The sequence below is a fragment of the Manis javanica genome, chromosome 3 (genome assembly GCF_040802235.1).
Source record: "Manis javanica isolate MJ-LG chromosome 3, MJ_LKY, whole genome shotgun sequence".
Classification (NCBI taxonomy): Eukaryota; Metazoa; Chordata; class Mammalia; order Pholidota; family Manidae; genus Manis; species Manis javanica.
In genome coordinates this window covers 172,936,007-173,078,802 of record NC_133158.1, presented here as the reverse complement: position 1 = coordinate 173,078,802, position 142,796 = coordinate 172,936,007, and the positions used below count along the sequence as shown (strand labels likewise).

At 43.6% G+C, this 142,796-nt stretch overlaps 4 protein-coding genes and 1 long non-coding RNA gene across 6 annotated transcripts; 2 read left to right on the top strand and 3 right to left on the bottom strand.

Moving 5' to 3' along the window:
• Positions 1-21,257: 21,257 nt before the first annotated feature.
• LOC140848517 (uncharacterized) lies at positions 21,258-32,431 on the bottom strand. Its single transcript, XR_012129547.1, has 3 exons — positions 31,220-32,431; positions 27,238-27,378; positions 21,258-24,682 (listed from the first exon to the last, which is right to left on the bottom strand). It is a non-coding gene; the product is annotated as an uncharacterized lncRNA (long non-coding RNA).
• Positions 32,432-32,507: 76 nt separating this feature from the next.
• CEP63 (centrosomal protein 63) lies at positions 32,508-65,307 on the bottom strand. Its single transcript, XM_073232417.1, is given in 7 exon segments — positions 32,508-33,258; positions 33,261-33,273; positions 34,163-34,277; positions 41,401-41,538; positions 42,336-42,475; positions 42,722-42,950; positions 65,170-65,307. Coding segments are annotated over 6 exon segments (672 nt in total). The 5' UTR covers positions 42,815-42,950; positions 65,170-65,307; the 3' UTR covers positions 32,508-33,085.
• TMIE (transmembrane inner ear) lies at positions 65,031-73,856 on the top strand. The gene is made up of 4 exons (XM_017668308.3): positions 65,031-65,471; positions 68,824-68,941; positions 72,213-72,362; positions 72,672-73,856. The coding sequence occupies exons 1-4, from the start codon at positions 65,199-65,201 to the stop codon at positions 72,773-72,775; spliced, it is 645 nt and encodes a 214-aa protein (XP_017523797.1). The 5' UTR covers positions 65,031-65,198; the 3' UTR covers positions 72,776-73,856.
• Positions 73,857-74,534: 678 nt separating this feature from the next.
• Positions 74,535-78,951, bottom strand: PRSS50 (serine protease 50). Its single transcript, XM_073232418.1, is given in 6 exon segments — positions 74,535-75,382; positions 75,595-75,667; positions 75,669-75,759; positions 76,893-76,945; positions 76,947-77,168; positions 78,164-78,951. Coding segments are annotated over 6 exon segments (918 nt in total). The 5' UTR covers positions 78,412-78,951; the 3' UTR covers positions 74,535-75,151.
• A 41,475-nt stretch (positions 78,952-120,426) lies between these two features.
• LOC140848229 (protein Cripto-like) lies at positions 120,427-124,608 on the top strand. Of its 2 annotated transcripts, XM_073230441.1 has the most exons (7): positions 120,427-120,626; positions 120,759-120,782; positions 121,591-121,643; positions 121,718-121,840; positions 122,269-122,383; positions 122,472-122,581; positions 123,789-124,608. In XM_073230441.1, exons 2-7 carry the CDS (start codon positions 120,763-120,765, stop codon positions 123,902-123,904), a joined length of 537 nt encoding a protein of 178 aa, XP_073086542.1. In that variant the 5' UTR covers positions 120,427-120,626; positions 120,759-120,762; the 3' UTR covers positions 123,905-124,608. The 2 variants fall into 2 exon arrangements, with proteins under 2 accessions (XP_073086542.1, XP_073086541.1); XM_073230440.1 differs by having other exon boundaries at positions 120,427-120,782.
• Positions 124,609-142,796: the final 18,188 nt, after the last annotated feature.

Genomic DNA, 142,796 nt, shown 5'->3' with positions numbered 1-142,796 from the left:
CCATTCTCCCAGACAGTCTGGAGGCTTCAGTAACACTGGTCCTGTGCCTGGAGATTCTTTGTGTAACAGATGACTCTACTATAGAAATGATTTGCTACACAGGGATGGCATTTGGAGGAAAGAGCTGCCTTCCAGTCATCACTCTGAGTCACCAAATGGCTGTGTACCAAGGCTGTCTGCCAGACCCAAGAGGTATTTTGTGCCTGATGCCCAGGAGCACCCACACATCGTAGCAGAGAGGCGTCAAGTGCCCGTGGCCAGGATGAACAACTGGCCCAGAGGAGGAAAAGCCCAGTGGAAATGATGCACACAGATGGAAAAGTGCCTGGAGTGCGACAGGGAGTGTTGATGGGTCCCAGATGATAGAGGACGAGCTGGATGGGGAAAGGGCATGGTGATGAAGGATGAGGGCCTTAGACACCACACTCAAGGATAACTCAGAGCTCCAGGATGAAAGAGCCAGCCCACTCACAAGTGGTGTGAGAAGAGTCTGACAAAGTGGGTATATGCAGAGGGGTGGGCAAGTTCAGGAAACAAATGTGAGGGAAGCACCCTGGCTAGCCACAGTGGGAAGGGGAAATTATTACCAGCCCCAGATTTGGAGGGATAAGAGAAGGAAGCAGAACTGGAAAATGGGAAACTATAGCTGTAAGAGGGAGCCACCCAACAGGAGCTGTAGCCTTAGAGGAACACAGCCAGTGCCAACCACAGCCTAACAAGGAGGGAGCCAGGGCATAAATACCCTGACCTGTCTCTTGTCTCTCCTCCAATCTCCCATCAAGAGTATAGCGGGCAAGGGAGCCTGACTGGTGTTGTCGATAGAGGTCCATACAGAGTAGGGCAAAGAAGGAAGGATGACGATATATCAGTGTCAAGAGGAGATTATACAGTGGATTATACAGAGCTATCCTATAGCTCTACAAATTTCTTTTTTCAAACAAAATTGCAAAGATCTAAAACTCGGCATATAAACAGATAAAAAGTAATTTATTCCAAATGTGTGTGTTGGGGTGCTTTCAAACCCAACCCCTCTGCCTCTCCTACCTGAACATCAGATGCCAAGCACCTGAAACATCTCCAAGGAGCCTTAGGCTACCATCAAAATTACATTATTCCCAAAGTATAACCCAATGGTATAATAGAAAGCAGCAGGTTCAGGGCCTGGAGCTAGATTTTTTAAACATTATTGCAGAAGTCATCATAGGCTTGAAGCAGGAATGATGAGGTCCAGATTGTGTTTTTGTACAACCTTCCTGGAGGGTCTGTGGAGGGAGCCTAAGCCAGCAGGAAGAGATAGAGCAGTCTGGGGAAAGGCTTTTGGTCCCAGGGAAAGAAGGGAGGCCCAGATGAAGACCTGCTGAGTAGGGGCTGGAGAAGAGAAATCCAGTGCACAGGAGCCAAGTCCATGGAGCTTAATGACTCGGTACATGCAGGAGTGAGGAAAGGAAAATGTGAGCACACTCACCATTCATTCTTTCATTCAGTTATTCACTCAACAAATATTTATCCAGGGCCTGCTATGTGTCAGGCACTGCTGCTGATGCTAAGGATGCTACAATGAAGAAAACCAACAAAAATCTCCACCCTCATGGGATTTACATTTAAGTAGGAAAGGTATACATGCAAGTAAACTGGTAAATATAGAGTATGTCAGATGGTCCTAAACAGGGAAGACATGCAGGGAGCAGATGGCAGGGTTGCTACAGTGATGTGCTTGTAAATGTTTAACAACCAGCTCTCCAGGAAAAAATAAAAAGCCCTGATTTGTAGTATTTGCTGTTTTCCATAGCATAAATACTCCCTCCATGGCCCATTTCAAGCTCCAACATGATGTCACTAAATGCAGAGCTGGAAAAGATGATCGGTAGCCAACCATTATATGGTATATCCACTGTATAGCTATAATAAATGTAAATTACCTGAAGGGCAAAGATGATAGTAAAATAATTAAAAAGTGATGAGCTTTGCATATTTATTACCTTTGTTTTTAATATAACTTATTTAATTGCAAGTTTATATGATTTAATTTTTAATAATGGCTGTAATCAATAACCAGCTAGCAAAATTCCTAAAATTTTAACCATCAGTTGTTGCAAGCCAGTATGAGCCAGCTCCAGGATGTCGAACTTTGGGGATTGGAATTATCCCAGTGCAAGTCTGATCTTTTTGGGCACCCCACCAGGTTTGAGCACATTTCAAATGGTGTAAGATTTGAGTGGTCCCTTTCCTGAAGTGCTTCTTGCAGACTGAAGAGAAGAAGAGGTGTAGAGTAGATGAGAACGAGGGAAACCACGCGTGAGTGAAGCCCTCACAGTAACGACCACAGTCAGGAGTTTATGCATTTGACCATTCCTGAACACCTACCATACACCCAACATTTCCAGAGACACTACTCAAAACAGAGATGCAGAAATCTTCAAGAAAATGTATATGAAATTCAGGGGTATATAAAAAGGTGTATTTTATGAGTACAAGATTGGCCTAACAATAAAAAAATGTTACAATTCGCCATATTGACCATATAAAAGAGAGAACTTTCAGAAAACTAGGAAAAGTAGAACTTTCTTAATCTAGTAAAGGATATCTGCAAAACGCCTACAGCTAATACCAGATTGAATAAATTATTGAATGCTTTCCTCTTGAGATAACAGACAAGAAATGTTGCCCACTCTCACCACTTCTGTGCAACATTATATTGGAAATCCTAGGCAGTTCAGTAAGTCAAAAACAAGAAATTTTAAAGTATAAAAATTGGAAGAGAAGAGATAAAACCATCATTATTTGCAGATTGAACATTGTAAATGAACCTATAGAAAACTATGATAGTTAATAAGAGAATTTAGAAAGGCCACTGGATGCAAGGTCAATATTTTCCAAATTGTGTCCCCATGTCAGAATCAATTAGACAATGAAATTTAAAACAATGCCATTTATAGTAACAAAAATAGGAAAGTCTAATGAAAGATGTGCAAGAGCTTTACATGGGAAACTATAAAACATTGTCAGGAGATACTGAAGAAGATCCTAATAAATGGAGAAATGGACCATGTCAATTGGAAGAGTCAGTATTGTTAAGATGTCAGTTCTCCCCAAAATGATCTATAGAGTCAAGGTGATAACAATTTTTTCTGACTTCTGTTGTGGAAATTGACACATTGGTTCTAAATTCATTTGGAAATGCAGAGGACCTGAAATAGATGAAACAATCTTAAAAAAGTAAAAACAAAAATAGGAGGACTTATGTTTCCAGATACTGAGACTTACTATTAAAATTAATAATATAGTTTGATGTTGGTGTAAGGATGAACAAATAGACCAATGAACAGAATAAAGTCTAGAAACAGACTCATGCTCGGATTGTCAGGGAATTGTTGCTGAAATTCAGTGGAGGAAGGATGGTCTTTTCAATAAGTGCTTCTAGACCAACTGAATATCCCTATGGAACAAACGTGACTCTTCTACCCTCCTTCACATCACAGACAAAAACTAAATTGAAAGTGACTATAGACCTAAACATGAAATGACAACAGTAAAATTTCTAGAGAAGATATAGGAGAAAATCTTGGGGTAAGCAAAGCCTTCTTAAATACAGCACAAAATGCAATAACCACACAAAGGATCAATGTATTGAACTTCATAAAAATCAATGATTCTTCATCAAAGGACACATTAAGAGTGGAAATCAATGCAGTCTGCAAGAAGCCATATGCTTAACTGCCCAGAGGTAGCGTTACGATTCCTAACAGGCCCAAACTGGAAACAATGCAAATGACCATCAATGGAAGAGAAAAATAAGTAATGGCATGTTCATAAAATAGAACATTACACAATACTGTTTTAAAAAAAGAAATGGATGGATGCTCCTCACAAAGCAGATGTGACCAAACTGGGTGTGATCGAGGCAGGAAAGGATCCCAGCCCAGGGCTGCCCTATCTGCTCTTCATGGTCCACCAGTCCTGCTGGGATCTGGCCACCCCCCACTGCAGTGAATGGCCCCTAACAAGGGAAGCCTTTCTGGAAAGCTGTAGAGAGAGGAAATTCCTTTAAAAGGCTTTGCAAAGATGCTCAAGATGGCGGCATGAGTAGGGCGGTGGAAATATATACTTTGAAAATACAACAAATGCAACTATTCCTAAAAGGGAGACCAGAAGATACAGTACAGTAGCCAGGCTACATCTATAGCTGCAAGAACTCAGCATCTCACAAAAAGGGTAAGATACAAAGCTGTGACCCGGCAGGATCCAAGCACTGCCCAACCCCAGGTCACTGGCAGGAGGAAAAGAAATCAGAGTGGGGAGGGAGTAAAAGCACAGGACTGCTAAATAACCAGCCCTAGTAATCTTCACTGGGAGTGCAAACACATTGCATGGTGTACTGGATACTACAGAAGTGGAAAAGTAAAATCTGAGACTGAAACTGTGAATGGGTCCCAACAGATGGCTGCCCTGGGGCAAAAGAAAAGTGGGCGCTTTAAAAGTCTTAAAGGGACAAGGGTTTTACAGGTAGACAAAATCATACTGGTACACTCAGCCCAGCAGGCTGGAAATTTTAAGGAACTTCAGGTGTCCTAACCCCTTGAGTGGCAACACAGCTCCGAAGGCCCTCAACGGTGATAAGCAGCCTGCTGTTCTTTCCCCCTCACCAGCACTGTGAGTAAACCAACTGACCCAACATTGCTGTGGACCAGCTGGGGGAGCAGGCCTGCCCACAGCAGCTATACAGAGCATTCTCCCAGTGTAGACCGAACTGGGTCAGACAGAGAGGCTGACCCCTGCATGCAGCTGCCTGGCACAGGCAGAGGAAGCTGGCACATAGCCTGGGAGGCACAAAGGGGTGCCATTCTCACAGGAGAACACACACTTCATGCCTGCAAACCCTGGCAGTGCCCTAGGCTATTCCAGGGGCTGTCCTGCCCACAGCAGCTCAGGGGATTAACCCATACATTGTGCCCTGTGTGTGGTTAAACAGCACAGGTAGCAGAGAAGGGCAAGGCAACCAGCAAGCAAGAAGGTACTTTGTTTTTGAAAGTGACACATAGGCCATTTGCATGCAATCACTTCTATCACCATGAAAAGGCAGAAGAACCTGGTCCAGTCCAAAATCACTCAAACACCAGAGAGAGGGCCTGCAGAGATAGATCTAACCAATCTTCCTGAAAAAGAATTCAAAATAAAAGTCATAACCATGCTGATGGACCTGCAGAGAAATATGCAAGAGCTAAGGGATGAGGTCTGGATGGAGATAACAGAAATGAAACAATCAATGGAAGTATTTATGAGCAGACTGTATGAGGTGCAAGAGACTGTTAATGGAATAGAAATCTGAGAGCAGGAATACAGAGAAGCTGAGGCAGAGAGAGATAAAAGGATCTCCAGGAATGAAAGAATATTAAGAGAACTGTGTGACCAATCCAACTGGAGCAATATTCACATAATAAGGGTACCAGAAGAAGAAGAAGAGAGAAAAGGGGGTAGAAAGTATCTTTGAAGAAATAATTGATGAAAACTTCCTCAAGCTGGGAAGGAAATAGTTTCTCAGACCACGGAAGCCCACAGATCTCCCAACACAAGGGACCCAAGGAGGACAACACCAAGACATATAATAATGAAAATGACAAAGATCAAAGACAAGGACAGGGTATTAAAGGCAGTCAGAGAGAGAAAATAGATCACCTACAAAGGAAAACCCATTAGGCTATGTTCAGACTTCTCAACAGAAACCTTACAGGCCAGAAGAGAATGGCATGATATATTTAATGCAATGAAACAGAAGGGCCTTGAAACAAGAAAACTGTATCCAGCAAGATTCTCATTTAAATTTGAAGGAAGGATTAAACAATTCCCAATAAGCAAAAGCTGAAAGAATTTACTTCTTACAAACCACCTCTACAGTGTATTTTAAAGGGACTGTTCCAGAAGGAAGCACTCCTAAGGCTAAATAGATGTCAACACAGAGAATAAAATCACAGCAAATAAAGCAGACCAACTGAAAAGTTAAAGGCAAAAAATTAAATCACCTATCCACAAAAGCAGTCAAGGGAAACACAAAAGAGTACAGAATAAAACACTTGACATATAAAGAGTGGAGGAGGAAGAATAAGAAGGGAGAGAAATAAAGAAACATCAGACTGTTTATACTAACATAGTACGTGAGTTATAGTTAGACAGATAGTAAAGAAGCTATCCTTGAAACTTTTGTAACCATGAATCCAAAGCCTGCAATGTCAAAAAGTATGTACCTATCAATAATCACCCTAAATATAGACTGAATACAAGAATCAAAAGACACAGAAAAATAGAATGGATAAAAAAGCAAGACCCATCTATATGCTGCTTACAAGAGACTCACTTCAAACCCAAAGACATACACAGACTAAAGGTGAAGGATGGAAAAAGATATTTCATGCAACCAATAGGGAGAAAAAAGCAGGTGTTGCTGTTCTTGTATCAGACAAAATAGACTTCAAAACAAAGAAAGTAACAAGAGATAAAGAAGGACATTAGGTAATGATAAAGGGGTCAGTCCAACAAGAGGATATAACCATTATAAATATCTATGTACCTAACACAGGAGAACTGACAGATGTGAAACAAATACTAACAGATTTAAAGGAGGAAATAGAATGCAGTGCATTCATTTTAGGAGACTTCAACACACCACTCACTCCAAAGGACAGATCCACCATACAGAAAATAAGTAAGGACACAGAGGCACTGAACAACACACCAGAACAGATGGACCTAACAGACATCTACAGAACTCTACACCCAAAAGCAGCAGGATACTCATTCTTCTCTAGTGCACATGGAACATTTTCCAGACTAGAGCACATACTAGGCACAAAAAGAGCATCAGTAAATTCAAAAAGATTGAAATTCTACCAACCAACTTCTCACATCACTATGTTATAAAACTAGAAATAAATTGTACAAAGAAAACAAAAAGGCTCACAAACACATAGAGGCTTAGCAACATGCTCCTAAATAATCAGCAGATCAATGACCAAATGAAAACAGAGATCAAGAAATATATGGAGACAAATGACAACAGCACAATGCCCCAATTTCTGTGGTACACAGTGAAGGCAGTTCTAAGAGGAAAGTACATAGCAATCCAGGGCTATTTAAAGAAGGAAGCACAATCCCAAATGAATAGTCTGAAGACACAATTATTGAAATTAGAAAAAGAACAAATGAGACCCAAAATCAGCAGAAGAGGGACATAATAAAGACCAGGGAAGAAATAAATAAAATTGAGAAGAATAAAATACAAAAAATCAATGAAACCAAGAGCTGGTTCTTGAGAAAATAATCAAAATAGATAAACACCTAGCCAGGCTCATTAGAAAAAAAGAGAATCTACACACATAAACAGAATCAGAAACGAGAAAGGAAAAATCACAAAGGACACCATGAAATACAAAGAATTATTAGAGAATACTATGAAAATCTATATCCTAACAAGCCGGATAACCTAGAAGAAATGGACAACTTTCTAGAAAAATACAACCTTCCAAGACTGACCAAGGAAGAAACAGAAAATCTAAACAGACCAATTGCCAGCAAGAAAATCAAATCGGTAATCAAAAAACTACCTAAGAACAAAACTTCTGGACCAGATGGATTAACTGCTGAATTTTATCAGACATTTAGAGAAGACATAAAACCATTCTCTTTAAAGATTTCCAAAAAGTAGAAGAGGAGGGAATACTTCCAAACTCATTCTATGGAGTCAAGCCAGCACTACTCTACTACCAAAACCAGGCAAAGACACCACAAAAAAAGAAAATTACAGACCAATATCCCTGATGAACACAGATGCAAAAATACTCAACAAAATATTAGCAAACCAAATTCAAAAATACGTCAGGAGGACCATACACCATGACCAAGTGGTATTCATCTCAGGGATGCAAGGATGGTACAACATTGGAAAATCTGTCAACATCACCACATCAACAAAATGAAGGATAAAATCCACACGATCATCTCCATAGATGCTGAAAAAGCATTCAACAAAATTCAACATCCATTCATGATAAAAACTCACATCAAAATCGGTATGGAGGGCAAGTACCTCAACATAATAAAGGCCATATATGACAAACCCACAGCCAACATCATACTGAACAGGGAGAGGCTGAAAGCTTTTCCTCTGAGATCAGGAACAAGACAGCGATGCCCACTATCCCCACTGTTATTCAACGTGGCACTGGAGGTCCTAGCCACGGCAATCAGACAACACAAAGAAATACAAGGAACCCAGATTGGTAAAGAAGGAGTCAAACTGTAACTATTTGCAGATGACATGATATTGCACATAAAAAACCCTAAAAACTCCACTCCGAAACTCCCAGAACTAATATCTGAATTCAGCAAAGTTGCAGAATACAAAATTAATACACAGAAATCAGTTCATTCCTATACATTTACAATGAACTAGCAGAAAGAGAAATCAGGTAAACAATTCCATTCACAATTGCATCAAAAAGAATAAAATACCTAAGAATAAATCTAACCAAGGAAGTGAAAGACCTATACACTGAAAATTACAAGAAACTCTTAAGAGAAATTAAAGAGGAAACTAACAAATGGAAACTATATCTTCAGTAGGAATAATTAATATTGTCAAAATGGCCATCCTGTACAAAGCAATCTACAGATTCAATGCAATCTGTATCAAAATACCTACAGCATTCTTTAGTGAACTGGAACAAATAGTGGTAAAATTCATATGGAACCACAAAAGATCCCAAATAGCCAAAGCAGTCCTGAGAAGGAAGAATAAAGTGGGGGCGGGGGGAATCTCACTCCCCAACTTCAAGCTCTACTACAAAGCCACAGTAATCAAGACAATTTGGTACTGGCACAAGAACAGCCACAGACCAGTGGAACAGAATAGAGAGTCCAGACATTAACCCAAACATATATGGTCAATCAATATACAATAATGGAGCCATGGACATACAATGGGGAAATGACAGCCTCTTCAAAAGCTGGTGTTGGCAAAACTGGACAGCTACATGCAAGAGAATGAAACTGGATCACTGTCTAACCCCATACATAAAGTAAACTTGAAATGGATCATCAATATGAATGTATGTCATGAAACCATAAAACTCTCAGAAAAAAACATCAGCAAAAATGTTTTGGACATAAACATGAGCAACTTCTTCATGAACATATCTCCTCGGGTAAGGGAAGCAAAGGCAAAAATGAGCAAATGGGACTATATCAAGCTGAAAAGCTTCTGTACAGCAAAGGACACCATCAATAGAACAAAAAGGCATACTACAGTATGGGATAATATATTCATAAATGACATATCTGATAAGGGGTTGACATCCAGATTATATAAAGAGCTCATGCACCTCAGCAAACAAAAAACAAATAGTCCAATTAAAAAATGGGCACAGGATCTGAACAGACACTTCTCCAAAGAAGAAATTCAGATGACCCACAAGCACATGAAAAGATGCTCCACATTGCTAATCATCAGAGAAATGAAATTAAAACCACAATGAGATATCACCTCACACCAGTAAGGATTACCGCCATCCAAAAGACAAACAACAACAAATGTTGGTGAGGTTGCAGAGAAAGGGGAACCCTCCTACACTGCTGGTGGGAATGTATATTAGTTCAACCATTGTGGAAAGCAGTATGGAAGTGCCTCAAAATACTAAAAATAGAAATACCATTTGACCCAGGAATGTCACATCTAGGAATTTACCCTAAGAATGCAGCAGCCCAGTTTGAAAAGGACAGATGCACCCCTATGTTTATTGCAGCACTATTTACAGTAGCCAAGAAGTGGAAGCAACCTAAGTGTCCATCAGTAGATGAATGGATAAAGAAGATGTGGTACATATACACAATGGAATACTATTCAGCCATAAGAAGAAAACAAATCCTACAATTTGCAACAACATGGATGGAGCTAGAGGGTATTATGCTCAGTGAAGTAAGCCAGGCAGAAAAAGACAAGTATCAAATGATTTCACTCATCTGTGGACTATAAGAACAAAGAAAGAACTGAAGGAGCAAAACAGCAGCAGACTCACAGAACCCAAGAATGGACTAACAGTTACCAAAGGGAAAGGGGCTAGGGAGGATGGGTGGGAAGGGAGGGATAAGGGGAAAAAAAGGGCATTACGATTAGCACCCATAATGTAGGGGGTGGGGCATGGGGAAGGCAGTGCAACACAGAGAAGACAAGTGGTAAGTCTACAGTATCTTACTACAATGATGGACAGTGAATGTAATGGGGTATGTGGTGGGGACTTGATTAAGGGGAGAGTCTAGTACCTATAATGTTGCTCATCTAATAGTACATTAATGATACCAAAATAAAAGAAAACATGAAAAAAAAAAGAAATGGACTACAACATGGATGGATCTCAAGACACGGTTGATGAAGGAATGTAAACATAAAAGAATGCATAATTCCATTTCGCTGAGTTCCAGAGCAGGCAACACTGCTCTCTGTAGAAGTCAGAATGGTGTTACTTTGGGAGGGGTGTGTAGCATGTGTTGATCTTGAGGATAAGCATGAGGGAGCTTGACGAGGTCCCAGGGAAGTTCAACATTTTTGTCTAGGGGATGATTACATGAATAGATAAATATGTAAAAATTCATCAAACCATTTATTTCAGATTCATGTACCTTGTTTAAGCACCATATACCTAAATTCAAAAAAATAGGAGGGAAGGAGCAGGATGCCAACATTGCTGCTTTCAACAAGTTTTTCCATTCTCACTAGAAGTGCTTTGGATTCAGTGTGGTATTTTCCTTGTCAGCAAGCAGTACAGTTACTGCATCTGAGAAGGGAAATGGCTCCACAGCAGGAAAAAAAATGGGGGGGGGGGGGGGCGAAAAACAGGCTGAGAGAGTTGAAGGTCTTGAAGAACAAAGACTTCCATTGTCGTGTGAAAACATCTCCAGAGAGCCGATGTCCTAGAAGCCCTCCCCAGAGTGTAGCATCTATCTGCTCAGAGATTTCCCGTATCAAGTGGCCGCCTGTAAAGCGCGTGTGGAGGCCCATCCAAGCCCAATTGCACATCGGGAATTGGTTCTAGAATTTCACATTTCCATCTAAAAATGCATGCTCCTTTCCTGGATAATGGTCATGTTACACAATAGCCCCTGGGATGTTCACATAGAACTTAATAGAATATCACTGCCCACTAGCTACAGAAAAATCAACCTTTTTTTTCTTTCTTTTTTAGTAAACAAAGAGAACAGCCTTTTCCTTTATTCTTTTCTTTTAAAAAGTCTCTTGGCAGGCAAATCCCTTCTCCTTTATCAATGTGTGGTATGGGGGAAGTTCCATATTCCTCTCAAACCCTGCCAAGATTTTAAGATGAAGTTGCCAGGACTGGTTCTGAATTATTAGGAATTTAAAACAGAAACTGAAAATTATCCTTTTCTTGTAGAAACACAAACAAATATTTCCAGATGAAATGGCATGAAGTTGGGCTGGAGGCACAGGGAGTGGACAAGGATATATAAATGAAACAAGACAGCTGATGAGTTGAAAATTGTTGAAGCTGAGTAATAGGAATGTGAGGGTTTATTACACTGTTTGTTCTAGTATTATTTGTAAGATAAATTCTAACTGAAATAAGCAGACGAAGAGAGGCAACAAAGGGCCAGGTAGTTCATTTGAAAACAAATTCCCAGGCGAGGTTTCTCAGTCTACAGAAATGGAGTCTGGGAAAGTCGCGGCCAGCAGGGCAGCCAGCAAGTTTTAAAGAGGGTAGGGGGAGGCAGAGCATAGATTTACAGCGGCACAAGGATTGGCTAGCCCAAGGCACATTTTTCAGGTTGGGAGGAGGCAGCAGCTGGGGACTTTGGCACGTCATCAGTGTCTGACGTGCTCCCCCCTCACCCCAGTGCCTTAAACCTTACATTATTGTTTTAAATTGTCTGTAATTATTAAAAAATGGATTATCTGCAGGTGACTTGATTTGGGAAAAAGAACATTTACATCTCATCACATGAGTTAATGATCAGGGTAAGTCTGTTGAAATGAACTTGCCATTTCTCCTCAACCTTTGAAAATGAAAATGAAATTCCCTAATTTTCTCTCCAAGACACTAATAATTGTCTATCATCAATGTGTTTTTCACTGACTAGAATCTAAACTTGGAGTTTAATAGCTTCTCATTTTCATTTTGATCATTAATGGATATATTTGGTTATATGTGCTTTTTAACTGGGTTATTTTATGTAGCATAATTATTTTAAGATGTAACCATATTTTTATATGCAGTAATGGTGCACTACTTTTTAATGCTGAGTAGCATTCCATTGAATGGATACACCTCAATTTGTTTATCCATCCACCACTGATGGACTTTTGGGTTGCTTCTGGATTAGGGCTATTACAAATAAAGCCGCTATAAATATTTATGTGTGGACATATGCTTTCTTTTCTCTTGGGTAAATACCTAGGACTGGGATGCTGACTAATATGGTAGGTGTATGCTTAAGTTTTAACAAAACAGCCAAATTGTTTCCCAAAGTTGTTGGATCATTTTATATTCCCAGTGTGTGAGAGTTCCAGTTCCTTCATATCCTTGCCAACAATTGATATGATCAGCCTTATAACTTTAAGTGTGAAGTGGTATTTCATAGAGATTTTAACTTAGAGATCCCTGATGAGTAATGGTGTTGAACATCTCACATGCTTATTTTCCATCCATATATCTTTTTTGCTGAAATAATCTGTTCAAATCTTTTGCCTGGTTTAAATTGACTTGTTTGTTTTTTATCATTAAAATTTGGTATTTCTTTACATATTCTAGATGCACATCCTTTATCAAAATGTATGCTTTATTTTCTTCCACTGTGTGGTTGGTATTTTCATTCTCTTAGCAATAGCTTTTAAGAGCAGAAGTTCTCAACTTTAGTGAAGTCCAAATCACTAATTTATTGTTTGATAGACTATGCTTTTGGTATCTTACTGAAGAAATCTTTGCTTTACCTAAGATCACAAAGATCTTTGTCTATGTTTTCTTCTAGAAATTTTATAATTTTAGGTTTTACATTTAGGTCTTTGATCCACTTTGAGTTCATTTTTGTATATTAGGGAAGGCACTGATCAAAGTCATACTATTGCACACAGATATCCAAATGCTCTAGCACCATTTGTTGAAAATGCTATCCTTTTCTCCATCCAATTGCCTTTGCATCTTTGTACAAACTTTGCTATCCATCTATATGTGGTCTTCCTCTGAAATTTTTGTTCTGTTTCATTGATCTAGTTGTCCATCTTGGTGCCAGTACTACACTGTCTTGACTACTATAGTTCTGTAGTAAGTCTTGAAATCAGTTATGAGTCTTCTTTGTTCTGCATGAAATTCATTTTGGCTATCCTATGTCCTTTGTATTTCCATATAAATTTTAGAATAAATTTTTCAACTTTTCCCAAAAGGAAATATTACTTGGATTTCAATAGGGTTACATTGAATCTATACATCAATTTAGGAAGACTTGACATCTTAACAATATTGAGTCTTCCAACTCATGAAAAACAAATCTATTTATTTAGGTATTCTTTAATTTTTCTCAAAAGCATTTAGTAATTTTAGTGAATAAGTCTTGCACATCTTTTGTGAGATTCACCCCTAAGTATTTAATATTTGTTGATGTGTTGTAATTTAAAAAACAATTTTCTACTTTGGATTATTGGTTGCTAGTATATAGAAATGCAATTGATTTTTGCATATAAATCTTGTATCCTGCAATGTTACACTCACTTAATTCCATTGTCGTTTTGTAGATTTCATCAGATTTCTACATGATTGACCATGCTGTCTGCAAATAAGGACAGGTCTACTTCTTTATTACCAATTTAGATTCTTTTTCCATCTGTTCCTTGCCTTACTGCATTGGCTAGACCCTCTAGTACAATGTAGAAAAGCAGTAGTGAGATCAGACATTCTCATTTTGTTCCTGATCTTGGGGGCATTAGTATTCATCTTTCACCTTTAACTAAGATGTTAGCTATAGGTTTTTAAATAATGTCCTTTAAAAAGTTGAGGACATTCCCTTTAGAAGAAGTGCTATTTGCTATGAGTTCTTATCTGGAGTGGATGTTGGATTTTGTTAGATGTTTTTCTGCATGTTTTAAGATGATTATATGGTTTATCTTCTTAAATTTATTAATATGGTGAATTGCACTGATCAACTGACACGTTAAGCCAACTTTGCATTTCCAGGGTGAACTCACCAGTAATATGTTATCCCTTTTTACACATTTTTAATTCAATTTGCTAATGTTTTGTTTTAGATTTTTGCATCAATTTTGTGAGGGATTTAATCTGTAGCTCTCTTTTCTTGTGATATCTTTTGTCTGGTTTTGGCATCAGGTTAATACTGACTTCACTGAATGAGTTGGAAATGATTCCGTCCTTTTCAACTTTCTAGAAAACTTTGTGTAGAATTGATACTTTTTCTCCCTTGAGTGTCTTATATAGTTTGTCAGTGAAGTCATCTGTGCCTGGATTTTTCTTTGTGGATAAAAAGGCAAGACCTGGTGGAGGAGCCAAAATGGCGGCATGAGAAGGACAGTGGAAATCTCCTCCCAAAAACATATATATTTTTGAAAATAAAACAAATACAACTATTCCTAAAAGAGACCAGAAGATACAGTACAACAGCCAGACTACATCTACACCTGTGGAACCCAGTGCCTCATGAAGGGGGTAAGATACAAACCACAGCCCAGCAGGACCCGAGCACCCCACACCCCAGCTCCTGGTGGGAGGAGAGGAGTCAGAGCAGGGAGGGAGAGGGAGCGCAGGACTGCTAAACACCCAGCCCTAGCCATCCGCACCAGAGCACAGACACATAGTGCATGGGGTGCTGTATACTAGGGAACCAGGGCAGTAAAAACTGCAGCCGGTGCCCCTGGAACAAAGAAAAATGAGTGCTTTTTGAAAGTCTTAAAGAGACAGGGACCCCACAGCCTCCTGCCCATTTCCCTTCTGACACTGCTCCACTATAGTGGAGCAGCAGCCTGAGGCAGCAGGGCAGAGCTTCTTCCACAGCAGCCAGGCAAGAATTGTCCTCCTTGGGTCTCTTCTGTTGGGAGTTCTGTGTGCTTCTGTGGTCTAAGTGACTATTGCCTCCCCCAGTTTGGGGAAGTTTTCAGCAATTATTTCTTCAAATACACTTTCTATCCCTTTTTCTCTCTCTTCTTCTTGTGGTACCCTTATAATGCAGATATTGTTCCATTTGGATTGGTCACACAGTTCTCTTAATATTCTTTCATTCCTGGCAATCCTTTTATTTCTCTGTGCCTCAGCTTCTCTGTGTTCCTGTTTTCTGATTTCTATTCCATTAACAGCCTCTTTCACCTAGTCCATTCTGCTTTTAAGTCCTTCCAGAGATTGTTTTATTTCTGTATTCTCCCTCCCACCTTTATGCGTTAGCTCTTGCATTTTTCTCAGTAGCTCCATCAGCATGGTTATGACCTTTATTTTGAATTCTTTTTCAGGAAGATTAGTTAAATCTATCTCCTCAGGTTCCCTCTCAGGGGGTGTCTGGGTTATTCTTGTCTGAATCAAATTTTTCTGCCTTTTCATGGTGATGCCTAGTCATAAGCAATTGGCATGTATGTCAGCTGGGAGAACAAAGTCCCTTCCTGCTTGCCTTTCCTTCCTGTGAGAATGGCAACCCCTAGTGGCTTATGTAGGGCAGCTGTGCCCCAACAGGGTCTCTGAGTCTGGCCCGGGCAGCTGCAGAGGAGGCTCTGAATGGCTGCTGTGGGTGTGGCCAGTCTCAGGCTGATACTCTGCTAAGAAGGGCCACACCAGAGGGGGAATGTGCGGGAGGCTGTTTATTGTTGTGAGGGGCCTCAGAACTGCACTGCTGTCCAGGGGGTTAGGGCACCCAGAGTTCCCTGGGATTCCCAGCTGCTGGGCTGAGTGTGCCAGGCAACTTCCATCCAGCTGTGAGGCTCCTGTCCCTTTAAGGCTTTCAAAAAGCAGTCGCTTTTCTTTTGTCCCAGGGGCCCCAGCTACAGGGGACCTGCTTACAGGTTTTACTGTTCCATTTCCCTAGTATGAGGCACACCACACACTGTGTGTCTGTGCTCCTGGTGCAGATGACTAGGGCTGGGTATTTAGCAGTCCTGGGCTCCCTCTCCCTCCCTGCTCTGACTCCTCTCCTCCCACTGAGGAGCTGCAGTGTGGGGCGCTCAGGTCCCACCGGGCCATTGTTTGTATCTTACCCCCTTCATGAGGCACTGGGTTCTCACAGGTGTAGATGTAGCCTGGCTGTTGTACTGTATCTTCTGGTATCTCTTTTAGGAATAGTTGTATTTGTTATATTTTCAAATATATATATGGTTTTGGGAGGAGATTTCCACTGCCTTACTCATGCCACCATCTTGGCTCCTCATTGGTTTGGTTTTTTTAAAAGGAAGTTCATGTCCCATCTGTTCTTCGTTGCCTTTTCCTTCTTTTGGGTAAATATTGTTTATGTTTCATTTTATCTCCTTTGTTAGCTGGTAAGCTATAGCTCTTTGTTACATTACTTGTTTCTTTATACATCTTCAGCTTACATGCTGTACCTTCAAGTGATATTTTACCTCTACACATGTTGAGTAAGAACCTTAAAATGTTATGCTTTCATGTCCCCAATCTCAGCCTCTGTGCTTGTGTTGTCAAATGTTTAACTTGTATTTATAGTATAAACCCCATATGCCAGGGTATTTTTTTTTTGGTTGTTGTTTAGACTATTATCTTTTCAATGAAATTTAAAAAACAACAAAAAAGCTTATACACTTAACCATTTGAGTTACCATTTCCAGCTTTCTTCCTAAAGGTACATATCTGCCTATTTGAACTAGGACTGCAGATTTTCATACTGACCTCCTGTTAGCCAATTCCATTTCTATCACCTTCCTTTCCATTTGTGTTACTTTTTTTTTTAAGAGGGCATCTCTCATATTTATTGATCAAATGGTTGTTAACAACAATAAAATTCAGTATAGGGGGGTCAATGCTCAATGTACAATCATTAATCCATCTCAAGCCTAATTCTCGTCAGTCTCCAATCTTCTGAAGCATAACAAACAAGTTCTTACATGGTGAACGAATTCTTGCACAGTGAATAAATTCTTACATGGTGAACATTACAAGGGCATTCATCACAGAAACTTTCGGTTTTGATCATGCATTATGACCTATAAACAATCAGGTCAAATATGAATATTCGTTTGATTTTTGTACTTGATTTATATGTTGATCCCACATTTCTCCTATCATTATTATTATTTTTATTTTTAATAAAATGCTGAAGTGGTAGGTAGATGCAAGATAAAGGTAGAAAACATAGTTTAGTGCTGTAAGAGGGCAAATGTAGATGATCAGATGATCAGGTGTGTGCCTATGGACCAAGTATTAATCCAGGCTAGACAAGGGCAGCAAGACATCCACGGATGCAGAAGATTTCTCTCAAAGCAGGGGGAGTGAGGTTCTGAGCCTCACCTCTGTTGATCCCCAAATTCTCACCTGATGGCCCCCCATTTGTGTTACTTTGCAAGCACTGAACATCTTGAGGCTCCTTCCAGCTGTGGTGTGTCATGTCCCTCTCTGATTGTTATAAGATCACCATTTTATTCAAGTATGCTTTGGAATGTTTCAGAAAGACAGACAATTCTCCCCTTTGTGTGAAGGAGAATGTGCCAGGAGCCTGCTGGTAAAATGAATAAACGGAGTTTAACAATTTGCTGCAAATGAATTGACCTCTGAACAGCAGTTCAAAGAGGTCATGGATGCCTGGAAAGCTTCTCTGTCCTGAAGAGAGACCATTCCCATGATTTCCACAAATCAGAGAAAAGTCATAAGCCTGAAGAAAATTCCAGAGAGATATTTGGAGCCTCATTCCTGACAAGATAGAAAAATGAACACAGGATATTGCCCCCTCAGTGTTTTGCTCAAAAGTAGACACTCAATAAATTGTTCACACACTTCTTTAACAGACAGAAGACTAAAAAATATGATTGGCCTTCACTCACTTGAGTTAATGTTTCTTCCTCCCAGAAGTTTCAGGATTTTACATCCTACTGGTTGTTAGGATATCGCAGCTTTGTCTCCAAGAGGGGGATATAGTAAACAACTACCATTCTCTCTGGCCATCTAGCCCCCTTGAGTTGATTTTGGGGGCTCCCCACTGTGTGGCTAAGGGCATACCAACTAGAAGAGCTAAGGGACCCCTCTTTCACAGCTCCCTTTGCATCAGGGGACCAGCCTGAACCCCACTCTGCCAGTCAGATGCCACACTCCAGACTGAATCTAAAGCTCACCAAGTAACAGATGCCCCGGGGAACCCACTCGGCAAGGGCGGCAGCAACAGGGAGCTTGGGCAGCAGTGAGAAGGGCCCTTGCAGGTTGCTTGCAGCTTCCCAGTGGGATCCAGGCACTACTCCTGACCATGGAACCACCTTGCCGGGCCTTCTGGCTCACCTGGAAATTCTGTGAGCTGCTTAATGTTCTCTAAACTGGGCTCCCATCAGTGTGACCCATGGACCAGCAGTACAGGTGTCTCCTGGAAACGCAGGTTCTCAGATGCCACCCGAATCTACAGAATCACAACGTGTGTTTTAACAAGATCTCCAGGGGCTGCATTTGCATTGAAGTTACAAAGCACTAACAGATTTCTCAACTACCCATAGAAGGTTTCCATCACTTCTGGTGAAGAGTCCACTGATAGGGATACATCTCTGTGCCCCAGGGTCCTCGTCCATACAATGAGAAGGTTGGACTGGATGATTTCTGAGGCCCTCTTCTCACCCTGACAACATCTGTGATTCTTTGAATCTTAAAAGCCCCTCCTGAAGGGAATCACACCCCCATTCCGGGCCCTGCTAATCCATCTTCTACCTGAATCTCATCTTGTTACTTCCCCTTAAATACAGGATTAAGTACAAGCTATTTAGCATGACTTGTAACCATGATCCTAAATAAGGCACATCCTGTACAGTTGTGTCTTATTCATGTTATTCCTATTTGTTCTTGTTTGGATCTAAGGCTAGGCAAAGAATTGATAAACTTGACACCAAAAGCATGATCCATAAAAGAAAAAGTGATAAACTGGATTTAAGCAAAATTTAAAACTTTTGCTCCATGAGAGATCCTGTAAAGAGGATAAAAAGACAACTACAGAGTGAGAGAAACATTTACAAACTACTTATCCACTAAAGGAATGGTATGTAGCATATATAAAGAACTGTCAAAACTCAACAATTAAAAAGCAACAACAATCCAGATAGAAAGTGGGCAGAAGACATAAACAGACATTTTACTGAAGCAGACATACAACTGACAAATAAGGACATGAAAAGATGTCCAACATCATTACCCATTAGGGAAGTACAAATTAAAATAACAATAAATATCATTACACATCTATCAGAATGGCTAAAATAAAATTAGGGACAATACCACTAACAAGGATGTGGAGAAAAGGGAGCCCTTCTGCACTTTAAGTGGGAATTATAAAATGGGTCAGCCACTATGGACAACAACAGGGAAGTTCCTCCACAGATTAAAAATAGAACTATCCTATCTATGGTCCAACAATCCCATGTCTGGGTATATGTCTGAAGGAAATGAAAACAAGTTATGAAGGGCTATCTTCACTCCCATATTTATTGCAGCATTATTTACAATAGCCAAGGTATGGAAATACCCTAAGTGTCCATCAATAGATGAATGGATAAAGAAGATGTGGTACATATACACAATGGAATTCTATTCAGCTGTAAGAAAAAGGGAAATCCTGCCATTTGCAACAATATGGAACAACCTTGAGGACATTTATGCTAAGTGATATTAGTCAGACAGAGAAAGACAAATACCTTATGATCTCACTTACATATGTAATTTTAAAAGAAAAGTGAGCCTGAAGAAACAGAATTGTAGTTACCAGGGCCTGTGGGTGGGCAAACTGGGGAGATGTTGTTCAAGGCTACATACTTTGAACTGGTAGGTAAAGGCCTAGAGATTCAGTACACAGTACAATGATTATAGACAACAATACTGAATTATAAACATTAAATTTGCTAAGAAGCAAGATCTTAATTGTTCCCACTACTAGGAAAAAGGATAATTATATGACACAATGGAGGTGTTAGCTAAGCTACAATAATAATCATATTACAATATATCATATCATACCTTAAACTTGCACAGTGTTGAATGTCCATTATATCTCAATTTTAAAAGATTGGGGACAACACCAAATGCTGGTGAAGATATAGAGGAATTAGACATACATTGCTGTGAATGTACAATAGCAGCATTCTTATTTTGTCCATTCACCTGTCAGTGGGCATTTAGGTTGTTCCCGTATTGTGGCTATTGTAAATAATACTGCCATAAACATAAGGGTGCACATATCTTTTTAGATTAGTGACTGCGTTTTCTTCAGGTAAATTCCCAGAAGTGGAATTGTTGGGTCATGTGGTATTTCTGGTTTTAGTTTTTTGAAACACTTCCATACTACTTTCCATAGGGTCTTCACCAATTTACAATCCCACCAGCAGTATTAGGAGGGTTCTCACCTCTCCACATCCTTGCCAGCACTTGTTCTTTCTTATTGGTACTAGTCATTCTGCCTGGGGTGAGGGGACAGCTCACTGTGGTTTTAATTTGCATTTCCCTGATGGTTGACGAGATAGGTGAAGGGGGAAAAAGTAGCAAGAAAGTTTGGTATCTTGACCAGGGAAATGGTTATATGAGTGTTTACACATGACAAAATTCATCAAACTGTGTACTAAGATTTTGCATTTTATTGCATGTATCTCAGGGAAAAAAAAGGAGAGATCTTTGAAAGCTAGGAAACAGGCAGTTTCTCAAAGAACTAAACATGTAACTGCCATAAGACCTGGTAGCTGCACTCCTGGATATTTTTTCCATAGAAATAAAGACCAAGACCTGTGTTTACCCCAAAACCTGTACATGAATATTTATAGAAGCTGTAGTCACAACAGACAAATCTTGGAAACAGTCCAGAAGTTCTGCATCAGGTGAAAGGGTAGACAATGTGCACAGCCATGCCAGGAATATCACTCAGTCATGAAAGGGGATGAACTGCTGTGTATGTGACAGCTTGGATGAATCTGCAGAGAATAATGCTAAGTGGAAAAAGCCAATTCCAAAGGTTGCTGTATGATTTAATTCATATAACATTCTTGAAATGACAAATTATAGAAATAAAGAACACATCAATGGTTGCCAGGGGTTAAAGAGCTAGTAGGTGGCAGGGAATTAGGTGTAGCTAAAAAAGGCAACATGAGGGATCCTTAGAGTGATGGGAATGTTCAATATCTTTGCTTTTATAATGTCAATATCCTGTTGATTATGTTCCAGAGTTTTGCAAAACATTACCATTGGTGGAAACTGGGAAAAGGGGGTGGACAGAACCTTGTAAATTTGGGGAAAGGAAATCCCAGGGCAAAATACCTCTAAAAACCGAAATCAGTCAAAGAGAAATAAAGTTTAAAACCCGTTTATTGCCTACAAAATGCAGTCCATCGCTCTCTCTCCCCCCTGCTCCAGAAGAAGCAAGCAAGTCCCTCCCCCTAACCTGTCAGGTTCAGACACGCCCCTGGTTGCCCAGGTAATTACCCATTAACGTAGAGATGAACTTCTCTCCACCCCTGAGGATATGCAAATGCACTAAAGCCAGGCAAGATATTCTGGAAATGTTACAATCTTACCCACAGGCCACCCCTCCAGAAATCTCACTTTACAATCTACTCATTCCCCTTCTTCCACAATGGTCCCTGGGAGAGAACACTGGAGCACTGTGATGAGACTAATGACATAATAGCAACAGCATAAAATCATGACAATCCTCAAGCTGGAGGATTTAGTTAGGTGCAAAGTCTTATGCAGACTAAGTCCAAGCCCGTCCTTTCCACAGGCAGTCAGTAGCTGAGGGTTTAGAGCAATCATCACGTGGCAGCTGCAGCCAGGGGGTGCATTTAGGCCACAGGGATTGTAGGGAAAAATAACCTTAAGGACAATAAGATACATGTTTTAATGACACCGGCACAGGTAAATCTTGTCCATCAGGTAGGATACATGCAAGAGAGTGGTCCTGTGATAAAACAGTGGCAGGAATGGGATCTCGTCCTGGTCTTGTATACCAGACATTCACCCCCCTCCCTGTGGGAGTTACCAATGGGTCAATATATAGGGCTACGAGAGGTGCATGCACTGGCCATAAAGATAAAACAAAACTTCCCTACAAGATGCTCTTACCTCCTGGACGTTTGGGGTACACTACTGTGACCTTTGGGGGCTATTCAGCTGTTACTCCAGGAATACACAGGAGGCCAGCTTCCAAGCCTTTCCCCTAAGGTGCCAGAAGGGCCAGCCATTGCTGGTTCATGTGTCAAAATGTCCAGGCCCAGGTCCATTCAACAGTGTCTCCAGGCCTTAATGCAGTAGGGCTGGCAGCAGGATGTTGCTCTGCAGGCCATATCCTGGCTTCAATAGCTCTTCCTTGGTTTGGACGTACAATTGTATAGGAGAGGCAGCAAGGTGTGTGAGCATATCCACAGGGTTCAAAGCTCCTTTACGTGACTTCTCATTCAAAGGCCACAGCACTGTCCATAGGTGAACTGACCAACCCCGTAGACTATTGGTGTCCAACTTCAGGCCAGATTTCGACAAACCATTGTACCTCTCTATCATGCCTGCCCCAGAGGATTATATGGTACATGAAATTTCCACTTTTTTCCTAATTGCTGCATCCATTCTTGTAACACATGTCCAGTACGGTGGGTGCCTTGATCTCTCTCAATTACCTGCAGCTGGCCATAGGCTGCAAAGAGATGCTCCAGGGTCCTCCTGGTGGTTTGCTAATCTGCACAACATGCAGGAAAAGCAACCAATAGTCCAGTAGCCATGTCCACACATGGCATATTGATACCCTTCTGATATGGGCAGAGGCCCAATATAGTCTATTTGCCACTTGACAAGGGGTATTGGCCCCCTTACTATTGCCCCATGTTGCTGCAGGACTCAGTATAAGTCCCTCTTAGAGCACACAAGGCACTCCTTCCAGCTCTGCTGACTTCTTCAAAGGTTAATGACAAGTTCCACTGATGGGCTACAGCCCACATTGTCTTTTGCCCCATGTGCAACAAACACTGGTGTAGCCATTGGGCCACATCAGAGGCAGGTTTTCCTTGCAGCCAGCACACCTGGGCCAATGTGTCTGCTTCATCATTCCCTGGGGATGCCAAAGGCAAATGGCCAGTCACATGATATACGGTAACAGTCTTAGTCTGACCAGAGGCCCACAGGTCTTGCTACAACTCCTGCCCACAAAGGGGTCAGTGACCAACCATCCAGTTGGCATGATACCATGTCAGTAGCCACAGGGTCAAGCCCCAATAGACGTCCCAGCTGTCAGTGCAGACAACTACGGGGGAAGGCTCCTGGGTGATCACAAGCCATACTGCCTGCAACTCAGCCCACTGACTGCTCTTCCACTCTCCATCCTCCAGCCATATTGTCTCAGTCTTAGGATGGAAAGCCACAGCTCTCCACTTTGGGGCTACCCATGACTAGAGCCACGATGTACCAAGCATATTCAGGTAAAGCAGATTTTCCCTCCTGATAAGGAGTCTCAGTTACCAATGGCTCAAAAGCAAGTTCTTCCTGCTTTCCACTGGTATAGATCAGTGTCCCTAATAAGCACTGGAGTTCTCCACTTAAGGGGCTAGTAGAGAGGGTGCTGCACTGCTGTAAATATGCACCCCATTTGGTCAGTGCAGGTGTTGTCGGTGCCACGCCACTCCATGGCCTTTGGGTCCAGTCTTGCACCCACCCTGCAATGGGATATATTGTTACTACCTTGGTAGGAGCTGTTCTGGTGATGGGCTCTGTAGCCAGCAAGGCATGGTACACAGCAAACAGTTGCTTCTTTATGAAGGTGTACCAGACTTCTGTTCCTTTCCATAGTTGTGACCAGAATCCAATAGGTTGGCATGTCCATTCAAGCTGCTGCCAAGGGCCCCATCCATAACCATCTTTGGTTACATGAACATCTAGTTCAAAGGGCCTTGATGAGTCCATTACATTCAAGGCCTGTACGGCCTTGACTGCCCACTTGGCAACAGTAAAAGCAGCTGCACATATCTCATCCCAGTCTCACCTGATGCCCTTTCATACCAACTGGTATAAGGGCTTCAGAATTTGTGCCAAGTGTGGGATAAACACTCTCCAGGAGCCCAAAAGAGCCAAAAACTCTTGTAACACTGCCACAGTGGTAGGGGTGGGGAAAGCCTGGACCTTGTCTATAACTGCTTCAAAAACAACTTTAGTTTTATCTAACCAGACAACTCACAAGAATTTCACAGACAGATCAGGTCCCTGAACCTTAGTGCTGTTCACAGCCCATCCTTTCTCCTGTAGATGTTGCAACAGTCTAGGAACTGCACCTTCTAAATCTGAAAGAAAATCAGATGTGAGCATAATATCATCAATGTAGTGATACAACCGCACTGTTTGCAGTTTCTTCCATGTGACCAAGTCCTGGGCTACAAGTCCATGACAGATGGTGGGACTGTGGAGGTATCTCTGTGGAAGGACAGTGAATGTCCACTGCCAGCCGTCCCACGTGAAGGCAAACTGTTCCTGGCTTTCTTGTGCTATGTCAATAGAGAAGAGAGCATTAACAAGGTCTACTACATAATGATATGTTCCCAGCTCATGGCTGAGGGTGTCCAGAATGTCTGCTATAGAGAGGACAGCAGCATGCAAAGGGGGTCTGACTTTATTCAATTTCCTGTAGTCTACAGTTATACACCAAGAGACTTCTGGCTCTCACTGGCCACACTGGGGAATTAAAAGGACTATGAGTGGGCTTTATGATGCCCACCCTCTCCAACTCTTGTAGAGTTGCTCCAGTTTTCTTGTGCCCCCCAGGCAATTTATACTGCTTAGTATTTGTCACTCACCATGGTACAGGCAGAGCTACAGGTGGGTGCTTAGCATGTCCCCTCAGAACTGCCTTTACCACACGTACCCTCAGTCTGAACTCTCCTGCAGTGGTCTGTAACCACAGGCCCTGCAGGATATCTACCCCCAAAATATGTTCAGGGATGGAAGAAATGTACACGGTATATTCCTTTAGGGGCAAACGCCCTGTCCCCAATTAGATTTGGGCTTTCTTCAATCTAACTGCCTTACCCCCATAGCCATCTATCACAGCAGGGGATCCCAGGAAAACATGCAGGATTGCTACGAATCAGAGAACACTCAGCTCCTGTGTCCACCAGCAACAGGGCACCTTGTACATTCACAGGGGACCAATGAATTACTAATTCTACATGTGGCCTCTGGTCCCCACCATGTCCCCCAAGGTGGGGACTTTGATCACCCCCCTCAGTCAGACCACAATGCCCAATGGTCCTCCTGTGGGGCTGATGGCTTGGGAGAATCCTGAGTACTGTCTCTCATGAGGTTCTGCAGGGACACAGGCCAGGCATGAGGCCTGACTCTGGTTTCCATGTCCTGTACCTCAGTGGCTGGAACTGCTGCTCTGGCTTTAATTGGTGCCACAGTTCTAACAATATTCTATTGGGCTGCCCATCAAGTTTTTCTTTCACTACCCTGGCCTTTATCAAATCAACCCACATCTGGGTCCTCGAGACCTTCATGGGGCCTTTTGCACCTCTCCTTTCAGTCATGGCCTGTACCTCCCCCAGATCTGCTAACATACAAGTAGCCATACAAGGACACATACATACAGCCTTACTTGCTGTAAGTGGGGGGCAAGAGTATTCACTAGGGACCCAAAGAGAGATGTGGGAGCTGTGTGCAGCACCAGATTTCTCATTTCTATAGTGAACACCTCCTCATTAGGGCTCTGGGGATCTATATTATAGATGATATTTTTCATACCCAATTCCCACAGTACCTGTTGGAGCTCTGCATTCGTTTTCCAACTACTGGGGAAATAGGGTAAACCACCCTGATTAGACCAAACTATCCCGATTGCAGCTGTCAGCCATTCCAGGAGTGTCTAAAATCCCGGAGGCATGATGGGCATTTTGGAACCACTGCAGGCAGGAACGGTGAGTCATCAGGGAAATCATTCTACTCATTTCAGTACCCGACATAATCATTTTATGTCCCCCCCATATCCCAGAGACGTAAAAGTCATGTAGCCAGAGCTTCCAATGTAGGCAGAGCTGCTTATACTGCACGCTCATGTCCACCAGCTCACCCTGGATATAGGGGCAGAGCATGGAGTGCTCCCCAACCTGGGGAGGGGGTTGCTCCTCCCCCTGAGGAGCCCGCAGTTGTTCTGTTTTAATTTTCTTAATTACAACTGGGCGGGCCTTTAAAACAGGAAAAGATGGTACCTCTGGCGGTGGCCTGGGTAGAACATCCGCCAACGGCCCCTCCTCTTCCTCTTCTCCCTCGGGCTCCTCCACCAGGGGCTCCTCCTCCACCATTTCCGGGGCTGAAGGCACCAGTCTTTCCTCCCCCTCCCCCACGGTCCCCTGCAACGCGGCTTTTCCTGCTGCTTCCCCGCTTGCCACTGAGGAGTCTTCTAGGAGTGTGACCTGTCTTTACAGTAACTGTCTCTCTTCTTTAATAGCATCCCAAGGGTTATTGCCCAGCTCCTCCAAGCGGTGCTGAAGTGTGTCCCTCTCCTGCCTAAGTCCCTCTCTCTCCTCATTAACCCTCTCGACAACCCTCTCTTTCTCCTATATAACATTTTCCACTATCTCCATGAAAAGAGACCCTGCAATGCCAGCCACTACACAGCACTCTAAGGTCTCCAAGCAGTCTTCCAACTCACAGAGGTCTAATTCTGCAGCTTCTGGTGTTTCCACCCTTCCCCTATTCTGGGGAGGGGTGGGGCCTTCCCCCATTCTGGGGAGGGCCCCACCCCTCTAGGAGGTACTTTACCCTAGACCAACTAGGGGTTCCCAAGTTGGAAGTGCCACAGCTGGGGGAATAATAACAGATGCAGGAGCACCCTCTGCTGCTGCATCCACTGGGGCCTCCCCACCATCCACAGGAGCAGCCCTCCCAAAGGTTGCACCCATTATGACAGATTTCAGGTTCAGAGGAATCCTGCCAAAAACCACCAGATGTAAGTCCAGGGAGAGGAAATTCCAGGGCAAAATACCTCTAAAAACCCAAATCAGTCAAAGGGAGAAATAAAGTTTAAAACTCATTTATTACTTACAAATTGCAGTCCAGCGACCTCTCTCTCCCCTGCTCCCGAGGAAGCAAGCCAGCAAGTCAGCCTCTCCCTTTAACCTCTCGGGTTCAGACATGTCCTCTGTTGCCCAGGTAATTACCCATTGACATGGAGATGACTTCATGCCTGAGGATATGCAAATGCAGCAAAGCCAGGCAACATATTCTGCAAATGTTACAATTTTACCCACATACCTCCATCCAGGGTGTCTAAATCTAAAGATTGAATGACAGCGCTATATGACATTCCTCCATTTTTTTAACCTGGACAATAGCTTTACTTTGCACAGTGTACTTCAGAATTAAATACAGAGTCCTTAGATGGAGATTTCTGTAAGTCAGAAATGAGAATTATATATACATATATGATACACATTTTAAATAAACTGTGAAGAAATGCTACTTCAACTCTGTATTCTTGAACTCAGGTGCTCTGCTGTGTGTTGGTTTAAAGATCCTGTCATGGTTTTTTTTTTGCTCATCTGAGTAGAAACCTTCAGCTTAGATTTGGTATCTACCACATCTTCCTGTAGTTGTTGATTTTCAGACACTAATTTATTTAATGCCTCAGTATAATTCTCCTGGAGGTCTGCTATCTCTTTTGCCTAATAAAAAAGAATACGAGTCACTATATTTGTATAAGAATACCTGTGATCTTGGACACTGCTGGTAGAAAATCACATTTTTTTAGCTGTAACTAGTTCATCTATGGCTTTACTTTAGAAAAAGTGAAGATTTGTTCTTGGCCCCCTAAGAGAGAAAAATGGCTCTGTTTCTTACAGTATAAGTAAGGATGGAAAACAAGGAGCACAATGGGCTTCCCTGACATGCCAAGGACTAGCCAAGGCCCTGGAAGAAGGTTAAAAGTGGACAAGGAAAGCTACAAGTGGGAATCCGAAACAGGGAAATGGAAGAAAAGAGCAGAAGTCTTTTTATAGGAGTGGATTCTTCAAGAAAGATAAGTTTGATAGGTTTCACAATCCTGTGGAAGGAAATCAAGAGTCCTAGTTCAAAGGAATTTGAACAGAAAGTTCTGAAAGGGAATTCTGGCTGGTGAGGACAACTTTCCACTAAGTACTCTCTGGTATTATAGATATTATGTAATAGCACCTGTTCTGGGATGTGCAATCAATTTGGACATGATAAAGTAGCATTCTGGTATAAGGAAGGAATGACTACTCTGATCTGGTCTGAGTTCTGTGATCATAAATCTTACTGCTCTTAAGTCTAGGTGTTTCCTGGTAATACAGTACCTGGAAAAACAGTAGTGTGGACCACTTTTTTTCTAATGATAAAATGTTTTTGTTAGCATTCTAAAAAATGATGGTAATCTTCTCTGGAGTTGAAGATGATGTTTAGCTTGTTCTTTTCTTTAAAGAATTTTCTGAAAATGAGCTGGTCAAGAGTAGTCTGATAAAATTTACCTGCCAAAACAAACTTTAAAGTACAACCTTTTAACTATCCATGTACTAGTAATAACAAATAAATTACAAAATCTTTCCATAATTTGTCAATAGCAGATGAAATTCCAAAAGAATACAGTACATAGGAGTTAAACTACAAACTACTGTCAGTTTTTTTAAATGTGGTAATTTATTACTTTCATTATTAAGATAATTAGATAATTTTATTAAAACACTTATTTAACCCAAATATTCATTTATTAAACTAATTCCACCTTCCAAGGTGGTAAATCACAAAAAGGCACTTTCTAATAATTATTCTTATTATGTACAACATGTTCGCCCTGTGTATAACTTCAAAACCAGAGAAACTTAAACTGTTGACAGGATTTACATCACCCAAATTTGGTGTCTGATGTCATTAAATACCCTTAAAAAAAAAGAAGATAATGCTTGCCTTTGCCAGGTATCTTAGCATTTTCTCAAATTTATTATATTATTTACAACAATTACCGAAAAATGAGTATGAAAGGTAATAATAAAACTGAACGCTTGGCTGTGTAAAGAAGGGACAACACTATCACTGGCAGATGAAGTTTCAGGAGCATTAAGTGTAGAATATCTGGTCATAGTCTGGCAAGAGTTCCCAATTCTTAAATATAACAGGTAATCACTACATAAGGTAAGATTCTGTCTCTCAGGTATGGCCAAATCCTGAGGCTTTTGAAGAATCTGTGTTGAGGATCAGGTTGTTCTTGTATTTTTTTACTACTAGCTTAGTCCTGGCTTTATTAGAGCATATAAAGTCATTTTCCTTCCTTCCTTCCATCCATCCATCCATTTCCCTCTTACAAAATGTTTAGCTGTTGTCTCCTCTCCTATTTTTCCTATACTTGTTGACTGTGCCTTCAAAAAATATCTTATAATAATTTTAAAGGGATTTGGGAAGGGAGCAAGGTTTAATGCATATTTTCATGTGGAATCTTCAATGACAGCCTAATACTTGAAGCACAGAAAGCCACAAATTAACCATCCCACTCTAACATTTACTTTATTTCAAAATTTTGAATATTGCAAACAACACTGAAGTGAATATTTTTTGCACATTTACTCCCATAGAGTGGATTCTTACATTCTGCAATGACATTTCTGGAGAACTATTCAGCAGTGACTATCAAAACCAGAAATGCACATGACCCAGGAGTGTATAGGCTATATATACTGACAAGTTTAATGGATAGTGCTAAGTTTTCCTCTGGAATGGCTGTATCAATTCACTTTGTCATTAACAGAACATAACAGAACTACTGCTCTATATCCTTGCCAACAATAGCTATATTAGTTTTTTAAAATAATTGTCAAGCCAATTAGCAAAAGAACATTTATTTGTTTTGATTATTAGAGAGTTTGAACAGCTTTTTTTGTTTATTGGATTTGTATATTACTTCTAGAAATTATCTATATTTTTTGTCCTGGATTCCAATTTTTACTATCTTTGTAAGAAGAAATTCTTACATATTAATATTTTATATTAGCCTTTTATCAATTTATTAATTGGCTCTCCCCAGTATATTAGTCTTTTTTTATGGGGTCTTTTTCCATCCAGAAATTAATGTTTTTATGTTGTAAAATTCTTTGTTTTCCTGATACTAAGAGAATCTTAACTTCCCAAAACATTATAAACATAGTCTCCCATATTTTCTTTTAGTTGAAATAAAGCATTAATGTAGTGTTTTGCACTTTTTCCCACCCCAGCCTCTATAATCCATGACTGTGTAACTAAAACTACTTGGGAGCAAATAGGGGCACTGCATAACTATGAGTCTTTGGAGGCACATATTCTGTGGATGTGTAGAAAAAAAATAATTTCTAAAATCTGTGGGTACTTGACTTAGATCAAGAAAAGATGAGTGAGAATAGATGGTTAGGACTTTTGTAACAAAATAGTTAAAAGAGTGTCCACACTATTTAAAAGTCACCATTAGCTAGCTTATCATGCTCTGGTTTCACAGGACCCGACATCCATTTCTTACCCTCCCTACTATATTACTCTCAATCTCTTAAAAGCAAGAATCCTATTTTACATTACTTCATCTACTAAAATGTTTTGAACATAAAAGATTATAGAATATCTGATTAAATGTATTATATCTTGTAGAAGTATAACTAAGACTAAATTATTTAAAAGATGATATACTTCATAATGAAAAGATACTATGAACATGTTAATTATAACAATAATAACAACAGCATCTAACATTTACTGTGTACTTGCTAAATGTCAGGCACTATGCTAAGCACTTTATATACATTCTCCCTATTAAGAACACAGACTGTGCATATATTCATCATATTCATAATATAAAAAACAATCTTCCAGTTGCTGGAGGGGAAAGTCATATTTTGCTCATTCCCATCAGTCTTAACTTCCTTTTATTTGAAAAAGTTTCTACAAAAGGATCATTTCATAATTTGAGCTTAACACTCTTTATAATCTCAGTATTACAAAGTGATATCTGTTAAAGGTTTGGCTAGTAGAAAAACTTAAAGTTTCTATTTATCTACCTCATGTAAACCTAATTCCAATTTCATCACCGTTTCAGAAAGATGACGATTTTCTAACTTGAGTGACTCCATCTGATCTAAAACCTCCCGAGAAGGGAAAAGGAGAAAAAACAAATAAATATAACAAACACAATAAAAATATCTTGCAAATTTTTCCACAGAAAAGTGATTTTCAGTAGACGAAGTTGCCTTCTTCATACACACACACACACACACACACACTTTCTGAAAGGATTTTTTAGGCTGTTTCAAGATGAATTAATGTGCATGTAACTAAAACATTCTAAGAAGACGAGCGAGTTCACTGGAGACCCTTGCCCGCTCTCCTGTACTGTCTTCCTCTAACTCAGTTCACCTCCTCCACATGGGCTGCTCTCCTTTCACATGGTAGGCACTTATTTTGAGTCCCCATTCTCCTTAGCTTTTCTGCTTGCCCTTTCCTACATGAGAAGACTCCTGCCTTCCTTGGCTTCCTGCTTCCTTTTTTAAAACTATCCAGTTTCTTTTCTTTTTGAGCTTTTTTTTAGCTCCATTCTAACATCCTTTACATGAAATGAGGTAGTTCCTGTTCCATTCAAGCCACCCCTCCTCACACTCTGTGCTGTCTCACTATAATCTCTAAGTCTCTCAAGGCGGTTCAAATGCAACTTCGTGCAGACACTTCCACAGCTAAATATCTTACCCAGATTTTAATCTTGAACTCCAGGTCTTCTGTGGAATTGACTATTAGATATTTCCATATGAAAGTCCAGTCTTTATCTCAAACCAATGTCCCCTTTCCCACCAGCTTCCCTATTTTGTGTATTTCATACAAAATTATTATCCTCCTCAAACCTGCCCTCTATCTTTTCTCTATTTCTACTCACCTGCCTAAGCTGGAATCCTGAGTGACATCTTTCCTAACTGTCTAATTCACCCTTCCTGTCCAACCCAATACAAAGCCCAGTTGGTTGTACCAGCCCAACAGCTCCAGGATGCATCCATTTCCATCTACCTCCCTTGCCCATTGCTCAGGTCAACATCTTCTTTTTATTTGAGGTATCATTGATATACAATATTATGAAGGTTTCATATGAGCAACATTGTAGTTAATAGATTCCCCCCTATTATTAAGTCCCTCCCACATACCCCATTGCAGTCACTGTCCATCAGTGTAGTAAGATGCTATAGAGTCACTACTTGTCTTCTCCGTGCTATATGGCCTTCCCTGTGACCCCCCTACATTATGTGTGCTAATCATAACGCCCCTTAATCCCCTTCTCCCTCCCTCCCCAACCCCTTTCCCTTTGGTAACCACTACTACCTTCTTGGAGTCTGAGTCTGCTGCTGTTTTGTTCCTTCAGTTTTACTTTGTTGTTATACTCCACAGATAAGGGAAATCATTTAGCACTTGTCTTTCTCCATCAGGCCAACACCTGAATGCTGTAATAGCATCTGAGTGGTCTCTCTGCCTCTGTGCTTATTCTCCACAGGACAACCACAGAGACCTTTCACTCCTGCTTAATAAACCTGTTCTCTCTGGACCTCAAGATGACACTAACGCTCCTCCGCGCAGCTGGCAGGGCCCTTCAGGAGCTGGTCCCTACTTCCCATTCATCCTTTGCTGCTCAGCCCATTCGCGCCCTATTGTCACAGCAAGCACATCGCACTCTGACTGCACACCACAGAAATGGCCTCTTTCATTGTCTGTATCTGCTCTCGCCTCCACACCATTCCTCACTACGAAGCTTGTTAGCCAGCACACCCTCAGCCCAAGACAAGGGACTAATAAAAACGGACTGAATTAAATACTATGGAAATGATATCTTTAGTAAGTTCAGTCTTCACAAACTTCAAAGAGTTTTTGTTCAAGTTTCACCTCATGCTCTACTGCTTTTCTTCTGCCTTTTGTATCTCTGCTTTGAGTCTCTTTTCCATGTCAGAGGAAGAACTTTTGGCAGAAGCGATCACAATATCTCACTGATGTAACTCCCGAGTTAGCTGGGAAATTTCCATCTTCATTCCTTCTAGTACAGAACTGTAACTTTGTTCAGCCTGAAAATCTGTTCTTTCAGCTACAAAGAAACATAAAGGAATGCATGAAAAATTAAGGGAAATCATGTAGACAGATGAATGCATTAATAGTCAAAATAATAAGGTAATTTTGACCTTACATCAAGACATGAATTTTTTTCCTCAATTAATTCTGCAGAGAATTAGCAACTTACCAAGATGTATTTCTATACTGAAGGTCAAGTGATCAGACCCACAGTCATTTATTAGATCTCAAAACAGGGAGAGATGAGTATTCAAATGCTGAGAACCAGTAATGAAGTCCATGCACACATTATTTATATAGGATAGCACCTGTGACCTTCATTCTGTTTTTAGCTGCAAATCTAAAAAACCTTTCTTATATGGTTTCCTGATCCACAGGAGATAACAGAAAGACAAGAGGAAGAGGCTAGAAGAAATCTCAGAAATAATACAAAATATGAATCTGCAACATGACAGCCAGGGCCCATAACTGCAGAGACAAACAGTTCTGCTCACCCCAACAGCCAATGAGTAATGAGTGATGACCTCTGCCGTGGCACAGAAGCAAGTCCATGCCCATTAACTACCTTTACCTATAAGGAAATGAGAAAATACTGAATGCCAACTCATATAATATCTTTTTGCAAGCAAAGAAATGTGTGTGTCTTTTAGAAAGCTTTTCATCAAAACATGTTTATAATAAAGTTTTAGGGTTCAAAAGGGCAGCCTTTGATTATCTTGAAAATACTAATATGGATTCCCTGAGGATGACAAAGAAATAATTTTTCTAAGCACATTCCAGGTGCTTGTCTCCTCCTGAATACCAAGTGACTTTGGGGGAATATTTTCCTCATTAAAAATAACTCCTATAATCTCCCAGCCATAGCTCAGTCCATAAATTCATACAACTTTTCATGTAGATTTTACCTTTTGAATCTCTGCCCTGTACTCATTGTTATGTACTTCCATTTTCTTCAGTTCTACATATTTTTCCATTAATTCTTGGCTCAGCTGTTTACATGTTGCACTCACAGACTCTGAGCTGTTATGACAAAAATAAGATCACACATTTAAAACAAGACAAAAATGCTGAATCCCACAAATTGAATTATCTAACCTAGCTTCTTGATGCTTTGATTTGTGTTTAATGATACTCTTTCCCTCTGTTTAAAATTTAACTGGTTACAAATTCTAATTCTAAAGATTATGCCAACTTACTTAATTTTTTCCCTCTAGGAGCTGCTGTGACAATCTCTGTCTTCACCACACTTATTTACCACACATCTCATACACAGCTGCCAGAATCACCTTCTTTAAACAGTTCCCAGTTTGTCACCCTTCCTAAGTATAAATCCCCTTTCAAATGTAAGACCCTCAGGGGTACCATATTCCTCTCATCTCACCATTCATTTCTACTAATAAAAATGTTTGCTTCTAAATTGTAAAGCTTTACTGTCTGCCATGTGCCATTTGCTCTGCCTCCTGTCTCTTCATATACCATCCCCTGGACGACAGAGCACATCTTCCTCCCACTTTTAAAAGTCAGATTGGCATTTATCTGACAGATCCACCCCAATCACCTCAAACACAGTTTATTTTCAATTGTAGTTTGAATGTAGAAATTTTCTAGAATTTTCTACTTTAATTTGCTCTCAGGTCCTTTAACATGTATTTTTGTCTCTCAAACTACAACTTCTATGATTAAAATCATTGTATTTTACTTCTTCCCCACCAACTTCCAACCTCAGCCCCTGCATCATTCGGTTCTCATTTCCGATTTCTTTATCACCAGTTCAAACATTGGAGATAGTTCTGATTTCTGTGTTTAATATACTCTCTCCCTCTGTTTAAAATTTAACTGGTTATAAATTCTAATTCTTAAGATTACAGCAACTTACCTTATTTTTCCTTCTAGGAGCTGCCATGACAATCCCTATCTTCATCACATTTATTTACCATTACATCCTACACACAGCTTCATTCAATAAATGCTAAACAATTGCCTAGATTGTTTCACCAAGGCAGCCAACTTACTAGATAAGCTACCATTCAGAAATACCATCTTTGCAATACAACACACAAAAACAACTATTTAATTTCCTCCAATTTCTGTTTTAGGAAATCTTTTGTTCAAACTGAACACTACAAATACACTGTCTAAAAGGGTTTCTTTTCCTACTAGCCTTTTGATACAGAAAATATATTTTAAAGCTATTGTTTTATTACTAAACACTGGTGTTTATATCCATTTATTTCAGTTTTACCCATTTCTAAATACCTTCAAATGCTCATTTATTTGGCACTTAGTATGTGATTTCAATGTGTCAAACACTGAGGTACAGACAGAAGAAAAATCAGAGATAATCTTGTTCTATCTACAGATGGAAATATTGGGGCCGAAGGAGGCTAAAGTGTCTAAACTCACACTGTAAGTCAGAAACAAGAGACAAATCTTCTGAGCCTGATGACAGCACAGTAAAACATACATGTATGTAAAAGATTACTAAAAAGTCATTCAATGGAAAATCTATAATAAAATGTGACTTTATTTATTTATGACTATTCAACACATTTGATTTAATGTTGATGTAACAAATTGCTAAGTGCTTGCTGTATTTTTCTTAAAATATTCTCATTTTTAGCTAAGCCTGAAAACTCCTATTTTTCTTTTTTTTTAAACTCATTTTATTATCATTAATCTACAATTACATGAAGAACATTAAGGTTACTAGACTACCCCTTCACCAAGTCCCCCCCCACCCCATTACAGTCACTGTCCATCAGAGTAGTAAGATGCTGTAGACTCACTACTTGTCTTCCCTGTGTTGCACATCCCTCCCTATGCTCCCCCCACATTATACATGCTAATCATAAGGCCCCCTTTCTTTTTCCCTGCCCTTATCCCTCCCTTCCCACTTCTCCTGCCCAGTCCCTTTCCCTTTGGTAACCTATAGTCCATTCTTGGGTTCTGTGATTCTGCTGCTGTTTTGTTCCTTCAGTTTTTCTTTGTTCTTATACTCCACATATGAGTGAAATCATTTGGTACTTGTCTTTCTCCACCTGGCTTATGTCACTGAGCATAATACCCTCTAGCTCCATCCATGTTGTTGCAAATGGTAGGATCTGTTTTTTTCTTATGGCTGAGTAATATTTCATTGTGTATATGTACCACATCTTCTTTATCCATTCATCTACTGATGGACATTTAGGTTGCTTCCATTTCTTGGCTATGGTAAATAGTGCTGTGATAAACACAGGGGTGCACCTGTCTTTTTCAAACTGGAGTGCTGCATTCTTAGGGTAAATTCCTAGAAGTGGAATTCCTGGGTCAAATGGTATTTCTATTTTGAGCTTTTTGAGGAATCTCCATACTGCTTTCCACAATGGTTGAACTAATTTGCATTCCCACCAGCAGTGTAGGAGGGTTCCCCTTTCTCTGCAACCTCACCAACATTTGTTGTTGTTTGTCTTTTGGATGGTGGCGATCCTTACTGGTGTGAGGTGATATCTCATTGTGGTTTTAATTTGCATTTTTCTGATGACAAGCGATGTGGAGCATCTTTTCATGTGTCTGTTGGCCATTTGAATTTCTTCTTTGGAGAACTGTCTGTTCAGCTCCTCTCCCCATTTTTTAATTGGATTGTTCACTTTTTGTTTGTTGAGGTGTGTGAGCTCTTTATATATTTTGGATGTCAACCCTTTATTGGATCTGGTTTTGGTATTAGGGTGATGTCGGCTTCATAGAATGAGTTTGGGAGTATTCCCTCCTCTTCTATTTTTGTCGAAAACTTTAAGGAGAATGGATATTATATCTTCTCTGTATGTCTAATAAAATTCCGAGTTAAATCCACCTTGCCCGGGGTTTTTTTTCCTGGGTAGATTTTTGATTACCACTTCAATTTCTTTGCTGGTAATTGGTTTGCTTATATTTTGTGTTTCTTCCTTGGTCAGTCTTGGGAGGTTGTATTTTTCTAGGAAGTTGTCCATTTCTACTAGGTTTTCCAGCTTCTTAGCATATATGTTTTCATAGTACTCTCTAATAATTCTTTGTATTTCTGTTGAGTCCGTCATGATGTTTTCTTTCTCATTTCTGATTCTGTTGATGTGTGTTGATTCTCTTTTCCTCTTAATAATTCTGGCTAGAGGCTTATCTATTTTGTTTATTTTCTCAAAAAACCAGCTCTTGATTTCATTGATTTTTTTCTATTGTTTTATTCTTCTCAATTTTATTTATTTCTTCTCTGATCTTTATTATGCCCCTCCTTCTGTTGACTTTAGGCCTCATTTGTTCTTCTTTTTCCGATTTTGATAATTGTGACATTAGACTATTCATTTGGGTCTGTTCTTGCTTCCTCAAATATGCCTGGATTGCTATATACTTTCCTCTTAAGACTGCTTTCACTCCATCCCACGGAAGTTGGGGCTATGTGTTGCTGTTGTCATTTATTTCCACATATTGCTGGATCTCCATTTTAATTTGGTCATTGATCCATTCACTAGGAGCGTGTTGTTAAGCCTCCATGTGTTTGTGAGCCTCTTTGCTTTCTTTTTACAATTTACGTCTAGTTTTATACCTTTGTGGTCTGAAAAGTTGGTTGGTAGAATTTCATTCTTTTGAATTTACTGAGGCTCTTTTTGTGGCCTAGTATGTGGTCTATTCTGGAGAATGTTCCATGTCCACTTGAGAAGAATGTGTATCCTGTTGCTTCTGGGTGTGGAGTTCTATAGATGTCTATTAGGTCCTTCTGTTCTAGTGTGTTGTTCAGTGCCTCTGTGTCCTTACTTATTTTCTGTCTGGTGGCTCTGTCTTTTGGAGTGAATGATGTGTTGAAGTCTCCTTAAATGAATGCATTGCATTCTATTTTCTCCTTTAGTTCTGTTAGTATTTGTTTCACATATGCTGGTGCTCCTGTGTTGGTGCATATATATTTATAATGTTATAACCTCTTGTTGGACTAAGCCCTTTATCATTATGTAATGTCCTTCTTTATCTCTTATTACTTTCATTGTTTTGAAGTCTGTTTTGTCTGATACTAGTACTGCAACAACTGTTTTTTTCTCCCTATTGTTTGCATCAAATATCTTTTCCATCCCTTGACTTTTAGTCTGTGCATGTCTTTGGGTTTGAGGTGAGTCTCTTGTAAGCAGCGTATAAATGGGTCTTGTTTTTTTTATCCATTCAGTGACTCTATGTCTTTTGATTGGTGCATTCAGTCCATTTACATTAGGGTGATTATCGATAGGTATGTACTTATCACCATTTCAGGCTTCAGATTTGTGGTCACCAAAGGTTCCAGGTCACTTTCCTTACTATCTAAGAGTCTAATTTAACTCACTTAGTATGCTGTTACAAACACAACCTAAAGGTTCTTTTCTATTTCTCCTCCTTTTTCTTCCTCCTTCATTCTTCGTGTATTACGTATCAAATCCTGTACTTTTTGTCTATCCCTTGATTGACTTTGAGGGTAGTTAATTTTCTTTTGCATTTGCTTCGTAACTAGCTGTTCTATTTTCTTCACTGTGGTTTTGTTACCTCTGGTGACAGCTATTCAACCTTAGGAACACTTCCATCTATAGCAGTCCCTCCAAAATAGCCTGTAGAGATGGTTTGTGGGAGGTAAATTCTCTCAGCTTTTGCTTATCTGGAAATTGTTTAATCCCTCCTTCTAATTTCAATGATAATCTTGCTGGATAAAGTAATCTTCATTCCAGGCCCTTCTGCTTCATGGCATTAAATACAGCATGCCACCCACTTCTGGCCTGTAAGGTTTCTGCTCAGAGGTCTGATGTTAGCCTGATGGGCTTCCCTTTATATGTGATCTTATTTCTGCCTCTGGTTGCTTTTAGCACTCTTTCCTTATCCTTGATCTTTCCCATTTTAATTACTATGTGTCTTGGTGCTGTCTTCCTTGGGTCCCTTGTGTAGGGGGATCTGTGTATCTCCATGTCCTGAGAGACTATCTCCTTCCCCAGATTGGGGAAGTTTTCAGCAATGTCTTCCTCAATGACACTTTCTATCCCTCTCTCTCTCTCTCTCTCTCTTCTTCTTCTTCTGGTATCCCTATAATGCGAATATTGTTCCACTTGGATTGGTCACACAGCTCTCTCAATATTCTTTCATTCTTAGAGATCCTCTTTTCTCTCTGTGCCTCAGCTCCTTTGTATTCCTCTTCTCTAGTTTCTATTTCATTTATTGTCTCCTCCACCATATCCAACCTGCTTTTAATACCCTCCATCATGCTCTTCAATGATTGGATCTCTGACCTGAATTCATTCCTGAGTTCTTGGATGTCTTTCCTCACCTCCTTTAGGATGTTGATGATTTTTATTTTGAACTCCCTTTCAGGAAGAGTCATGAGGTCCATATCATTTAAATCTTTCTTGGGAGTTGTGTTAATAATTTTACTCTGGACAAGGTTCCTTTGGCATTTCATGTTTGTATATGGCACCCTCTTGTGTCCAGAAGCTCTATTCTGGAGCTGCTCAGCCCCTGAAGCAATGTTGGGGGTCGCAGGGGAGCAGTACTGGTGCCTGGGGGGAGGAAAGAGCTGTTCCCCACCTCCCAGCTGCTGTGCCTGTCTCCACTGCCTGAGCCAGTGGGCTGGGCACACAGGTATAAGTTTTTGTCCCAGAGCAGCCAGATATGGATCCCTGCTTTCCACAAGCAGCCAGAATCACAGTCTCCCCAGGAACTCTGGCTGTATTAGCTTTCCAGCCTGGTAGTCATGCAAGTCTCACAAAAGCATCATGAAATGTAGGTTTGTGCTCCCAGTGCAGGACCCCGGAGCTTGGTATTCAGCAGTCCCAGGTCTTCCACTCCATCCCTGCTCCATTTCTCTTCCTCCCACTGGTGAGCTGGGGTAGGCAAAGGGCTCGGGTCCTGCCGGGTCATGGCTCTGGTACATTACGCCATTCAGTGAGGTCTGCTCTTTTCTCCAGGTGTATGCAGTCTGACACCATCCTCTTTCCTGTTGCTCTCCCAGGATTAGTTGTGACATTAAATTTTCTAATCGTATCCAGTTTTAGGAGGAAGCCTCTGTCTCTCCTCTCATGCTGCCATCTTTAATCCCATCCTCATGTCCAGTCAAAAAAAAATGTGAATTTTAATTCTAATGTAAAAAAATTTAGTTTATGTAATCTAGAGCCTGTACTTTGATAATGATAACGAAGAATATCTTAAGTATTCTAAGATGAAAAGGAAATATAGCAAAAACTTTACATGTGAGTGTATATGCATGTATATTTAACATAAAGAAAATACTTTGTGGTTTCCAAAACAGAAACTAAAAATAAAAAATTTGTTACTTAAACGTAGAAGATTATGTCAATTTTTTTGTTGTTGGTCGCCTAAAGGCTAGCAAGTTTATATATTTTTATCATTCACAGAAAATGTTAGTGCACAAATGATTGTGAATCATGTTCAAAACAAAATATCAAACTTTTCCCCATCAAAAAAGTTTACACGTATGATAAACAAAATGAGTTCCCACATATGATGATGACAGAAGTGAGCTGTGCATGGTATGGCATAAGTCAGGGTACAACTAACCCCAAAGAGCTATCAACAGCATGTCAGATGGAGCAGCACATGTCCACCTCCCCGAGGGCCGATCCAATATGGTGGCTAGTAGATGGGAAAGCCTAACTGAAGACATTCCGCACAGGTGAAATGTGAAGAAATACCGGCAGTATAGGCAACTTTTTGAAGAATATGGTTTTGAAGAGAAGCAAAGAAATATGGAAGTAACATGAGGAAGATATAAGGTTAGAAAGTTTTAATTCTTTTCCCAATATGGGGACTGTTAAAGCATATTTTATACCAGTGGAGAGAGGAAGAACTTGATAGTGTAAAAGAGAAAAGCACAAACTAGGAACAGTACAAAAATGGGGTCTTAGAGCACAGACATGACATCCATCAATTCATCCACTCTAATATATTATAGGCACAATGCAGGCAAACTGGTAGATTTGGTGGTAGAAGGATTAGGAGGTTCTACTTTAATCGCTTCTATTTTCTCAATGAAATAAAAAATTTGGCCATTTGTGGAAGCTAGAGAAAAAATCCTGTTTGTTCACTCAATTGTATTAGTTTACTTTATCAATATGATAATCAAAACTGATATTACAACTTGAACATTTTTGAAATGAGTATGTTCACTGACTACCTGCCTTCCAGGTGAGTCACCTCTACTTGCAGAAACTCTTCACTACTGTGGGTCAAATCCAGCTGGGAAACCACATTGTCTGACTCCTCCTGCCCTTGGCAGGTGTACCTCCTTTCTGCCGGAGGCTCCTCCAGTGACCTACGGAATGACATAAGAGGACTGTTAAAAGCCTTTTAACTGTGCAGAAAAAGAAAAAAAGCACAACCAGTTCATATTTGTCAACTGTTTTTGGTAATGAAACTCTTTCAAACTCTTCCTGCTTTACAAAAAGAACACTGGGGGAGTGAAGAGATAAGAGATGATGCTTCTCAAAACTCCTTTTGCAACTGGGGTTGGGATTTGCAACTGTTTTTCAATGGAAAAAGACAGAATTACAAATATCACTTTGTTGACATTCGATACCTTGAGTCAAAGAAACTGAAAGATTACAAGAGGGTTCAAGCACAGAAAGAAATGTGCACTAGACTTAAATTAAGCAAAAGGAGCACAGCTCCTTGTTACTTTCTACTACAACCCCAATCACATTAATTCATATATAGAAATAAAACTAGTTTTCTGAATCTTTCTAAAAGGGCTACCTCAATAGCGGGCTTACTGATGATACTGACAACAAGCAGCTCATAATCATGGCCTATTATACCAAGAAAGGGAGGCCTTCCAGGAGACCTGGACTACTTCCTTTCAGACTTGGAGTTTCACCAAGGGTACAGAATGACCAAGGGGTTTCTAAATTTCTAAGCATTAGGGCCTCCGGGACCCAAACTGGATGCAGAAAAATACTAACCACACAAAATTGTGTAACACTATACAAGTTTAATCCAGAAATTAAAACTGAGTAAGAAAATCCATAATATGATCAAAACCAAAATTATGAATACACAATATTAAAAATGGTGTTTAATGACAAACTACCGAGTGGTTAAGATTAAGCATACCTTATGGCCTCTACTATGTGCTGAGAGTCTGTTGCCTTTGATTTTGCTTAAAGCATTTCTATTTGTACTCTTGTCTCATGAATGAAATTTTCTGGTGACTGAAGAGCTGACTTCAATTTTCTCTTTTCTTCCTGAAAAACCTGCAAAATACTCAGAAAAGGTCAGATGTTATCATAATCTTCTTCACAAGGAAAGGAAACCAGGGATTCAGACTGTTAATTACTTAACAGGCACAAAATTAATAAGGCTATCAATAGGTGATCCATTGGCTATAGAGTAGGGAAAAAAACATTTCTTTTTAGGTTTAGAACGTAGTTCTAGGTTAATTATTCTCTCTTAAAACACACATACACACATTTCCCCAATTAGGTAATTTTAAAACACACCTCTTAAAGTTTTTCAGATTCCCTCAATTTTTCTTTTTGCCACTGTTCCTGCATAACAGTCATATTAGTTCCAACCAAGTCACTGACCCTCATGGTGAGGCACTCTATCTCCAACTCATTGGCACAGATAGTATCATGCACCTGCTCCAGCTTACTGCTCAGACGCTGAATTTCTGACTGGCTTGACAGGCCCAGACTCTAATTTCTGTTTCCAATTGGCAAGGTGAGCCTAAAAACACACAGAATACAAAAAAGGAAAAGTCAAATAATAATCAATGGGATTGGATTAAAGATGGTGGTGAGAGAGGAGAGACAGAGCTTCCTCCTAAAACTGGATACAATTAGAAAATTTAAGTGGCGTAACTAATCCTGAGAGAGAAACAGGAAAGAGGACAGCATCAGACTGCACACACCTGGAGAAAACAGCAGACCTCAATGATGGGGTAATGTACCAGACCATGACCTGGCAGGACCTGAGCCCTTCCCCCACACCAGCTCACCAGTGGGAGGAAGAGAAATGGAGCAGGGATGGAGTGGAAGACCTGGGACTGCTGAATACCAAGCTCCGGGGTCCTGCACTGGGAGCACAAACCTACATTTCATGGTGCTTTTGTGAGACTTGCATGACTACCAGGCTGGAAAGCTAATACAGCCAGAGTTCCTGGGGAGACTGTGATTCTGGCTGCTTGTGGAAAGCAGGGATCCATATCTGGCTGCTCTGGGACAAAAACTTATACCTGTGTGCCCAGCCCACTGGCTCAGGCAGTGGAGACAGGCACAGCAGCTGGGAGGTGGGGAACAGCTCTTTCCTCCCCCCAGGCACCAGTACTGCTCCCCTGCGACCCCCAACATTGCTTCAGGGGCTGAGCAGCTCCAGAATAGAGCTTCTGGACACGAGAGGGTGCCATATACAAACATGAAATGCCAAAGGAACCTTGTCCAGAGTAAAATTATTAACACAACTCCCAAGAAAGATTTAAATGATATGGACCTCATGACTCTTCCTGAAAGGGAGTTCAAAATAAAAATCATCAACATCCTAAAGGAGGTGAGGAAAGACATCCAAGAACTCAGGAATGAATTCAGGTCAGAGATCCAATCATTGAAGAGCATGATGGAGGGTATTAAAAGCAGGTTGGATATGGTGGAGGAGACAATAAATGAAATAGAAACTAGAGAAGAGGAATACAAAGGAGCTGAGGCACAGAGAGAAAAGAGGATCTCTAAGAATGAAAGAATATTGAGAGAGCTGTGTGACCAATCCAAGTGGAACAATATTCGCATTATAGGGATACCAGAAGAAGAAGAAGAGAGAGAGAGAGAGAGAGGGATAGAAAGTGTCATTGAGGAAGACATTGCTGAAAACTTCCCCAATCTGGGGAAGGAGATAGTCTCTCAGGACATGGAGATACACAGATCCCCCTACACAAGGGACCCAAGGAAGACAGCACCAAGACACATAGTAATTAAAATGGGAAAGATCAAGGATAAGGAAAGAGTGCTAAAAGCAACCAGAGGCAGAAATAAGATCACATATAAAGGGAAGCCCATCAGGCTAACATCAGACCTCTGAGCAGAAACCTTACAGGCCAGAAGTGGGTGGCATGCTGTATTTAATGCCATGAAGCAGAAGGGCCTGGAATGAAGATTACTTTATCCAGCAAGATTATCATTGAAATTAGAAGGAGGGATTAAACAATTTCCAGATAAGCAAAAGCTGAGAGAATTTACCTCCCACAAACCATCTCTACAGGCTATTTTGGAGGGACTGCTATAGATGGAAGTGTTCCTAAGGTTGAATAGCTGTCACCAGAGGTAACAAAACCACAGTGAAGAAAATAGAACAGCTAGTTACGAAGCAAATGCAAAAGAAAATTAACTACCCTCAAAGTCAATCAAGGGATAGACAAAAAGTACAGGATTTGATACGTAATACACGAAGAATGAAGGAGGAAGAAAAAGGAGGAGAAATAGAAAAGAACCTTTAGGTTGTGTTTGTAACAGCATACTAAGTGAGTTAAATTAGACTCTTAGATAGTAAGGAAAGTGACCTGGAACCTTTGGTGACCACAAATCTGAAGCCTGAAATGGTGATAAGTACATACCTATCGATAATCACCCTAATGTAAATGGACTGAATGCACCAATCAAAAGACATAGAGTCACTGAATGGATAAAAAAAACAAGACCCATTTATACGCTGCTTACAAGAGACTCACCTCAAACCCAAAGACATGCACAGACTAAAAGTCAAGGGATGGAAAAGATATTTGATGCAAACAATAGGGAGAAAAAAACAGTTGTTGCAGTACTAGTATCAGACAAAACAGACTTCAAAACAATGAAAGTAATAAGAGATAAAGAAGGACATTACATAATGATAAAGGGCTTAGTCCAACAAGAGGTTATAACATTATAAATATATATGCACCAACACAGGAGCACCAGCATATGTGAAACAAATACTAACAGAACTAAAGGAGAAAATAGAATGCAATGCATTCATTTAAGGAGACTTCAACACATCATTCACTCCAAAAGACAGAGCCACCAGACAGAAAATAAGTAAGGACACAGAGGCACTGAACAACACACTAGAACAGAAGGACCTAATAGACATCTATAGAACTCCACACCCAGAAGCAACAGGATACACATTCTTCTCAAGTGGACATGGAACATTCTCCAGAATAGACCACATACTAGGCCACAAAAAGAGCCTCAGTAAATTCAAAAGAATGAAATTCTACCAACCAACTTTTCAGACCACAAAGGTATAAAACTAGACGTAAATTGTAAAAAGAAAGCAAAGAGGCTCACAAACACATGGAGGCTTAACAACACGCTCCTAGTGAATGGATCAATGACCAAATTAAAATGGAGATCCAGCAATATGTGGAAATAAATGACAACAGCAACACATAGCCCCAACTTCCGTGGGATGGAGTGAAAGCAGTCTTAAGAGGAAAGTATATAGCAATCCAGGCATATTTGAGGAAGCAAGAACAGACCCAAATGAATAGTCTAATGTCACAATTATCAAAATCGGAAAAAGAAGAACAAATGAGGCCTAAAGTCAACAGAAGGAGAGGCATAATAAAGATCAGAGAAGAAATAAATAAAATTGAGAAGAATAAAACAATAGAAAAAAATCAATGAAATCAAGAGCTGGTTTTTTGAGAAAATAAACAAAATAGATAAGCCTCTAGCCAGAATTATTAAGAGGAAAAGAGAATCAACACACATCAACAGAATCAGAAATGAGAAAGAAAACATCATGACGGACTCAACAGAAATACAAAGAATTATTAGAGAGTACTATGAAAACATATATGCTAAGAAGCTGGAAAACCTAGTAGAAATGGACAACTTCCTAGAAAAATACAACCTTCCAAGACTGACCAAGGAAGAAACACAAAATATAAGCAAACCAATTACCAGCAAAGAAATTGAAGTGGTAATCAAAAAACTACCGAAAAACAAAACCCCCAGGACAGATGGATTCACCTCGGAATTTTATCAGACATACAGAGAAGATATAATACCCATTCACCTTAAAGTTTTACAAAAATTAAAAGAGGAGGGAATACTCCCAAACTCATTCTATGAAACTAACATCACCCTAATACCAAAACCAGGCAAAGACCCCACCAAAAAAAAAAAAAAGTATAGACCAATATCCCTGATGAACATAGATGCAAAAATACTCAACAAAATAGTAGCAAACCAAGTTCAAAAATACATCAAATGTATCATACACCATGACCAAGATGGATTCACCCCAGGGATGCAAGGATGGTAGAACACCCAAAAATCCATCAACATCATCCACCACATAAACAAAAAGAAGGACAAAAACACATGATCATCTCCATAGATGCTGAAAAAGCATTCGACACAATTCAACATCCTTTCATGATAAAAACTCTCAACAAAATGGGTATAGAGGGCAGGTTCCTCAACATAATAAAGGCCATATATGATAACCCTTCAGCCAACATCATACTGAACAGCGAGAGGCTAAAAGCTTTTCCTCTGAGATCGGGAACAAGACAGGGATGCCCACTCTTCACACTGTTATTCACCATAGTACTGGAGGTCCTAGCCACGGCAACTAGACAAAACAAAGAAATACAAGCAATCCAAATTGGTAGATAAGAAGTTAAACTGTCACTATTTGCAGATGATATGATACTGTACATAAAAAACCCTAAAGACTCCACTCCAAAACTACTAGAAATGATATCAGAATACAGCAAAGTTGCAGGACACAAAATTAACACACAGAAAGCTGTGGATTTCCTATACAGTAACAATGAACTAATAGAAAGAGAAATCAGGAAAATAATTCAATTCACAATTGCATCAAAAAGAATAAAATACTTAGGAATAAACCTTACCAAGGAAGTGAAGACCTATACCCTGAAAACTATCAGACACTCTTAAGAGAAATTAAAGAGGACACTAACAAATGGAAACTCAACCCATGCTCATGGCTAGGAAGAATTAATATCTTCAAAAGGCCATCTTGCCCAAAGCAATATACTGATTTGATGCAATCCCTATCAAATTACCAACAACATTCTTCAATGAACTGGAACAAATAGTTCAAAAATTCATATGGTAACACCAAAGATCCCGAATAACCAAAGCAATACTGAGAAGGAAGAAAAAGCTGGGGGGATCTTGCTCCCCAAGTTCAAGCTCTACTACACAGCCACAGTAATCAAAATAGTTTGGTACCGTCACAGGAAAACACCCACAGACCAGTGGAGCAGAATAGAGACTCCAGATATTAATCCAAACATTTATGGTCAATTATTAGATGATAAAGGAGCCATGGACATACAATGGGGAAATGACAGTATCTTTAACAGATTGTGCTGGCAAAACTGGACAGCTACATGTAAGAGAATGAAACTGGATCATTGTCTAACCCCATACACAAAGTAAATTCGAAATGGATCAAACACCTGAATGTAAGTCATGAAACCATAATACTCTCAGAAAAAAAACAGGCAAAAAGCTCTTGGACATAAATATGAGTGACTTCTTCATGAACATATCTCCCTGGGCAAGGGAAACAAAAGCATAAATGAACAAGTGGGACTACATCAAGCTGAAAAGCTTCTGTACAGCAAAGGACACCATCAATAGAACAAAAAGATACCCTACAGTATAGGAGAATAAATGACAGATCCAATAAAGGGCTGACATCCAAAATATATAAAGAGCTCACATACCTCAACAAACAAAAAGCAGATAATCCAATTAAAATATGGGCAGAAGAGCTGAACAGACAGTTCTCCAAAGAAGAAATTCAGATGGCCAACAGACACATGAAAAGATGCTCTGCATCGCTTGTCATCAGAAAAATGCAAATTAAAACCACAATGAGATATCACCTCACACCAGTAAGGATGGCCACCATCCAAAAGACAAACAACAACAAATGTTGGTGAGGTTGCAGAGAAAGGGGAACCCTCCTACACTGCTGGTGGGAATGCAAATTAGTTCAACCATTGTGGAAAGCAGTATGGAGGTTCCTCAAAAAGATCAAAATAGAAATACTATTTGACCCAGGAATTCCACTTCTAGGAATTTACCCTAAGAATGCAGCACTCCAGTTTGAAAAAGACAGGTGCACCCCTATGTTTATCACAGCACTATTTACCATAGCCAAGAAATGGAAGCAACCTAAATGTCCATCAGTAGATGAATGGATAAAGAAGATGTGTACATATACACAATGGAATATTACTCAGCCATAAGGAAAAAACAGATCCTACCATTTGCAACAACATGGATGGAGCTAGAGGGCATTATGTTCGGTGACATAAGCCAGGTGGAGAAAGACAAGTACCAAATGATTTCACTCATATGTGGAGTATAAGAACAAAGAAAAACTGAAGGAACAAAACAGCAGCAGAATCACAGAACCCAAGAATGGACTATCAGTTACCAAAGGGAAAGGGACTGGGCAGGAGGGGTGGGAAGGGAGGGATAAGGGCAGGGAAAAAGAAAGGGGGCCTTACGATTAGCATGTATAATGTGGGGGGGCATAGGGAGGGATGTGCAACACAGGGAAGACAAGTAGTGAGTCTACAGCATCTTACTACACTGATAGACAGTGACTGCAATGGGTTTTGTTGGGGGTACTTGGTGAAGGGGGGAGTCTAGGAACCATAATGTTCTTCATGTAATTGTAGATTAATGATAATAAAATGAATATAAAAAATAGCAATCAATGAATAAGTGCGACTAATAAAAACACAAGGTAGTAGTTCATTAAAAATTATATAATAGAGATTCTCAAGATGGCGGCATGAGTAGGGTGGTGGAAATATCCTGCCAAAACCATACATACTTTGAAAATATAGTGAATACAACTACTCCTAAAACAGTGACCAGAAGATACAGTACATGAGCCAGGCTACATCTACATCTGTGACAACTCAATATCTCACAAAAAGGGTAAGATATGAAGCTGCGATGTGGCAGGACCTGAGCACTCCCCAGACCCTAGCTCACTCGCGGGAGGAAGAGAATCAGAGTGGGGAGGGAGTGGAAGTACAGGACTGCTAAATGTCCAGAACTTTAGGCACCCTAATACCCTGGGCGGCAATGCAGCACCAAAGCCCCTCACAGTAATAAGCAGCTTGCTGTTCATTCCCCTCCTGCCTGCACCGCAAGTGAACAGGTTGATGTGCCATTGCTGTGGAGCAACCGGGGAGCTACTCCGCCCACAGCAACCACACAGAGGCTTCTTCCAGTGTGCAGCTAATGGGGTCAGACCCAGAGGGGCATGCTCTCTGCCTGGAGTTGACTGACACAGACAGCGGAGACAGGTGCAGAGTCCAGAAGGCACAAAGGGGCTTTATTCTCCCAGCGGACACATGCTGATTGCTTGCAACTATCACCAGTGCCCTAGGCCATCCCGAGGGCTGCCCCACCCATGGCAGCTCAGGGGGATCATCCCAGAGACTGCCCCCTGCACTCGGCCAACTGGCACAGACAGGGGAAGCTGCATGGAGTCCAGAAAGCATGTACGAGCTCTGTTCTTGCAGCAAACGTGCAGATTGCCTGCAACCAATGCCAGTGTACTAGGCCATCACAAAGGCTGCCCAGGGCACAGCAGCTCAGGGGATCAACCCAGAGGATGCCCCCTGCTCTCAACCAACACAGAGGAACATGCATGGAGTTCAGAAAGCATGCAGGAGCTCTGTTCTTGTAGCAAGCATGTGTTGATCACCTGCAACAACTGCTAGTGCCCTAGGCAATCCTGAGGAATGCCCCGCCCATGGTATCTCATGGGATTAACCCAGAGGCTGCTCCCTGTGTGCAGTTGATTGGGAGAAGCAGCAGAGAAGGCCAAGGTGACCAGCAAGAAGGAAGGGACTTCGTTTGCCTAGCTGACACATGCTCCAATTGCCGGTGATCACTTCCATGGCCGTGAAAAAGTAAAAGAACCTTGTTCAGTCCAAAATCCCTCAAACAACTGAGAGAGGGCATGGGGAGACTGAAATCACCAATCTTCCTGAAAAAGAAAGCAAAATAAAAGTCATAACCATGCTGAAGGATCTACAGAGAAATATGCAAGAGCTAAGGGAAGAGGTTCGGAGGGACATAACAGAAATGAAGCAAACAATGTAATGATTTAAGAGAAGACTGGATGAGGTGGAAGAGACTGTTAAATAGAAATTAGAGAACACTAAGAGAGAAGCTGAGGCAGAGAGATATAAAAGGATCTCTAGGTATGAAAGAATATTAAGAGAACTGTGTGATCAATCAAAATGGAAAAATATTTGCACAATAGGGGTACCAGAAGAAGAAGAAGAGAGAAAAAGGAATAGAAGGTGCCTTTGAAGAAATAATTGCTGAAAACTTCCCAACGTTGGGAAAGGAAATAGTCTCTCAGACGATGGAAGCCCATGGATTTCCCAACACAAGGACCCAAGGAGGACAACATCAAGACATATAATAATTAAAATGGCAAAGATCAAAGACAAGGACAGAGTACTAAAAGCAGCCAGAGAGAGAAAAAAGATCAGATACAAAGGAAAATCCATTAGGCTATCATCAGACTTCTCAGCAAAAACTTTACAGGCCAGAAGAGAATGGCATCATATATTCCATGCAATGAAACAGAAGGGCCTCGAACCAATAATACTATACCCAGTGAGTTTAAATTTGAAGGAGGAACTAAATAATTCCAACTAAGCAAAAGTTCAGGCAACTTACCTTCCACAAACCATCTATACAGTGTATTTTAAAGGGAGTGCTCTAGATGGAAGTACTCCTAAGGCTAAACACATGTCACCAGAGAAAATAAAACCACAACAAAGAAAGTAGAACAAACAAATACTAACTAAAGGCAAACTTAAGTCAGCTATACACAAAATCAGTCAAAGGAAAGACAAAAGAGTACAGAATAAAACACCTAAGATATAAAGAGTGGAGGAGGAAGAAAAAGAAGGGAGAGAAATAAAGAATCATGAGACTGTGTTTATAATCGTGTAACAAGTAAGTTAAGTTACACAGTTAGATATTAAAGAACCTACCCTTCAACCTTTGGTAACAACCAATCCAAAGCCTGCAATGGCAATAAGTACATATCTATTGATAATCACCCTAAATTTAAAAAGACTGAATGCACCAATCAAAAGGCACAAAGAAACAGAATGGATAAAAAAAGCAAGACCCATCTATATGCTGCTTACAAGAGACTCACCTCAAACCCAAAGACATACACAGACTAAAAGTGAAAGGATGGAAAAAGATATTTCATGCAAAAAATAGGGAGAAAAAAGCAGGTGTTGCAGTACTTGTATCAGACAAAATAGACTTCAAATCAAAGAAAGTCACAAGAGATATAGAAGGACATTACATAATGATAAAGGAGTCAGTCAAACAAGAGGATATAACCATTATAAATATATATTCACCCATTACAGAAGCACCAGTATATGTGAAACAAATACTAACAGAATTAAAGGAGGAAATTGAATGCAATGTATTCATTTTAGGAGACATCAACACACAACTCTTTCCAAGGACAGATCCCCCAGACAGAAAATAAGTAAGGACACAGAGGCACTGAACAACACACTAGAATATAGAAACTTAACAGATATCTACAGAACACTACACCCAAAAGAAGCAGGATACACTTTCTTCTCAAGTACACATGGAACATTTTCCAGAATAGACCACATAGTAGGTCACAAAAAGAGCCTCAGTAAATTCAAAAGATTGAAATTCTACCAACCAACTTCTAAGATCAAAAAGGTAATATAAAACCACAAATAAATTGTACAAAGAAAACAAAAAAGCTTACAAACACATGGGTGCTTAACAACATGCTCATAAATAATCAATGTATCAATGACCAAATTAAAACAGAGATCAAGCAATATGTGGAGACAAATGACAAAAAGAGCACAAAGCCCCAACTTCTGTGGGACACAGTGAAGGCAGTTCTAAGAGGAAAGTACATAGCACTCCAGGCCTATTTAAAGAAGGAAGAACAATCCCAAGTGAATAGTCTAAAGTCACAATTATTGAAATTGGAAAAGGAACAACAAATGAGGCCCAAAGTCAGCAGAAGGAGGGACATACTAAAGATCAGAGAAGAAAAAAATAAAATTGAGAAGAATAAAACAATAGAAAAAATCAACGAAACCAAGAGCTGGTTCTTTGAGAAAATAAACAAAATAGATAAACCCCTAGCCAGACTTATTAAGAGACAAAGAGAATCTACACACATAAACAGAATCAGAAGTGAGAAAGGAAAAATCACAACAGACACCACAAATACAAAGAATTATTAGAAAGGAAAAATCATGACAGACGCCAGAAATACAAAGAATTATTAGAGAATACTACGAAAATCTAATTGCTAACAAGCTGGATAACCTAGAAGAAATGGACAACTTTCTAGAAAAATGAAACCTTCCAAGGTGACCAACGAAGAAATGGAAAATCTAAACAGATGAATTACTACCAACAATGAAATCAAATCGGTAATCAAAAAACAACCCAAGAACAAAACTGCCAGGACCAGATGGATTCACCGCTGAATTTTATCAGACATTGAGAGAAGACATAATACCCATTCTCCTTAAAGTTTTCCAAAAATAGAAGAGGAAGGAATACTGCCAAACTCATTCTTTGAAGCCAGTATCACTCTAATATCAAACCAGGCAAAGACACCACAAGAAAAGAAAATTACAGACCAATATCCCTGATGAACATAGATGCAAAAATACTCAACAAAATATTAGCAAACCGAATTCAAAAACACATCAAGTGAGATTCATTTCAGGGATGCAAGGATGGTGCAACATTAGAAAATCCATCAACATCGTCCACCACATCAACATAAATGACAAAAATCACATGACCTTCTCCATAGATGCTGAAAAGGTATTTGACAAAATTCAACATGCATCCATGATAAAAACTCTGAAAGAAATGGGTATAGAGGGTAAGTACATAAACATAATAAAGGCCATATATATCAAACTCACAGCCAACATCATATTTAACAGCAAGAAGCTGAAACTTTTCATCTAAGATCAGCAACAAGACAGGGATGCCCACTCTCCCCACTTTTATTAAACATAGTACTGGACGTTCAAGCCACAGCAATCAGACAACACAAAAGAATAAAAGGCATCCATTCTAGTAAGGAAGAAGTCAAACTGTCCCTGTTTGCAGATGACATGATATTGTACATAAAAATCTCTGAAGAACCCACTCCAAAACAATTAGATTTAATATCTGAATTCAGCAAAGTTGCTCGATACAAAATTAATACACAGAAATCTGTTGCATTCCTATACACTAATGATGAACTAGCAGAAAGAGAAATCAGGAAAACAATTCCATTCACAATTGCATCCAAAAGAATAAAATACCTAGGAATAAACGTAACCAAGGTAGTGAAAGACCTACAGCCTGAAAACTACAAGACACTATTAAGAGAAATTAAAGAGGACACTAATAAATGGAAATTCATCCCACGCTCTTGGCTAGGAAGAATTAATATTGTCAAAATGTCCATGCTGCCTAAAGCAATCTATAGATTCAAAGCAATCCATATCAAAATACTTACAGCATTCTTCAATGAATTAGAGCAAATAGTTCCAGAATTCATATGGAATGACAAAAGACCGTGAATAGCCAAAGTAATCCTGAGAAGGAAGAATAAAGCAGGGGGAATTACGCTCACTGACTTCAAGCTCTACTACAAAGCCACAGTAATCAAGACAATTTGGTAATGGCACAAGAACAGACCAATAGACCAATGGAACAGACTAGAGAGCCTCGATATAAACCCAAGCATATATGGTCAATTAATAAATGATAAAGGAGCCATGGACATACAATGGGGAAATGACAGCCTTTTTAATAGGTGGTGTTGGCAAAACTGGACAGCTACATGTAAGAGAATGAAACTGGATTACTGCCTGACCCCATACACAAAAGTAAACTCAAAATGGATCAAAGACCTAAATGTAAGTCATGAAACCATAAAACTCTTAGAAAAAAACATAGGCAAAAAGCTCCTGGACATAAACATGAGCAATTCTTAATGAACGTATCTCCCCGGGCAAGGGAAACAAAAGCAAAAATGAACAAGTGGGACTATATCAAGCTTAAAAGCTTCTGTACAGCAAAGGACACCATCAATACAACAAAAAGAGATCCTACAGCATGGGAGAATATATTCATAAATGACAGATCCGATAAAGGGTTGACATACAAAATATACAAAGAGCTCATGAACCTCAACAAACAAAAAGCAAATAAGCCAATTAAAAAATGTGCAGAGGAGCTGAACAGACAGTTCTCCAAAGAAGAAATCCAGATGGCCAATAGGCACATGAGAAGATGCTCCATATTGCTAATCATTAGAGAAATGCAAATTAAAACCACAAAGAGATATCACCTCACACCAGTTAGGATGGCCACCATCCAAAAGACAAACAACAACAAATGTTGCTGCAGATGTGGAGAAAGGGGAACTCTCTTACACTGCTGGTGGGAACATAAAATAGTTGAGCCATTGTGGAAAGCAGTATGGAGGTTCCTCAAAAACTAAAAATAGAAATACCATTTGATCCCGGTATTCTGCTCCTAGGAATTTACCCAAAGAATGCAGCATCCCCATTTGAAAAAGACATATGCACCCCTATGTTTATTGCAGCACTATTTACAAAAGCCAAGAAATGGAAGCAACCTAAGTGTCCATCAGTAGATCAATGGAAAAGAAGATGTGGTACATATACACAATGGGATATTACTCAGCCATAAGAAGAAAACAAATCCTACCATTTGCAACAACATGGATGGAGCTAGAGGGTATTATGCTTAGTGAAATAAGCCAGGCCGAGAACAAGAAGTATCGAATGATTTTAGTCATCTGTGGAGTATAAGAACAAAGAAAAAACTGAAGGAACAAAAACAGCAGCAGACTCATAGAACCCAAGAATGGACTAACAGTTATCAAAGGGAAAGGGACTGGGGAGGATGGGTGGGAAGGAGGAAAAAGTGGCATTATCATTAGCAGACATAATTTTTGGGGAGGCTTGGGGAAGCCTGTACAACAGAGAAGACAAGTAGTGATTCTATAGCATCTTACTATGCTGATGGACAGTGACTGTAATGGGGCATGTGGTGGGTACTTCATAATGGGGGGAATCTAGTAACCGTAATGTTGCTTATGTAATTGTAGATTTATGATACCAAAAAAATTTTTTAATAAAAAATATATACATCATGTCATCTGAAAATAGTGACAGTTTGACTTCTTCCTTACCAATCTGGATACCCTTTATTTCTTTGTGTTGTCTGATTGCTGTGGCCAGGACCTCCAGTACTATTTGAATAATAGTGGGGAGAGTGGACATCCCTGTCTTGTTCCCAATCTCAGGTGAAAAGCTTTCCACTTCTCGCCATTAAGTATGATATTGGCTGTGGGTTTGTCATATATGGCCTTTACTATGTTGAGGTACTTGCCCTCTATACCCATTTCTTTCAGAGTTTTTATCATGGATGCATGTTGAATTTTGTCTAATCCTTTTTCAGCATCTATGGAGATGATCATGTGGTTTTTGTTGATGTGGTGGATGATGTTGATGGATTTTCTAATGTTGCACCATCCTTGCATACCTGAGATGAATGCCACTTGATCATAGTGTATGATCCTCTTGAGGTATTTTTGAATTCAGTTTGCTAATATTTTTGTTAAGTATTTTTGTATCTATGTTCATCAGGGATATTGGACTGTAATTTTCTTTTTTGTGGTGTTTTTGCCTCATTTTGGTATTAGATTAATGCTGGCATCATAGAATGAGTTTGGAAGTATTCCTCCCTCTTCTATTTTTGGAAAACTTTAAGGAGAATGGGTATTATGTCTTCTCTCAATGTCTGATAAAATTCAGCAGTGAATCCATCTGGTCCCGGCAGTTTTGTTCTTGGGTTGTTTTTTGATTACCGATTTGATTTCATTGTTGGTAGTAATTCATCTGTTTAGATTTTCCATTTCTTCGTTGGTCACCTTGGAAGGTTTCATTTTTCTAGAAAGTTGTCCATTTCTTCTAGGTTATCCAGCTTGTTAGCAATTAGATTTTCGTAGTATTCTCTAATAATTCTTTGTATTTCTGGCGTCTGTCATGATTTTTCCTTTCTAATAATTCTTTGTATTTGTGGTGTCTGTTGTGATTTTTCCTTTCTCACTTCTGATTCTGTTTATGTGTGTAGATTCTCTTTGTCTCTTAATAAGTCTGGCTAGGGGTTTATCTATTTTGTTTATTTTCTCAAAGAACCAGCTCTTGGTTTCGTTGATTTTTTCTATTGTTTTATTCTTCTCAATTTTATTTTTTTCTTCTCTGATCTTTAGTATGTCCCTCCTTCTGCTGACTTTGGGCCTCATTTGTTGTTCCTTTTCCAATTTCAATAATTGTGACTTTAGACTATTCACTTGGGATTGTTCTTCCTTCTTTAAATAGGCCTGGAGTGCTATGTACTTTCCTCTTAGAACTGCCTTCACTGTGTCCCACAGAAGTTGGGGCTTTGTGCTCTTTTTGTCATTTGTCTCCACATATTGCTTGATCTCTGTTTTAATTTGGTCATTGATACATTGATTATTTATGAGCATGTTGTTAAGCACCCATGTGTTTGTAAGCTTTTTTGTTTTCTTTGTACAATTTATTTGTGGTTTTATATTACCTTTTTGATCTTAGAAGTTGGTTGGTAGAATTTCAATCTTTTGAATTTACTGAGGCTCTTTTTGTGGCCTACTATGTGGTCTATTCTGGAAAATGTTCCATGTGTACTTGAGAAGAAAGTGTATCCTGCTTCTTTTGGGTGTAGTGTTCTGTAGATATCTGTTAAGTTTCTATATTCTAGTGTGTTGTTCAGTGCCTCTGTGTCCTTACTTATTTTCTGTCTGGGGGATCTGTCCTTGGAAAGAGTTGTGTGTTGATGTCTCCTAAAATGAATACATTGCATTCAATTTCCTCCTTTAATTCTGTTAGTATTTGTTTCACATATACTGGTGCTTCTGTAATGGGTGAATATATATTTATAATGGTTATATCCTCTTGTTTGACTGACTCCTTTATCATTATGTAATGTCCTTCTATATCTCTTGTGACTTTCTTTGATTTGAAGTCTATTTTGTCTGATACAAGTACTGCAACACCTGCTTTTTTCTCCCTATTTTTTGCATGAAATATCTTTTTCCATCCCTTCACTTTTAGTCTGTGTATGTCTTTGGATTTGAGGTGAGTCTCTTGTAAGCAGCATATAGATGGGTCTTGCTTTTTTTATCCATTCTGTTTCTTTGTGCCTTTTGATTGGTGCATTCAGTCTTTTTAAATTTAGGGTGATTATCAATAGATATGTACTTATTGCCATTGCAGGCTTTGGATATGTGTTTATGCAAGGTTCAAGGGCAGCTTCTTTACTATCTAACTGTCTAACTTTAACTCACTTATTACACTATTATAAACAGTCTGATGATTCTTTATTTCTCTCCCTTCTTTTTTTCCTTCTCCACTCTTCATTTGTTAGGGGTTCTATTCTGTATTCTTTTGTGTTTCCCTTGAGTGCTTTTGTGGATAGGTGATTTTATTTTTTGCCTTTAGTTAGTATTTCTTGGTCTGCTTTATTTGCTATGATTTTATTTTCTCTGGTGACATGTGTTTAGCATTAGGAGTACTTTAATCTTGAACAGTCCCTTTAAAATACACTGTAGAGGTAGTTTGTGAGCCATAAATTCTCTCAACTTTTGCTTATTGCTTAATCCCTTCTTCAAATTTAAATGATAATCTTTCTGGATACAGTATTCTTGGTTCAAGGCCTTTCTGTTTCATTGCATTAAATATATCATGCCATTCTCTTCTGGACTGTAAGGTTTCTGTTGAGAAGTCTGATGACAGCCTGATGGGTTTTCCTTTGTAGGTGATCTTTTCTCTCTCTCTGGCTGCCTTTAATACCTTGTCCTTGTCCTTGATCTTTGCCATTTTAAATATTTTATGTCTTGGTGTTGTCCTCCTTGGGTCCTTGTATTGGGAGATCTGTGGGTTTCCATGGTCTGAGAGACAATTTTCTTCCCCAGCTTGGGGAAATGTTCAGCAATTATTTCTTCAAAGCACTTTCTGTCCCTTTTTCTGGTACCCCTGTTATGCCAATATTGTCCCATTTGGATTGGTCACACATTTCTCTTAATATTCTTTCATTCCTAGAGATCCTTTTATCTCTCTCTGCTTCAGCTTCTCTGTATTCCTACTCTCTGATTTCTATTCCATTAACAGTCTCTTGCACCTCATCCAGTCTGGTCTTTTGTCCTTCCATTGATTGTTTTGTTTCCGTTATCTCCCTCCAGACTTCATCCCTTAGCTCTTGCTTATTTCTCTGCAGCTCCAGCAGCATGGTTATCAGTTTTATGTTTAATTCTTTTTCGGGAAGATTGGTTATATCTATCTTGGCAGGCCTGTCTCTGGAGTTTGAGTAATTTTGGACTGGACCAGGTTCTTCTGCCTTTACATGGTGAAAGAAGTGATCGCTGGCAAGTGGCACATATGTCAGCTCAGAGAACAAAGTCCTTTGTTGCTTGCTGTTTTCCTTGCCCTTCTCTGCTGCCTGTGCTGGTTACCTGCACACAGGGAAAAGTCTCTGTATCAATCTCCTGAGGTGCCATGAGCAGGGCAGCCCTTGCATGGCCTAGGGCACTCCCCAGGATCACAGGTGCATGGCATGCATTCTCCTGCGATAATGCACCCCTTTGTGCCTTCTGGACTTTGAGCCAACTTCCTCTGTCTGTGCCAGGCAGCTGCATGCAGGGGGAGCCTCTAGGTCTGGCATGGTTAGCTGTGCACTGGGAGAAGACTCTGTGTGGTTGCTGTGGGTGGGTTTGCTCCCCAGCTTTTCCACAGCAATGGCAGGTCAGCCAGTTTGCCTGCAGTGTTGGCAGGGGGGAATGAATGGCAGGGTGCTTATCACCGTGAGGGGCATTGGTGCTGTGCTGCCACCCAGGAGATTAGGGTGCCTGAAGTTCCTTAAGATTCCCAGCCTGTGGGCTGAGTGTGCCAGGACAATTCTGTCCACCTATTAAAACCTTATCCCTTTAAGACTTTTAAAGCACCACTTTTCTTTTGTCCCAGGGGAGCTGGCTGTGGGGACCTGCTTGCAGTCTCTGTCTTGGATTTTACTTTTCTGTTTTTCTAATGTCCAGGACACCATGCAATGTGTGTCTGTGCTACCAGTGCAGATTACCACAGCTCTTTATTTAGCAGTCGTGTGCTTCCACTGCCTCCTCACTCTGATTCTTTTCCTCCTGCCGCTGAGCTGTGATGGGGGAAGTGCTTACATTCTGCCGGATCACAGCTTTGTATCTTACCCTTTTTGTGAGATGCTGAGTTCTTGCAGATGTGGATGTAGTATGGCTTTTGTACTGTATGTTCTGGTCTCTCTTTTAGGAATAGTTGTATTTGCTGTATTTTCAAAATATATATAGTTTTGGGAGGAGATTTCTGCTGCCCTACTCATGCCACCATCTTGAGCCTCCTCATGTTCCTTCACTTTTGTTTTGTTTCTACACTCCACAAATGAGTGAAGTCATTGGGTACTTTTCTTTCCCTACGTGGCTTATTTCACAGAGCATAATACCCTCTAGGTTCATCCATGTTGTTGCACATGGTAGGATTTGTTTTCTTCTTATGGATGAATAATATCCCATTGTGTATATGTACCATATCTTTATCCATTCATCTACTGATGGACACATGGTGCTTCCCTATCTTGGCTACTGTAAATAGTGCTGCCATAAGCATAGGGGTGCATATGTCTTTTTGAATCAGGGATCTTGTTTTCTTTGGGTAAATTCCTAAGAGTGTAATTACTAGGTCAAATGGTATTTCTATTTTTAGTTTTTGAGGAACCTCCATATTGCTTTCCACAATGGTTGAACTAATTTACATTCCCACCAACAGTGGAAATCTCCGCATCCTCGCCAGCATTTTTTTCTTCTTGACTTTTAGACGTTGGCCATCCTAACCAGTGTGAGGTGATATCTCACTGCGGTTTTAATTTACATTTCCCTGACGCAAAATGTTACACACACTTTTTTAAAGTTAATTGACATACAATCTTATGAAGGTTTACGTGAATATTGTGGTTTCAATATCCACCCATATTCGCAATACAGAACACCTTTCAATGTGCCTGTTTGGACATCAGTATTTCTTCTTTGGAGTAGTGTCTGTTCAGTTCCTCTGCCCATTTTTTAATCAGGTTATTTGTTTTTTGCATGTTGAGGCATGTGAGCTCTTTATATATTTTGGATGTTGACCTCTTATTGGATAAGTCATTTACGAATATATTCTCCCATACTGTAGGATGCCTTTTTGTTCTACTGATGGCGGCCTTTGCTGTAGCAAAGCTTTTCAGTTTGATGTAGTCCTACTTGTTCATTTTTTATTTTGTTTCCCTTGGCTGGGGAGATGTGTTCAGGAAAAAGTTGGTCATGTTTATATTCAAGACATTTTTGCCTATTTTTTCTTCTATGTGTCTGATGGCTTCATGACTTACATTCAGATCTTTGATCCATTTTGAGTTTACTTTTGTGTATGGGGTTAGACAATAATCCAGTTTCATAATCCAGTTTCATTCTCTTTCATGTAGCTGTCCAGTTTTGCCAACACCAGTTGTTGAAGAGGCTGTCATTTCCCCATTGTATATTCATGGCTCCTTTATGGTAAATTAATTGGCAATATATGTGTGTGGGTTTATATCTGGACTCTCTACTCTGCTCCATTGATCTGTGGGTCTGTTCTTGTGTCAGTACCAAGTTGTTTTGATTACTGTGGCTTTGTAGTAGAGCTTGAAGTTAGGGAGCATAAACCCCCAACCTTTGTTCTTCCTTCTCAGGATTGCTTTGACTATTTGGGGTCTTTTCATATGGTTCCATATGAATTTTAGAACATTTGTTCCAGTTTGTTGAAGAATGTTGTTGGTATTTTAATAGGGATTGCATTGAATCTGTAGATTCCTTTAGGCAGGATGGCCATTTTGACAATATTAATTCTTCCAATCAATGAGCATGGGGTGTATTTCCATTTATTGGTGTCTTCTTTAATTTCTCTCATGAATGTGTTGTAGTTTTCAAGTATAGGTCTTTTACCTCCTAGGTTAGGTTTACTCCTAGGTATTTTATTTTTTGTGATGCAATTGTAAATGGAATTGTTTTCCTGATTTCTCTTTCTGCTAACCCATTGTTAGTATATAGGAATGCAATGGATTTCTGTGAATTAATTTTGTATCTTGGATCTTTGCTGAATTCAGTTATTAGTTCTAAAATGTTACAAGCACTTTAAAAACCAATTTGGTAGTTTCTTACAAAGTTACACATACACTTAAAACTATTTATTACCCAACGATTCTGCTTCTGGGTAGAATCCCAGGAGAAATGTTAAGCATACATCCATAAAAAATCTGAGTGAATGTTCATAGCAGCTTTATTCTATAGCAAACCAGAAACAACCCAAATAGTAAGTCCATTAATGGGCCTTGCCCAATCTTAGCACAATGAGCACACATCCTCTGCACACATTTAGGATTCCACTATAAGTCACAGAATGTGGTGGTGTGTACATCTATTTGTGCCACCCAGGCATATCTACTATTGAACCCACTGGCAGGGCTTCCAAGTGGCACAACTCCGGTGGCAGCTTCGTACATGGGCACACGTGTGCAGACCATGTGCAACCAGAGAAATGGTCTTCCATACTGCTCCATGGAACAAACACTGAAACTCTCACTCAGACACACACAGAGACAAATGCAGCGTACACATACACTGCCATGTACAGGAGTGCTCTGGGACACAAACACATGCTTATGCACACACAGGTCTTACCCAGCCCAGCCCAGCCCCAGAGCTATTCTGGGCCAGGCCTGGGGCCAACAAGGTCAGAGACTGCCAGTTCCCAGCAGGCCCCAGCCTCTGTTGTCATAGGCCTAGCCTGCCCAGCCCCCACCCTCAGCCCAGGCTAAGTCCAAGATGCCCTAATCCCAGCTGGGCTTTGTGACTGGGGGGACCCTCACCCCTTATACCCTGCTTCCCCAGAGCTGGACCTTGAGCCCTGGTATTTCAGGCTGCATGACAGAACTGTCCACAGGTTCCTTTGGCCATTGCCAACTGACTGCCCATGGCTTTCAACACAAAGGCTCTGGAAGCTGGACTGGGTCCCCACAGGAAACCCACAGGAGCTAAAAATAGTGAACAACAGACAAACAGGGTCCCGCAGGCCAACTTTCATGCCACCATGCATGGAGGGGACATTGTCTTCCAGGGGAGCCAGCCTCGGGGTCCAGAACTCCACCACCCCAGACCTGACGGACCCAACTGGTGGCAAGGCCTAGGGAGATAAAGGGACCTCATGAGAAATAGAAACAGTACTGGATAGTGGGAGACCCCTGAGTTAGGGGCCAAAGACTGTGTTTGAGGCCCCAGTTCCTGTGTGACCTTGGGCATGGCACAAACCCTCTCTGGGCCTCAATCCTTCATGAGGACATAAGGGAAAGGAAGCAAAGCCCTGAAAGGTAGAAGAGACTTTAGCTCTCTGGATGTTCCTCTCACTACGATGTTTAACACTGGAGAACTGGAAACAGAGCTAACATTCAACACTAGGGCATTGACTGAATAAGGTATTTTGCAGTTTGTATTCAGTGTAATTTAACAGCTGCCTTTAACAGCAATCGTAACGGCTCACAGTCACTGAAGGTTTGGGATTTGCAGGCATCATGACACTGTAGTTATTACTATTGCACAGAGCAGGGATTGAAACTCAGAGAGGTTAAGTAGCCCAATGAGGGCTCATAGCGGTCAATATGATGTGCCCTACAAGTCTTGGTTATAAGCCTTAATAATTCTAGAAGCTATAAAGTATAAAACTACAAATTTACAGGAAATATTATTTGAAAGTTTATTTACTTGAATTTTCTAACATAATTTTGTGAATTTTGGATAATAACTAATTTTTTCAGTCAAATTTTGCCATCTTCAGAGGGCAAAAAAGGAAATTTACATAAACTTTTAAGTGGTGTTTCTTATAAACTTGTAACTTCATACTTCTGAGGTCATAAAAGCTTAAAACTGCCCTATAATTTTCAGGACACCCTGTTATTTTAAGTCGGTTTGACATCAAAGCCAGTATAGGACAGCGCATTTGGAAGAAAGGGGCAGATCTAGGATGCTTGTGCTGCTGAAAAGGTGTGTTAAATGGCATCCAGTGAGATCTCAGCTATGTTCAAGGGCCTGTAGAGGAGTGAAAGCCACATGCAACAGCGGCTGTCTCAGGGGACGATGCAAGTACATGATTGTATTTATTCCCTTTCAGATTTCACCAGGGGGCTGGCCCCACTTCACGGAGGGAAAGACGATGAACTTTACCGGCAACGATGACACCCTTCCCATCCTTGACTGAGCCGTCCCATCAGGGAGAGCCAGAATTGTACTCAGCAGTCCTATAATGATTAGTTCACAAAATCCTGCCATCAGCCCTGTGGTGAGAATCTTGTCCTCTGCGTTCCATAGGTGAGGAAATCAAAGCAGAGAGGAGTAATGGTTTGTCCAAGGCCACTGTCAGGCTCATTAACCGCAGCCCAGTCCAGCCAAGACCTCTCTGACCCCATGTGCCCAGGGTGACTTCCCTGGCTGGTCAGTGTGGCTTCCCCAGCCTGGCCCATGACAGATGGCATGAGGAAATGGGAAGCAGAGAGCTACAGCCAAGTGATTTGGGCTTTAGTGGGATTCCTGTTTGCTTGGCCAGACCAAGCCTGGGGAAGATGGGGTGGCCCACCCCCGACACTTTGCCATACACTGTCAACGTTCTCTTCAGTGGGTCCTTTAAGCGAGCTGTCCTCTGCCAGGGGCTCTCTTGTTTTCCTGCCTGCCCTGTCATCTCCCAGCCCTGATGCCTGCAGCTGTCACACTGGCCCCCTGCTCTCTGCTGCAGACTGCCTTGGTCCTTGCCCATCTGGGGCACTCCAGGCAGGAGCCCCATGAGGCTCTGGATCTACAGGGTCCCCAGTCTGTGCCCCAGGGCACTCTAGCCTACACAGTTCCCTGCTGATGAGGAATGCAGGGGTCTGACATGGCTGCTTCCCCAGCATTCAGCAGGAAGGAGATAAATAATAACGGAAGAAAGGGAAGAGAAGGGTGAAAGGAGGATGGGCCAGAGAAGGCTCCCCACCCCAGGCCTCCCATTCTCCTAAAGTCCTCCCCAGGCCTCCACAGCTCCTCAGATCCTCTCTGCCTCCATCCCTGGATCGTCAAGACCTACTGCGGGGCCAAGTTCAGTGTAAGGTTAGGGACATGGCTCAGACTGGAACAAGAAGCAGGGCTCAGGCTGGGGCAGAGGCTGAGAGTCAGCCAGAGTTAGAAAATGGTTCACCAGCCCTTCCAGGAGGAAGCCCACCCTGTCCCATGGGGCAGCAGATGCTGGCTCCTTCAGAACCTTCCATAGCACCCACAGCTGGCAGCTCTGACAATACCACCCCCTGCTCCCCATCCCTGCCTCCAGCTCTAGTGTCCAAGATGACCAGAGCTGCTTCTGGGCAGGAAGCCAGCCCAGAAAGCCCAGGACATGCCTGGGCGCCTGTCACCATGGCAACCTGGCTGTCATGCCTCCCCTAACCTGGGTCCAGTATGGTTTTTCAAATTTAGAACGTCAGAATGGGAAGGGCCTCCTAGATCAGCAGATTCCAGCCCCTCCCCTTGTCCCAGGTGGAATAACTGAGGCCCGAGGGGGGGAAGAGGGGCGGAGCGGAGACCGGTTGTTCAGGATCTGACCCCGCCTGTCCTCCTTCCCACCCACTCCCGCCCTAAGTCCCTCCTGGCCAGTGAGGGGAGGAGGGAAGTCAGGAGTCAATCTTACCAGGGGCGGGGCGGGCCTCCGCAGCAGTGATGGGGGCGGGCGGCCCAGGAACCAGACACCGAGGACGAATAAGTGATGCTCACTCGCACGCAGCCTGCGACCAGATCGCCACCGCCGAAGGCCGGCGGGCCTGGGCCAGTCCCAGGGCCAACCCGGCCAGCGGCATCGCTCCGTTCCCCGGACCTGCTGCCGAGCCGAGCGTGACGATGGCGCAGCACTGGCGAGGCGCGGAGCCCCGCTGGTCACTGGGCGGCGCCGTGCTGGGGGTTTGTCTCGCGGGGGTCGCCGGGCAGCTGGTGGAGGTGAGGCAGGGCGGCGCAGAGGGGCTTGGGGTGGCTGTCAAACCGTCCAGGTGGAGGGTTACGGGACCTCTTTCAGCTGGCTGACCCCTTTCTATTGCCCCAGGAGACTTGGTTTAATAGGGTGCCATAGCCCTGCCCCAAGCTTCCAGGCTGTGGGGGAGACTCAGCCCCCAATCTTGGGACCGATCTCTGGTTTGATGAGAGGGCACAGCCCCTGGTTTCAAAAACATTAGTCTGATTGGGGAGACTCACCCTGATTTTAGGAACTCCCAGTCTTGGAATCCAGCCTGGCCTAGGCTGATGGGGAATACTCAGCCCCTGTCCTCTAGTCTGTGGTCTAACGGGAGCCAGGTGGAGGCACGGTCCTTGGTTTCAGTGGTCCCTAGACTGATGGGGGAGATCTAGTCCCGGATCTTAGGGTCTGCTGGAGGAAAGAGCTTCCACTCCACGAGATTTTCCAGGGTCCCTGTCTAATGGAGGAGACATAGCCTTGGGAAGGAGGTGAGGGCGTCCCAAGCAGGAGGGTGGGGACAGGGAGACGAGGAGACCCTTTACAGAGCAGCCAGTGTTGAGTCTGACTCCACGCAGAGCACTAGGCCCTGGAGGGGAGGGGCAGGCAGGACAGGACCCAGGGATTCCGAGATCTTGCCTGGCCCTGGTGATAACGGGGAGCTAGCAAAGGTTTCTGATCAGGGAGTCACAATGAGCCTTGGTTTGGAAAGAGAATGAATTGGAATATGGCACATGGTTGGGAAAACTGGAAGAGCTGCTGAGATAGCCCAGGAAGAGGGGGGAAAGACGGCTGGGGTGGCTGGCCAGGAGCCTGGCTGGGAAAGAGCTGGGAGGGCAAGGGTAGGTGCTGTCTGCAGCCTCCCTGGCCCCTCTGTATCCCATTCCTGCTGAGTGGGGAAGGGGAGCCAAAGAGGCAGATCTGACCTGGAATTCTGGAGCATGAAGCCAAAGGGAGAAGGCCCAAGAGGCAGACCCAGGGAGGAGTTGGGGACAGACCCTGTGCAGGCAGGGGCAGAATAGAGAGCAGGAGAACGGAAATGCAGGAGATAGCCAGGCAGTCCAGAGAGCCCTCAAGAGGTAGGTGCTAAGGACAGGATGGGAGAGGGAGGACAAAGCCTTATCCTGGGGGACTGAGGGGTGCAGCCCTGAACTAGAAGGTCTTAGGGACATGAGGACAGAGCCATGCACCATGGTGTTAGCCTGACTGTGCTGCTGACCATGGGGTTTGATCAGAAGTCTGGGCTGGAGTCAGATGTCAGCTCCAGTGTCCCTGTAAGTGGAGCCAGGCTGGCTCAAGCCCCAAGAGAGCCCCAAGGGGTGTACTTGGGCCTCTCACCAGCTGCCCTGAGGTCTCAGGTGCAGAAACCGAGCTGGCCTGGGTGCAGGAGAAGGCTGAGGGTGGGAGCTGGAGTCAGTTCTGAGCCAAGGACTCTTTCCCCTGGACCCTAGGAACACCTCTTCTCCCAGCTCATCAAGGGAAACTGCATTGGAGTCATCTTCCTGCCATCTACCTACAGCCTAAGCAAGGGCTTGGCTGAGCCTGGGGGATCCAGGGAAGCACCAGAAAGATGGCCATGGCTCGAATCCATGGTACCCACCCACTCCAGCCCTGCCGCCATCATCCTCCATCACGTTGTAGGCTCTGATGGAGGCTGGGGCCTCCATGCCTCAGAGTTCAGATCCCCAGGAGATACCAAACTTGTTGCCCTCTATCCAAGACCCCTGTGGGGATGAGAGTATAAGCCTCCAAGCAAACCCGCCATAAATAGTGCTTGGCCAGGCTCAGAGTCTGAGATGCTTACTTGTCCTTCTGAGTGTTCCAGACACACAACCCAGACAAGGCCAACACACTGAGCCTTAGAATCAGGGACCCCTGCCATTGCCCAGGCCATGGCCCTGACTTTACAGATGTGTGCCCAACCACATGCACATGTACTCCAACCACACGTGCCCTGTACCCACAAATACGTGCCCCAATCCCACACATATGTGCCTGTTCCCACACATATTCCTCAACCCCACATACATGTCTGACCCCACAAAAGGATCCAGGTTCCTGGGGTGATACTGAGGAAGGGAGTCATCTTGTCAATTTTACCACTTGGGTTGGGTAAAGAGAGCTTCCCAGAGACCCTGAAATTACCCCACTCATTACAGGTAGAGAAACTGAGGCCTAGAGAAAAGAGGGCTCCCACCCAAATTCACCCTGGTTAAGAGAAATGAGCCAGGGAATCATGTACCAATCCCTGGCACACAGATCCTCTGGGTTACCTGGGACCAACTGCTGATCCTCTCTCCAAATGTCATGCTGAGCATACCCAATACAGACTGACAAGTGTTCATGAGCTGAGGAAGTACGTGGCTTGTGGTAGGTGCCCAATCCATGCTTATGGAATAGGGGAAAGCCTGGACAGATGGTTATGCTGTGGGTTACCTTTCCTTCCCAGAGAGCCAGAGGAGACTCCTCATGTCTGTCCCTGTTCTGTGGGACAATGTGCCGCACAGATCTGAGCGCTAACTTGCCGCCACATCCTTCAGCCAAACTTGGTGACAGAGATAGGGTCATATCTTCTCAACCCCACAGGACAGGGACAGGTCTTCCTCAGACCCACCAGAGCAGGGCCATGTCCACTTAGACCCCAGGGCTGGGCCATGGTGTCCCCCCAGAAAGCGGGAGGGGGCCGCGGCTACGCTCTCCTCAGGCCTGCTCCAGCCATGCTCGCATTTTTTGGCCTCCAGGTGTCGCTGTGGAATTGCGAACAAACGTCCTTGTCCTGGGAGAACTCCGGCCTAGACTTTGGGTGGGAGGAGGTGCCTCCCATAGGATAGGCAGCTGTTGAGCCATCTGGTAGGGGTCCTGGTCGGGCCACAGAACCACAGGGCCCTGACTCAGCTCTACACCACACCCACACCCCACACTGGGGATACCTGAAAGCAAAGTCCCCTAGGGCTGCAAGGGCCTCACCTTATCTCTCGCTTTGGTCCTGAGACTCCATCTTCTGCTTGAGGTGCAGGACTGGAGCAGGAGGAAAGAACTGCAGGCTGCCTGCAGGGGCCCTGAATCTGACTAGGGCAGGCCTTCAAGGCCTGCCCCTTCCAGCCCTGGTTGCCCCAAGCATCACCCACCCTGGCACTCCAAGTCCCTGGCTCCACAGTTCTCGGGTTCCACTCTTCTCTTGTCCTAAATCTGGCACTTCCCAAGGTCTAGAGCATTGCTTGTGAAAGCCTAAGACACTTAATTCTAGAAGAATCTAAAATCTTGGGCTGAGTCCTTGCTGAGACCTGGGTCTTTCAGCCCAGTCCCAGACCCTGGCTCATTCCCCTCTCTCCTGACCCACAGCCCAGCACGGCCCCGCCCAAGCCTAAGCCGCCCCCGCTGACCAAGGAGACCGTGGTGTTCTGGGACATGCGCCTGTGGCACGTGGTGGGCATCTTCTCACTCTTCGTGTTGTCCATCAGTGAGTAGTGGCTCTGGCCCTTCCCATCACACTGAAATGGGCATACAGCACCTGCTCCCCCAGCACCACCCCAGGGGCTCAGAGCAGCAATTCCGGGCAGTGCAAGCAGGCCCGGCGCCTGCAGGAGACCCACTGTGCTTTCTGGCACCTCCCAATCCACACAAAGTCCCTGTGGAGGGCTGACAGGCCAGTGGTTACCTGAAGTATTCTGTAAACTGGGGATGCAGCCTCATGGCAATTATGGTAATTACAGGGGGTTCCACTGTACCAGGGTGAGGACGTGTCATTTTTCCCTACTGCTGGCCTTCTGATGCTTTACCTGCAGTTTGGCCAGCTTAAAAGGCCCACACCCAGGGGCCCCAGCAAGGCCTACAGGCTCCCCAGACCCCCAGCAGAGTGGCTCCCAGACTGCAAACCGTGCCTTGTCAAATGCCATTTCCCCCGAATGACACACCCATCTCAATTAAAAGCAGGAGGCCCCTTCCTCTCCTGGGACTGGAAGTCACTTGATGCAGTCGGAACAGAAATGGGCTTCATATGCTCTCTTTAATCATCCTTCCAGAATAGGGGTCTGGAGTTAAGGAAAAGAGGCAAAGAAATGTAGGTTGACTGGAAGAAGCTGCCAGGGTACAGAGTCTGACAGAGGCTCTACAGGCCAAGGGCTAGGAGCGCACAGGTAGTGAAAGAGAAGAACCCCCCCACACACACTCCACCCTCAAAGGCATCACAGGTGAGGGTCCTCTGAGCTGCAGATCTGTTTTGGCAGGTGCAGCTGGAAAAGTCATTCCAGGCAGAGGCGGGAGGAAACAGCCTCCACCCAGCTCTCAGACAACCCTTCTAGGACGTCCACTGAAAGCACGCCGGCTCAGAGAGCTAGAGCGGCATTTAAGTTCTAGCTGGGGCAGTCCTGGGATGAGGTCCCTGGGAGGGCAGGTCTTCCACAGAGGGCCTATCCAGATGCGGGCGCCCCAAGGGAAACAGGACATATGATTTGCATGTGCTTCTCCTGGCACCAGAAGTGCCACACACCCCAACACCATTTCTTCATGACTGGGATGGGAACAGGATCTGAGCAAGAGGCTGCATTTTTTTCCTAGCCAAGGCTTCTCAATGGACGCCCCACAGACAGGGGTGGCTGCAGCCCAGCTCACATGTCCAGTGAAGGGAACAACCCCGAGCACCAAGAGGCAGGGTTGGAGGAAACATCTGCCCTGCAGGGGCCACAGGAGCAGTATGAGGTGCAGGTCCAGGGAGCAGCCCTGGGGTGCCCCAGGGAACAGAGGTGACGGCACTGTGGGGTCTCTTCCAGACTCTGCTCTGTCCCACATGGTGGAAGTGTGTGGGGCCACCAGACAGTTGCAGTGTCAGACCTGGAGGGACTTGGACCTCCACCACAGACCGACTCCTACTCCTAACTCTAACCCCATTCCTAGAAAAGGGTAAGGGATGGTTTCAAAGGCTTCTGAGCAGCGGGTCAACTTTTGTTACTTTCCATGCAGGGCTCTAGGAAGCAGGTAGTGAACAGCCCCATTTCCTGAGTAGGAAACATCCTTCCAGCTTCCCAGCCCACTTGGGCCTAGGGACCAGATGAGCATCACCCCTAGAACCTTGGGCAGAGGGGCCAGGCCTGGCTGGGGTGCCTCTAGAGGTCTCCTCCAGCCCAGGGACTCACATCCCAAGCCCCTGCCGAGGCCCTGGAGCTCAATCCAAGGCACACCATTCTTTTCTTTGAGAAGACGCAACCAGGCCAGGCTGGATGGAGCAGACCTAGAGTGAGGAGCAGTGTCTGAGCTCTGCTCTGCCAGTAGTTGCCTGCTGAGCTCCCTTTGAAGCCCAGGCCTCCCCGAGTCTAGGACCAATCTTTGTGGAGCCTGAGTGGGCATTGCCCTGAGGACATGCCTGGTGGGTAGCTGGAAGAGGTGGCCCAAGCCAGTAGGGTCAGATGAAGGACCAACCTTGGTCTTCAGACACACAGGGATCTGGAAAAGACCAAAACCTAACTCAGTGGGTAAGAAGTATTCTGCCCAACTGGGGATGCAGCCACATGGCAATCACGGCGATTACAGGGGGCTCCACTATACGAGGGCGAGGATGTGTCATTTTTCCCTATCGCTGGCCTCCTGATGCTTTTCCTGCACTTCTACCCCTGAACAGCAGTGTAGTCAGACCTTCTGCTGGGGCCCTTGTGCAGCACCCCCCAGCGTATTCCTGGATGCTGTTAGCTCCCCCATCCATCCATTTGGGAGTCCAGTCCTGTCCTCAGCAGTAAAGGCTTTATAGCCACTCATTAATTAATTAATTAATTAATTTCTCTGAGTCTGGTGAGACTCTGTAGGGCCATGATATTTGGCTGAGAAGAGTTATACGAGAATGACCCCAGAGGGTCCTCCATCTCAGGCCATATAGGTCTGATCCATGTTCCCCAAAACAGGCCTGGTTTGTCCTGCTTGGCCCTCCTGCCCCCAAGAGTCTTCCAGGAAGTTATGACCTGTCACTTGATTTATAATAGGAAGCAGCCCCATTCCCTCCTCTGAGGTTGGGGCCAAGGTGGTCAGACTGTGGGGGCCTTAGAAAAATATACTCAGCCCAGCCAGGTCCTGCAGCCCTGCCCTGCCCATCCACAGACAGGCCAGCCCCATGTCCTGGCCCAGCCTGCATGGGCACAGCTGTCCTCAGCCAGAAAACCACTCCTGGAATAACTGAGGTGAACCCCCCAGAGCAGGGTCTGTGCCCTCTCATGGGCTCTTGCAACCAGGAGGCACCCAGGCTTGTCCTCGAGGAGGCTGGAGAGGATGCAGCCGTGTCCTCTGGCATCTGGGGTCCTCTCAGAAGCCTGGGGGCCCAGGATGCACTGCCCAGGAAAGCCTCCAGAAGCTGCAGCTTGAGTCACAGCACAGCCTCTGCCCTTTCCTCCAGAGATCTGCCAAATAGTCAGAGACCCTCCAGACTGGGCCAGCAGCATGATTTATGGGGCCAGTGCAAAATGAAAATATAAGGCCCCTTGTTCAAAGATTATTAACAACAGTGACAGCAGAGCATTAAGCCAAGCACAAGGCCCTTCTAAGAGTGGGCCCAGTAATGGTATGAAGCCAGCCCTGTTCAGGAAAGGTATCTGGGAAGAGCCCACACAGGTTTTGTCAAGACATGGAGCTTCCTGCCAGTCTCTTGGGTGAGACACTCATAGGTAGATGGACGTGGGCCTGAAGTTGGGTACCATTCCTGGGCTGTCTGAGCTCTGGCCTCAGCCAAGCCTGCTCTGTCTTCCCTACAGTAATCACTCTATGCTGTGTCTTCAACTGTCGCGTGCCACGGACCCGGAAGGAGATTGAAGCCCGGTACCTGCAGCGAAAGGCAGCCAAGATGTACACAGACAAACTGGAGACTGTGCCCCCACTCAATGAGCTCACAGAAATCCCTGGAGGTGAACCAGCTCAAGCCCCCACCCCCGCCACCCTCCTGACCCTGCTGGGCCAGCCAGTTCCTTGGTCCACCCAGAGCCTCCCTATTCCTCCCCTACACCAATGGCAGGCTCAGGGAGCAGACCCAGCCTGTCCCTGAGACCAGAGCACAGAAATGGGTCAGAGTGAGGCAGGTAAAACAAGGAGCTATTCTGCAGATAGAAGAGGTCTGAGAGGAAGGAAGAAATGAAGGGCTGGACATGGGAGGCTCTGATGTGGGTCCCACAACCCTGTTTCACTCCCATCACATACCTCTTTCCTCTACCCCACAGAGGATAAGAAGAAGAAGAAGAAGAAGGACAGTGTGGATACAGTGGCCATCAAGGTAGAGGAAGATGAGATGAATGAGGCCAAGAAGAAAAAAGGAAAGAAATGAGGAGCGCTTCCTGGAGGCAGCAGCTAAGGCTGGTAGGCCTTAGGGCTCAAGTCCTGGACAGGGTCCAGGAATTTTAGACTCCAAGTTCACACATGGACCAAAGAGGTTGCAGGACATCCTCTGCCTGCTCCACAGGGGCTTCTGAGGGCCCATGGCCATGCCCTTAGAGCCCATCGGGGGCAGGGACAAGATACACCAGATGTCCTACCTCCCAGCCTAGACTCCATTCCTGTCAGCCCTCCCATGTGGCCACCTAGCAAAGTTGGCATGGACCACTGTCTCTGTGCAGATTCAGAATGGCCTCACACCCACCCGGACATGCCAGGAACAGCAGTGGCTCTAAAGGACATATATTTCCCTTCGGGAAGGGGGTAGTTGGACTGAATGGGCTGGAGTGGGAGGCCACATCCAGGCTGGCCAAGGAGGGAGAGGGTCACTGGAGGCAGCTGTGGCAGTAGGAGGTTCTCAGACCTGGCTAGATAGCAGCCCTGGTGAAGGGACTGCCCCAAGCCTGGCAGGGGTTCTGGCCTAGGGGGGTGTGAGCTTTTCCCCAAGCCAAGCAGATACCAAGCTCCAAGCAATGGGATGCACTTGTTTCACATGCTCTGAGTAGCAAGGGGCCTGGAGGAGAAGAGAAGAAAGCTGGCACCCAGGCCTAATCTTTGGAATCCAGGGAATACTTGAAAAGACAAGGGGAACCATGAGCTGTTCCATGGCCCTTTTTATGCTCAGCTGCGGTGGAGTGTCAGGACCCTAGAGGATCACCACAGGGGGCAGTTAGGGATGGAGGCTGCAACCAGCCTCTCATCTGCACAGCTTCCTTGTCTACACTCTCAGCTATGGGCCTCAAAATGGCACTGCCGGCCAGAAGCCGAAGACCCAAAGGCCATCTGGGACTGATCCTTGGGAAGATGTGCACAGAGGGGCTCCAGAAGGCAGTGAATGTCAGCTGAGGTACTCAGACCTGGCCTGGAGACTAAGAAGACAAGAGAGTAGGCTTCTGAACCAGAGGAGCTGCTGGAAAAGCTCACACTGCTTCACAGCCTCCAGAGATTCATAAATAAAGCTGAGTGCCTTCTCATACCTGAGTGGCCTGAAAAGACCCCTCAGGAGGCCCCATCCCTAGGGCATTTATGCAGAGGGGATGCAATTGGTGACACGTGGCACAGGCCAGGGTGAAGTTCCCTTCCCTGACTTCCCTCCCAGCCTGAATTAGGAGGAGCTGGAGGGAGAAATGGTAGCTAAGGCAGAGGGGTAGCTGCATCCAGCTGGGCACAGCCTCAGGCTGGGCATCAGGACCAGGGAGGAATCTGCCAGTCCCCCCCCCCCCCACCGCACCCCGTGGCTTTCAATCGGCCTGCAATGGTCTAACCCAGTGCTGTGGACACAGAGGAGTTACACCTGGATCCTGATCCTCACCTGGATCATTACTATATAAGGGGAGGGATCCAGAATCAGACGGGGTAAGGCGTACAGGGTCTCAGAGCAGTGAAGGGGCAGAGACAGCAGAAGGTCCACCTGGGGAAGCTGAGCACTCACTTTACCACTAGCCAGAAACCCTGACTCTGCCCTCCGGGCTCAGCCTATGGGCTTCTCATACAGAGAAGCTGTGGCAAGGGTCATTCTACCCATACTGGCAGGAGTCCTCCTGTGTGGCCAGGCCACAGAGACCCAGAGGGGCAGGGGGCACTTGAAGTAAAACAGAAAAAGCTGGCAAACCCTGGGGAAAATCCAGTCCTGGGATCCATCTGCCCTGATAGCTGCCTGCCTGACCTCTGACCTGGGGCCTCCACTAGCCATTTATGCACAGGGATGGCTGCTGATCGTGGGGATAATGTCCCGTCCTAGTGGGCACCTGCCCCAGTCTCCAGGCAGGGCTGGGAGGTCAAAGGTCACTATGGTGCTTCAGGGCAATGATAGTATGTTCAAGCTGCCAGTAGGGAAACATGTCAAAGTCCAGGAGAGCCTGACTCCCACTAAAGTATCACAAAAAGCGACAGAGCTGCACCCTCCCCAGCTCCCACTGTGTCCAGGCAGCCCCAGCTTCAGCCTCGGCAGTGTACTCCAGGCCCTCCATCGTCGGAGCCCAATACCATCCCAACATGCTCCCAGCACCTTCCACAGGATGGACACAGTTCCTGATGCCTTGCTCTTTTCAGTATAAACTGCCTGGAGCCCCCATCCCACCCATCAAGTTCTGTCACCTTCCACCTGAGCAGGCCCAGGGAGTGAGAGGCCTCCAAGGCCCAGGAAGGAGGAGGTGTGCCGAAGAGAAGTGTTTAATTGAGCACCTAGTCTCTGCCCTGCCTTGTAGGGCACCTGAAGCATTCTGGGCACGGAGGGTGGGGAGGATGCCCGAGGGACAGCATGAGAGTGTCAGAGGGCAGCAGGGAGCCTGAGGGACAGCGGGAGTGCCAGGAGCAGGGCCCTGGATGGGGCCAGCACAGCCTGCCCGCTGTTATGCTCTCAGATCCAGCATTTGTAGGAAGAGATCTGCAGGTAGATGGGCGGGGCCTCACTCTTCTTGCATCCTGGGCTGCAGCTCACCATTCCCACCAGGTTCCATGTGCTCTCCACAGGACAGGCCAAGGGCTCGCCGCTTATCTCCTGCTGGGAGGGATGAGGGAACAAAAAAGGTCAGGGAGGCCAGAGGTGGCCTGAGGTAGCCAGGGCTCAGGTCGGGGACAAAGGGGTGCTCTCACACCAGACACCCACTCCTTTCTTCCTCCCATTCCCCTCCCAGTTGTGCCTCCCCTTGCCTACTCCTGGCCAGGTGCCCTTGGAGGTGAGGGAGCAAGGGGGGGTGCGGGGGTGCTCACGTACCAGAACTGTTCCCCATCAAAGTCCTCTGCACAGATCATCTGGGAACTGAGGATCCGAACCAGAGAGGATTCTGGCGAACCTGTGGTAGAAGTTATCACGTTCTCTGCTGTTGAGGATGGTGACTTCCTTCTCCTGAACGGTCCAGAACTGGGGCCACACGCCTGTGGGACAGGGGCCCGCCTAGTTCAGGCTTAGTGGTTTCGCGGCTGTCTGCCACTGCCAGCCTTGTCCCCACCCTTCCTTTGCTGCTCACACGCCTCCAGCCCCTGTGCACCCCTCCACGGAGACCTTGGGGAGGGCAGCCTGCAACCTGGCCTTCCCGGACCTGGTCTCACTTCCCGCAGAGCTGGGTCTGCTGAGTCCATTCCTCCCTCAGCATCTTGGCCTTTGCCCTTCCTTCTATCTCAAAGGCCTGCCAAAACCCTCTTGGTCCGAATCCCTCCTTTGCTTCAAGCCCCCTCAAAAGCTACTTCCTCCCCTGACCTTGCCGACTCCCTCTGGGTCTCAGGCACTGCTTCCTTCACTCCCCCATCCTTCCCCTTGTCCCTCCCCTGAGTTCCTGGGGAACAGGAGACTTCTGCCCATTCCCAGCCATTCCTAGGTGGCCATGGCAGGGAAGACAAAAAGCTACTCCCCACCCTGAGGGCTTTTTTTAGGCAAGGCAGCACCCTGAGGTCTGAGGCACCTCTCTTGGAGTAAGGGACAGGGTCCCCCTTCCTACAACTCCTAAGGAAATGGGCCCTTTGATGAGCCTGGGACAGTGCTCCTGCTCTTGGTACGTCGCTCTTAAATTGGGATGACAAAGGATCTGGGACCACCGGGGGCAGAGGGGAGCCATGAGTGGACCCTAAGTGACTAACCGCCGGGTACAGACTGCCCTTAGCCAGCCCCCCTGGGGCCTTCTGGGAAGCTTTTTACAGACACAGAACCCTGTTATTTTCACTTCAGATGCTTTGCTTCAGGTCATAGATGCCCTGTGGTATACTATACCTGCGTGCAAGCTATAACTCTGTGCCCTCTCTGCGTTCAAGAAGTCCTGCTTATATGCCTTGGCCTGGGCCTGTGGGTTCACAGACAATCTGGGTCCCCTAAGGCTTGAGTGGCCATGATATGCTCACTGCTGACCTCAAGGGAAAGCAAACCTCAGAGATGAGAGTCAGACAGGAAGGTTGGAGCCAGTGGGCACCAGGGGAAGGTATCTCCAAAGCACCTGTCCATGTTAGACCTAGCCTGCACCCAGGTCCTCTCCCACACCGCCCGCCATGGTCTGAGAAGGCTCCAACTCACCATCAACCCAGGGGGAGTCCCCAGCCTGTCACAGTGCAGATGGAGTGGTTCTTCACCTCAGTCCAGGCCAGGCAGGCAGATGGGCCAAACATACCAGTTGTACTGGACTGGCCACTCAAGCTTGAGGAGGGCAATGTCATTGGCCCAGCCAACCCAGGACCAGTACCGACAGGACTGGTACTGGCTGTTCACAATGACCAGGAGCGCAGGAACATCGGAGGTAGTCTGAGCTGTCTAGTTCATCCACGGGCTCCCCAGCCACACTGAACAGGTAATACCAGGCCTAGAGGAACCATAAGGGGAATCCACCATCAGCTCCAGGCACCCCACCCCAGCCTCTGGCCCTTGCCTTCTGAGCAAATCCAGACAAACCACCACCTGCTTCAAGCTCCAAGCCTGCTCCTCACAAGAGATGTGAACGGAGCCCTGCACACACACTGTGTGGGCATGTCCTCACTACAACCCTTCATTTTATGCAGAAACTGAGGCTCAGAAAAGCCCAGTGACTGGTTCAAGCCTACACACCTAGGACATGGTAGAGCTGGGGACCCAGTTTTCTCTGGTTCCAAACTCTGAACTCTGTTTCATGCCCCTTGCTGGGCCCTGGAAGTGACAGAGTCCCCCATGCAATCAATCAGTCATAGCCTTGCCCTCCAGCCCTTTTTCCAGGCATGCCTCTGAAGTCTCCATGTTGGCCCTTAGGCTTGCAGGATGCTTCTCCACCGGTCAGCCATCACAGATGTTATCCTAGGGCCACTCCCCTGGTCTGGAACAGGGTCTGCCCCCTCTCTTGTCCCCACACTGACTAGACTCCCTGTGAGCACACATCTTCTCATATGCCTTCCCCAGCAACCCAAGAGGAATGATAAGCCTCCTCTCTGCACCCAGGGCCCAGGCCAGGGCCTGGCTTCAAAGGAGTGTCAAAGGCTGTTGGCTGAAGGAAGGAAGGAATGAGTAAGTGAAGCAAAGGATGTGGAAGAAAGAATTAGGACCTTTCTGTAGATAGAAGGAAGGAGGCCTGGACAATGACTTCCAAGCCTTCATTTCCTTTCTGTGGAATGACTTCCCATGACTGAGGGCCAGGCGGCAAGAGCAAGCTCCCAGGTCCCAGGAGGGAATGTGCAGGACTCAGCCCCCACCTGCTTGGACTTGGGCAGTTGGGACTGTGGGGGGGTTCCCCAGAGGGCACAGCTGCTACTGATGACCCAGCTGGTCAGATGACTGGGGCCCCAGCGACTCCAGGTGCATTTCTGTCCACCCACCTAGGCCCCAACTCACTGGATCAGGCAGTGGGCCACAGTCAGCACCCACTGGAAGGCAATGAGGGTGCCCGCACAGATATGTGTGCCATTGGCTTGCACACTGACCATCCAAGGCCACCGCCGAGCCATGGCCTCTGGGTCCTGGAGGGTGGGGTTCCGCTCATAGGCGAAGCCACAGGCTGAGTAGGAAAGCAAGAGCTTGATGAGGGATGGGCCCTGCCAGCTGCACCATGGCACCTTCCCTACCCCTTCCCTCAGCCTCATCTCCTACCTCTCCAGCCACCAGCCCACACTTATCCAGTGACTCTCCTTTTCCATGGGTCATCATGTGGAAATGATGCTGTCCGTGTGTGGCCTGGGGTTGCCAGTTTCAGCAGGGCTGCAGCATCCCCCAGGTATCCCTCTCTCTGTCCCAGTGGCCCAGGCCCCAGAGCCTACCCAGCCCACCAGTCCTGGCCAAGCAGTGTCTCAACTCTGGCCAGATCCCTTATAAACTCATCCACGTCTCCATTTGATTCCCTCTACTTTGGCCAATGCAGACCCCTCTCCCTCCTCTGGGATCCCCATCCTGTGATTCAGTGAGAGAAAAGCAGATGACTCAAGAGGGAAAATAGGCAATGTGGACGAATGGACGCATCCCGAGGATGCAAGCCCAGCAACAAATGAACACAGAGGCTGCTCAGCCCCATCAGTCCTCAGGGAACTGCAGCTTTAATTCATACCGAGGCTCCACTCCACACCACCTGCCAGGCAAAACCTAACGTCCCAGATACCAAGTGTTGCTGAGGATTATTGCCCAGACTGCTCACGCACTGCTGGAGGGACTGCCAATGGGTGCAGCCACTTTGGGAGAGTGTTTAAACTGGAGGTTACCATGTCCAACATCACAGCAGCCCCATTTCCCAGGGTTCCAAACGGGTTAATGGGCTGTGAGATAATGCAAGTGGGCCACGGCTGCGTGAGTGAAGGCTAACATGGGAGATGCAGTACCAGCGTGCACAGCAGAGGACCGCTAGGTCCTGTGGGAGACTTCCCGTGGTGGGTAAATTGTGTGCACTGAGTTCCAGGATAAGAAGTACTGGTGTGGGTCTTAGTGAACCATGCTTGCAAGCCACTGCCTGCCCTGCAAGTGAGCCCTGAGAGACCCACAAATGCTCCCCAAGAGCCATGCTGGAGACCCACAGAAGTCCTTCACTGGGGCCCGGCCAGGGGCAGGCGGGACCAGGGCTGGGTGGGGAGGCCCAAGGCCTCACAGGTGGCTCAGAGGTGGGAACATGCAGCCCGCCTCAGACTCCTTCAACTTTCCTTGCCTTCTCCTCACCAGGATGGGAGGCCTGGCCCACAACGGGTGCTTAGCAGCACCCCTCTAAGGGAGGTCTCCTCTCAGCCCTGCCTGCCCCTTCCTATTCTGTCCCTAGGGATCAACGGTCCTTAAGACTGCTCTGGCACCCTCTTCCCCCAAGGAGTCCACGGGACCCACCGGGAAGTAAGTCCATGTCGCCTTTAGAAGTAGGAAGCTGGAGGGCTGAGGCCTGCGACGAGCTGGCGGCGGCCTGCCGGGGGACGCGAGGCCCACCTGAGGGGCTGGGGGCTCTGGGGGCGGGCGCACCGTGGGTACTGCCTGCAGGTCCTCACCTGCGCCCAAGCAACCTGCCGAAAGGCCGAGCGGATGAGAGGTGGGCAGCTGCGGCCCGTGCGTGCGTGCGTGCGCGTGTGGGGGAAGGGGAAGGGGAGGGGGCGGGGCAGAGGGCCACGGCCTCGGGGCCCCGCCTGCGGGCTCTTTCCCTGCACCAAGGCTCCACCCTGGGGCGGCAGCGACTTCGCCGCGGCGCGCCTCTCCGACGCGCTCCTGGCCGGCTCCACCGCGGCGCTCCTATTGGCCGTCCGCGGCGACCTCGAACGTGCGGTGGGCGCGCCTGCGCGGACAGCCCCCGGCGGCCCCTCGCGGTGGTGCTCCCGGCGTGTGGCGCGCGAGAGCGCTCCTGGTGACCGGCCGCTCCGAGGCCCCCGAAACTGGTCTGCCGGTCGGACCAGCTGGGTGCCCTGCTTCTGGTCTCGCCTCCGCCCCCGCTCCGAGCCCCCGCTCACTCTGCCGGCTCGTTGTCCCGGAGACCCTCAGCCCTATCCTCGCCCGGTTCCTACACCTCCTCTCCCCGGTAGCCCACTGCCCAGGGCTCATCTCTCCCCTGGGGAGATGAAGGGCCCACCCCGGCGGTGGTGCTGGCGTCCAGGAGCTCCACGCGCCACACCTTCCCTTCCAGCCTGGTAACTTCAGTGGGGCGTGGCCCCAGGGCACTGAAATTAAGCAGCTTCAGATGTTTTCATAATGATTTTTGAAGATTGCATAATTTTAAGCAGCACACCCCACCTCCGAAAACAAAACAAACCCTCCATTGAGCGAATGCCCTTCCGTTAAGGATCCATCTGCTTAGAAAAGACGGCACAAGTGAGGTTTCTGTTCACAGAAAAACTGATGATAACCATGAGACCATTCCTGGAACACAAGGCTGAGTTGTATGTTGGGGAATACGGATAGATAATACATTTAAAAAGAAGTGTGAGGAAATTCTATTTAAAAGTAGTGTGTGGTAGCTTTGGGTCAAAGCTGTTGGAAAATTCTAGTCTAATAAAAGATAAAGTGAAAGTCAAGCCAAGCCAGGACATTCTTTTTCCAGAGACACCCGGGCTGGCCATTCAGTGCCCCAATCTCTGAGTAGATGGCAAATCACACCCACTACCCTCCCAGCTCCCAAAGCGCCAACCCAGTTGGTTACTCTGAACCTGAGGCCAAGTCTGAGGGCCACTACTGCCACACAGAGGGCGGGCTCTGTCCTCACAGGCTGCCTACTTGGGCCAGCCTACCCTTCCTCTCCAGAATCTGATGGTCACTGAGGCAGCTCATGTGCCCAAGGGGTAGTCACATCACAATTCATCTGGGCAGGCGCTCTGCCGGGCCCCACTCCCTGTCCCACCGTCATCCCCCATCCCTGCCAGGGAGAGAGAGGAACTGATCGGGTTCTGTAGACCCTTAGGGGGATATGAGGGGGTGGGAGAGGCCCACAGGTTCTGGAACAAGGCCCATAAGTGCAGGTCTGGTCATTGTGAGTGTCCTGGGAAGAGGCCAATCCTCTTAGGAAGACCTGAAGACAACTATTGGTCAGAGACCCAGGGAAGAGCCATGAGGACCAAGGGACTGCTAGACTATTGGCATGACTCAGCAGGAACATGGGGGATCACAGAGCTCAGCCCCATATTTGGCAGAGAGGACACTGCCACCCAGGATGGAGGGCACAAGCATAAACACAGGAAAGCCCCCTGAGAGGAAGGACAAGCCTCTGGAATGCTCTGGAGGCCTCTTGCCAAAGTCAGGAAGAAAGATGATGACTTTAGTGGTGCAAAATTCAAGAGTATCTTTACTGGACGATGAAACAACAGTAGCTCGCCCCAAGGGCACTCTGCCCCGTTGTCCTGCACTCCTCTGGTCTCCACTAATAAGGGCAGACGGGGCAGGAGGAAGCAGCCTCAGGAGCGACTGTCCTGGCAACGCTGCTCACAGGAGCCAAAGGGAGCCCAAGGAGACCAGGAGATTGTAGCCCATGAAGATGACTGGGCTCAGGAAAGCAGGCCCAGCCCTACTGATGAATCTCATGTCGGCAACCTGCCTCTTGATCCGGAGGTAAAGTAAGAAGTGCTGATGTAGATGCCCGGGAAGTGGCACTGGTTGCAGCTAAACCTCCAGCTCGCCAACCCCATCTGAATCCAGGTCTTGTTCCCATGGTAGAGAAGGGAGCTGCCAGAGGTACCCTGTGGGGCGTAGGAAGGAAGGCATAAGGTAGGCAGCAGGAGGGCCTCGGTGCTGGCCCTGGGTGAACCTACATCTTCCTGAGCCACATCCTTAATGTGAGCTGCAGTAGGCCTGGGCATCCCTAGTAAGGAGCCTGGCTATGAACTTGCTTTGTGACATGGAAGCCCTGCACGAAGGCCCAGGCGTGAGACCAGGCCCCTCTCTCCACGATCCTCCTCACTCTGCACCAGAACGCCATGGTCCTCTCCTCTGTCCCCCCTGAATCCTGGTGGGCCTCCAAGATCTTGCCCTTGACCTTCTGTTTTCCCTACCATCCAGCTTGCAGAGTGAGTTAGTGAAATGCAAACCAGCACCTCCTCTTTGTGCAAGGCAGGTGCATGTTTAAGGATAATGTCTATAACAACATACACCAAAAGATGAGGCTTTATTTTTACTGATGTTGGGTTTATGATTTTTTGAATTACTGAAAAATTTTATAAATCAGAAAACAGCTCTCTTTCCATACAGACATACACACTACACACATATTTTAGTGTAGTACAAACCAAGATTTACAGGACATAATCTAATGAAGAGTACGTACGATGCTTAAGGAAAAAATAATAAAACTATACCTGAGAACATAAAAGAAGACCTATGTGAATGTACAGATATACTGTCATTTTTAGATGAGGCAACTTAAAACAATGTGAAAATGTCAGTTCTCAGTCTTTGGCTTCATGCGGTATGGAAGACTAGAAATTCTAACAGATCTTGCTGAAGGTAACTAAATATGTGAGATTTTTTAAATAATCATTTCTAAAGCATGGGTGAGCTGGCAAGAAAATAAAGAATCCTCAGAATCCAAAACCCAAGGGAGGGCTGAAGCCCAGAGAGGTCAGCAAAGCCCAGGAGATGGCTCTCGCCCCCAGTGAAACAGAGCTTTGATTTTCACATTTTTGCTCATGGATGCAGGTGGCAAAGGGCAGAACCCAGGGCTGCCCAAGAAGGGAAGCCTAAGAGGAAACCTCTGGCCAAAAGCTATACCTCCAAACAAGGACCACACCTTCTGATTGATGATAAAATGGGAACACCTGCCCCCAGGTGAACTTGCAACTTGAATCCACACTGTCCGTGTGGCTCAGAAACCCTGGCCAAACATGTCATTTAGAGTGGCCATGGGCTGGCCATAGGCCCAGCTTTCTGGCAGAAGCACATATAGGTTCTGTCTGAAACAACCCCCTTTGGGAGCCCTGCTTCCAGGAATTCCCACAGAGAACACACTAAAGAACAAGTCCTCATTCTTAAAACATCACCCGTAGTCAGAGAAGCTGGGGAACCACATGCAAATGCCAGCCGGCAGAAAGAACAAGAGGAGAAACAGCCTTCACGGTTTGAGATACAGAAATTGTCATCGGAAGCTTCAGAGTTTCTGGCAATGCATATTTCACAGGCTTAGTGGTGAAGGGGTATGGGTGTTGGTTGTGTTGTTCTTTATTCTCCATACATACACAATCTCCATCAATATTGTTCTGTCTCTATTCAAGAGAATTAAAACAGTTAAAAATTACAACAATATCAGTACTTCTTACTTGAACCTCTAAAGTTCAAGTGATTCCAAATAAAATGCCAGCAGGACTTTTTTCAAGACCTGGACAATCTGGTTCTAAAATTGATATTAAAGGATAATAGTCTGAATTCTATAACAGGTTTGAAAAAGAAAGGCAAATTGAGTCAGGCTGGGGCAGATCTGACCTACCAGGAAGACAGATATATTTCAAAGCTATAATCACAGAAGCTGTGGTTCTGGCATAGAAACAAAACATGGACCAATGGCACAGTGGACAGCAATTCTGGTGCCTGCATGTGAGGAGACCTGGCACTTCATCCAGAAAGAGTAATGGGGGGTGGGAAAAGACATCTCTGTTGTAGACAGTAGGGAAACTGATAGGGAAAAATGAAGTTGGATCTTACCATAACAAAACTCCAGAGCAATTAAAAAACTCTCAATGTGAACATTGAAAAGGACAGCTAGTTAGCACCCCTATGTTTATCACAGCACTATTTACAATAGCCAAGAAATGGAAGCAACCTAAGCATACATCAGTAGATGAATGGATAAAGAAGATGTGGTACATATACACAATGGAATATTATTCACCCATAAGAAGAAAACAAATCCTATCATTTGTAAAAACATGGATGGAGCTAGAGGGTATTATGTTCAGTGAATAAGCCAGGCAGAGAGAGATAAGTACCAAATGATTTCACTCATCTGTGGAGTATAAGAACAAAGGAAAAACTGAAGGGACAAAACAGCAGCAGACTCACAGAACCCAAGAATGGACTAACAGTTACCAAAGGGAAAGGGACTGGGGAGGGTGGGTGGGAAGGGAGGGATAAGGGGGGAAAAGGGGCATTATGATTAGCATACATAATGTAGGGGGGGCAGGGAAGGCAGTACAACACAGAGAAGACAAGTAATGATTCTATAGCATCTTACTACGCTGATAGATGGTGAGTGTAATGGGGTATGTGGGGGGGACTTGATAATAGGGGGAGTCTAGTAACCACAATGTTGTTCAAGTAATTGTACATTAATGATACCAAAATTACCAGAAAAAAAGCTAGTTAAAAACATGTAGCACCACAACTTTATAATTTGGAATGAAGCATATGTTTTAAAATAAGATTCAAAACCCATGAACCTGATCACCGACCCTTCAGCTACAAGCCTTCAAGCTGAAGAGCCCTTCAATCTGCCTACTGGGGTGGAGCCAAGATGGCGGCATGAGTAGAGCAGTGGAAATCTCCTCCCAAAAACACATAGAGCTATGAAAATATAACAAAGAAAAATCTTCCTAAAATAGAGACCACAGGACACAGGACAACATCCAGACCACATCCACACCTGAAAGAACCCAGCGCCTTGCAAAGGGGGTGAGGAAGGCCAAAAACCAACAAGAAGGGAAGCTCTTCCAGCGGTCACTTGTACCAGCTCTGCACACTATCACTATCACCATGAAAAGACAAAACTACAGGCAGACAAAGATAACAGAGACAACACCTAAGAAGGAGACAGACCTAACCAGTCCTCCTGAAAAAGAATTCAAAATAAAAATCATGAACATGCTGACAGAGATGCAGAGAAAAATGCAAGAGCAATGGGATGAGATGCAAAGAAAAATGCAAGAGCAGTGGGATGAAGTCCGGAGGGAGATCACAGATGTCAGGAAGGAGATCACAGAAGTGAAACAATCCCTGGAAGGATTTATAAGCAGAATGGATAAGATGCAAGAGGCCATTGAAGGAATAGAAGCCAGAGAACAGGAACGTATAGAAGCTGACATAGAGAGAGATAAAAGGAACTCCAGGTATGAAACAACACTAAGAGAACTATGTGACCAAGTCAAAAGGAATAATATTCGTATTATAGGGATACCAGAAGAAGAAAGAGGAAAAGGGATAGAAAGTCTCTTTGAAGAAATAATTGCTGAAAACTTCCCCAAACTGGGGGAGGAAATAATCGAACAGACCATGGAATTACACAGAACCCCCAACAGAAAGGATCCAAGGAGAACAACACCAAGACACATAGTAATTAAAATGGCAAGGATCAAGGACAAGGAAAGAGTTTTAAAGGCAGCTAGAGAGAAAAAGGTCACCTATAAAGGAAAACCCATCAGGCTAACATCAGACTTCTCGACAGAAACCCTACAGGCCAGAAAAGAATGGCATGATATACTTAATGCAATGAAACAGAAGGGCCTTGAACCAAGGATACTGTATCCAGCACGACTATCATCGTATTAAATATGATGGTGGGATTAAACAATTCCCAGACAAGCAAAAGCTGAGGGAATTTGCTTCCCACACACCACCTCTACAGGGCATCCTACAGGGACTGCTCTAGATGGGAGCACCCCTAAAAAGAGCACAGAACAAAACACACAACATATGAAGAATGGAGGAGGAGGAATAAGAAGAGAGAGAAGAAAAGAATCTCCACACAGTGTATATAACAGCTCAATAAGCGAGCTAAGTTAGGCAGTAAGATACTAAAGAAGCTAACCTTGAACCTTTGGTAACCACAAATCTAAAGCCTGCAATGGCAATAAGTACATATCTCTCAATAGTCACCCTAAATGTAAATGGACTTAATGCACCAATCAAAAGACACAGAGTAATAGAATGCATAAAAAAGCAAGACCCATCTATATGCTGCTTATAAGAAACTCACCTTAAACCCAAAGATAAGCATAGACTAAAAGTCAAGGGATGGAAAAACATATTTCAGGCAAACAACAGTGAGAAGAAAGCAGGGGTTGCAGTACTAATATCAGACAAAATAGACTTCAAAACAAAGAAAGTAACAAGAGATAAAGAAGGACACTACATAATGATAAAAGGCTCAGTCCAACAAGAGGATATAACCATTCTAAATATATATGCACCCAATACAGGAGCACCAGCATATGTGAAGCAAATACTAACAGAATTAAAGAGGGAAATAGACTGCAATGCATTCATTTTAGGAGACTTCAACACACCACTCACCCCGAAGGATAGATCCACCGGGCAGAAAATAAGTAAGGACACAGAGGCACTGAACAACACCCTAGAACAGATGGACCTAATAGACATCTATAGAACTCTACATCCAAAAGCAACAGGATATACATTCTTCTCAAGTGCACATGGAACATTCTCCAGAATAGACCACATACTAGCTCACAAAAAGAGCCTCAGTAAACTCCAAAATATTGAAATTCTACCAACCAATCTTTCAGACCACAAAGGTATAAAAGTAGAAATAAATTCTACAAAGAAAACAAAAAGGCCCACAAACACATGGAGGCTTAACAACATGCTACTAAATAATCAATGGATCAATGAACAAATCAAAATAGAGATCAAGGAATATATAGAAACAAATGACAACAACAACACTAAGCCCCAACTTCTGTGGGATGCAGCGAAAGCAGTCTTAAGAGGAAAGTATATAGCAATCCAGGCACACTTGAAGAAGGAAGAACAATCCCAAATGAATAGTTTAACATCACAATTATCAAAACTGGAAAAAGAAGAACTAATGAGGCCTAAAGTCAGCAGAAAGAGGGACATAATAAAGATCAGAGAAGAAATAAACAAAATTGAGAAGAATAAGACAATAGCAAAAATCAATGAAACCAAGAACTTGTTGTTCGAGAGAATAAACAAAATAGATAAGCCTCTAGCCCAACTTATTAAGAGAAAAAGAGAATCAACACAAATCAACATAATCAGAAATGAGAATGCAAAAATCACGACAGACTCCACAGAAATACAAAGAATTATTAAAGACTACTATGAAAACCTATATACCAACAAGCTGGAAAACCTAGAAGAAATGGACAACTTCCTAGAAAAATACAACCTCCCAAGACTGACCAAGGAAGAAACACAAAAGTTAAACAAACCAATTACGAGCAAAGAAATTGAAACGGTAATCAAAAAACTACCCAAGAACAAAACCCCGGGGCCAGACGGATTTACCTCGGAATTTTATCAGACACACAGAGAAGACATAATACCCATTCTCCTTAAAGTGTTCCAAAAAATAGAAGAAGAGGGAATACTCCCAAACTCATTCTATGAAGCCAACATCACCCTAATACCAAAACCAGGCAAAGACCCCACCAAAAAAGAAAATTACAGACCAATATCCCTGATGAATGTAGATGCAAAAATACTCAATAAAATATTAGCAAACAGAATTCAACAGTATATCAAAAGGATCATACACCATGACCAAGTGGGATTCATCCCAGGGATGCAAGGATGATACAACATTCGAAAATCCATCAACATCATCCACCATATCAACAAAAAGAAAGACAAAAACCAGATGATCATCTCCATAGATGCTGAAAAAGCATTTGACAAAATTCAACATCCATTCATGATAAAAACTCTCAGCAAAATGGGAATAGAGGGCAAGTACCTCAACATAATAAAGGCCATATATGATAAACCCACAGCCAGCATTATACTGAACAGCGAGAAGCTGAAAGCATTTCCTCTGAGATCGGGAACCAGACAGGGATGTCCACTCTCCCCACTGTTATTTAACATAGTACAGGAGGTCCTAGCCACAGCAATCTGAAAAAACAAAGAAATACAAGGAATCCAGATTGGTAAAGAAGAAGTTAAACTGTCACTATTTGCAGATGATATGATACTGTACATAAAAAACCCTAAAGACTCCACTCCAAAACTACTAGAACTGATATCGGAATACAGCAAAGTTGCAGGATACAAAATTAACACACAGAAATCTGTAGCTTTCCTATACACTAACAATGAATCAATAGAAAGAGAAATCAGGAAAACAATTCCATTCACCATTGCATCAAAAAGAATAAAATACCTAGGAATAAACCTGACCAAAGAAGTGAAAGACTTATACTCTGAAAACTACAAGTCACTCTTAAGAGAAATTAAAGGGGACACAAATAAATGGAAACTCATCCCATGCTCATGGCTAGGAAGAATTAATATCGTTAAAATGGCCATCCTGCCCAAAGCAATATACAGATTTGATGCAATCCCTCTCAAATTACCAGCAACATTCTTCAATGAATTGGAACAAATAATTCAAAAATTCATATGGAAACACCAAAGACCCCGAATAGCCAAAGCAATCCTGAAAAAGAAGAATAAAGTAGGGGGGATCTCACTCCCCAACTTCAAGCTCTACTACAAAGCCATAGTAATCAAGACAATTTGGTACTGGCACAAGAACAGAGCCACAGACCAGTGGAACAGATTAGAGACCCCAGAAATTAACCCAAACATATATAGTCAATTAATATTTGATAAAGGAGCCATGGACATACAATGGCAAAATGACAGTCTCTTCAACAGATGGTGCTGGCAAAACTGGACAGCTACATGTAGGAGAATGAAACTGGACCATTGTCTAACCCCATATACAAAGGTAAACTCAAAATGGATCAAAGACCTGAATGTAAGTCATGAAACCATTAAACTCTTGGAAAAAAACATAGGCAAAAACCTCTTAGACATAAACATGAGTGACCTCTTCTTGAACATATCTTCCCGGGCAAGGAAAACAACAGCAAAAATGAGCAAGTGGGACTACATTAAGCTGAAAAGCTTCTGTACAGCGAAAGACACCATCAATAGAACAAAAAGGAACCCTACAGTATGGGAGAATATATTTGAAAATGACACATCCGATAAAGGCTTGACATCCAGAATATATAAAGAGCTCACACGCTTCAACAAACAAAAAACAAATAACCCAATTAAAAAATGGGCAGAGGAACTGAACAGACAGTTCTCTAAAAAAGAAATACAGATGGCCAAGAGACACATGAAAAGATGCTCCACATCGCTAATTATCAGAGAAATGCAAATTAAAACTACAATGAGGTATCACCTCACACCAGTAAGGATAGCTGCCATCCAAAAGACAAACAACAACAAATGTTGGCGAGGCTGTGGAGAAAGGGGAACCCTCCTACACTGCTGGTGGGAATGTAAATTAGTTCAACCATTGTGGAAAGCAGTATGGAGGTTCATCAAAATGCTCAAAACAGACTTACCATTTGACCCAGGAATTCCACTCCTAGGAATTTACCCTAAGAACGCAGCAATCAAGTTTGAGAAAGACAGATGCACCCCTATGTTTATCGCAGCACTATTTACAATAGCCAAGAATTGGAAGCAACCTAAATGTCCATCGGTAGATGAATGGATAAAGAAGATGTGGTACATATACACAATGGAATACTACTCAGCCATAAGAAGTGGAAAAATCCAACCATTTGTAGCAACATGGATGGAGCTAGAGAGTATTATGCTCAGTGAAATAAGCCAAGCGGAGAAAGAGAAATACCAAATGATTTCACTCATCTGAGGAGTATAGGAACAAAGGAAAAACTAAAGGAACAAAACAGCAGCGGAATTACAGAACCCAAAAATGGACTAACAGGTACCAAAGGGAAAGGAACTGGGGAGGATGGGTGGACAGGGAGGGATAAGGGGGGGGGGAGAAGAAGGGGGTATTAAGATTAGCATGCATGGGGTGAGGGAGAAAGGGGAGGGTGGGCTGCACAACACAGAGAGGACAAGTAGTGACTCTACAACATTTTGCTAAGCTGATGGACAGTAACCGTAATGTGGTTGTTAGGGGGGACCTGATATAGGGGAGAGCATAGTATACATAGTATTCTTCATATAAGTGTAGATTAAAAATTAAAAAAAAAAAGAAAGAAAGAAAGAAAGAAAAGGGGGATTACTCCTTGATAGGATAAAGCTATTGGTAAATCAAAGATCAACGCATGCTTTAAATATCCTTAATGTTGATCACTTAAAGGGTGTCAGATGATCAGCTATGGAGGTACTCTTTTCTGATAATATTCCTTTCTCTTAATAAAAAAAAAAAAAAAAAAGCAGTTACTGTGTGCTGACCTCCAATGAGTTCTGCACAGTGATATAGAGGGCATGTCAAAGTGTGGGCAAAGGGTCTGTTTATTTCTATGCAGAAGATCAAGGCCTAGCTTGGATACCCAGAAAATGAACTAAGATACGATATGAGGAGGAGCTTCCGGCATCAGCACTCTCTGGAGGACTTGTGCCGGGTGATGATCATCAAAAAGCCTCCACAGGGATCCGCGCGATGCTGCGGTTGTGGCTGCGTCCACCCCACCATCTACTGGACTTGCCATAGGAATGAGGAGGGAGATGTCTAGGCTGGCATGTGCATACAGTGAGACAACGAATTTGACCGGATCTGTACTGTTGGAACTCAACCAGGAGTTGGGAGGGGTGCAAGGTGTAGCACTCCAAAATCTTATGACTATAGACTATCTACGGTTAAAAGAACATATGGGATGTGAACAGATCCCAGAAATGGGCTGCTTTAATTTGTCTGATTTCTCTCAGACTGTTCAAGTACACTTGGACAATATCCATCATTCATAGACAAATTTTCACAAATGCCTAGGGTGCCTAAATGGTTTTCTTGGCTTCACTGGAGATGGATGGTAATTATAGATTTGCTTTGTTTATGTCACCATATTGCTATTATGTTAATATGTGTGTGCAAATTAGTTAGTAGTTTAAAACCTATACATACTTAAGGTACTCTATAAGAAGATATGTCAAAGAAATAATCAATCCTCCCATGTTTCCTTCCATATGCTACATCTGTAGCTTTTCTTCTTTCTTCCTAATTACAACCCTTAAATAGAATTCGTGCCTCATATCGAATTTACCGAGTATCATAATTCCTCCAGGTGGTAAAGATACCTCGAGACAAGTGCTGGGCATAGAAGCCACAGGGCATAAATCTGCAAAGAAGTAAAAAGCTAAACATTTCAAACAATATGGCTTCTCCCTCACTTACCAACTTTACATTTCCCTGTATGGCCCCGGAAGATGACTGGTTAGCCAGAGACAGGTAAGATTCCTCAAGGGAGGAACAACCTAAGACAGGCACAGTCGCAGGGGGGCCATCAGGTGAGAATTTGGGGATCAACAGAGGTGAGGCTCAGATCCTCAACCCCCTGCTTTGAGAGAAATCTTCTGCATCCGTGGATGTTTTGCTGCCCTTGTCTAGCCTGGATTAATACTTAGTCCATAGGCACACACCTGATCATCTGATCATCTACATTTGCCCTCTTACAGCACTAAACTATGTTTTCTACCTTTCTCTTGCATCTTCCTACCACTTCAGCATTTTATTAAAAATAAAAATAATAATAATAATAATAAAGGGACAAATGTGGGATCAACATATAAATCAAGTACAAAAATCAAACGAATATTCATATTTGACCTGATTGTTTATAGGTCATAATGCATGATCAAAACCAAAAGTTTCTGTGATGAATGCCCTTGTACTGTTCACCATGTAAGAATTTATTCACTATGTAAGAATTCGTTCACCATGTAAGAACTTGTTCGTTATGCTTCAGAAGTTTGGAGACTGACGAGAATTAGACTTGAGATGGATTAATGATTGTACATTGAGCATTGACCTCCCTATACTGAATTTTATTGTTGTTAACAACCATTTCATCAATAAATATGAGAGATGCCCTCTCAAAAAAAAAAATAAAGTAAAAAATAAAATAAAATAAAATAAAATAAACACTTTTAACCTAGAATTATCATGTATATAAATGTTGAATCACTGTGTTGTACACCTGAAACTAATGTAATACTGTGTGTCAACTACCCTTCAATAAAAATAATTATCTACAAAAAAAAAAAAAAAACCCATGAACCTGAAGAGGGGAAATGTGTTAGTCTCAATTACATCAAAATTACAACTACTTGTTCAGAGAAGGACACCAAATGTCACTGAAGATAGATGATGAGTAAGATAAAGCCTTTTGAAGAACAGCTCCTTAGGCTCTGTCTAAAAACAACTAGAGCTAAGTATTTAGCATAACTAAGGGAAAATTGAAAAGTAATAATCAAAGAAGGAGAGTTGGAGATTCAAGGGTATCTTGAATCTAGGAGATTCTTCAGTGGCAGCTCCTTAACAGCCTATTAAGGCAGGGACCACCCCCAAGCCTCCAAGAGAACTGGAGGTGGGAGATAGGGTAGGGCTTGGTGTGGATTAAATCAAAACAATTTTTAAACTGAGACTTGCAATAATATAGGGCACTTAATAGCTGAAAGGGATGGAAAATTAGGGACTCTGCCCAAAATGATGTTTGGGGAGGAAGATTTGATCCATAAGACATGTGGGGACAGTGACTTGAAAGAATAAAACCATGTAATGTGGATTCTCTAACAAATTGAGACTCTTAACAAATACAGGAGGGGATATGTAGCACACTGTTATTTATGCAAACTCAAGGTCACATAATAACAACATTATGACCTTTTCAAATATACAGACAACTTTAAAGACATGTACTAACCATATCTGAGAGGACAGAAAATAGGAGATGAAGGGGAAAATCAACCTAGTGGTGATGTGTGATGGCCCTTGCCTGAAAAAGATGAATAACCAGACTGGGAACCTAGATAAAAAGAGAAGTCAGGCAGAGAATAGTAGACAGAGAGTTCTCAGTCTGGTGGGTACACATTCCCTTACCACAGTGAAATAAAACCAGAACCCAAAAACAACAATACCCCATCAAAGGAAAAAAGATTAACTTTCAAAAATGTGAAAGAGGAGGAGCCAAGAGGGTAGCATGAGTAAAGCAGTGGAAATCTCCTCCCAAAACGATATATATTTTTGAAAATACAACAAATACAACTATCCCTGAAAGAGAGACCAGAAGACACAGGACAACAGCCAGACTACATCTACACCTGTGAGAACCCAGAGCCTCACGAAGGGGGTAAGATACAAGCCATGGCCTGGCGGGACCCGAGAGCCCCTCACCCCAGCTCCTGGCGGGAGGACAGGAGGTGGACCTGGGAGGGAGAGGGAGCCCAGGACTGCTAAATACCCAGCCCTAGCCGTCTACACTGGGAGTACAGACACACAGTGTGTGGTGTGCTGGATACTAGGAAAATGGGACAGTAAAGCCTGCAAGTGGGTCACAGCAGCAGGCACCCCTGGGACAAAAGAAAAGCAAGTGCCTTTTGAAAGTCTTAAAGGGACAGGGACCCCACAACTGGACAGAAGTGTCCTGGGACATGCAGCCAAGCAGCTGGGAATCCCGGGGAACTCGGGGCACCCTCACCCCCTTGGGTGGCAGTGCAGCTCACAGGCCCCTCATGGCAATAAACAGCCTCCCACCCATTCTCTTTCAGGTGTGACTCCGCCATAGCAGAGCAGCAGCCTGAGAGCAGCCATGCCCACAGCAGCAGGGCAGAGCTCCTTTCACAGCAGCTGGACAAGAATAAGAGATCCTGTCTGTGTGCAGCTACCCAGCACAAGCCACTGGGGGTCGCTGTTCTCCCAGGAGAGGAAGGCCACAAACTAGCAAGAAGGTACGTTCTTCCAGCAGACACATGTGCCAGCTCCCCACAACTACCTCTATCTCCATGAAAAGGCAGAAGAATTTGATCCAGACCAAAATCACAGCGACAACCTCTGAGAAGGAGCCTGGAGAGAAACAATTCAAAATGAAGGTCATAACCATGCTGATGGAGCTGCAGAGAAAAATACAAGAGCTAATGGACAAAGTACAGAGGGAGACTACAGAAATAAAACAATCTATGGAAGGATTTAAAAGCAGAATGGATGAGATGCAAGAGGCCATTGATGGAATAGAAACCAGAGAACATGAATGCATAGAAGCTGATGCAGAGGGAGATAAAAGGATCTCCAGGAATGAAACAATATTAAGAGAACTGTGTGAGCAATCCAAAAGAACAATATCCGCATTATACAGGTACCAGAAGAAGAAGAGAGAGAGAAAGAGATAGTGTATTTTAAGAAATGATTGCTGAAAACTTCCCCAAACTGGTGGAAGAAACAATTGCTCAGACCACGAAAGTACATGGAACTCCCAACAGAAAGGACCCAAGGAAGACAACACAAAGACACATAATAATTAAAATGGCAAAGATCAAGGACAAGGACAGAGTTTGAAAGGCAGCTAGAGAGAGGAAAAAGGTCACCTACAAAGAAAAACCCATCAGGCTATCATCAGACTTCTCAACAGAAATATTACAGGCCAGAAGAGAATGGCATGATATATTTAATGCAATGAAACAGAAGAGCCTTGAACCAAGAATACTGTATCCACCACGATTATCATTTAAATATGAAGGAGGGATTAAACAATTTCCAGACAGGCAAAAGTTGAGGGAATTTGCCTCCCACAAACCACCTCTACCGGGTATTTTAGAGGGACTGCTATAGATGGGAGCACTCCTAAGGCTAAACAGATGTCACCAGAGAAAATAAAATCACAGCAAAGAAAGCAGACCAACCAAATACTAACTAAAGGCAAAAAATAGAATCCACTACCCAGAAAATCAGTTAAAGGAAACACAAAAGAGCACAGAATAAAACACCACACATATAAAAAATGGAGGGGGATGAATAAGAAGGGAGAGAAATAAAGAATCACCAGCCAGTGCTTATAATAGCTCAATAAGTGAGTTAAGTTAGAGAGTAAGACACGAAAAAAGCTAACCTTGAACCCTTCATAACCATGAATCTAAAGCCTGCAATAGCAATAAGTACATATATTTCAATAATCACCCTAAATGTAAATGGACTGAATGCACCAACCAAAAGACACAGAGTAATAGAATGGATAAAATAGCATGATCCATCTATATGCTCCTTACAAGAGACTCATCTCAAACCCAAAGACACGCACAGACAAAAAGTCAAGGGATGGAAAAGGATATTCCATGCAAACAACAGGGAGAAAAAAGCAGGTGTTGCAGGAATAGTAACAGACTTCAAAGCAAAGAAAGTAACTAGAGATAAAGAAGGACATTACATAATGATAAGGGGGCAGTCCAACAAGACGATATAACCATTATAAATATATATGCAACCAACACAGGAGCACCAGCATATGTGAAATAAATTCTAACAGAACTAAAGGAGGAAATAGAATGCAATGCATTCATCTTAGAAGACTTCGACACACCACTCACACCAAAGGATAGATCCACCAGACAGAAAACAAGAAAGGACACAAAGGCACTGAACAACACACTAGAACAGATTGACCTAATAGACATCTATAGAACTTTACATTTAAAAGCAACAGGATACACATGCTTCACAAGTGCACATGTAACATTCTCCAGAATAGACCACATACTAGGCCACAAAAAGAGCCTCAGTAAATTCAAAAAGATTGAAATCCTACCAACCAACTTTTCAGACCACAAAGGTATAAAACTAGAAATAAATTGTACAAAGAAACCAAAAAGGCACGCAAAACATGGAGGCTTAACAACATGCTCCTAAAAAATCAGTGGTTCAATGAACAAACTAAAATATAGATGAAGCAATATACGGAAACAAATGACAACAACAACAGAAAGCCCCAACTCTGTGGGAGGCAGCGAAAGCATTCTTAAGAGGCAAGTATATAGTAACCCAGGCATATTAAAAGAAGAAGCAACAATCCGAAATGAATAGTCTAACGTCACAATTATCGAAACCGGAAAAAGAAGAACAAATGAGGCCTAAAGTCAGCAGAAGGAGGGACATAATAAAGATTAGAGAAGAAATAAATAAAATGAGAAGAATAAAACAATAGAAAAAAATCAATGAAACACAGAGCTGGTTCTTTGAGAAAATACATAAAATAGATAAGCCTCTAGCGAGACTTATTAAGAAAAAAAAAGAATCAACACACATCAACAGAATCAGAAATGAGAAAGGAAAAATCATGACGGACCCCACAGAAATATGAAGAATTATTAGAGAATACTATGAACACCTATATGATAACATGCTGGAAAACCTAGAAGAAATGGACAACTTCCTAGGAAAATACAAGCTTCCAAGACTGACCAAGGAAGAAACAAAATCTAAACAAACCAATTACCAGCAAAGAAATTGAAGCAGTAATAAAAAAAACTACCCATGAAAAAAACACGGCAAAAAATAGAGGGAATACTCCCAAACTCATTCTATGAAGGCAACATCACCCTAATACCAAAACCAGGCAAAGACCCCACCAAAAAAGAAAATTACAGATGAATAACCCTGATGAACGTAGATGCAAAAATACTCAATATTAGAAAACCGAATTCAAAAATATATCAAAAGGATCATACACCATGATCAAGTGGGATTCATCACAGGGATGTAAGGATGGTACAACATTTGAAAATTAATCAACATCATCAATCACATAAACAAAAAGAAAGACAAAAACCACATGTTCATTTCCATAGATGCTGAAAAACCATTTGACAAAATTCAACATCCATTCATGATAAAAACTCTGAGAAAAATGGGTATAGAGGGCAAATACCTCAACATAATAAAGGCCATATATTATAAACCCACAGCCAAAATTAAACTGAATAGCGAGAACCTGAAAACTTTTCCTCTGAGATCCGGAAAAAGACAGGGATGCCCACTCTCCCCACTGTTATTTAACATAGTACTGGAGGTTATAGTGAGGGCAATTAGACAAAACAAAGAAATACAAGGAATCCAGACTGGTAAAGAAGAAGTTAAACTGTCACTATCTCCAGATGACATGATATTGTACATAAAAAACCCTAAAGACTCCACTCCAAAACTACTAGAACTGATATCGGAATACAGCAAAGTTGCAGGATACAAAATTAACACACAGAAATCTGTGGTTTCCTATATACTAACAATGAACCAATAGAAAGAGAAATCAGGAAAACAATTCCATTTACAATTGCATCAAAAAGAATAAAATACCTAGGAATAAACCTAACCAAGGAAGTGAAAGACCTATACCCTGAAAACTATAAGACACTCCTAAGAGAAATTAAAGAGGACACTAACAAATGGAAACTCATCCCATGCTCTTGGCTAGGAAGAATTAATATACTCAAAATGGCCATACTGCCCAAAGCAATATACAGATTCGATGCAATCCCTATCAAATTACCAACAACATTCTTCAATGAAGTGGAACAAATAGTTAAAAAATTCATATGGAAACACCAAAGACCCCAAATAGCCAAAGCAACCCTGAGAAAGAAGAATAAAGTGGGGGGATCTCACTCCCCAACTTCAAGCTCTACTACAAAGCCATAGTAATCAAGACAATTTGGTACTGGCACAAGAACAGAGCCACAGACCAGTGGAACAGATTAGAGACTCCAGACATTAACCCAAACATATATGGTCAATTAATATTCGATAAAGGAACCATGGACATAGAATGGGGAAATGACAGTCTCTTCAACAGATGGTGCTGGCAAAACTGGACAGCTACATGTAAGAGAATGAAACTGGATCACTGTCTAACACCATACACAAAAGTAAATTCAAAATGAATCAAAGACCTGAATGTAAGTCATGAAACCATAAAACTCTTAGAAAAAAACACAGGCAAAAATCTCTTGGACATAAACATTAACAACTTCTTCATGAACATATCTCCCTGGGCAAGGGAAGCAAAAGCAAAAATGAACAAGTGGGTCTATATCAAGCTGAAAAGCTTCTGTATAGCAAAGGACACCATCAATAGAACAAAAAGGTATCCTACCGTATGGGAGAATATATTTGTAAATGACAGATCTGATAAAGGGTTGACATCCAAAATATATAAAGAGCTCAGACACCTCAACAAACAAAAAGCAAATAATCCATTTAAACAATGGGCAGAGGAGCTGAACAGACAGTTCTCGAAAGAAGAAATTCAGATGGCCAACGGGCACATGGAAAGATGCTCCACATCACTAGTTATTAGAGAAATGCAAATTAAAACCACAATGGGATATCACCTCAAACCTGTAAGGATGGCTACCATCCAAAAGACAAACAAAAACAAACGTTGGTGAGGTTGTGGAGAAAGGGGAACTCTCTTATGCTGTTGTGGAAAGCAGTATGGAGGTTCCTCAGAGTGCTCAAAGTAGACTTACCATTTGACGAAGGAATTCCACTTCCAGGAATTTACCCTAAGAATGCTGCACTCCAGTTTGAAAAAGATAGATGCAACCCTATGTTTATTGCAGCACTATTCACAATAGCCAATAAATGGAAGCAACCTAAGTGTCTATCAGTAGATGAATGGATAAAGAAGATGTGGTACATATAAACAATGGAATATTATTCAGCCATAAGAAGAAAACAAATTCTACAATTTGCAACAACATGGTGGAGCTAGAGGGTATTATGCTCAGTGAAATAAGCCAAGTGAAGAAAGACAAATACCAAATGATTTCTCTCATCTGTGGAGTATAAGAACAAAGGAAAAACTGAAGGAACAAAACAGCAGCAGAATCACCGAACCCAAGAATGGACTAACAGTTACCAAAGGGAAAGAGTCTGGGGAGAATGGGAGGGTAGGGAGGGATAAGAACGGTGAAGAAGAGGGGGGTGGAGCCAAGATGGCGGCATGAGTAGGACAGTGAGAATCTCCTCCCAAAAACATATATATTTTTGAAAATACAACAAATACAACTAATCCTAAAAGAGAGACCAGAAGACACAGGACAACAGCCAGACTACATCCACACCTGCGAGAACCCAACGCCTGGTGAAAGGGGTAAGATACAAGCCACAGCCTGGCGGGACCTGATCACCTCTCACCCCAGCTCCCGGGGGGAGGAGAGGAGTCAGAGTGGGGAGGGAGAGGGAGCCCAGAACTGCTAAACACCCAGCTCTAGAAATCCACACCAGAGCGCAGACACAGTGCATGCGTGGGGTGCTGGACACTAGGGAAACAGGACAGTAAGACCTTTGAGCAGGTCCCGAAGCCGGCGCCCCTGTGATAAAGAAAAGTGAGTGCTTTTTGAAAGTCTTAAAGGGACAGGGACCCCACAGCTGGATGGAAGCATGCCGGATCACAGTCCAGCAGCTAAAAATTCCAGGGAACTCTGGGTGCACTAACACCCTGGGCAACAGCTCTGAGACCCCTCACAGAGGTAAACAGCCAAACAGCCCCCCGTCCATTACCCCTCCGGGGCCCTGCCATAGCAGAGCTGCAGCCTGAGGCTGACCATGCCCACAGCAAGGAAGCTTCCTCCATACCGGCCAGGCAAGATACAGAGACCCAGTCTACATGCAATTGCCCAATACAAGCCACTGGGGATCACAGTTGTCCCAGTAAAGAAAGGCCAGGAGCAAGTGGAAAGACTTGGCTCTTCCAGCTGACAGATGAGTCAATAGCTCACCATTGCACCTATCAACATGAAAAGGCAAAAAAAATTTGATCCAGACAAGACTAACCCAGACAGCTTCAACATCTTCTACATCTTCCCCTGAGAAGGAACCTGGGGAGATACATTTGACCAGTCTTCCTGAAAAAGAATTCAAAACAAAAGTCATAACCATGCTGATGGACTTGCAGAGAAATATGCAAGAACTAAGGAGGGAGAATACAGAAATAAAACAAGCTCTGGAAGGACTTCAAAACAGACTGGACGAGATGCAAGAGACCATTAATGGACTAGAAAACAGAGAACAGGAACGCAGAGAAGCTGATGCAGAGAGAGATAAAAGGATCTCCAGGAATGAAAGAATTTTAAGAGAACTGTGTGACCAATCAAAACGGAACAATATCCGCATTATAGGGGTACCAGAAGAAGAAGAGAGAGATAAAGGGATAGAAAGTGTCTTTGAAGAAATAATTGCTGAAAACTTCCCCAAATTAGGGGAGGAAATGGCTTCTCAGACCACAGAGGTACACAGAACTCCCATGACAAGGGATCCAAGGAGGGCAACACCAAGACACATAATAATTAAAATGGCAAAGATCAAAGACAAGGACAAGGTATTAAAGGCAACCAGAGAGAAAAAACAGGTCACCTACATAGGAAAACCCATCAGGCTATCATCAGACTTCTCAACAGAAACACTACAGGCCAGAAGAGAATGGCATGATATACTTAATGCAATGAAACAGAAGGGCCTCGAACAAAGAATACTGTATCCAGCACAATTATTATTTAAATATGAAGGAGGGATTAAACAATTCCCAGACAAGAAAAGTTGAGAGAATTTGCCTCCCACAAACCACCTCTATAGGGCATCTTGCAGGGACTGCTCTAGATGAGAGCACTCCTAAAAAGAGCACAGAACAAAACACCCAACATATGAAGAATGGAGGAGGAGGAGGAATAAGAAGGGAGAGAAATAAAGAATCATCAGACCGTGTTTATAATAGCTCAATAAGCGAGTTAAGTTAGACAGTAAGATAGTAAAGAAGCTAACCTTGAACCTTTGGTAACCACAAACTTAAAGCCTGCAATGGCAATAAGAACATACCTGTCAATAATCACACTAAATGTAAACGGACTGAATGCACCAATCAAAAGACAAAGAGTAATAGAATGGATAAAAAAGCAAGACCCATCGATATGCTGCTTACAAGAGACTCACCTCAAACCTAAAGACATGCAGACTTAAAGTCAAGGGATGGAAAAAGATATTTCATGCAAACAACAAAGAGAAAAAAGCAGGTGTTGCAATACTAGTATCAGACAAAATAGACTTCAAAATAAAGAAAGTAAAAAAAGATAAAGAAGGACATTACATAATGATAAAGGGCTCAGTCCAACAAGAGGATATAACCATTATAAATATATATGCACCCAATACAGGAGCACTAACATATGTGAAACAAATACTAACAGAATTAAAGTAGGAAATAGAATGCAATGCATTCATTCTGGGAGACTTGAACACACCACTCACTCCAAAAGACAGATCCACCAGACAGAAAATAAGTAAGGACACAGAGGCACTGAACAACACATTAGAACAGATGGACCTAATAGACATCTATAGAACTCTACATCCAAAAGCAACAGGATACACACTCTTCTCAAGTGCACATGGAACATTCTCCAGAATAGACCACATACTAGGCTACAAAAAGAGCCTCAGTAAACTCCAAAAGACTGAAATCCTGCCAACCAACTTTTCAGACCACAAAGGTATAAAACTAGAAATAAATTGTACAAAGAAAGCAAAAAGGCTCACAAACACATGGAGGCTTAACAACATACTCCTAAATAATCAATAGATCAATGACCAAATCAAAATGGAGATCCAGCAATATATGGAAACAAACAACAACAACAACACAAAGCCCCAACTACTGTGGGATACAGCAAAAGCAGTCTTAAGAGGAAAGTATATAGCAATCCTGGCATACTTAAAGAAGGAAGAACAATCCGAAATGAATGGTCTAATGTCACAATTATCGAAATTGGAAAAAGAAGAACAAATGAGGCCTAAAGTCAGCAGAAGGAGGGACATAATAAAGATCAGAGAAGAAATAAATAAAATTGAGAAGAATAAAACAATAGCAAAAATCAATGAAACCAAGAGCTGGTTCTTTGAGAAAATAAACAAAATAGATAAGCCTCTAGCCGGACGCATTAAGAGGAAAAGAGAGTCAACACAAATCAACAGAATCAGAAATGAGAAAGGAAAAATAACGACGGACCCCACAGAAATACAAAGAATTATTAGAGAGTACTATGAAAACGTATATGCTAACAAGCTGGGAAACCTAGGAGAAATGGACAACTTCCTAGAAAAATACAACCTTCCAAGACTGACCCAGAAAGAAACAGAAAATCTACACAGACCAATTACCAGCAACAAAATTGAAGCGGTAATCAAAAAATTCCCAAAGAACAAAACCCCCAGGACAGATGGATTTACCTCAGAATTTGATCAGACATACGGAGAAGACATAATACCCATTCTCCTTAAAGTATTCCAAAACATAGAAGAGGAGGGAATACTCTCAACCTCATTCTATGAAGCCAACAGCACCCTAACACCCAAACCAGGCAAAGACCCTACCAAAAAAGAAAACTGCAGACCAATATCCCTGATGAACGTAGATGCAAAAATACTCAACAAAATATTAGCAAACCGAATTCAAAAATACATCAAAAGGATCATACACCATGACCAAATGGGATTCATCCCAGGGATGCAAGGATGGTACAACATTCGAAAATCCATCAACATCATCCACCACATCAACAAAAAGAAAGACAAAAGTCACATAATCATCTCTATAGATGCTGAAAAAGCATTCAATAAAATTCAACATCCATTCATGATAAAAACTCTCAACAAAATGGGTATAGAGGGCAAGTACCTCAACATAATAAAGGCCATATATGATAAACCCACAGCCTACATCGTACTGAACAGCGAAAAGCTAAAAGCTTTACCTCTGCAATCAGGAACAAAACAGGGATGCCCACTATCCCCACTGTTATTCAACATAGTACTGGAGGTCCTAGCCACGGCAATTAGACAAAACAAAGAAATACAAGGAATCCAGACTGGTAAAGAAGAAGTTAAACTGTCACTATCTCCAGATGACATGATACTGTAAATAAAAAACCCTAAAGACTCCACTCCGAAACTACTATAGCAAATATCGGAATTCAGCAAAGTTGCAGGATAGAAAATTAACACACAGAAATCTGTGGCTTTCCTATACAGTAACAATAAACTAATAGAAAGAGAAATCAGGAAGACAATTTCATTCACAATAGCATCAAAAAGAATAAAATACCTAGGAATAAACCTAACCAAGGAAGTGAAAGACCTATACCCTGAAAACTATAAGACACTCTTAAGAGAAATTAAAGAGGTCACTAACAAATGGAAACTCATCCCATGCTCCTGGCTAGGAAGAATTAATATCGGCAAAATGGCCATCCTGTCCAAAGCAATATACAGATTCGAGGCAATCTCTATCAAACTACCAACAGCATTCTTCAATGAACTGGAACAAATAGTTCAAATATTCATATGGAAACACCAAAGACCCCGAATAGCCAAAGCAATCCTGAGAAGGAAGAATAAAGTGGGTGGGATCTCACTCCCCAACTTCAAGCTCTACTACAAAGCCATAGTAATCAAGACAATTTGGTACTGGCACAAGAACAGAGCCACAGACCAATAGAACAGAATAGAGATGCCGAACATTAACCTAAACATATATGGTCAACTAATATTTGATAAAGGGGCCATGGACATAGAATGGGGAAATGACAGTCTCTTCAACAGATGGTGCTGGCAAAACTGGACAGCTATATGTAAGAGAATGAAACTGGATCACTGTCTAACCCCATACACAAAAGTAAATTCGAAATGGATCAAAAACTTGAATGTAAGTCATGAAACCATAAAACTCTTAGAAAAAAACATAGGCAAAAATCTCTTAGACATAAACATAAGTTACCTTTTCTTGAACTTATCTCCCTGGGCAAGGGAAACAAATGCAAAAATGAACAAATGGGACAACATCAAGCTGAAAAGCTTCTGTACAGCAAAGGACACCATCAATAGAACAAAAAGGTATCCTACAGTATGGGAGCACATATTCATAAATGACATATCCGATAAAGGGTTGACATCCAAAATATATAAGGAGCTCATGCACCTCAACAAAGAAAAAACAAACAATCCAATTTAAAAAATGGGGAGAGGAGCTGAGCAGAGTTCTCCAAAGAAGAAATTCAGATGGCCAACAGACACATGAAAAGATGCTCCACATTGCTAGTCATCAGAGAAATGCAAATTAAAACCACAATGAGATATCACCTCACACCAGTAAGGATTGCCACTATCCAAAAGACAAACAACAACAAACGTTGGTGAGGTTGTGGAGAAAGGGGAACCCTCCTACACTGCTGGTGGGAATGTAAATTAGTTTAACCATTGTGGAAAGCAGTATGGAGGTTCCTCAAAAAGCTCAAAATAGACATACCATTTGACCCAGGAATTCCACTTCTAGGAATTTACCCTAAGAATGCAGCAGCCCAGTTTGAAAAGTACATATGCATCCCTATGTTTATAACAGCACTATGTACAATAGCCAAGAAATGGAAGCAACCTAAGTATCCATCAGTAGATGAATGGATAAAGACGATGTGGTACATATACACAATGGAATATTATTCAGCCATAAGAAGAAAAGAAATCGTACTATTTGCAACAACATGGATGGAGCTAGAGGGTATTATGCTCAGTGAAATAAGCCAGGCAGAGAAAGACAATACCAAATGATTTCACTCATCTGTGGAGTATAAGAAGAAAGAAAAACTGAAGGAACAAAACAGCAGCAGCCTCAGAGAACCCAAGAATGGGCTAACATTTACCAAAGGGAAAGGGACTAGGGAGGATGTGTGGGAAGGGAGGGATAAGGGCGGCAAAAAAGAAAGGGCGCATTACGATTAGCATGTATAATTTGGTGGGGGGAGCATGGAGAGGGCTGTGCAACACAGAGAAGACAAGTAGTGGTTCTACAACATCTTACTATGCTGATGGACAGTGACTGTAATGGGGTGGTGGTGGGGACTTGCTGAAGGGGAGAACCTAGTAAACATAATGTTCTTCATGTAACTGTAGACTAATGATAACAACTGCAACAAAAAAGACCCTATCTCAAACTACGGCCACATTCTAAGGTACTCAAGTTTAGGGCTTCAACATATAAATTAGCAAGGGAATCTAGTAACCACAATGTTGCTCATATGATTGTATATTAATGATACCAACATAAAATTTTAAAAGTACATATTAAAAAAAGAATAAGTGTTAGGAAGATTAAGGTATAAAAATATTTGTGCCTCTGTCCATATCTCTCTAAGCTAGAGTGGTATGATCACTGTAGAAAGTATGTACCAGCTATCTCTTTTGAAATCCTTACCTCCTTGCAAAATAAAATCTAATCTTACAGGGGAAAAAACAATTTGTAGGGGAACAATTCCGCCCATAACACCAGCCTTTTCAGAACCTTATAAAGCCAAGAACTCTAATCAATGCAAGAGATCAATAGATTACTTGAATTTAATGAAGAATTGAGATGATTCAAGACTATGTTTCAGTTCCTTAGAAGGTTCTTCATTTCTGATTTATCTTTATTCCTAAAGTACCTCATGGTTCCAGGTTTACCAGGAACTCCCTTTCGGCTGATTCTCAATTCAAATTTTTGTCCCCTTAGCCTCCATAAGTCTGCAGAAATCCTTGTATAGGCCCACAACCTCTTAGCCACCTCTTTCAAAATTGGCAGATGTCTCTAGGGCAGTAGTTGGCAAACTACAGCTGGCAGGCTAAACCTGGCTCAATGTAAGTAAAGTTTTATTGGAACATGGCCACATCCATTCATTTAAGTATTATTTATTACCTCCTTCATGCTACAACAGCAAAGTTGAGTTGTGCTAGAGTTTAATGGCCCACAAAGCCTGAAATACTTATTATCTGGCTTTTTACAGAAAAAGTTTGCTATTCTAGGGAGACATAGCTCAAAACACACTGACTTCATTTCTGAAATTCCTTAGTCTCTGGCATCTTGGCCCTATTGATGATTTAAAACAGGATCAAGGAAAGACACCACATTGTGTAAGACTTTGGTAAGTCAAGGATGGAGAGTGAATTACACTAAGTGTAGTGGACTGAATGCAGTTAAAAGAAAACTACTGTTCCTTACAAGAAATATGCCTTAAATGTAAAGCTCCAAAGGTAGAAAATAACAGAAGGAGAGGGTACATATAAGCCACAGAGTAAAATGCCTGACAAAGCCATGTTGAGGTCACACAAAGTATACTTAAAAGACTTGCCAGAATAAGGAATATTTCATAATGCTGAAAAAGACAATCCAGAAGACATCAGAAAGACATAGCTGTTCTAAATTTGTAAGCAGCTAAACATATAAAACAAAACTCTAAAAACTAAAAGGAAAAATATATAAATCCACAGTGGATATTTTAATACCTTCCTTCAATAATTGAAAAGACACCAGATATATAATTAGTAAAGACATAGAATAAGTTCATATGAAATTGACATAATTAAGCAAATATACATAACTAGAAAATGGAAGTCAAGAATAGTATAGGACTATTGTAAAGGACAAATTATTTTTTAACTGAGTTTATGCTAGGTCATTAAGCAAGTCTCAACAAACTTAAAGGACTAATATCAGAGTATGGTTTCTGATCATAGTACAAATAAGCAAGAAGTTAACTTTTTTAATTAGCTACAAATTATAAATTTACTATAAAATGATAAATGTGTGGATCAAAGAAAAATCACAGTGGAAATGAGAAAATGTTTTGCAAATACTGGAAAATGAAATAAAAATACAATGTATGCTTATGTGTCTAAAAACCTTAATTGTAGATAAAAGAAATGAAGAAATCTGGATCCATAGTGGGGAGTTTGAAAATCAGTGATGTGGGCTTTCATTTCAAGTAAGTAAAACAAAAGACCAGAAGAGTAAATCCAAAAGAAGTAGAAGGAAGAAAACAATAAATAACATTCAAGAATGAAGTTTTTTAAAATAAGCATTTAGTAGCTAGGATTCACAAAGGCAAACATTGGTCCTTTTAAATAAAGAGCAATGACAAAATTATAAATATTTGAAATAAAAATGGATCCATCATTATACATTCTGCTGTCATTACTGTTGTAAACATCTTTATGCATATAAATTTAAAAATGTGGTTAAAGTGGACAAATTCCTAGAAAAATATAACATACCCAAACTGACAGAGGAACGAAAACCTGAACACTATTAAAATTTATGAAAAAAATTCATAACTAAACTTCATCCCATTCTTCCCCCAAAACACCAGATCCAGCTGGCTTCGTTCATGAATTCTACCAGATATTTAATGAAGAAATTACCCCATTATTTGAAACCATCATAAGATTGTATATCAAGGACAATACTTTAATTTAAAAAAAATGACCCAGGCATTACACCAACTCTTTAATGTAATAGAAAAAAGAAACAATTTAAAACTCATTTTGTGAGATAGACACAATCTTGAAACTAAAAAACATGACAAAGGTATTCAAAGGTATGCAAATTACAGGCTGGTCTCAATCACAAACATACATGCAAAACTCCTAAACAAAACAGAAGAAAACTGAATCCAACAAAATATAAAATTGATTTGTATCATGACTGTTCTTTGGTTTAATCTAGAAATGCAAGTTTGTCTTAGCATTTCAAAATATATCAATGCAATTCACCACATTAATAGAATATAAAAAGAAAAATGATCATCACAACAGATCCAGAGAAAAAAATATGGCAAAATTCAACATCCATTCATTTTTTAAAAAATCATTAGAAAAGCAGGAATACAATTCCAGAGAACTACTCCATAAAAGCAGTGAGACCGCTAGCAAAAACCTTCAAAATCAACTTTTCAGAATTCTGAAGCCAGAAATAACCAAAGGCTTACAACAGTCTGAGGAGGATTTGTTCAAGTAAAATGAAATTAACCTCAGTAAGAACACTCATTTCCCCATTGCTGTCCTCCCCTCTCTAGCTCTACAGTAGCCTTGAAAAGCAGCAACCTTGCAACCACAAGTGTGGTAAAAACCAGCAGCCAGTCAACCCTGGAAGGAAATAGACATCTGGAGCTCCCTAAAAGCTCCATGCTCTACAAACTGTCACCAGCTGACATATCTGAAAACTCACTGAAAAACCCCATTCCTGGGGCTTGCTTTATTTGACCTGACTCAGAGCTCACTCTGTTCACTCTGTGTGAACAGTCTTTTCCCAGTGTATTTGTTAGCAACAGTCACTGGCAATTGTTTAACACTGCATCTGCCTGAGCCAACATTACTATAGTGCCAATGAAAGTCTAACAACATAAATGTAAAAGGAAAATTTGGGATGTCTGTAGGGAACTTTGAAAATCTCTGACATCTTTCTGGGAATCTAGAAGGCCACACACATGCAGGTCTGTGCACATGCCCTGGAAAGACCTGAGAAGGCCCTAATCTCTCATCTCTGACTCATTTGAGGCACTGCCCAGGCAGGAAGGGAAGGCAAAGACCAAGCTGACGGCTGGAGCGTTGGAATCTTGCCCCTATATACACACAGAGCCCCTCAGCAAGAGCTGGGAGACTTACCAGTTCACAGAATTTAAGAAAATCTCTGTCCAATCATTAGCAGACAAATGCACTAACCAAGCAGAGACTTCAGTGGTCACACATGACAAAGAATACAGATTTTAAAGAATTAGTCTGAGAAAGTCTCTAAATGAATAAACAGTGACAACAAAAGATCCTGTGGAGGTGGGAATCTGATTTTCAAGAAGAACTGTTTCTTTATTTTGTGTCCAGTTTTTAACAATGACAAAAGAAAAACAACCAAACACTACAAAACACTCAAAGAAATAGGAAAGTATGTCCCATACATGGGGTAGAAATTGTCAAGATAAACCATCCCTGAGAAAGCTCAGGAATTATACTTACTGAAGAGTTTAAATCAGATATTATAAATAAGTATGTCTGAAGACCTAAAAGAACATATGTCTAAGCAATTAAAATAAAGTATGAGAATGGTATTTCACCAAATAGAGAATATCCATAATGAGACAGAAATTATTATAAAAATCCACATAGAGATTCTGGGTTTATAAAGAGTAGAACTTGAAATGGAAAGCTCATTAGAGGGGCTCACAGTAGATGCGGACTGGCAGAAGGAAAAATGAAGTCAGGTGAGATTGCAGTTAATTGCAAGTATGTAACATGAAGCACAGGAAGTAAAGAGAATGCAGGAAAGCTGACAAAATGGAAGGGAGAAATAACTGAAGAAACAATAATAACTGAAGACATCAATACCACTTTCATGAATGAATAGGACAACCAGGATGAACACGAAAAAGAGAAAGGAAGGATTGTGTAAGTCTATAAGCCAAGTACACCCAGCAGACATCCTTAGAATAGTCCCCCCACCAAGAGCACAGTACACATTTTGTCAAGTGCACCTGGAACAGTCTCCACAAATTGTGGTAGATACATACAGTCATCCATAAGGAATGCAGTATTGCTGCATGCTGCAATGTGGGTGAACCTGCAGAACATTTTGCTGAGTGAAGGAAGCCAAATAGAAAAGGTCACATAAAGTGTGATTCTTTTTATCTGAAATATTCAAAATTGGTAAATCCACAGAAACAGAATGCAAGTCAGTGGCTGCCAAGGGCTACAGGAAAGGTGGGATAGGCAGCAACTGCTTAGTGGGTGTAAGGCTAAAAGCACCAGAAAGAAGAAAGTGAGGATAGTGCAAACAAAACAAAGACAGCACCAAATAGCTCTGTGCCATACAAAGAAAGAACGGACAGCTCTTCCTACCTTCCAGTCCCCTGATGTGCTGACAAACCCGGGATGCAGACCCCCTCCATCCGGAAGGAGGAGACCTCTGGCTGTCCATCACCTGACCCTAAGCCAATAAAAAATTCCCCACATACCCCTGGTGTGGCCCACTTCCCCCTCCCCTCCCTGTACTTATAAAAACTCCCCACCTATATAGTTAGGGGAAACATCTCCAGCCTGTGTTTCAGACTGGTGAACCTCGCCTGAGATTGCACTCAAATAAACTGCCTGGCCCTTTGTTGTCTCTTGTTGCCTGGTTATTTCAGTTAAAATTTATCTTACATTTCATGCCGAAAAACCCAGGAAGGGGTGTGAGTGCGATGCCCCGACTGGCCATCGGCGGCCCTGCCACACTCCTTCCCTGACCCAGGACCTCAGCCTGCCCTCCGCTGCGTAGACTATTTTCCAGTGAATCCCTCAGTTTCCCCCAGTCTGTTTCTCTTCCTAAATCCATTTCACCTGGTCTGTCCAAAATCATAGCTACGTCCAGGTTGGGGCATCCAGCACCTGGGCATCCGGCCCATCTGCTGTGGGCATCTGGGATACCCACCCCTGGCCCTGCGGTGTGGGAGACATCCCTCACCCAGGCTCCCAGGCCTTCTCCCCTGACTTGGCATGCTTGGGACGCTGGGCACTCCTCTCAGCGGGATTAGTTGAGAAGTAGTGCAGACATGGGGAACCAGCCCTCGAAAGCAGAGGCTCAGACCCTGCTGCAGTGTCTCATTTCTAATTTGGCTACTCTATATTTGTCCCAGGAAGTTCGCAAACAGAAGCTAGTCTTTCTTTGCTCTAAGGCCTGGCCTCAGTATCCCTTGGACAATCAATCTCGCTGGCCCCCTGAGGGAACTTTCGATTTTGGCCTCCTCATCAACTTGACTAATTATTGCCAATGGAGCGGAAAGTGGGGTGAAATCCCATATGTGCAGGCTTTTTAGACTTTGCGCGCCTGCCCAGATCTGTGTGTTAAGTGTACTCCTTCCCAATTTTTGTTGGCCCAGGTCTCTGCCAAGGACCGCCAATCTCTACCCCTCCTATTACTGGGAGGCTCTTCTGATGGACTCGGCTACCCCGCTTCCTGCTCCTCCAGGCCCACCGCGGGGGCCAGGTCCCTTCCTCAATGTTCATGTCCTAACCCCTCCTCCCCTCTCTCTCTCTCTCTCTCTCTCCACCACCTTGGTCCCCTTCTCATCCGGTCTCTCCACCACCTTGTTCCCCTTCTCATCCGGTCTCTCCACCATCTTGTTCCCCTTCTCTTCCGGTCTCTCCTCTACCTTGTTCCCCTTCTCTTCTGGTCTCTCCACCACCTTGTTCCCCTTCTCTTCTGGTCTCTCCACCACCTTGCTCCCCTTCTCTTCCGGTCTCTCCACCACCTTGTTCCCCTTCTCTTCTGGTCTCTCCTCTACCTTGTTCCCCTTCTCTTCCGGTCTCTTCACCATCTTGTTCCCCTTCTCTCCCGGTCTCTCCACCATCTTGTTCCCCTTCTCTTCCGGTCTCTCCACCATCTTGTTCCCCTTCTCTCCTGGTCTCTCCACCATCTTGTTCCCCTTCTCTTCTGGTCGTGCCACCATCTTATTCCCCTTCTCTTCCGGTCTCTCCACCATCTTGTTCCCCTTCTCTTCTGGTTGTGCCACTATCTTGCTCCACAGGTGCCAACTCCACCTCAGAAAAAACAGATAAAACTCCTCCATATCCTAGTCCCCAGCCTTCAGGTTCTGCATCAATTCCCAAGTTGTATCCTCCACTGCCAGTGTCACCTCCTCCGTCCCCTCCTTCAAACCTGCTGCCATCCTACGCGCTGCGGCTGGCACTCAAGTGGTCTAGCCCTCCCATAACCCGCTCTAAGTCACAGCGGTCTCAGGCTCATGTGATGGCTCCTCTGAGAGAGGTGGCAAGAGCTGAAGGGGTGGTGCAGATTCATGTTCCCTTTTCCCTAGCAAACTTGTCCCAAGTGGAATAGCAATTGGAGTCCTTTTCCTCCAACCCCATAATGTTCACTAAACAGCTTAAATATCTCACTCAAGTTTACAAGCTCACCTGGCACGATGTACATGTGGTCCTCCAATCCACTCTAACCCCGGAAGAATATGACTGTGTCACAGCGGTGGCACAACACTGTGCCAATAAAGCCCATGCCACAGATGAACAGGAACCTATAGGCAGAGAAGCTATTCCTCTACAAGAACCCCTGTGAGATTTTAATTTTCCTGAGGATAAAGCATGCCGAGATCTCATGGTTCACTACTTGTTAGTGAGTATAAACTCAACCGCCCAAAAGGCCATCAATTATTATAAGCTTAGAGAAATTACCCAGAGGCCCTTAGAAAACCTACAGAGAGCCTACAAGACGTGCTCCTCAAAGACCCTAACTTGACTTTTTTCATAGACAGAAGCTCGGTAAAAAAGAGTGACAAGGTGAGAAGGGCAGCCTATGTAATAGTGACTCTGTCACAAGTAATAGAAGCAAACCTACTCCCACCTGGGACCACCTCCCAGAAAGCTGAATTAATAGCTACTACCCGGGCATTATAGCTGCCAGCCGGGAAGAGAGCCACAATTTATACTGACTCTAAATATGCCTTCCTAATTGTACATACTCATGCTGCAATTTGGAAGGAAAGGGGCTTCCTTATCACTAAGAGAACCCCAATCATCAACAGCAGGGCTATCAGCCGCCTGCTACAAGCCCTACAGAACCCCAAAGAAGTAGCCATCGTGCATTGTAAAGGACATCAAACTGAAAATGATCCAGTAACCAAGAATAATGCGTTAGCAGGTTCCACAGCCTGACAGTTAACATCCTGGTCTAGCCAACCCTCTGTGCTATTTCTTTCCCCCTCTCTATTGCCCCCAAACCCCGATGACAAATGGCAACTGCTTCTACATCAAGGGGGGATGTTGAGCGATCATAGATAAATATACCTCGGGGGACGAATTGCCCTCTCCTGAGCCCAGGCAGGGATATCATATCCAAAATTCATCAGTTTCTACACATTAGGCCAGAAGCCATGCACCAGTTTCTCTCCCCCATATTTGCCCCTTATGGTCACCACAAGGCAATAGATCAAGTGCACCAAACCTGCACTAGTCATTGTGTCTCGTCTCAAAGTGCTCTAAAGACCCAAATGGCCCTCCACCAGATGAAAGAAATGATCCCCAAACAAGACTGGCAAATAGATTTCACCCATTTGCCTAGGCATAAAAAACTCTGGTATTTACTAGTTTTAGTTGATACCTTTTCAAGGTAAATCAAAGCCTTCCCCACCTACCGAGAGACTGCATCAATAGTGGTGCAAGTGCTGATAGAACACATCATCCCTCATTTCGAGCTCCCCACTTCACTCCAATCCAATAACAGACCTGGCCTCATCTCCCGGGTCACTCAGCTAACAGCCAAAGCTCTCAATGTCACCTAGAACTTCCATAAACCCCATCACCCCCAATTGTCAAGTAAAGTTGAAAGAGCTAATGGTCTCCTAAAAGACCAACTAACTAAGCTGTCTCTAGAGGGAAAGCTCTTGTGGCCCGATCTTCTCCCCACAGCTCTCGCTCGACTGCGTGCTGCCCCCCAGGGGCCGGCTGGACTAAGCGCATTTGAGCTAATGTATGGCAGGCCCTTCTTACTGAACACAGGCCTGCCCACCATCTCTCCTCCTTTGGCCTCTTACCTTCCTTACTTTTCACTGTTGAGACATCTTCTCAAAGAACACACAGACCAGCTCCTAAACCAACCTATGTTGTCCAACAACCCAGAGGACGCAGCAATCCTTCAGCCAAGGGACGAAATACTTCTAAAAGAACTCCAGCCTTGATCGCTCCAGCCTCGCTGGACAAGACCATACACAGTAATCCTCACAACCCCCACTGCTGCCAAACTATTGGGACACCCTGCATGGTACAATATTTTCAGACTAAAGATAGCCCCTCCCTCCCCCTGATGATATTTGGCAAGCGGAACCAGTTGGACCTCTACAGATACAACTCTGATGGGCTCCTCATCCTACTCCTCCTACATAGTGAGGTAGCCTCACCTTCTCCCATCAGGTTCCTTCAACAGCGCATAGCAGAAAAGGCTGGAATGTAAGGCTAAAAGCACCAGAAAAAAGAAAGCGAGGACAGTGCAAACAGAACAAAGACAGCACCAAATAGCTCTGTGCCATATAAAGAAAAACCGGACAGCCCTTCCTAGATTCCAGTCCTATGATGTGCCAACAAACCCCAGATGCAGACCCCCTCCATCCAGAAGGAGGAGACCTCTGGCTGTCCATCACCTGACCCTGAGCCAATAAAAAATTCCCCACATGCTCCTGGCATGGCCCACTTCCCCCTCCCCTCCCTGTGCTTATAAAAACTCCCCACCTATCTAGTTAGGGGCAACTTCTCCAGCCTGTGTTTCAGACTGGTGAACCTCGCCTGAGATTGCACTCAAATAAACTGCCTGGCCCTTTATTGCCTCTCATTGCCTGCTTATTTCAGTTAAAATTTATCTTACAGTGGGTATGGAGTTTTATTTTGGGGGTAATAATATGTTTTGGAATTAGGCAGAGATGGTAGTTGAACAACACCATGAATTTAGTAACTGCCACTGAAGTGTTCACTTTAAAATTGTTGTATGCTTGGGTGAATTTCATTTCAATTAACAGATGATAATTAGAAAATATTAAATATCATATCTAACAAATATTATTCACCAAAAGCATTATTCTATATGTAGACAATCCAAAAGAATCTAGAGATAAACTGTGGGACTTATGAGTGTTTGGGACTGAATTGGGTTGCCCCAAAACTTACATATGTAGAAATCCTAACCGCTAGTACCTCAGAAATGACTGCTGGAGATAGGGCCTTAAAGAGGTAATGTGGATTGCATGACCTCATAGGGCTGTGCTCTGATCCAGTGTGACTGGCGTCCTTATAAGAAGAGGAGAGGAAGACACACAGAGACACCAGAGATGTATGCACAGAAAGGCCTCCACAGGGAGGAGGTGACAACCTGAAGGCCAAGGAAAGAGGCCCCAGAGGAAACCAAACCTGCTGACACCTTATCTTGGACTTCCAGGCTCCAGAACTGTGAGAAAAGAAATTTCTGTTGTATAAACCACACAGTCTGTGGTATTTGTTACAGCAGCCCTAGCAAACTCATATACTACATAAATTTCATAAGGGTATTAGAGATAAGGTCAATCTAAAAATCAGCAATCACAAAAATGGAAGTAAATGATACCATTTACTTTAACATGGGAAAAAATAAATATTTAGGAATAACCTAAAAGAACTGTACAATACCTCTCTATATAAAAGTATGAAGATCATTAAAAGAAATCAAACAATACCTTAACAAATCTTCATGGACCAGAAGATTCAATATGATACAAATATTAATCCTAGTGAATTAGTGCACTCTGGAGATCAAGAGGTACAAACTTCCAATTATAAAATAATTAAGTCACAGGGATGAAAAGTACAGTGATAGAAAGTACAGCCAATAGTATAAATAACTTTGTATGACTGCACTTATGGTATTTTGTAATATGTACGAATGTTGAATCATTGTGCTGTACATCTGAAACTTAAATAATATTATGTCAACTACAAAGAAAAAACAAATTGATGCATTCTAACCAAAAACCTGATTTGTCAATTTTAAAAATGGTTTAAAAATTATATGGAAATGTATTCAGTCAAGAATAGTCAACATAATCTGGAATAATGAGGAGCAAACAGAGAGGACTTACTATGCTAAATATCAAGGACTATTACAAAGCTACAGTAATGAAGACAGAATTATTTGGTACAAGAAGAACAAATAGACCACCCAAAAAGAATAAGGCAAAAAAGAAAAAAAAAAACCTCAGAAACACACAGAAAAATTGATGCCTAATGACAATCGCATTGTGTAGTAGTAACACAGGGATGATCTTTTCAGTAAGTGGTGCTGAATCCTTGTATGGATTCAATACACTGGAATGCTGCTACACCACAATGAATATGAGGACATTCTACAACATGGACGCATCTCACCAAAATCAAATGTTGAGCAAAACAAAGCAGACATACATATACACTATGACTATGCAAAGTTCAAAACCATGGGAAAACCAACCTATGGGATTACGAATCAGAAAAGCAGTTAGCACTGAGGACATGGGAGGGAAAGCTCTGGGGGAACACAAGAGAAACTTCTGGATCTCTACTTCTATTCTTTGTCTTGGTCTGGGAAGTATTTACACAGTACTCACTTAGGAATAATTCATAACCTGTAACCCTCATTATGATGCCAGGATGGTGGAGTCAAAGAATGAACTTCACAAACACTCAAGGTACGAGAAAGAGTAAGGCAGAAGCTTTTATTTAGAGATAAAGTGAGAAGGCAGAGTTCTGGCTCAGGCCAGGAGGGGACAAGAGAGCCTGGGGAGGTGTGTTGTTTAGGGGTTTTATAGGCAGTTGATACAAAGGGCTACGGATGCACACCTGCTAAGTCCCAGATGTTTATCTCTGAAGAGACATTTTCTTATTAGTCTTCCAGGTTATTTACAAGAAATCTACTGCTCTGATTTCCAACCAGGATAGCAGCTTCCTGGTCTGGGAGCATGTCTTGCCAATGGGTTTCAGCCCCGGGCAAGTTTGCTATGGATTCAATGTGACCAAAGCAATTGACAGCAAAACATTCTTGGGGTGAAAGGGTTATACCCAACTTTATTTCCAGGTGGCAGGTCAGTCACTAGAATCCCATTCACTCAGGGCAAGTCTGCACACAGCAAGCTGGTCTCTGCCGACCCACAGAGCTGTCCTGCACAGACATCCTCTAGGCCTCTGTCCTCAGCGCTGCCACCACTCCAGCCTCTGCTCTCCTGCAACCTTGCAGACCTACCACCGTGTTCCGGGCAGAGCAGTGGGTGGAGCTCTTTATATAGAGTCAAATTGCCCACAGGTGTGCAGTGAGCTAGTCAACCAGAGCAAGGTGAGAATCCTGGCATCAGGAACTCTCATTTTATCCACAGAGCATATCAATCAAGACTACCTGCTTTGCTCCCAAGGTGGGCTGAGTTATTGTCTGTTTGTTAAAGAGTATGTTTAGACACTTATTTTTTAACTAATTCAGTTTTAAAATGCAATCCTTTCTTCAAGATGGAATCTTTCCTGTTTTTACTAGCTGTTTTGGGCTTGCTTGTTAATTGCCCAGATTGCAAATCACTTGATTAGGGCTGAAGGAAGAAAAGCAGCACCTGGATAAAGTCAGAAAAATAAGCTGGGCCCCCCAACAGGCCAAAGCAAACCCCACAGCAGATTATCTTGTTTTTTCCAGAGGCCCTCACCATACTCTGTATAAGCCCATGGTCCCTGTCTCAATTATCTGTACATATTTATGAAAGTATGATAAACTTCAAGAAAAAATTTTAAAGTGTTTGTATTCATTTTATACTGATGGATAACACACTCTCACAAATTGAGTGGCCTATGACAAAATCCATTTATTATCTCATAGTTGCCATCGGCCAGAAGTCCAGCCTGGCTTAACTGAGCTTCCAGGGTGGGGCAAACTTTAAAGTGCCCAGGGTCACTTGCATACAGGAAATCTTCTCACTAGAGCACTTTAATCCATTTCTGATAATTTGGGTTTTACACTTGGGCCTCCCTCCCTCCACTTGCACTTAATCCATTTCAAAACCAGTAAGAGCCATGAAGAATGCCTGGATGCAATAAATACAAAGTCCACTTAAGAAGCACTTGTAGATGAGAATCTCCAGGTCTCACGAAACAAAGCAGACCCCAGCTTGCGTTCTCATGTCTCACGTCTAGGGGTTTGTCTGCCCAATCCGTCTGTCTGCTGGGGCCACTAGCCTCAGCCTGGTCAGCAGGGCATCAGGAAGCGACTACTGCCTCCCTATCAGCAGTTTTTTGATAACACTAATATGGCACCTGGCATAGATTACTGGGTTTGTCTTATCTGGGGGGAAGAGAAACAAGAGCCAGAGACCAACCTTGGAGATCTCTGTCTCCTCTACTGTGCTCAACACCAAGGAGCTGGCCAGTAAATATATGCTGGATTTGACTGGAAAGAGCAAAATTCTGGTGAGAAAGAATTCTAAGTCATTTCCATGTCTAAGTCCAAATCAGACTTTCTCTCCCCTAACATGGCTTCCAGGAAGGGCATCAAGATGATCTGGTTTTAGTATGGTGAATTCTCTTGAATAAGTTGTCCAGAACTGAGTGTTGCTTGGAGTATTTCTTCATTGTTGCGGGGAGGAGGCATTCTTCATTGTATCCCTGGCTCTGGATAGCAGAAGCAACTTGTCTTCCTTGTGGTGCCTCGGCGCCACCTGCTTTCGGGAAACTTGAGACAGCGTTTCTGTTCCCAACGGACAGGGCAGATGTAGCAAGATTCAACCAAAAGGAGAGCAGTCAGGACAAGCCTCAAGTTCACCAGTGGAAACAGAAAGCCACTAATTTATCCATAAACAGTGTGGGGACGTTGGGGTTTCTATGCCCAGGATCCTCACTGAACTTAAATCACCTGATGATGTAACTAGCCTGCTGCTAGGCTGCCGCTTCCACACCTTTAGGCTATAACCTATTATTGAGCTATATAGAGAGCTCGGCCCAGTGCTCTGGGTGGAGGCAGAGACGCTAGTGCTCCACCTGTTCCCGGGAGAACAAGCCGGGTAATAAACCCTTTCACCCCAAAGAATGCTTTACTGTCATTTTTTTTTTTGGTCACATTGAAAGCATAGCGAACTGCCCGGGGCTGAAACCCATTAGCAGACAACAGGCAAGTGCACCACTTCAGCAAATGTGTTACTCAGGCTTCATTAGAACTGGCGGGCACTGGGCTGGGTGGGATTTCGGGCACCGAATGCTCAGCGGGCGGAGTTCCCCAGCCCACGCACTGTTCCCCCATCTCTGGCCTGAATGTTTAGGGCACAGCGACAGAAGAAAGACCCAAACTGTTCCTACGAGTTCTATCATAAAAGTAGGCTTTACCTTAAATTCAGATATTTGTGCTACAGAAATGACTGTTCTTTCAATTATCTCTTGAATTGGGGTTTAATTCTCCATGTCCTCGACCTCTGAAATAAGTTTGAATTGGCTTTTTAAAGCTAAAATCTATCCCATTTCTAAATGTGTTTTCTTCCTTGAGTGTTGGACAGACACTAGAAGTCTGTTTCCTTAGAAGATTTTTTTTTTTTTTTGGTTCAACTATTTTTGGTTGGTTGGATGGTTTTAAAGTCAAGTGCTTTTTTCTATGATTTTAAACACACAATTCTGTCTCTCCTGCCCCCACATCCGGCTTCCAAAGCATCTGGCTAAGTTCCCCAGTCCTTCCTGAATCTCAGCAGGCCACTTGGGGCATTTCACAAGCTGAAAGGTCACAGGAGGGGCTGAAGCACAACAGGAATTAAGCAGCCAGCTGCGGTAGAGCTTGAGAGGCTCTAGGTAAATGCGCCAATTCTCTAATGTGGCCTTACCTGCAATAAAAATATTTTTAAATTTAATTCTGCCAAGATGCAGGTGTAGAAGCAAATAACTGCTCTTCCCAGCACCTGTGGACCCCTCGCATTCACGCACATAGGCACTGGGTCTGACACGGCCTCGGATGCTGCCAACTCGCCCTGCCGCGGACTAGATTCAGTGCTCACAGACGCGTGAAAACAAGGGCAGAAACAAACCACACATGCTTGCCTGGCGATACTAGGCCCGCGCCAGGCTTTCGCTTTAGAAATTCGAACTCAATGATACTTAGAAATGACTCAGGACTTCCGACGTACCTGGAGCACCGAGTCGTTCGGTGGAGGATTCCGGCTTAGGGATGCACCTCTCCGACTGCAGGGCAGCCACCAGATACGCGCCTTCAGAGGGGCATGGGACACATCTGCATCTGGGCGCTCATTCCGCTGGGGGTCGGGAGGCACTGTGAACGCTGGGAGACCGATAAAATCCAAGTGGGACCCAGTGGCGAGGCGGGAACAGCCTCCCAGGCCGAACTGCCGTGCTTCTAGCCTCCTTCTGGGCGCAGGCCTGACTCTCCTCCGACTGAGGAACCCGGGCGGCCGATCCTCAGCAGCCGTGGGCGGGGAGGCGCAGCCGCCTGCTCAGCCCCGCACATCCCAGCCGCCCTCCCCGGCCCGGCACCCGACGCCGGCTCCCGCGTCCTTCCAGCCGCGGCTGGCAATTCGGGTCCGCCTGGAATTTACACTCACTCAACACCAACCAGGCCGAGAACACCTCAGGGGCCCCTCCTGAACGTGGATCTCGATTGCGAGCTTCCTAACCTTTCTCCCCACGCACCTGCCTCCCCACCGACGGCGACTCACTCACACCCTTTCTGGCCCTCTGACAGTGCCCAGGGCAAAACAGGCGGCTCCCAACACCTTTCTTGGAGAAACAAAGATGAAAGCAAATTTCAATAAGTAAAATTTGGCAGTAAATTATCAAACGGCTTGAGAGACCCACATGTGCTGTTTCGGGTTTCCTCAATAAAGCAATTACTTTCCACCGATCCTCCCACCTGGAATCATCCACTGCGCAGAGTAATTGACGTCGTTTTTGTTTTTTTTTTTCCTTTCCAAAAGAGTAAGTCTGGTATTTTTACCCCCGCAACTACTGATAGAGACATTACGGCTAGTTTACCAATTTTACAAGACTCCGCCTCCTCCATTCGGCCTTTGTTTCAGCCACTCTACGCCCCCCCCCCCCCCAACCCCCGCTCACCTCCACCCCCAGCAAGTTTAGGCATTGTGATGCGCGTGGGTCTCCGCCTCCCGCCCACCTGAGGGCCCTTCCCCCCAGGCCAGGACGTGTTGTTGAGGAAGGAGAATCCCCCGGAAAGCCGAGTCCCTGGCTAAGAAGGTCAAGGTGTTCGTTAGGACGGAGTCTGCGTCCTGGCTCCTGGTTCTCCCAAAACCTGCTGGGGAATGCATACTTCTCATCGGGGTTATTTTTCTTTTTAAAATTATATTTTTCTTCAGGAAATGTGTTTTCCTTTGGGTGTTTTGGCATTGACTGTGAATTGATGCCATGCTAACATTTTCCCCCTGAATTGTTGGGCGCTATTATGGACTGCAGGAAGATGGAGCGCTTCTCTTCCAGGTAGGAACCAATCTTGAATGTGAACTTCTGATTACTAAGAGGTTGCCAGCTTAGGAGAGAGTGTTCTACATCTCACTGTTGCCTGATTTCATCTTGCTCACACCTTAAAAGGCTGCCAGCAGTGCTGCTCTTTTTCCTGAGCCTGGAACTTCACACCTAGTTACACCCATCTTTGCCATTGGCTTTTAACGTTTCCATCCAGTTAACGGGCTCTGCCTCTGAAATGACAGGTGTTTTCCTATTCTTGTGTAAGAAAAGATCAGTATTAAGCCGAATTATGTGGTTTAAATATAAGAAGTTTAAAGGTATAAACAGATCGATACCTTACCTGTAAAACCAGTAAGAATAATGGGAATTTTTTTTAACCTGAAAATTTCTTAAATTACTTATTTAAATGAAATTGTTGGTAAAATGTGATTCATCATCTACATAGAATGTCTTGCAATCACTTTTAAATTCTTTGGAAGCAGCTGGAGAAAAATGTATGCTAGCTGAAATAGAAAAATACAAGATTTATACCTACTTAAAATTAATGTGTATATGAGGCCAAAGCCTACGAAGTAACAGTAGATATTGAAAAGAGTTGGATATTAGGTAGCCTTTTTCCTCATTGCTTTTCTTTTTGTTGTTACATACATGAATTAGCCATTTACAAAGGAAGTAGAAAAAAAGGAAGGTGGAGGTCTCCAATCTCCCCCTAGTGCTCTGTGGTGGTCTTGTCCTTGTGAGGAAAAGACCCAGGTGCTCATTCAAAGGGTTTTATTTGCTTTGTCTTGCTAACTAACCACTGTCTGATTTCCTTTTCTAGTGTGATTTTGATCGTGGCCATTTCCAAGGCTTTTGAATTTCAAGTGGCCGCTGGTGAGAGACTTTTTATTCTTTTGATCTGTAGCAATTTCATTGGCCTGAAATACCGAGTTGATTTTGCCCTCCAGGGCTGGGCCACCGTGAACTTGCACGGCCTCCCGTCAGAGGTGGCGGCAGCCTTCCGACCCTGGAGGAAACCGCGGCTCACCATCGACCTTCCCAGTTGGTGCCGTCCACGGGAGTCCAGGACAGTAAGCCCTACCTGCCTTAGAGCTGACGCATGCGTCACTCCCCAGTTCCTCCTGTGTGTCCCAAGTATGTTAGTGACTCTTTCACCTGAAAGAGTGGCCACCTAATTCTGGCAGCTGAGCTGGGTCGGGCTGGGTTGCGTTGTGGAGGGGAGATGCATCCGGTACTCACCTCCCTGGAGCCCAGTGTCCCTCGCCTGATGACACTTCATGCCAGGGCTTTAGGAACCATCACTGGCCTGCGTGTGAAAAAGATTACTCTGCTCAGAGGCCCAAGTAGCAACAGGAGCACTGAACAACAGAGTCTTACTCTGTGAAGGTTATGTTTCTAGACATTTACACACACTCTGGGAAGATGAGGTCTGTAGCGCTGTATTGACCTTTGCTTACAGGAGCTCAGCTTCTCAGTCCCCCCGCCTCTTACATTTCAGGCAGGCAGCTAAACAAGACCTGCTGTCTGAATGGGGGGACTTGCATGCTGGGCTCCTTTTGTGCCTGCCCCCCCACCTTCTATGGGCGGAACTGTGAGCATGACCTGCGCAAAGAGTAAGCCATTCAGGGGGTGGAGGGAGGAGAGGGCAAGAGATGTGGGGACTTAGAGCACATGTGCATCACCTGATCTGCTCACTGCCAGGAACTGCGGGTCTGTGCCCCACGACACCTGGCTGCCCAGGAAGTGTTCCATGTGTAAGTGCTGGCGCGGCTGGCTTCGCTGCCTTCCTCAGACATTTCTGCCGGGCTGTGGTAAGCGGACACTCCCCTCCTGCCCTTGCAAGCTAATGGTTGGCACTTAGTTAAAAGGGTCTCTCCTCTTACCTCATGACTTGCTAGATCCCAGCAGCCCAAGTTCTGCTTATGAAAGCACCAAGGACCCCACATGGGATGGTCACCGTGGCACCCTTGATGTTTACTCCCTCAGAAGGGTCAGCGGCCATGCCGCTTTCAGATGGAGAGTTATTTCAGGTCTGTTAGGCATTTTGTAGTATGTGAACGTCTATCTAGGAAAAGAAACGAGAAGGCTTAGCCTCTTAAACACAGAGAGATGCTCCCTGGAGTTCCCTTCCTTGGACAGGGAGTCTCAGGCAGGCTCCGGGGCAGCTCGGTTAGCACCCACCCCACAGCAGATCAGCGGTACCCACCTCCAACTGGTGGCCTTACATTTCGCCAGAGGCCCGACCCCACTCCCGTCCCTTAGGAGCTGCTTTATAGGTTTGAAAAGGCCCTGAGCAGACCCCTCCTCCCCTGCCCCTCCTTCCCCAGACAGATCATCACCCGGTGACTGAGCTCAGAACCCTTTTACCTTACTGATGTCTGTTGATTTGAGGAAAGCAGTGACAAGAAGGGGCAGAGAACAGGAGAAGAGACTTCTCCTTCCACCCCGAGCTGAGCCAGATTTATAGGTCCACCCAAGTGCAGAGGCTTCTCATTAGTTCTTCCCCTGTGGATGTTAGAAATTGAAAATGTTCAAGTCCACAAAATACATGAAAGCAAGTGCTCCACTTGAGTACAAGATGGAACTGCCACCCAACCCACACCAGGATTGCATCTTTCCCATTTGCATCCTGGGTAGCAGGCCCAGCATAGGCATTTGGTGTAGAAGGGTGGGGACCATGTTTTCTTGCTGAAAGCCTAAAATGTGCTGTGTCCTTATCATCAGAGCCGAACCACATTCTGCTGCACCCCTGCAATCGAAGGTGTCACTGGCTGGGGTAGATGATCAGGTGTGAGCACATATCTAGGGAAGACCAAGTTAGCAGTATGCCCATGGCAACTTTGGAAGTGTATTTTTAGGGGAGTCTGAATTCTATGTAATTGAGGCTAGTGTTGGTCCCCTAAGTACAAATGTTGGTCCCCAGACTAATTGTGGCTGGTGCAGATGTGCCACATGTGTGGCAGCAGAATCAGCTGCCAGAGGGATTTCTTTTAATGACTGAGTGTCCCTGCCTTCCAGGTGGCCATGTGATGGACGAGCACCTCGCAGCTTCCAGGACGCCAGAATTACCACTGTCCGCATGCACCCCTCTGATGCTAGCTGGCTTCTGCCTCGCTGTACAAAGTTTCCATTAATGGATGTTTGCAGGCACCATTGTCAGGCAAACATCCCGACCTGTGAAGGCTGTCGCTCAGATGTCCTAATCATTTGTTAGTTGCCTTGAAACAGTGAATAGATTTCCATAGTAGTGAATAGGTCCCTAACATTTCCTTGAAGTACCAGCTGCTTTCTCTGTCCTGCCATATCCAAAAACAACTACTAAAAAGTAGTTCACCATATCTACATTGTGCCCAAGTGTTACATTTCTTGATACGTGCAGCTCTCCAAGGGCTTATTGATATTTTCCTTGAAACCACTGAATACTGTCTTAAGATTATTAAAGATTACTCCTATGTGGGCTGATGATAAAGCTTTGAGTAGAGCTGAGAAAAACCAATTAAGACAGTATCTTGAAAAGAAAAGGAAGGGACACGTCTGTAGGGGGAGCGAGGGGACAGGGCAGACGCTAGTGGTGTGGGCTGCAGGAGTGATGAAGTAGGTGTGCACCAGGGAGACAGGCAGAAAAGGGGGAGGAAGCAAATGGGAGAGATGGGAAAAATAAAGTGGATTACTTGACTGACAATGAAATGGCCACAGAGAAACAAGTTAAGCTAAGGTGAAGAGCAAATTTATATTCCTGTGACTGTCAGAGGAGGATACCCCCTTTCTCCAAGGCATAAAGAGAATGACATCTCTGGAAAGAAATTGTGTATTTCTTCAATAAATATGTGTAATTGTTTTCTCCCTACTGTGCAATTATTTTAACTGTTGTAAAAGAGAAAACACATTCACAATATATCTAGTTGTAAACAGGTTATAAAACTATATATCATAAGGCCCAGTTTTAAAATGTGTTGTGTATATGAGTAAGCCCAGTAAGAATAGGAAATACATTGTACAAAATGTGAACTGTGTTCATTTCTAGATGGTGGCACGTCTGGAGCAATGTGGTGGTGGGTGTTTTCCTCTGTGTGTTTGTGTTTCCATGGTGAGGGTGGCACCATCTGTGTTCCTGTGGAGCGCAATGACGACATCAGGCATTAAGCTGAGCAAACTAGAAGAGTCCTGAGCTTTGGGCCCCGTGCCCAGTGCCGTGCATGTGGTTTTGGGGTGTGAGCTCTGCTCTGAGGGACAAGAGTTGCTTCTATTATTTAGGTACTGCTTGATCCACAATTCATGGTTTTCCAAATGCGAAGGCCCTCCAGATCCCACTGGCAGTGTGCGGTGGATCCAGTAACTCTTGTTGCTACCTGGGTTTTCTTAATGTTTTTAGAATAGCTCTCCTGGGTGTGAGGGGGTATTGTATTGTGGTTTTTGAAAGGAAAGGAGCGACACATAGCAGCAATTCACCGGAGAGTTCCGCTTTATTAGGGAAAGGTGCTGGGTTATATAGGAAGGGGCATGAATTGATTGAGGTGTCACTTCTACGGGGCTGGTGGCTGTTGGCTAGGTGCTGGGATTGGGAGGGGGGCGAGAGGTGATTGGGCTTCAGGTGGCGCCGGCGGGAACTGAGGACCCCCGAAGAGAAGCCGGAAGTTTGCCATCTTACTGGTGGGGACCCTTCATTCCCCCCTTTCTCCTCTATGGGGTTGTGGACGTTGCTTTCTCTCTGGCTGCTTCCTGCTGAACAGGGGCGGAGAAGGGAGTGAGGGCTTGAGGATTGGGAGGAAAGGGTTGATAGGACTCCCCACAGTAAGGATGAGTAGATGTGGACTTCTTCAGGTTTGGAAATCAATGAAGGTTCCCTGTAACCATAGGTTGGCCAAGAGGATATGGGTGTCAGGAGCCAGGCGTCTGCGGCCATTGTTTCCAGGAACAGTTTCCAGTGGAGAGAGGGGTCCATCTCAGCGTGTGGTGAGGAGGTCACGTGAGGGTGAGGGATCTTCTGTGGCCAGAAGCTGGTAGTTCCTGAGTAAAAGCTGGTTGAAAGCTTGATTAGAGATTTTTCTGACTTGGGATTTGATGAACTTTATTATACAGGGTAAGAAGAGACAGGCAAGAAGAATGATTATTATGGGGCCGGCAATGGGCCAGAGCTAGGTGAGGAGGGGGTTTGTTAGTATTGAAGAGAATGGGTTGGAATTGGAAGCAGAGTGGAGACTGGAGGCAAGGTCAGTGAGTTTGGTGATGTCAGTTTCTACAGTGCCAGATTCGTTGATGTAATAGCAGCACTCTTCCCAGAGGAAGACGCAGGTGCCGCCCTTCTCGGCTGTAAGCAGATCTAGGGCCCGCCGGTTTTGAAGGGTGACTTTAGCTAGCGAAGTGACCTGTCTTTGGAGAGAGGCTAGGGAATAGGCAGTGGATGTCAGGGCTCCCTCAAGTTTGGCGTTGAGATCTCTAACTGCCTATAGAGAGTGACCCAAGGCTTCTCCCGAAAACCCTGCCCCAATGGCTGAGGTGATCAAAGAGCTACTGACCATGATGGGAAGGAAAGCAGCTCTTTTTGTGCGCGAGGGCAAGGGAGGTTGGAGCTCAAGAAATTCTGCCATGCTGTAAAGTGTTAACTGTGGGATTAGGGTGATGAGAATGCAGGGTGTATCGGAGTTGAGAGGCAGTGAGTTGAAAAGACTGCCATTACACCAAAAGAAGTGTCCCGGTTGCATAAAAGTCTTAGAGCCGGAGGTAGGGGTGTAGATAGAGAGGCAGTGAAGTGCACTGGAGGGGGGTGGAGTTGGGCGGTGTTAAGGGTGTGGTTGAGAAAGATGGTGGTATCCTGAATGAGCTGTAATGAAGAGTAGGAGAAATGGGAAGAGGGGCGGGGATAAGAAGATGAAGAGGCGCCATCAAGAGTTTGGATAATGACTTTTTCGTAATGTCTGCTATCTGATGCAACTTGAGAGATCTGGGAATGAGAGGGAACATACTTTTGAGAGATATGAAGGGTACTGTGGGGGGTCGAGGACCCCCCCCCCCATAGTAAACTGAGGCTGTGACTCTGGCAGCTCATCAAGAGTCCCAGGGATCTGGGATTGATAAGGAGAATGAGCCATTGGGATACTTCATGAAACGGTTGGAGGAGTAATACTGTGGGTACTGGAAGTTACCCATGTAGTGAATGGCACAAGACCAGTAGGGACATCTCCTGTAGGTGTCTGGCCATCGCCTGCAATAGGCTTGTTTTTGGTCATAGAGGAAGCAGAGGTAGGGAGAATAAAGGTAGCTGCTAGTGAACACTTCAGTGGAGGGAGGAAAGTGGAGGTATAAAGGCTCAGAGCAGCTTTTCAGAGGGCAGTCTGGTGTGGCAATGAGGGCAGTAACTTTTGTTTGATGTTGTGTGTAAGTCTGTCTGACTTTGAATCGCCATACAAAGGAGGCTGGGTGGCAGGGAAGACAATAGGAATGAGGAAAAAAAGTGAGAGAGCAGTAAAGGAGGAAAAAGTCATGATTCGGGTATGGATGGCAAAGGGGTGAATGGGATTTTGGAGGAAAGAGGACAGTAAGGTCAGGAGTCTGGAGGGAGGGAGTCTATAAACTTTTGTAGGTTAAGAGATCTTTTAGGTGATGTGGGGACAGAATGGTAAGGGGCGCCCTGAATGTCAGTTTATGAGCTGCCTTCTGCAAGACCTGTCTAGCGGCTAATGCTCGTAGGCAGGGGGCCCATCTCCGAACTGTGGGGTCTAATTGCTTGGAGAGATAAGCTACTGGGGCAAAGGATGGGCCATAATATTGGCCTAGGACTCTTAGAGCTTGACTGGACCTCTCATGAATGTATAATGAGAAGGGCTTCAACAAATCAGGAAGATGGAGAGCTGGGGCTTCTACAAGGGCTTGACAGAGTTTAATGAAGGAGTGTCGGGGTGAGGAGGATAATGGTTTTTTAGGGGGGGGGCTCTTACTGAGGTCGTATAGGGCTCTTGCCAACAGGGAGCAGGGAGAAGTTAGGGATCTACGTTTTAAAATATCTAGCCAGGCTTAGAAAGGGCCTAGAAAGGAAAGGATTTCTGTCTTAGTTTTGGGAATGGGCAGGTCAGAGAGGAGTCATTTTCTGTCTATGGTAATGGACTTTCTTTGTTGAGATAGAAGGAATCTGAGGTAAGTGACAGGAGGGGAAGAGATTTGAGCTTTGACGGGGGATACTCGGTAACTTCTGGAAGCTAGAAGGTTAAGTAGGGAGGCAGTGTGAAGTTGAGACTGTTCCCACGAGAGACTGCAGAGTAGAAGATTGTCTATGTATTATAAGGTGGACTTGGAGTGATCATGATGAAACTGTTTGAGGTCCTGAGCTAGGACCTGTCTAAAAATATGGGGACTATCTCGGAAGCTTTGTGGCAAAACTGTCTAAGTGAGTTGTTTAGAATGTCTTGTGTATGGGTCCGTCCAGGTGAAGATGAAAAAATCATGGGAGCAGGGGTCTAGAGGGATAGAAAAATGGGTCTTTGAGATCTAGGACTGAGAAGTGGGATGCTGAGGCAGGGATCTGCGATAAAAGGCTGTATGGATTTGGAACTAAGGGATGGATAGGGACAACGGCCATGTTGATGAGGTGAAGGTCTTGGACAAGGCAGAAAGATCCGTTGGTTTTTTTAACAGCTAATATGGGGTTATTAAATGGGGAGTGAGTGGGTCTGAGGTAATTTATGTTTAAGAGATCTTGAATGATGGGTTGGAGGCCTATGAGGGCTGAAGTGGTTAGGGGGTATTGGGCCTGACAGATATACTGAGAGGGGTCACATAATTTGATAGAGGCAGGGGGACATAGGGCCACGGAGGGGCTTGTAATGTCCCAAACTTTGGGATTTACAGGGTGTATGAGGGCAGAACCAGAGCTTTCATTGGGTAGAGGGGGGTCGTCAGCTATGAGGGCCATCAGAAAGGGAGTACTGGGGGCTGTGGGAGTGGATATAGTTATGGAAACGTGGAGGAGGGAAAGGTTGTCTCGTCCTAGTAAAGGGATGGGACACTGGGGCACAACTAGGAAGGAGTGGGAGAAAGGTATGGGACTGTCTAGGATTGTGCATAAAAGGGGTGGGTTTAATGGGAAAATCTGTTTACCTCCTACCCCGACTATAGGAGTAATGGCTGGCGTGGTAGGGCCCCGGTATTCTCGCAAGACTGAGAAGGTGGCTCCTGTATCTAGGAGGAAGGAGATGGGGCGACCGTCTACTGTTAAAGTAACCCTGGGCTCTTGTTTGGTGATGGAAATGGTCGGGCGAGAAGCCCCCGGGCCCCGTCAATCTTCTTCTGCCAGCCCCACTACGGCGGGCTTATTAGGATGGGGGTTGTTCGTCCAGCCTCCCCTTCGGGTGGTTGGGCAATCAGACCCCCAGTGGCCCTTTTTGTGGCATCTGGGGCATGGGGTGGTAGGAGATCTGGGGGAGGGGCACGCCCTTGACCAATGTCCCTCTTTTCCACACTTGAAACAAGCTCCTGGGGGGGGCTTGTTTGTAGAGGGGCGCCCAGGTTGTGGTTTTATCAGCTGGGCCAACATTTGGAAATTGGCCTGATCAGCCTTTTGTTTACGGCGTTCTTTCTCCTCCTTCCGGTTATGGAAGACTTTAAAGGCTACTGTTAGGATCTCAGTCTGTGGGGTAGCGGGGCCCTGTTCTAACTTTTTGAGTTTAGCTTTAATGTCGGGGTAGCTTTGAGCTAGGAAGTATGTCATAAGGACATGTTTTCCTTCAGGTGTTTCTGGGTCCAGGCTGGTATACTGTAATAGGGCTTGAGTGAGTCTGTCTAAGAACTCGGAGGGGGTTTCATCTCTCTTTTGAATTATGTCTTGGAGCTTTTGAAAATTGACTACTTTACGAGCTGCCTTTTTCAGACCTGCTATTAAGCAGGAGGCAAAAATATTTCGAGAGCAGAGACTCATGGCGGTGTTATAATCTCAGTGTGGGTCTTGTTCAGGGACAGCAGCGGGGCCAGGGGGATAGGTGGGGTCAGTCTTGTGGGTTTCGGTAGCGTGCGTTTGGGCGAAGTCCCAAACTTGTCTACGCTCTTCAGGGAGGAGAGTATTGGCCAGGAGCATGAAAATGTCATGATGTGTGAGGCTGTAAGACTGGAGGGTCTATTGAAACTCCCTGATGTATGTCATGGGATCAGTGGAAAAGGAACTTAGGCGTTTCTCTAGTTGGGCTAAATCTCTTAAGGAGAAAGGGACGTGAACGCGCACAATGCCTTCGGATCCTGCTACCTCCCAGAGGGGGGGTGATAATTTTGGGAGGCTCTCGGGACTGAGTCTGAGGGGGACTGAAGAGTTCTGGCTCAGTCTGTTGGGGAGTGACGCCGTCTAGCCGTGCCTAGTCAAGCAGGTCCTGAAGTGCAGAAGGGGGGCAAAGAAAATAAAGAAAGATAGAATCGGACCCACATGTCGCCAGCTAGCAGCTCAGCTGCTTACTTCTGCCGCTCTAGTTGGGCTTGAACTCATGACTCTGAATTAAGAGTCCCATGCTCTACTAACTGAGCTGCAGCAGGGCTCTAGTTAATTGCTTATGGAATGCGTAAACAGAATGTTCTTTGTTTTCCATTCCTGCCACATCCGCAAGTGGGGGAAGGGCATATTTAGAAGCAAGGCGGTGTTTCTACACATCTTCAAGGTCTCCCTATTTTCAGAGTGAGGAGTCTTGGCAAGATATGTTTTTGTGGACAGATAACGTCTAAGGACTGCACCGGTTGTTCTCTAGCTTGTGCTTTCCCATGCTGCATTCAGACATGGGGGAAGGTGCTTTCCCATTCTCCCTACAAACATGTGAGAAGACAAAGGCGGTCCCTAGCAGGGGAGAAACAGGTGATGAGGGCAAAGATGGAGGAGGCCCCTGGAACCTAGTTAAAGGGGGGCTGAAAGGCTCAGGCTTAATCTGCAGGGAATGAAGGTGGAGGAGGTGAGATGGGGGAGGAGATGGTTGGGGAGGAAGGGAGAAGGGCTGTTGTAGGAGAAGAAGGGGAAGGGAGTGAATGGGAGGCTTCTGTGGGGGTGGCAGCTTGCAGGCTAGGAGAACTTGGGAGGGGGCGGGGAGAGGAGGAGGCGGAAAGCTTCGATATAGGGAATCTCCTTCCATTTTTTCAGGCGCTGCAGTAGTTAAAAAGATCGCAAGTGAGGGGGCGGAGCCAGGATAGCAGCGTGAGTAGAGCAGTGGAAATCTCCTCCCAAAAACACATAGAGCTATGAAAATATAACAAAGAAAAATCTTCCTAAAATAGAGACCACAGGACACAGGACAACATCCAGACCACATCCACACCTGCAAGAACCCAGCGCCTTGCGAAGGGGGTAAGATGCAAGCCCTGGCCGGCGGGACCCGAGTGCCCCTCCCCCCGGCTCCCGGTGGGTGGAAAGAAACCGGAGCGGTTTTTTTTTGGCGAGTGCTTTTTGGAAGCCTTAAAGGGACGGGCCCCCCTTGCTAGGGAGGCAGGGTGGCGGGACCAGTGAGCAGGTGCCTGGGACCGGCACCTGAGGACAAAGAATATCCCGCATTTCTCCCTGTGGGACCAGGGGCCGGGTGCCTGAGACCGGCGCCTGAGGACGGAGGAAATTGCGCATTTTTCCCCTTTTTTTTCCTCTTTTTGGCGAGCGCTTTTTGTAAGTCTTAAAGGGACAGGGACCCCGGTGCTAGGGAGGCAGGGTGGCAGGACTGGTGAGCAGGTGCCTGGGACCAGCGCCTGAGGACAAAGAATATCACACGTTTTTCCCTGTGGGACCAGCGGGCGGGTGCCTGAGACTGGCGCCTGAGGACGGAGGAAATCGCGTGTTTTTCCCCTTTTTTTCCCTCTTTTTGGTGAGTGCTTCTTGGAAGCCTTAAAGGGACAGGGACCCCGGTGCTAGGGAGGCAGGGCGGCAGGACTGGTGAGCGGGTGCCTGGGACCAGCGCCTGAGGACAAAGAATATCGAGCGTTCCTTCCCTGCGGGACCGGTGGGTGGGTGCTTTTTGGAAGCCTTGAAAGGACAGGGACCCTGGTGCTAGGGAGACAGGGCAGCAGGACCAGTGAGCGGCTGCCTAGGACCGGCACCTGAGGACAAAAAAAAAAAAAAAAATTGCTAGTTTTTTTCTTTTTTTTTCTTTCTGTTCCCTCTCTCATTGTTGCTGTTGTTGTTTTGGTTTGGAGAGTGCTTTTTGGAAGTCTTAAAGGGACAGGACAGGTCACTTAGACCAGAGGCAGGGAATCTGGGGATCTCTGGGCACTCTAATCCCCTGGGCAGCAGGGAGCACAGAGGCCCCTTACGGAGATAAATAGCCCCCCGGCCGCTCCCCCTCCAACGGGGCTCCACCATTTTGGAGGAACAGCCCCAGCCAGGCCAAGCCCACAGCAACAGCGGAGATGAACCCCAAAGCAACTGGGCAGGAAGCAGAAGCCCTGTCTGTGCACAGCTGCCCAGCACAAGCCACTAGAGGTCGCTATTCTCCCAGGAAAAGGCCACAAACCAACAAGAAGGGAAGCTCTTCCAGCGGTCACTTGTACCAGCTCTGCACACTATCTCTATCACCATGAAAAGACAAAACTATAGGCAGACAAAGATCACAGAGACAACACCTGAGAGGGAGACAGACCTAATGAGTCCTCCTGAAATTCAAAATAAAAATCATGAACATGCTGACAGAGATGCAGAGATATATACAAGAGCAATGGGATGAGATGCAGAGAAAAATGCAAGAGCAATGGGATGAGATGCAGAGAAAAATGCAAGAGCAGTGGGATGAAGTCCGGAAGGAGATCACGGATGTCAGGAAGGAGATCACAGAAGTGAAACAATCCCTGGAAGGATTTATAAGCAGAATGGATAAGATGCAAGACGCCATTGAAGGAATAGAAGACAGAGAACAGGAACGTATAGAAGCTGACATAGAGAGAGATAAAAGGATCTCCAGGAATGAAACAACACTAAGAGAACTATGTGACCAATACAAAAGGAATAATATTCATATTACAGGGGTACCAGAAGAAGAAGAAAGAGGAAAAGGGATAGAAAGTCTCTTTGAAGAAATAATTGCTGAAAACTTCCCCAAACTGGGGGAGGAAATAATCGAACAGACCATGGAATTACACAGAACTCCCAACAGAAAGGATCCAAGGAGGACAACACCAAGACACATAGTAATTAAAATGGCAAGGATCAAGGACAAGGAAAGAGTTTTAAAGGCAGCTAGAGAGAAAAAGGTCACCTATAAAGGAAAACCCATCAGGCTAACATCAGACTTCTCGACAGAAACCCTACAGGCCAGAAAAGAATGGCATGATATACTTAATGCAATGAAACAGAAGGGCCTTGAACCAAGGATACTGTATCCAGCACGACTATCATTTAAATATGATGGTGGGATTAAACAATTCCCAGACAAGCAAAAGCTGAGGGAATTTGCTTCCCACACACCACCTCTACAGGGCATCCTACAGGGACTGCTCTAGATGGGAGCACCCCTAAAAAGAGCACACAACAAAACACACAACATATGAAGAATGGAGGAGGAGGAATAAGAAGGGAGAGAAGAAAAGAATCTCCAGACAGTGTATATAACAGCTCAATAAGCGAGCTAAGTTAGGCAGTAAGATACTAAAGAAGCTAACCTTGAGCCTTTGGTAACCACGAATCTAAAGCCTGCAATGGCAATAAGTACATATCTCTCAATAGTCACCCTAAATGTAAATGGACTTAATGCACCAATCAAAAGACATAGAGTAATAGAATGGATAAAAAAGCAGGACCCATCTGTATGCTGCTTACAAGAAACTCACCTTAAACCCAAAGATAAGCATAGACTAAAAGTCAAGGCATGGAAAAACATATTTCAGGCAAACAACAGTGAGAAGAAAGCAGGGGTTGCAGTACTAATATCAGACAAAATAGACTTTAAAACAAAGAAAGTAACAAGAGATAAAGAAGGATACTACATAATGATAAAGGGCTCAGTCCAACAAGAGGATATAACCATTCTAAATATATATGCACTCAATACAGGAGCACCAGCATATGTGAAGCAAATACTAACAGAACTAAAGAGGGAAATAGTCTGCAATGCATTCAATGTAGGAGACTTCAACACACCACTCACCCCAAAGGATAGATCCACAGGGCAGAAAATAAGTAAAGACACACAGGCACTGAACAACACACTAGAACAGATGGACCTTATAGACATCTATAGAACTCTACATCCAAAAGCAACAGGATATACATTCTTCTCAAGTGCACATGGAACATTCTCCAGAATAGACCACATACTAGCTCACAAAAAGAGCCTCGGTAAATTCCAAAATATTGAAATTCTACCAACCAATTTTTCAGACCACAAAGGTATGAAAGTAGAAATAAATTCTACAAACTAAACAAAAACGCTCACAAACACATGGAGGCTTAACAACATGCTACTAAATAATCAATGGATCAATGAACAAATCAAAATAGAGATCAAGGAATATATAGAAACAAATGACAACAACAACACTAAGCCCCAACTTCTGTGGGATGCAGCGAAAGCAGTCTTAAGAGGAAAATATATAGCAATCCAGGCACACTTGAAGAAGGAAGAACTATCCCAAATGAATAGTCTAACATCACAATTATTAAAACTGGAAAAAGAAGAACAAATGAGGCCTAAAGTCAGCAGAAGGAGGGACATAATAAAGATCAGAGAAGAAATAAACAAAATTGAGAAGAATAAAACAATAGCAAAAATCAACGAAACCAAGAGCTGGTTCTTTGAGAGAATAAAGAAAATAGATAAGCCTCTAGCCCAACTTATTAAGAGAAAAAGAGAGTCAACACAAATCAACAGAATCAGAAATGAGAATGGAAAAATCACGACAGACTCCACAGAAATACAAAGAATTATTAAAGATTACTATGAAAACCTATATGCCAACAAGCTGGAAAACCTAGAAGAAATGGACAACTTCCTAGAAAAATACAACCTCCCAAGACTGACCAAGGAAGAAACACAAAAGTTAAACAAACCAATTACAAGCAAAGAAATTGAAACAGTAATAAAAAAACTACCCAAGAACAAAACCCTGGGGCCAGACGGATTTACCTCGGAATTTTATCAGACACACAGAGAAGACATAATACCCATTCTCCTTAAAGTGTTCCAAAAAATAGAAGAAGAGGGAATACTCCCAAACTCATTCTATGAGGCCAACATCACCCTAATACCAAAAGCAGGCAAAGACCCCACCAAAAAAGAAAATTACAGACCAATATCCCTGATGAATGTAGATGCAAAAATACTCAATAAAATATTAGCAAACAGAATTCAACAGTATATCAAAAGGATCATACACCATGACCAAGTGGGGTTCATCCCAGGGATGCAAGGATGGTACAACATTCGAAAATCCATCAACATCATCCACCACATCAACAAAAAGAAAGACAAAAAACACATGATCATCTCCATAGATGCTGAAAAAGCATTTGACAAAATTCAACATCCATTCATGATAAAAACTCTCAGCAAAATGGGAATAGAGGGCAAGTACCTCAACATAATAAAGGCCATATATGATAAACCCACAGCCAGCATTATACTGAACAGCGAGAAGCTGAAAGCATTTCCTCTGAGATCGGGAACCAGACAGGGATGCCCACTCTCCCCACTGTTATTTAACATAGTACTGGAGGTCCTAGCCACGGCAATCAGACAAAACAAAGAAATACAAGGAATCCAGATTGGTAAAGAAGAAGTTAAACTGTCACTATTTGCAGATGATATGATACTGTATATAAAAAACCCTAAAGACTCCACTCCAAAACTACTAGAACTGATACGGAATACAGCAACATTGCAGGATACAAAATTAACACACAGAAATCTGTAGCTTTCCTATACACTAACAACGAATCAATAGAAAGAAAAATCAGGAAAACAATTCCATTCACCATTGCATCAAAAAGAATAAAATACCTAGGAATAAACCTAACCAAAGAAGTGAAAGACTTATACTCTGAAAACTACAAGTCACTCTTAAGAGAAATTAAAGGGGACACTAATAAATGGAAACTCATCCCATGCTCATGGCTAGGAAGAATTAATATCGTTAAAATGGCCATCCTGCCCAAAGCAATATACAGATTTGATGCAATCCCTCTCAAATTACCAGCAACATTCTTCAATGAATTGGAACAAATAATTCAAAAATTCATATGGAAACACCAAAGACCCCGAATAGCCAAAGCAATCCTGAAAAAGAAGAATAAAGTAGGGGGGATCTCACTCCCCAACTTCAAGCTCTACTACAAAGCCATAGTAATCAAGACAATTTGGTACTGGCACAAGAACAGAGCCACAGACCAGTGGAACAGATTGGAGACCCCAGAAATTAACCCAAACATATATAGTCAATTAATATTTGATAAAGGAGCCATGGACATACAATGGCAAAATGACAGTCTCTTCAACAGATGGTGCTGGCAAAACTGGACAGCTACATGTAGGAGAATGAAACTGGACCATTGTCTAACCCCATATACAAAGGTAAACTCAAAATGGATCAAAGACCTGAATGTAAGTCATGAAACCATTAAACTCTTGGAAAAAAAAATAGCAAAAACCTCTTAGACATAAACATGAGTGATCTCTTCTTGAACATATCTCCCCGGGCAAGGAAAACAACAGCAAAAATGAGCAAGTGGGACTACATTAAGCTGAAAAGCTTCTGTACAGCGAAAGACACCATCAATAGAACAAAAAGGAACCCTACAGTATGGGAGAATATATTTGAAAATGACAGATCCGATAAAGGCTTGACGTCCAGAATATATAAAGAGCTCACACGCCTCAACAAACAAAAAACAAATAACCCAATTAAAAAATGGGCAGAGGAACTGAACAGACAGTTCTCCAGAAAAGAAATACAGATGGCCAAGAGACACATGAAAAGATGCTCCACATCGCTAATTATCAGAGAAATGCAAATTAAAACTACAATGAGGTATCACCTCACACCAGTAAGGATAGCTGCCATCCAAAAGAAAACAACAACAAATGTTGGCGAGGCTGTGGAGAAAGGGGAACCCTCCTACACTGCTGGTGGAAATGTAAATTAGTTCAACCATTGTGGAAAGCAGTATGGAGGTTCATCAAAATGCTCAAAACAGACCTACCATTTGACCCAGGAATTCCACTCCTAGGAATTTACCCTAAGAACGCAGCAATCAAGTTTGAGAAAGACAGATGCACCCCTATGTTTATCGCAGCACTATTTACAATAGCCAAGAATTGTAAGCAACCTAAATGTCCATCGGTAGATGAATGGATAAAGAAGATGTGGTACATATACACAATGGAATACTACTCAGCCATAAGAAGTGGAAAAATCCAACCATTTGCAGCAACTTGGATGGAGCTGGAAAGTATTATGCTCAGTGAAATAAGCCAAGCGGAGAAAGAGAAATACCAAATGATTTCACTCATCTGAGGAGTATAGGAACAAAGGAAAAACTGAAGGAACAAAACAGCAGTGGAATTACAAAACCCAAAAATGGACTAACAGGTACCAAAGGGAAAGGAACTGGGGAGGATGGGTGGGCAGGGAGGGATAAGGGGGGGGAAGAAGAAGGGGGGTATTAAGATTAGCATGCATGGGGGGGAGGGAGAAAGGGGAGGGTGGGCTGCACAACACAGAGAGGACAAGTAGTGACTCTACAACATTTTGCTAAGCTGATGGACAGTAACCGTAATGTGGTTTTTAGGGGGGACCTGATATAGGGGAGAGCATAGTAAACATAGTATTCTTCATGTAAATGTAGATTAAAAATTAAAAAAGAAAGAAAGAAAGAAAGAAAATTGGGATTACTCCTTAACAGTATAAAACTATTGGTAAATCAAAGATCAATGCATGCTTTAAATATCCTTAATGTTGATCACTTAAAGGGTGTCAGATGATCAGCTATGGAGGTACTCTTTTCTGATAATATTCCTTTCTCTTAATTAAAAAAAAAAAAAAAAAGCAGTTACTCTGTCCTGACCTCCAATGAGTTCTGCACAGTGGTATAGAGGGCATGTCAAAGTGTTGGCAAAGGGTCTGTTTGTTTCTATGCAGAAGATCAAGGCCTAGCTTGGATACCCAGAAAATGAACTAAGATACGATATGAGGAGGAGCTTCCGGCATCAGCACTCTCTGGAGGACTGGTGCCGGGGGATGATCATCAAAAAGCATCCACAGGGATCCAGACGATGCTGCAGTTGTGGCTGCATCCAGCCCACTGTCTCCTGGACTTACCATAGGAATGAGGAGGGAGTTGTCTAGGCTGGCATGTGCATACAGTGAGACAACGAATTTGACCGGATCTGTACTGTTGGAACTCAACCAGGAGTTGGGAGGGGTGCAAGTTGTAGCACTCCAAAATCTCATGACTATAGACTATCTACAGTTAAAAGAACATATGGGATGTGAACAGATCCCAGAAATGGGCTGCTTTAATTTGTCTGATGGTTCAAGTACAGTTGGACAATATCCATCATATCATAGATAAATTTTCACAAATGCCTAGGGTGCCTAAATGGTTTTCTTGGCTTCACTGGAGATGGATGGTAATTATAGATTTGCTTTGTTTATGTCACCGTATTCCTATTATGTTAATATGTGTGTGCAAATTAGTAGTTTAAAACCTATACATACTTAAGGTACTATACAAAAAGATATGTCAAAGAAATAATCAATCCTCCCATGTTTCCTTCATATACTACATCTATAGCTTTTCTTCTTCCTTCCTAATTACAACCCTTAAATAGAATTCGTGCCTCATATCAAATTTACCGAATATCATAATTCCTCCAGGTGGTAAAGATACCTCGAGACAAGTGCTGGGCATAGAAGCCACAGGGCATAAATCTGCAAAGAAGTAAAAAGCTAACCTTTGCAAACAATATGGCTTCTCTCTCATTTACCAACTTTACATTTCCCTGTATGGCCCTGGAAGATGACTGGTTAGCCAGAGACGGGTAAGATTCCTCAAGGGAGGAACAACCTAAGACAGGCACAGTCGCAGGGGGGCCATCAGGTGAGAATTTGGGGATCAACAGAGGTGAGGCTCAGAACCTCACCCCCGCTGCTTTGAGAGAAATCTTCTGCATCCATGGATGTCTTGCTGCCCTTGTCTAGCCTGGATTAATACTTAGGCCATAGGCATACACCTGATCATCTGATCATCTACATTTGCCTTCTTACAGCACTAAACTATGTTTTCTACCTTTATCTTGCATCTACCTACCACTTCAGCATTTTATTAAAAATAAAAATAATAATAATAATAGGAGAAATGTGGGATCAACATATAAATCAAGTACAAAAATCAAACGAATATTCGTATTTGACCTGATTGTTTATAGGTCATAATGCATGATCAAAACCGAAAGTTTCTGTGATGAATGCCCTTGTACAGTTCACCATGTAAGAATTTATTCACTATGTAAGAATTCGTTCACCATGTAAGAACTTGTTCGTTATGCTTCAGAAGATTGGAGACTGACGAGAATTAGGCTTGAGATGGATTAGTGATTGTACATTGAGCGTTGACCCCCCTATACTGAATTTTATTGTTGTTAACAATCATTTGATCAATAAATATGAGAGATGCCCTCTCAAAAAAAAAAATAAATAAATAATAATAATAATAATAATAAAGGGAGAAATGTGGGATCAACATATAAATCAAGTACAAAAATCAAACGAATATTCATATTTGACCTGATTGTTTATAGGCCATAATGCGTGATCAAAACCGAAAGTTTCTGTGATGAATGCCCTTGTACTGTTCACCATGTAAGAATTTATTCACTATGTAAGAATTTGTTCACCATGTAAGAAATTGTTCGTTATGCTTCAGAAGATTGGAGACTGACGAGAATTAGACTTGAGATGGATTAATGATTGTACATTGAGCATTGACCCCCTATACTGAATTTTATTGTTGTTAACAACCATTTGATCAATAAATATGAGAGATGCCCTCAAAAAAAAAAAAAAAAAAAGATCGCAAGTGATGTTAGGATCAAGAGTTCCCCCTGCGGGCCATTGGTTGTTATTGTCTAGGGGGTATGTCGGCCAATCTTGGGAGCAATATTTATGGAGAAGTTTTGGTTTTATATCAGGCGTCAGGGAGGGGGTAGCCAGATGCTTAAGCAGGCATTCAAGAGGTGAACTTTCAGGGAGGGATGAGGAGGCTCCCATGGCTAAAGGACAGAGAAGGAGACAAACAGGGGAAGACGAACGGAGATCCTCAGACCGGAGGCAGACAGCAAGGAGACAAAGGGCGTCCCCGATGATCCTTGGTGGTCTGCGGAAACTCGTATACGAGTCGGAATTTCTTGGGAAGTGTGGGTTGTCACCCAGACTTCCCTAAGAAGGCAGAGTGCCGGAGTCACGAGGTACCTAGCGCTAGGCGTTTTCGGCGGATGGAGCAGAAGAAGGAACGGGGGGAAAAGGGAGCGTTCTCATCCACAAAGGAGTCACCTCATTTATGGCTGTTGGAGGGGGGTGCCTGAGAGTCGGCCGCAGCCGTGAAGGCCTGAGGCGGGGATTTATGGCTGTTGGAGGAGGGGCCTGAGGGTCCACCGCAGCCATGAAGGCCTAAGGCGGGGAGCGTTCCCTCCTCATCCCCGAGCGTCAGGGCCTTGCCGGACGATCACGGTCAATGGCACTGTGATAGCTCAGAGAAGAGTGGCCCACTCCGGGGGGAAAACTTACCTAAAGGCCAGAGAGGAGTGGTGAGTGTGATGAGCCAGCGCCGGAAAAAGAGGACGAGGGCAAGCTGCTGCTGGTGTCGGGGGGAAGACTGGGCCCAGTTGGGGTGTCCCGTCTCCCGGGTTTCGGCACCAATGAAAGGAAAGGAGCGACACATATTCACCGGAGAGTTCCGCTTTATTAGGGAAAGGTGCTGGGTTATATAGGAAGGGGCATGAATTGATTGAGGTGTCACTTCTACGGGTCTGGTGGCTGTTGGCTAGGTGCTGGGATTGGGAGGGGGGCGAGAGGTGATTGGGCTTCAGGTGGCGCCGGCGGGAACTGAGGACCCCGAAGAGAAGCCGGAAGTTTGCCATCTTACTGGTGGGGACCCTTTAGTTTTCATTTGCATTTCATGATGGTTAGTGATGAGCATCTTTTCATGTTCCAATTGACTATCAACTCATTTTCTAAAATGCTTATTACTTTTCCCCACTAATAGAATCTGTGAAGTACTGGATACTTTACACAAGTCTTGAAATTTTAAAATAATAAGAACAATAACATTCAACTGTATGGCATCTAAAGTTATGAACAAGAGAGGTACACCTTGGGAAACAGTGTCTCAAGTCTAGCTTCAGAAGATTTACAGGCTTCTCAGAGCAAGTGCCTGTGGCGGAGCCACTGAAGTCCGCACACCCGGCAGAACACTTCCCCCTTATGGGTCGATTTGCCCAGGTCACCGCTCTGCAAACTGAATTCCCCCACAGGTCTCATAGATTCCCTAACACTACATCACACTGATTTGTTTTCATGTCTGTCACCCCCGCTGATCTGCAAGCATCCTGAGCACCCTGCTGCCAACCACTGGGGACCCCAAGCTGCTCCAGAGATGCCTTGGATGGAGGAAGGAAGGACAAAAGAAGGGGGTGGAGGCAAGGCAGAAGGGGGAGGAAGGCTGCCTGCCTGCCTTCCTCCCCCTTCCTCACTAACAGCTGTAGTTACAAGACAATCAGCACTTCCTGAGACCATTTCCTACACCCCCACTCGGAGGGAAGGTGATCAAGGAGGAGCACTCCGAGTGCCCTTTGGCCAGAGGTGTCCTCAGCACCGCCGGGCTCCTTCAGAGGGGGCGCCCCTCCGAGGGCTGGCTGCACTGAGTCCCGGAGCTTGCAGACTTGGCCGGCTTCGCCCACTAGGACAGCCTGACCTGGAAAAAGTAACAGAGACATGCAAGCCGAAAAGGGATTGTCGTTGTTCTCCTGGGTGATAAAGTACATCTAGGCTATAAAGTCCTTTCTTAGCTGCATGTATGATGTAAATGAACCCTGCGTGGATTAGCCTGGTTCCATAGGGACTTCTCCATGGCAGATACCAACACTAGAATCAAACGTGAGGAGCTATCTAATCCCAAATCATTCTCATTTCTTTTTCATTGGAAAAATAAAGAAAGGCAAAGGAGACAGACTAGACATGTCAGTATGTAATCGGTGCCCAGCAGAAAAATTGACCTTGATGATTACAGGAAAAAAAAAGTCAAAAGTGACTTTTTGGATTACCAGACTAGACCATCAAAGCAAAACTCGTGTGCTCTGAAAGAAAAATAGATCTCATTTGTTATTGTGACAAGTAAGCCATTTGTTCTGTAGCACTGGGGAGATACTTGGATGAAAGGTTCTCCCCACCCCCACCAAAGGGTGTCCTGGTTGTACAAAACCATCAGTTACGAATAGAAATGGTGAGAATGCCATCGGACAAATGGTGGCCTCAGACCCTGTGCATAAGACCCTCCCACGAGCTTCAGGCTTGCTCCACTCGAAGCTGCTGTCAGCGGCCACCACCGACCTGGACCTGGCTCCAGCTCAGCCCGGGCACAGCCTGCTGAGGTGCCCCAAGTCCAGGATCCCCTCTGTCTCTGGGCAGGGGAAGGAGGAGGGAAGTCCACAAAGGGAAATTATGACCGAGTGCTTTGCGACCCCATGATCCCCTAAAAGCTGCAAGTGAGAAGCATCAGATGGTAACTGGCAGTGTGCCTTCCTCCCAGACCCTACTGCCTGATCTCTGACTCTCCTCCAACCTGGGAAACACCTGGGAGCTCATCCTTTTCTGAACGGACGTGACTCGAACTGCACTTGGAAGCTGGTTCTGATTCGGCCGCCTCATCTTGCTTCTTAGGAGCGGGAGTAAGAGCTGCCTGGTGCATGCTGGCCTCTAGGGCCACTCTCCACACCTAGCACACAAAGCTGGGAAGATTTGACCCCCACCCACCCGCCCAGGTGGCCATATTCTTAGTCCCCAGCCTCCTTTCAACCTGAAACTGCCGGGAAGGCAGAG

What these genes read in the sequence shown, in the direction of transcription:
- TMIE (XM_017668308.3), top strand. Translation starts at nt 65,199, where the DNA reads ATGGGGGCGGGCGGCCCAGGAACCAGACACCGAGGACGAATAAGTGAT. An exon ending in ACTCTTCGTGTTGTCCATCA is followed by an intron (nt 68,942 to 72,212) that starts GTGAGTAGTGGC and finishes TCTTCCCTACAG; the next exon opens with TAATCACTCTATGCTGTGTC. An exon ending in GCTCACAGAAATCCCTGGAG is followed by an intron (nt 72,363 to 72,671) that starts GTGAACCAGCTC and finishes TCTACCCCACAG; the next exon opens with AGGATAAGAAGAAGAAGAAG.
- LOC140848229 (XM_073230440.1), top strand. Translation starts at nt 120,748, where the DNA reads ATGGACTGCAGGAAGATGGAGCGCTTCTCTTCCAG. An exon ending in TGAATTTCAAGTGGCCGCTG is followed by an intron (nt 121,644 to 121,717) that starts GTGAGAGACTTT and finishes TTTGCCCTCCAG; the next exon opens with GGCTGGGCCACCGTGAACTT. An exon ending in GAGCATGACCTGCGCAAAGA is followed by an intron (nt 122,384 to 122,471) that starts GTAAGCCATTCA and finishes GCTCACTGCCAG; the next exon opens with GAACTGCGGGTCTGTGCCCC.